Source organism: Manihot esculenta, chromosome 8, assembly GCF_001659605.2.
Source record: "Manihot esculenta cultivar AM560-2 chromosome 8, M.esculenta_v8, whole genome shotgun sequence".
Classification (NCBI taxonomy): Eukaryota; Viridiplantae; Streptophyta; class Magnoliopsida; order Malpighiales; family Euphorbiaceae; genus Manihot; species Manihot esculenta.
The window spans coordinates 37,870,426-38,012,047 of record NC_035168.2 but is presented as its reverse complement, the minus strand read 5'-3'; the positions used below and the strand labels follow the sequence as shown (position 1 = coordinate 38,012,047).

Genomic DNA, 141,622 nt, shown 5'->3' with positions numbered 1-141,622 from the left:
ATAGCATCAAGTAGGGGAATGTTGATTTCCACCTTGCAAAATGTTTCAAGTATTTCTTTCTCCTCTTTTTCTTTTTGGGACCTTGCAAATCTCTTTGGAAAGGGAGGAGGTACCTTGAATTTCTCTGCTGGTTGCTGTTTCTGCCCTTGACTGGGTTCTGCCTGATCTGGTGATTTGGGCAGATCATCTGGTGATCTGGGCAAATCACTTTCTGTCAAGTCTGTCTGCTCACTGATTTGGGCAGATTGTCTGGGTGATTTGGGCAAATCACTGCCCTGATCACTTTCTGGCAGATTTTCTTCCATGGCCTGTTTCTTCAATTTCTCAACCTTGCTGTCTTGCAGCTCTTTTCTACTTCTCAATGTGATGGCACTAACATTTTATCTTGGATTTATCTCAGTTTGGGAGGGTAGCTTCCCTTGAGACTCAAATTTGCTCATTGAAGTGGCCATTTGGCTCACTTGTTTCTCAAGACTTTGCACAGTATTTGCTAAATTCTTCACAATCTCTTCCAGAGGTGCATTGGGGTTCTGAGGTGCAGCTTGAGCTTGGTTCCTTTGCTGGTAGCTTGGATATTGATTTCCCCTTGCATAACTGAAATTTGGATGGTCCCTCCAACCTGGATTATAAGTATTTGCATAGGGATCATACCTTCTTTGCCCATTGAAACCTCCAACAGCATTGACTTGCTGGTCCTCTTCTTGAAGGGAAGGACATAGATCAGTTGGGTGGTTGTTGGCACAGATTCCACATGGCTTGGGCTGTTGAATTTGCTGAACTTGTTGGGTTTGACCCACAACAAGGCTACGGACAGCATTGGTGAGATCAGAAATTTGGGATGCTAGAATGGATGTACTCACCTCATTTATACTCCTTGATGGTGGCTGTAACACCCCGGAAACCGGTACCTCTCTGTAACGGCCCAAAGTGCTCGGCACTAGGATCCAGATCGGCTTAAGGCCGCCGGGACCCGTAGTAAGCCTGCTATGAACTCTGTGTACCTGATAAAATCCCATACATGATCCAACTCGACTCCTAACTTTTCTTAAAAACATACCAGCCTTAACCTTTAAAACATCAGACCTCTCAATCTGAAATAGCCCTCAGGGCTAAACCAGGGATACGCTACCAAGTAACCTCCATGCACTATGCTCTGAAACATAGAACCCACGCTGTAGGGTCAGCATATCATAAGTTAACCTTGGCTACCATAGAGTCACAGGAATCAAACCTGGTCTTCTCTTATGGACTCTCTATGGGTCACAGGAATCAAACCTGGTCTTCCCTCTGCACTGGTCTTGGGTCAAGGGAATTAAACCCTGTCTTCCCTCACAGTTATCATTCACTGGGTTTTGAAACACAACATTTATTAAGCCTGGTTTGACTCATTGCTCATCAAGAAACTGAAAACAGGATACATGCATACACAAGGGATAAAACATACTATAGGCAAAGCACAGACTAATCCATAAGCACCTTAACTGATCATCTATACATCTGTAATTAAAGATCTCTTTAATTTACATCATGTCCACACTAGTCTATTACACAAGCATACTGGCGCCAACACTCTGATGCTTCTGACTTCCCAGCTAACCCTGTACCTACAAAACTGGGATTAAGGGAAAGGGATGAGCTATAAAGCCCAGTGAGTAGAAACACTGAAAAACAGTTCATTAAATACACTCGGTCATGAAATGCATCACAACACAACTAGTCCATATCTTGGATTAGACATGACCTCAAAACTCCCTCGACGGGCTATTGATGTCGCCTTGGTCCAATCCGCATAAACAATGAGAATGCAATGCACCATATTCGTGATTCTAATGCACTCACCCTAATACATATCATGGCATCCATGATGCATGACCTAACACATTCTGTTATTTAAGATAAAACATTAAGTTTAGTTCTACTCACCTCTGCTCCTTTGGCAGAAACTGTACTGACTCTGCAACTGCTAATCCTGACGACCTCCCTGAACTGTCGGGTCCAATCCTACACAAATGGACTCGAATGAGGTGTCAAACAATGCTAACATCACTCTAACACAAATCCTAAACAACTCCCCAAAAACCCCTAAAAGATCCTAGAACAATCACACAAAGCATGCAAAAGAAAGCTGGACAGGATACGTTCGGCGGCAGGTTCGGCGGCCGAATGTCCTCTCCAGAGACGAAACTCGCCTACTTTCGGCGGCCGAATCTCCTCTTTCGGCGGCCGAAGCCTTCGGGGGTAAGCTTCGGGGGCCAAACCCTACTCCAGAGACGAAAGTCTCCACCTTCGGCGGCACCTTCGGCGGCCGAACCTTCCTTCCAGAGACGAAAGTCCAATCCTTCGGGGGCAGGTTTAGGCAGCCGAAACCACCTCCTCAACACGTTCGGCGGCCGAACCCTCTTTCGGCGGCCGAAGCTGGGTTCTCCAGTTAGGCAGAACCTCGCTCACCTCATACTCAACTTCCCCCAAACCGCACTCACCATACATCTCAACACACATAACAAGCATATACTCCACTATATGCACAAAGGGGTCCAAAACTACCTAAAACCCCCAATAAACAACACCCATAACACAGAAACATACTCATGCATAAAAACCCTCAAAAACCTCCTTTTACACCTCACCATGCAACTCTACCCTTTCCCTCCATAAAACTTGCTGAAAACACTATAAAACATACGGATCAACACTTACCTCTTGGCTGGTGTGATCCTAGCTTCAAAACATGGAGAAACCAAGCTCCTCAAGCTTCAAACTCCACAACTTCCTCTTTTTACTCAAAACCTTCAAAACCAAGTGAAAACTCATAAAACCCGTGAAAGCTTTGAGGCAACATCATAAAAACATCCAAGGAGAACCTAAACCCCACCGTGACCACAAAGAGAGCTTCCAGCACCCTCCATGGCCAGTCAACGGGGCTTAAATAGGTGGCCAACCGCCCTTCCTTCGGCTGCCGAAACTGCATGCAAAACCATGTAACGTTCGGCGGCCTAACGTGAAGTTTCGGAAGCCAAACCTATAGCACTTTCGGCGGCCGAACATTACCTTCGGCGGCCGAACCTGCATTCTGCCTCCTTGGTCTTTTTGCCGGTCAAAACCGGAAATCACTTAAAACTTAACCTTGCTAAAACCTTGTAAAACCATCAGTGTCCCGTGCAATGCCCCGCAAAACGAATCCGACATCCGAGATTCCACCTGACGGTAGGAATTCCGATGCCTGAACGAGCCGAGTATTACAATCTACCCCCCTTATAACAACATTCGTCCCCGAATGTGCAAAACAAAACAAACCAATCACAGGCAAGTAAAGCCTAACACTTCTCTTGAAAAAGAGAAGTTCTGCAATGCTACTTTCCTGATCTGAGTCCATACTCCAGAATTAGTATCCTAATCTTTTCTGAACTCCACAGCTTTCGCTGCGCTACTCTGATCCTTACTCTTCACTTTTCATCTTAACTAACCTAATCTCTTTGTGACACTCTCACTCTTGAATTCTCAACAGAGACCAATCTGTAGGTTCGACACCACTCTGTACTCCTAATCCTTACCCGCCTTTCTTCTTCTTGATTAACCTAACTGACTCTTGAACTCTCAACAGACTACTGCTGCTGACTCTCAACGGATTCTATCTGAATCTCTGATCATACCAATCTGTAAATCCAATCAACTTAATTAGAACAGCTAGTAGATCATCAACCTTAATACTAATCTGTAACACTCAAATCTGAAGGAATCATCCTTCGTTTCCCACAACAACACTGGAAACATTCCAGGGTGAAGTACTAAGTCAGATAACACCTTATCTACCCCAACTTTCCACTATTCTGATAACTCTTAGCTCTCTCTGCAGGTGCCATTCTGTAGGAAAAGGCAAGAACGAATTGGTTCTGCGTCCAGATACCATTTTCACTCCCATCTCAAATTTCCTAACAGATGGTAAACCTGACAGCTAGGCTGAGAAACATCCAGAGCTCACTAGCACTGGGTACTGAGGCTGATTCCCTGTCCTGACTATTACACTCGCTCAACAGAGCTAGAACCCTCGGATAACCTGTCCTGAGCAACCATGAGCCTGCGGGACTGATATCAAACTTCTAGGCATCTAGACTGTACTCTATCTCCTATACTCTGTCCTTTCAAGGACACTCTGATCCATCCTTGCCTCTGAATTCTCCTACCTTGTCTCTGTGGACACAGGTAGTACTATAAGTAGCTAGCCAATCCGCCCTAGAATGACACAGTCAACTCTAGAACCATCAGGTCAGCTGGATCGCATCTACTCACCACAAACTCTAAACTGAACTGACTGACTCTGCTTCAGATGGATCATACACTTAGGTCCACTGACCCAAGAAACACACTCTATCATACACTTAGGTCCACTGACCCAAGAAACACACTCTAAGCCCAGAAGTCATCAACCCCATCCTACCAACAGCTCACAACAACAAGGAAAGCGAAACACTGGGGTCCAACACAAACAGCATACACATCCGAATACTTACAAATGAACATACCTAACGTCACCGTATTCGATGTGTTAGTCTCCTATTACGTCAGGGTGAAGATCCAAACTAAAACTAATGGAACTTCCCTCGGGAATCTTTCCAGAAAAGACTGACCCTTTTCTCTGCCTCAACTACCACCCAATCTCAGACTGGCTCTAACCTCTTTCTGACCTTATTCCTACTCTTATGTATTCTTTTCTGCTCGATCTTACTTACTTTTATCACATAACTGATAGCCTACTATAGTTCATACAAACACATATCAGATCACTCAATCATGAGCATACCTGGCACAGAGGTGTCAGATGTGTCAGCCTCTCCTCCTTGACTATCAGCCTGAGCTGCTCTATCTGTATCTGCTCCCTGAGACTGAACCAACTGGGGCGCAAAAGAACACTCACGCATCACATGTCCTTCCTGTCCACACCTATAACATCCTGTCGTACCAACAAGACAAACTCCCTTATGCAACCTTCCACACCTCAAACATTTTGCTCTGCCTCTACCAGAACTTGCACCAACATTATAACCTAGACTCTTATTTTTCTTTGACCGTCTCAAGCCTCTAACCTTTTTCTTCATGGTTCTCCCCCACAGCACTCCTTTCGCGGTAGCTGTACTCCAAGTGGAGGGTTCATTCTCTCCTATCCTAGAGTCCTTGGTTTGAGCATCCTCTAAAACCTCTTCATTCAAACTCACCTGTATACCTACATCCTTTCTTTGCACATCTCCTCCTGTCTCTCTCCTGTTTCCTGCCATTCTTCCTAGATCTATTCCTTCTCTAATTTCCTCAAAAGACTCTTCAGACGGATCTGATTCCACAAGGTAACCAGCATCACTCATCTTACCTCTCCTGAAGAACAACACACAAGAAACCATCATTAGCACACATAGAGTTCATATGAAAACACATGAACCTACAAAATATCTACACAATATATACATGCATACACAGTACAACATTTATGCACATGCATCTATGCATGGCATATCACACCATCCTCAAAACAAAACTTAACTTTCTTATCCTAGTGGACATGAGTTTACTTATTGTGCTTGCCTTCCTAGAACATCTAAACCAACCTCTTTCCGATGTGGGATATCTCTAATCCTTGAACACACCGTACTTAGGAGACCCTATGCTCTGATACCATCTGTAACACCCCGGAAACCGGTACCTCTCTGTAACGGCCCAAAGTGCTCGGCACTAGGATCCAGATCGGCTTAAGGCCGCCGGGACCCGTAGTAAGCCTGCTATGAACTCTGTGTACCTGATAAAATCCCATACATGATCCAACTCGACTCCTAACTTTTCTTAAAAACATACCAACCTTAACCTTTAAAACATCAGACCTCTCAATCTGAAATAGCCCTCAGGGCTAAACCAGGGATACGCTACCAAGTAACCTCCATGCACTATGCTCTGAAACATAGAACCCACGCTGTAGGGTCAGCATATCATAAGTTAACCTTGGCTACCATAGAGTCACAGGAATCAAACCTGGTCTTCTCTTATGGACTCTCTATGGGTCACAGGAATCAAACCTGGTCTTCCCTCTGCACTGGTCTTGGGTCAAGGGAATTAAACCCTGTCTTCCCTCACAGTTATCATTCACTGGGTTTTGAAACACAACATTTATTAAGCCTGGTTTGACTCATTGCTCATCAAGAAACTGAAAACAGGATACATGCATACACAAGGGATAAAACATACTATAGGCAAAGCACAGACTAATCCATAAGCACCTTAACTGATCATCTATACATCTGTAATTAAAGATCTCTTTAATTTACATCATGTCCACACTAGTCTATTACACAAGCATACTGGCGCCAACACTCTGATGCTTCTGACTTCCCAGCTAACCCTGTACCTACAAAACTGGGATTAAGGGAAAGGGATGAGCTATAAAGCCCAGTGAGTAGAAACACTGAAAAACAGTTCATTAAATACACTCGGTCATGAAATGCATCACAACACAACTAGTCCATATCTTGGATTAGACATGACCTCAAAACTCCCTCGACGGGCTATTGATGTCGCCTTGGTCCAATCCGCATAAACAATGAGAATGCAATGCACCATATTCGTGATTCTAATGCACTCACCCTAATACATATCATGGCATCCATGATGCATGACCTAACACATTCTGTTATTTAAGATAAAACATTAAGTTTAGTTCTACTCACCTCTGCTCCTTTGGCAGAAACTGTACTGACTCTGCAACTGCTAATCCTGACGACCTCCCTGAACTGTCGGGTCCAATCCTACACAAATGGACTCGAATGAGGTGTCAAACAATGCTAACATCACTCTAACACAAATCCTAAACAACTCCCCAAAAACCCCTAAAAGATCCTAGAACAATCACACAAAGCATGCAAAAGAAAGCTGGACAGGATACGTTCGGCGGCAGGTTCGGCGGCCGAATGTCCTCTCCAGAGACGAAACTCGCCTACTTTCGGCGGCCGAATCTCCTCTTTCGGCGGCCGAAGCCTTCGGGGGTAAGCTTCGGGGGCCAAACCCTACTCCAGAGACGAAAGTCTCCACCTTCGGCGGCACCTTCGGCGGCCGAACCTTCCTTCCAGAGACGAAAGTCCAATCCTTCGGGGGCAGGTTTAGGCAGCCGAAACCACCTCCTCAACACGTTCGGCGGCCGAACCCTCTTTCGGCGGCCGAAGCTGGGTTCTCCAGTTAGGCAGAACCTCGCTCACCTCATACTCAACTTCCCCCAAACCGCACTCACCATACATCTCAACACACATAACAAGCATATACTCCACTATATGCACAAAGGGGTCCAAAACTACCTAAAACCCCCAATAAACAACACCCATAACACAGAAACATACTCATGCATAAAAACCCTCAAAAACCTCCTTTTACACCTCACCATGCAACTCTACCCTTTCCCTCCATAAAACTTGCTGAAAACACTATAAAACATACGGATCAACACTTACCTCTTGGCTGGTGTGATCCTAGCTTCAAAACATGGAGAAACCAAGCTCCTCAAGCTTCAAACTCCACAACTTCCTCTTTTTACTCAAAACCTTCAAAACCAAGTGAAAACTCATAAAACCCGTGAAAGCTTTGAGGCAACATCATAAAAACATCCAAGGAGAACCTAAACCCCACCGTGACCACAAAGAGAGCTTCCAGCACCCTCCATGGCCAGTCAACGGGGCTTAAATAGGTGGCCAACCGCCCTTCCTTCGGCTGCCGAAACTGCATGCAAAACCATGTAACGTTCGGCGGCCTAACGTGAAGTTTCGGAAGCCAAACCTATAGCACTTTCGGCGGCCGAACATTACCTTCGGCGGCCGAACCTGCATTCTGCCTCCTTGGTCTTTTTGCCGGTCAAAACCGGAAATCACTTAAAACTTAACCTTGCTAAAACCTTGTAAAACCATCAGTGTCCCGTGCAATGCCCCGCAAAACGAATCCGACATCCGAGATTCCACCTGACGGTAGGAATTCCGATGCCTGAACGAGCCGGGTATTACAATCTACCCCCCTTATAACAACATTCGTCCCCGAATGTGCAAAACAAAACAAACCAATCACAGGCAAGTAAAGCCTAACACTTCTCTTGAAAAAGAGAAGTTCTGCAATGCTACTTTCCTGATCTGAGTCCATACTCCAGAATTAGTATCCTAATCTTTTCTGAACTCCACAGCTTTCGCTGCGCTACTCTGATCCTTACTCTTCACTTTTCATCTTAACTAACCTAATCTCTTTGTGACACTCTCACTCTTGAATTCTCAACAGAGACCAATCTGTAGGTTCGACACCACTCTGTACTCCTAATCCTTACCCGCCTTTCTTCTTCTTGATTAACCTAACTGACTCTTGAACTCTCAACAGACTACTGCTGCTGACTCTCAACGGATTCTATCTGAATCTCTGATCATACCAATCTGTAAATCCAATCAACTTAATTAGAACAGCTAGTAGATCATCAACCTTAATACTAATCTGTAACACTCAAATCTGAAGGAATCATCCTTCGTTTCCCACAACAACACTGGAAACATTCCAGGGTGAAGTACTAAGTCAGATAACACCTTATCTACCCCAACTTTCCACTATTCTGATAACTCTTAGCTCTCTCTGCAGGTGCCATTCTGTAGGAAAAGGCAAGAACGAATTGGTTCTGCGTCCAGATACCATTTTCACTCCCATCTCAAATTTCCTAACAGATGGTAAACCTGACAGCTAGGCTGAGAAACATCCAGAGCTCACTAGCACTGGGTACTGAGGCTGATTCCCTGTCCTGACTATTACACTCGCTCAACAGAGCTAGAACCCTCGGATAACCTGTCCTGAGCAACCATGAGCCTGCGGGACTGATATCAAACTTCTAGGCATCTAGACTGTACTCTATCTCCTATACTCTGTCCTTTCAAGGACACTCTGATCCATCCTTGCCTCTGAATTCTCCTACCTTGTCTCTGTGGACACAGGTAGTACTATAAGTAGCTAGCCAATCCGCCCTAGAATGACACAGTCAACTCTAGAACCATCAGGTCAGCTGGATCGCATCTACTCACCACAAACTCTAAACTGAACTGACTGACTCTGCTTCAGATGGATCATACACTTAGGTCCACTGACCCAAGAAACACACTCTATCATACACTTAGGTCCATTGACCCAAGAAACACACTCTAAGCCCAGAAGTCATCAACCCCATCCTACCAACAGCTCACAACAACAAGGAAAGCGAAACACTGGGGTCCAACACAAACAGCATACACATCCGAATACTTACAAATGAACATACCTAACGTCACCGTATTCGATGTGTTAGTCTCCTATTACGTCAGGGTGAAGATCCAAACTAAAACTAATGGAACTTCCCTCGGGAATCTTTCCAGAAAAGACTGACCCTTTTCTCTGCCTCAACTACCACCCAATCTCAGACTGGCTCTAACCTCTTTCTGACCTTATTCCTACTCTTATGTATTCTTTTCTGCTCGATCTTACTTACTTTTATCACATAACTGATAGCCTACTATAGTTCATACAAACACATATCAGATCACTCAATCATGAGCATACCTGGCACAGAGGTGTCAGATGTGTCAGCCTCTCCTCCTTGACTATCAGCCTGAGCTGCTCTATCTGTATCTGCTCCCTGAGACTGAACCAACTGGGGCGCAAAAGAACACTCACGCATCACATGTCCTTCCTGTCCACACCTATAACATCCTGTCGTACCAACAAGACAAACTCCCTTATGCAACCTTCCACACCTCAAACATTTTGCTCTGCCTCTACCAGAACTTGCACCAACATTATAACCTAGACTCTTATTTTTCTTTGACCGTCTCAAGCCTCTAACCTTTTTCTTCATGGTTCTCCCCCACAGCACTCCTTTCGCGGTAGCTGTACTCCAAGTGGAGGGTTCATTCTCTCCTATCCTAGAGTCCTTGGTTTGAGCATCCTCTAAAACCTCTTCATTCAAACTCACCTGTATACCTACATCCTTTCTTTGCACATCTCCTCCTGTCTCTCTCCTGTTTCCTGCCATTCTTCCTAGATCTATTCCTTCTCTAATTTCCTCAAAAGACTCTTCAGACGGATCTGATTCCACAAGGTAACCAGCATCACTCATCTTACCTCTCCTGAAGAACAACACACAAGAAACCATCATTAGCACACATAGAGTTCATATGAAAACACATGAACCTACAAAATATCTACACAATATATACATGCATACACAGTACAACATTTATGCACATGCATCTATGCATGGCATATCACACCATCCTCAAAACAAAACTTAACTTTCTTATCCTAGTGGACATGAGTTTACTTATTGTGCTTGCCTTCCTAGAACATCTAAACCAACCTCTTTCCGATGTGGGATATCTCTAATCCTTGAACACACCGTACTTAGGAGACCCTATGCTCTGATACCATCTGTAACACCCCGGAAACCGGTACCTCTCTGTAACGGCCCAAAGTGCTCGGCACTAGGATCCAGATCGGCTTAAGGCCGCCGGGACCCGTAGTAAGCCTGCTATGAACTCTGTGTACCTGATAAAATCCCATACATGATCCAACTCGACTCCTAACTTTTCTTAAAAACATACCAGCCTTAACCTTTAAAACATCAGACCTCTCAATCTGAAATAGCCCTCAGGGCTAAACCAGGGATACGCTACCAAGTAACCTCCATGCACTATGCTCTGAAACATAGAACCCACGCTGTAGGGTCAGCATATCATAAGTTAACCTTGGCTACCATAGAGTCACAGGAATCAAACCTGGTCTTCTCTTATGGACTCTCTATGGGTCACAGGAATCAAACCTGGTCTTCCCTCTGCACTGGTCTTGGGTCAAGGGAATTAAACCCTGTCTTCCCTCACAGTTATCATTCACTGGGTTTTGAAACACAACATTTATTAAGCCTGGTTTGACTCATTGCTCATCAAGAAACTGAAAACAGGATACATGCATACACAAGGGATAAAACATACTATAGGCAAAGCACAGACTAATCCATAAGCACCTTAACTGATCATCTATACATCTGTAATTAAAGATCTCTTTAATTTACATCATGTCCACACTAGTCTATTACACAAGCATACTGGCGCCAACACTCTGATGCTTCTGACTTCCCAGCTAACCCTGTACCTACAAAACTGGGATTAAGGGAAAGGGATGAGCTATAAAGCCCAGTGAGTAGAAACACTGAAAAACAGTTCATTAAATACACTCGGTCATGAAATGCATCACAACACAACTAGTCCATATCTTGGATTAGACATGACCTCAAAACTCCCTCGACGGGCTATTGATGTCGCCTTGGTCCAATCCGCATAAACAATGAGAATGCAATGCACCATATTCGTGATTCTAATGCACTCACCCTAATACATATCATGGCATCCATGATGCATGACCTAACACATTCTGTTATTTAAGATAAAACATTAAGTTTAGTTCTACTCACCTCTGCTCCTTTGGCAGAAACTGTACTGACTCTGCAACTGCTAATCCTGACGACCTCCCTGAACTGTCGGGTCCAATCCTACACAAATGGACTCGAATGAGGTGTCAAACAATGCTAACATCACTCTAACACAAATCCTAAACAACTCCCCAAAAACCCCTAAAAGATCCTAGAACAATCACACAAAGCATGCAAAAGAAAGCTGGACAGGATACGTTCGGCGGCAGGTTCGGCGGCCGAATGTCCTCTCCAGAGACGAAACTCGCCTACTTTCGGCGGTCGAATCTCCTCTTTCGGCGGCCGAATCTCCTCTTTCGGCGGCCGAAGCCTTCGGGGGTAAGCTTCGGGGGCCAAACCCTACTCCAGAGACGAAAGTCTCCACCTTCGGCGGCACCTTCGGCGGCCGAACCTTCCTTCCAGAGACAAAAGTCCAATCCTTCGGGGGCAGGTTTAGGCAGCCGAAACCACCTCCTCAACACGTTCGGCGGCCGAACCCTCTTTCGGCGGCCGAAGCTGGGTTCTCCAGTTAGGCAGAACCTCGCTCACCTCATACTCAACTTCCCCCAAACCGCACTCACCATACATCTCAACACACATAACAAGCATATACTCCACTATATGCACAAAGGGGTCCAAAACTACCTAAAACCCCCAACAAACAACACCCATAACACAGAAACATACTCATGCATAAAAACCCTCAAAAACCTCCTTTTACACCTCACCATGCAACTCTACCCTTTCCCTCCATAAAACTTGCTGAAAACACTATAAAACATACGGATCAACACTTACCTCTTGGCTGGTGTGATCCTAGCTTCAAAACATGGAGAAACCAAGCTCCTCAAGCTTCAAACTCCACAACTTCCTCTTTTTACTCAAAACCTTCAAAACCAAGTGAAAACTCATAAAACCCGTGAAAGCTTTGAGGCAACATCATAAAAACATCCAAGGAGAACCTAAACCCCACCGTGACCACAAAGAGAGCTTCCAGCACCCTCCATGGCCAGTCAACGGGGCTTAAATAGGTGGCCAACCGCCCTTTCTTCGGCTGCCGAAACTGCATGCAAAACCATGTAACGTTCGGCTGCCTAACGTGAAGTTTCGGAAGCCAAACCTATAGCACTTTCGGCGGCCGAACATTACCTTCGGCGGCCGAACCTGCATTCTGCCTCCTTGGTCTTTTTGCCGGTCAAAACCGGAAATCACTTAAAACTTAACCTTGCTAAAACCTTGTAAAACCATCAGTGTCCCGTGCAATGCCCCGCAAAACGAATCCGACATCCGAGATTCCACCTGACGGTAGGAATTCCGATGCCTGAACGAGCCGGGTATTACAGTGGCTCTTGGTCTCCAAATTGTTGAGAAGCTGCAGCCATGGTGGAAATTAATTCGCTCATCTCTCGAGGTGATTTTCTTTCAATTGATCCTCCACAAGCTGCATCAATAAATTTTCTCTCTGCGGGTATCAGACCTCCATAGAAATACTCAATGAGAGATTGGTCAGAAATATCATGCTGAGGGCAGCTTGTGCACAACTTTTTGAACCTCTCCCAGTACTCATACAAGCCTTCAGAGTGCTTTTGCCTTATGCCATTTATCTCTCGACGGATGCCTATGGCTTTTGAGGTAGGAAAGAATTTTCTCAAGAATGCTCTCACCATACCAGCCCATGATGTGATGGATGCAGGTGGTAAGTATAATAGCCATTCCTTGGCATAGTTATCAAGGGAGAAAGGGAAGGCTCTAAGTTTGATATCATCTTCGGGAATACCTTGGGGTCTCATGGTTGAGCACACAATGTGGAATGCCTTCAAATGCTTGTGAGGATCTTCATTTTCTAGGCCTCTGAACTTGGGAAGGAGATGGATCAGACCTGTCTTAAGCTCAAAAGGTGCTGTTAATGGGGGTTATGTAATGCATAAGGGTGCTAGGTCTCCTGCTGGTTTAGCTAGCTCTCCGAGAGTTCTTTCCCGTGGCTGTGGCTGTGGTGCTTGGACAGGGATAAGCAAATTTCCAGTTTGAAGTTCAGCTTCCTCACGGACAGCAGGTTGTTGCGCCATTGCTGGATTTTCTGCCATAACCTAGAATCGGGTATCATGTTCAAATGCAGTAGTGGCTGTAGGAGAGTCTGCTGGTGCAAAAATTTTTGCAGCAAGGGCAGATGTGACAGCAAGTGCTTCAGCTGGTGCAGAAAAATCAGCAGGTATAACAACAGCTCTGTGAGATAGTGTTGCTGATGAAGATGCTTTTGAGGCTTGGTTCCTCAAATTTGCTTGCTTCCTTAAGTGCTTGGCAGTTTTCTCAATCTCAGGGTCGTAAAGAAGAGTGTCTTTACGGCCAGACCTGGTCATAAAGGGAAAATACGTTAGTTTAAATCAACTCCCCGGCAACGGCGCCAATTTTTGATAAGCGGTTGTCGAAGCCGTAAAAAATAAACCTATTAAACAATCAACAATAAACTTGTAGATAGTGGCAATAGGGTCGAACCACAGAGAATTGACACCAATGATTTTCCTAATAATGACTAGGTCAAGTAAATAACAAGTAAATAAAAGAGGGGGGTTTGAGTTTGATGAATTAAAACTAAATAGTAAAAGGAAGCAATAATTTAAAGAGATGAGAATTTCAATGGAAAAAGGATTCTAGTTGAAGTATGAATCTATTCAGTTTGTTCAGAATTGATCATTGATTATTTAGGACTCCTATTTTATTTCAATAAATTGGTTTTGGTTATGGAAGACGCTTCTCACAACCAAATTCCTCCTTAGTTCTAGTTTGATTAGGAAACGTTCGCTAATCAAACACTAATCAACAAGTTGCCAAGAAACGTCCTTGGGGCATTGTAGCATCGAACAACTGCTGACTGCATTAAGACTTAGAGAAATCCAATTCTATCCTTGCCAACCGCGTGGTCAAGTTTAGATTATGCAATTTGATTAAATGTGTATTTGAACAACCTAAGCAATTACGGACCTAAATCATTCAAACAATATTACTTAAGCAATTTAAAAGCAATGGGCCCTTATTGATTCTAAAAGCAAAGTAATAATTATGGAAAGCTCAAATTGCATAAATATTGAAAGTAAATAAGAGTTTAACAATGGAGTTTTAAATCTCCCAATTCATCACAAAACTGAATTTCATCAAGTTCAACTAGAAAAGAAGGAATTTAGCCACTCATGGTGGACTAAATACAAAAAGATGAAAAGAAAGGAAAGAAAGAAGCTGCAGGGTTTCTGGCGAGGGGAGAAGATGCTGAGTAGCTGATCAGAAGATGTCCCTTGCTGGTTTGGAGGTTGCTCTTTTATAGCTGAAGAATTCCATCCTTCTAGGGTTTTGAAATCCCTTTTTAATTTGGCTTGTGATTCCTCTTTTGATGTTGAATTTAATTGCAACTGGAATTCCTTAGGTGAGAAACTCTTTCGTGGCTCTTGGAATTGTGTTGGTAGTGATTGAGTTGGATTTAGACTTCTGAAAATTCGAATTTTGGTTCCCTGCTGTGTTCCCGCCTCTGCTGTCAATTTCTGCTGTCAAGGTGATTTGAGCAGTTTCTGCGAGTGATTTGGGCAAATCACTTGCCCAATCTGGGCAAATCGTTCTCTGGGATTCAGTCCAGTTTCTGTCTCTGTCTCTGCGAGTGATTTGACCAGTTTCTACGAGTGATTTGGGCAAATCACTGACCCAATCACTTCTGCCTGTTGCCTCCAGGTTTCTGCTTCAGCTTGATTTGGGCAAATCACTGACCCAATCACTTTTCTGTCATTTTCTGCACTTTTTTTCCATTTTTCCAATTTCTTCATTTTCTGTAAAAACAAGGTAAAAACCATAAATTAAGCTAAATAATGTGTAAATAAACAATAATAAAGATCATAAAAATGTGGCTAAATTATGCTTGATTAGTTACAAAATGTGACATCTCCGGCTCAGTTAATTAAATAACCGGATAGGGGGTGTTACAGTTATGATTGAGCATAATAGAAATTATGTAGAGGATATTGAACAATCAAAATAGAATTTGTCCCTCTCTTTGAGAGATATATCTTCTAGGCTTCTCGATAAGTGAGACTGAGAAATGCATGGCCGTACTCAAATGAATTGATAATGTGATCAATATCATTTGAATTTATCAGTCTACTTAGAGATCGAGAAATCATAAGTTTGAACATTATAAATTTAATATTGTCCATGACTTATGTTCAAACTAGATATCATGTGACAAAGGGATTAATACATGTTCTATTTATTAGGCTTTATCGGACTATCGATCCTCATATTAATTGAGTAGTCATAATGTCTTGCTAGAGGCCGCTTATGATTTATGGGCATTGTGGGACTAGACCTATTGCCAATTAATGTGAGCCTATTGGGTCACACACAAAAAAACGGTGTTGATGTGTTATGTCATATTAATGGGCTAAAAGTTCAAAGTCCATTAATAATAATAAAGTGTTATTATTATTAATATTAATTATTTATTATTATAAGATAATAATATTTAAAAGGATCTGCAGTTTATCTATAACTGTTACAGATAAAGAATTATATTACATAAGATATTTGAGTATCTGTGAGATCAAGGTAGTAGGTTATGAACATAACTCCTTCACGAAAAGAGTTGTGGGAAAACAAAAGACTAAAAACGAATAAAAACTGCTTCTACGAAGTGGAAAAAACGTTTTTTGAAAATTCGTTTTGAGTTGCAGATCGGAAGCACATAGTTTATCCATCTTGAGAGAGTTAGCACTCTAAAAGGATAGAAGACGTTCGTGTGGATACCATAGAGGGTGTTCGTTGAAAAAGCAGCACCATCAGTCCGCAATAGTATCTTCTCGTCAAGTCTAACAGGTTAGTCTCATATCATTCTTTTCGAAATAAACGAAGCACATGGATCCCGGGAAGGAAAACATAGATTTTTTAATTTTTTCGCTGCGTGTTTGGATTGCAGTAAATCTTTGGGTTTCCTAATAGGCGAGTCTCCATTTCCCTTTAGACTCCTTCTTTGTGGAGATTTTGATTTCACAAGCTTTTTGTTGCTCAGCTTCATCCTAACAGCTAGAAAATCTTGATAGCCTTTCGGTTTGTGTGTTTTAATAATCACATTGGATCTAGCGTAGCACTTTTCTCCTAGCTATACCAACTGGGTACTCGTAAGAATGAGGAGTTCTGGTACTTTAGCAGTTGAAAGTACTTAAATATTTTTGATCCGATACCTTCTTCTTTAAAATGGTAGAAAATTAAGTTTTTTATCTTTCATCATCGTACTTCAGGGGGTTTCGGGCGCATTCAAACTAGTTGGCACTATTGGGTAGAGCTGAAGAAGGATGGGGTATGCACGAGGAGAGAGGAAAACGAGGCTTTAGCTTCCCTTATAACAATGTCTAAAGCCTCAAGGAAGATTAATATTACTCATGCGGTGAGGAATGCCATCTTGCCTTGGCAGGGTCATCTGCCGGCAAGCCAGACCCACACTCCTCACCCGCCCATCCTTCTCGAAAGCGTACCCCTACCTCAGGATCAGGGTACTTCTCTTTTAATCCCTTTTATTTTTCGAACTGACTATCTTACTTACTTTTACTTTTATTTACAGATATGGCAAAGTCAAACAGGTTCGTCGAAGCGGTACGTCCTACTCGAAAGGGTAAGGCTATTGCTGATGAGGTTGCTAGTCCCCTTGCTAAACGTGCTCGCCCTTTGAAGGAGGTGATTGTACTTCCCCCTCCCCCTTTCCAGCCTATAGTTGAGGAGCTGACACCCTTTCAGGTTGAATCTTTAATCCCAAGTGCCTCTGCTCCTGCCTCAGCCCCTGTGCTCCTTATTGATTCCCCTTCTTCCTTCGCTCCTGTGAGTACTGGGGTCGAGTTTTCCTGACTCGCTAGCATTCAACGTTTGACCTTAGCACTAATAGGGCATTTTCTCTCCTTGATGACCCTTCTCTGGATCTCTTGCTAATCAAGAGTGCCTTGAGACCCTCAGATCGGCGTCACTTGAATAAGGTTGAGACAGACAAATTGTTTGTTAATACTATTCATTCTATGCTAGAGGGTGCCCTTTGTGCCTATGTGGTCAAGGAGCGTTTTAGAGCCTTGAGGTGAGAATTTGGCACAAATGAGACATATAGCTAAGGAGCTTTTGGTCGAGAAATGTTCAAACTTAAAGGTCCGGGTGGCCAAAGTTGAGGGTACGATGAAGGAAAACCTAGAATCGATGGACAAGCTTCATGCTGACCTTGACTTGTCCCTTGTCTCTAACTTGAGCCTTAATAGTCAGGCTAAATCTGCCAAGGATCAAGTGGCCTTATTGCAATGCTAGGTCTTAGAGCTGCAGGCTCAAGTTGAGGAAATCCAGGCTGCCTCCACTAGGGTAGCCAAACTCAAGGTAGAACTCTAAGAGACAGTGGCTTAGGGTAGGGAGATGTTTGTTCAAGGTCAGGATTCCATGAAGAAGGAGCTGATGAAGCATTTTCCTTTTGAGGATTTCTCCTGAATAGATGACATCCTCCCCGAAAAAGAAAATGAGGGTGGAGGGGAGTGTGCTGAAGATACTCTCATGAAAATGAGCGTGATGAAAATGTACTTTTTGACCGGATTTCTCCAATAATACATGTAAAAAATAACAATGTAACGGAGATTAGAGTAGATGAAACTGATGACCCTGTCATTTTGTAATGAGAATGTTGTCTTTATTTTCATCAGGCATTTATATTTTCTGCATATGATATATTTTCGTGGAAAAAAAATTTGCTCAAGGAGTTAATACCCATTTATAATGCATAATCATTAACCCATCTTGAGGCCATAAAATAAGAAATTTAGTGAATTTCTAAAGTAGAGCTAACGCCCCAAATATAAAGTATGGCGGATGGTTGCCTTGTGAATATAATCTGTGAACTGGCAAAAATTGACTTCGTGGGATCAAGTGAGATAGAGATCTGTAGGGATTTGTATAATAATTTTCATATTTAAAAGCTCAAAATTGTCCTCATTATTAGACTTGAATTGTGGCAACTATATATCCTTGCTTATAAATTGGAAATTAAAATCAAGCTATAAAACGTCAATCATTAATCATTGTAGTTGCATTAAGAGATCGACCTCACATTATAATCAAGCACATAAGTAGTTTAGTGGCAATGGAAATTAAATTATTAAAAGAGAAATTATTAGGTGCAACTATTGTTGGTATGTAAAATTATTTACATACTATAATAAATCAACAATTAAAATTAAACAAATATTTAAATATAATTTATAAGTAGGTGAGTAAATCTTAAAAGAATTATAGCTAATTAGTTTTTTTAAAATAAATTTTGTATAAATATTTATAATCTATTGACTTAGTATTGTACCTTCCGAAAAAAAAAAAGACTTATTATTATATCAAATAAGCATTTTAATGATAGAATGGTTATAACATAATAGTAGTTCTACGACTAATGGCTGCTAAAAAAATAATTTTTAAATCTACAATAATAATGGTATGGAGTTAATATTAGGTGTGTACAAGGGAAAGTGCCGGAATTTGAAAGAGTTTAATTGGTTGGTCATCTTTTTAAAACCACGTAAGATCTAATCCGAGACTTGTTCAGCAATTTTCCGTAGAGACATGTTAATAATTGGCCTTATTCCTGTAATCTTACAACTTAATGGAGAACATAGTATAAGGTACAAACAAAGTGAATCTATTATATATGCATATGCAATTCTTTTATCTCACAAAGATAAATTTATTATTATTTATTTCATTTGTCAAAAATTATCGATTACTTTTATTTTAAGAGGATAATTTATTTGTTAATTATCTAATATACTCCTTATAATATATAAAAAAAAATTTTATTTATTTTAAAAAATAATATAGTATTCAGTTAAATGGTAAATATTCAATTAAATTCGATTACCATAATTTTCATTGTGATGGTTTGGAACACAACGATAGTTGTGATATTTTGGTTTGAAACACATTTTATTTAGCGATTTTCTAGACGTTAAGTACCATGAGTGGGTTATTTTTTATTCCATGATAATGTTTAACAGTTAATGAATCTCCCGCTTATTTAATAGTAGGACGGTTAAGAGATTTGACCGTTAAAAATAATCTTAATCTTTTTTTAAATCAAAACGCTTTGATTGTTAGAAATAATTCTAGTCTTTCTTTAAATTATAACGCTTGTTAAATAACTTTATATATATAATTTAATAACATTATAACTTTTAAATAGAAATATATTTGGATATTAAGCAAAAAAAAATCAAATGATATGGTGGATTAATTGGATTGTATATGTAATATACAAATTAATCATTAATTATTGTAGTTGCATTAAGAGATCCTTACATTATAATCAAGCACATAAGTCTGAAATCACTCGAATCAAAACCAAATTTCCAAGATTTGTTGGTTTTTGTTGCCTTTCTATGGTGGTTTCTATGACCTCCTAACTGTACTTTAATTTCTATATTCAGATAGCAAGGAACTTCATCAACCCACAAAAGGTGCTTAGATTTCTAGATTTTTTTTTTAAATTTATTAATTATAATTTAACATTCAATGAATTTAATCTTTGAAATGGCATATTAAAATTTTATTAATTTCGTCAATAAATTTTATATAGGAATTTCTAAAATAAAATAGAAAAATCAAAATCAAAATCCAGCCTAGCTATTAATGGATGTGATGGACATGAAGAGTGGTTGGATTACTGAAATGGATGAGGTAACTTGAGCTGACTATTTTAGCATTGGAATCACCAACCCATTGCTTTATATTAGGATTAGGTTATATATAAGGACAGTAATGAACCCTTAATTAATCATAATTATTCATAAATGAAATTTTCAAAATGATCAACTTCTTGATTGGAAAGTCTTAGTTTCTTTAATGTTAGGTTTATCAGATCATTATGCCGCGTGTGTGAATTTTATTGGGTCTCTTAAGATTAAGGCTGCCATGCATTGCATTTATATTTTAATTTTAATATATTACTGTCTTATAACAAATTCAATGTCTCAGAATCATAAATAAAAAAAAAAAAACACAGTGTCGACAGTTTAACAGAAGAATGGAAAAAAAAATAAAAAAATCGGAGTCATCACATATGTAACAGTTAATTAATAAATCTGGAATAGCACCTAATCCAGTACTCATCGTGGACATATTAAATCTGGAATAGCACCTAATCCAGTTTAACAATTTTTTTTAAATTTTTTATGATTAATTAGTTGGATAGATTAATAAATTAAAATTAGTAATCACTTGATTTTTTTTTTGCGTGAAATTCAACTAAATGGCATCTCCATTCACAGAACCGTTTGAAATAAGTTCTGTAATAGAAATAGAACTTAAATATTTAATTAATAATTTAAATAGTTAGATAGATAGACGTATAAACAATTAAATTAAATTATTTAGTAAATATTTAAAAATTAACTTAAAATTTGTTAAAATTAACTTTAAAAAGAATTTTTTTTTTAATAAAAAAATAGTCATATATATGAAAAAAAGGCCTACAATTCACAGTGAAAGCTATTTTGATTAACCATGTCGGAAGCCAGGTCAATATAGTAATTTCAAGTAGTTGCATACCCCATTTTCCGCATCTTACTGAAGTTTATTATAAATTAATTTCTGAGCTTATCTCTCGCCCACAATAAGTTGATAAAAGGATTCGTTAATGATTTTCTTGTTATTTATATTCAACAATGAGTCATATGTATTACATTAAATAATAGTTTTTTCTATAAAAAAAAAAAATTAAATAGAATCCAATCAGTTCATATTAAACCTAATCCAGATAAAAATTTCCCAGTAAATCACTGCATTTCTCATATGGAAATGGTCAATTTAAAAACTTGTGAATTACTTGAACACACCAGATGAAACTTTTAGAAGAATTTAGTTTAGATTATTTCCAATTCGGAACAAGTCCTATCAATAAATTAAACTCTTATTTAATCTTTGGAATAGGTCATAGTGAAAACTTGGGATGTTGCTAAAATTTAGGATGCAAACCTAAGCCGCCAGATTAAGCTTGCGGTAAGTGCCAAATATAACTTTTTTTTTTCCCCCTTTTTTGCCGAAGGTAAAGCATAGAGCATCAGATTCCAGAGGTTCAAAAAGGATTACAACATAATATGCAGGCCTGATCAACACTATAATTAATCCAAAGTCCAAAATCTAGCCCAAGAATAGAAAAGACCAAAGGGCCGAAATTAAATCTCTCCGCTTTCAATTTTGATCTAATTAAGTCTAAATTAAACTTGTAAATGATAGCTCTATTAAATATTCATTCTTTAAAATATTTTTTAAATATTTAAAATTTAAAAAAAAAATCAAGATTAGATCCATGTTCTTCTCAAGAACTCCATTATGCAAAATTGAAAAATAATCTCTTCATGATAATAAGCACCAAAATCAACATAGGTTTTCTCAAAAGGTGTGCTTTTGCCGAGTATTGTAAGCAAATTTTTCGATGAAAAGAATCAAAGGAAGAATAGAAGATAAGAATGATAAAAATAGAAGAACCCTCCCATCAAAGAAACCATTCCGCATTCGACATCGTGAGACTGAAGTTTGGATCTGACTTCCTTGATGGAACCTAAACAGAAGAATAGAAAGGGACACCTTACTTTTGCAAGCCAAGAAGGTCAAACTTCTTGCTATTTTCCATTTCCACGTTTAAGAAATTGAAATTTGAATATTTTTAATTGCCCAAATAATCTTTATACATCTTTTATATATCTCCTTGAAATTTCATTTCTACGGCTTCCATGATTTTACTTCTATAATTCTTAAGGAGATGATAGATTTTGAAATAAAGGCTAAAAAAGATAAGTTTTGGGCATTCAAGGGATTTTTTTAAAAAATAATTTATTTGATTTTTATTTTAATTAATTAAAATATAAAATTAATATTTTCATCATTAAAAGCTTATTTTATTAATTTTTTTAGCTTTGTTAAAATTAATTAGACTGAAATTGAAAGTCCTAAAAAATCTTTAAAAATATAATTAACTATTGAACAATAGTTAAAGGGTTGAAATGGCCTTTTACCTATTTTCTTCATAAAAATTTTAAAATTTAAGTTATGTGCATTTTAAATTGATAAGACTTGATAAATGCAGAAATGTTTAGTTTAAACCTTTGGTTTATGAATTTATTTATTTTTATTTTATTTTTAATTTCCGTTCCATTTTAAGGTCCAAAAAAATTAATTTCTTGAAATTTACAGCTACCTATTTCAACAACAGCCAAAGTTGAATATGAAAAATTCTTTTTATCATCGCATTGCAATCAACACTTGTTTGATTACAAATTGAAAATTTAATAGAGGAACTTTTCAAAGATATATTTTATTTTAGATATTAGACTAAACTCATCATAGATTGCTCAACAACTATAATAAAGCCACTTCTTGGAAATTTATTAACAACCAGCAAATAAAATATTTTCTATTATGCAACAACTACATCTTGAAAAAATGTTTTAACCAGTCATGAAATTGAAAAATTCTTAAATATGTGAGAATATGTAGAATTGATCCAGGGAGTTTCTCTCTCTTTTTAATGAATTAAAGATTAAAAAAATTGAAATTTTATGTTATTCTTATTGAGAATAATTTTAAATTATAAATTAATAATACCATATATTTATAGTGAGTGGGTGAGTCCAATATTTACAAGTTAATTTTATTAGAATAGTCAGCTTAAGTATCCCATACCCATAATTTCAAGAATCCAACCACTCTTCATGTATCATATATAACCATCAATGTACCCAAGTCCTAACATTGACAAATAAAGCTTAATGAAATAATTAATTTAATAAAAATTATTGTATAAACTTAATAAAAATAATTGTAATATATACCATTTCTATTTAGATTCAAATTTAAAAATATCACATAAAAAATTAAAAAATTTACAATTTAATTTCTGAATATTACCATTATTAACAAGTCAGCCTCTGCATTTTTAAAAATCTATTAAAACGTTCTTATTTTTTTTTCTATTAACAAAATAGTTATTCCATCTATTTTTACCATTAAAAATATAGCAAAAGACTAAATTACTCTCATTCTTCTCCTCCTCGTTCTTCTTCATCGATTCTTCATCTTCTTCTTCTTTAATTCTTATTTTTCTTCTTTTTTGATATTTCTTTTTATTCTTTTTTTTAAAGGAGGAGAAGGCTATTATTCTTTTTCTTCTAATTTTTCTTCTTTTTGTTCTCTCTTTTTTCTTCTTCTCTTTCATCGTTATCATCTTTTTCTTCTTTTTTGAGAAGGAGAGATTATTTCGTTGATGTAAAGAAACGATAATAATATTTTAATAGATATGAAAAAATATAAAAATATTTTAATAGATGTGAGAAAATATAAAAATATTTTAATAGATTTTTGAGAACGTAAAAACTGATTTATTAATAATAAAATATCTAAAAATTAAATAAGAAATTTTATTTGAGAGTAAAATTAGATTTTAAAAATTTTTTCTCTCACTCTTTATTTATTTTTAACAAAATGGAAAACGAAAAAATTATTTTATTGACGAAGAAAAAAATAAAAATATTTTAATAAATTTTTAAAAATATAAAAATTAATTTATTAATAATAAGAATACACGAAAATTAAATAATAAATTCCTTTAAAAAATTTAATAACTTGTGTAAATGACACATGTTACTTGTTCAGGAAGAAAGAAAGTACAGTTTGAGGGCCATAGATATCAAAATGAAAACCAACAAATCTTGAAATTTTGATTTTTGTTATTGGGAAAAGTCGCTTTAAATAATTTATTAATTGTCAAAAGTCCTCGGCAGTGGAGTCAACAGAAGACTTATCTGCTTGATTATAACCTAAGGATCTCTTGGTTCAACTTTCACATTAATTAATTAAGTTAACGTAATTAGTAGTTAATTAATCTGACTCGACCAATCCAATTAATCAAATCCAAGATAGCACGTCAACTTTTCTTCTCATATTTATTATTTAATATGGCTCTTAATCTAAATATATTATTAATTATTCTTATTATGAAATAAATACCGAAACAAATTATTTTTTATTTTAAATAAATATTAAAATATTCTGATATAAACTGATTTAAATAATTTTTAATCTATTTTTTATTCAATTTAAAATAATTAATTTAAATTATTTAATAATTTCGCTTTAACTATTATGTACATTAATTTTCTATATTTCGTTGATGTGGGACTGGAAAGCAGCTGAATCTCACACTCGTCCCTTCTAAATTTCTAAATTTGCGACGTTCTCGTCGCAATTGAATCAAATACAATTAGTAGAACGTCGCAACTGAATCAGATACAATTGGTCAGAATCAAATTCTCGGTTATTGTGGTTCGCTAATAATTCAGGTGGCTCCAACTCATCTCACACGAATGGTCATTTTCTTGCAGACCCACTAGCTCTATATAATTTTTGTGATCCAGTAAAACAGTTCGGTCCAAACTGACTCAAATAACTTTTAAACTCACTTTTCACTTAGTTCAAAATGATTAATTCAAATTATTTAATAATTTCAAGCTAATTATTATATTTAATTTGATTTTCTATAATTTTATCGATGTCCCACGTCAAGCCGCTGATGTTCACACTTTTTCATATTAAATTTGTGACGTCTCCGTTGTAACTGAATCAGATACAAGTGTTAAATCAAGACCAACCATCGAGTATTGTGGTTTGCTAGTATTTCGAACGGCTCCACCTCACCTCCCATAAGTAGTCATTTCCTCGCAGGTCCACTATTTTTGTACAATTTATCTGACTCAGGTGGCTTTGATACCGATTGAAACAGTTCGGTCTAAACTGACCCAAATAACTTTTGAACCCACTTTTCACTTGGTCCAAAATGATTAACACAAATTATTTAACAGTTTTGTGCTAACTATTATATTCAATTCGATTTTCCATAATTTTACCGATTTCCCACATCAAGCAGTTAATTTTCGCATTCAGAATGATTCTGATACCCATTAAAACAATCGAGTCTAAACTGATCCAAATAATTTTTAAACACACTTTTTAACTGACCATATTTTCGTCGATATGAAATCGAAAAACAGTTTAATCTTACAATTATTATTTAAAATTCATACTATTAAATTTTAAAAGATTTTATAGAATTTAAATTATTTAGACATGCATTTTATTAATAGAGAAAAAATTGATCTCATTTCATTTTATTTTTAGAAAGCACTTTTATCTATTTTTTAATTTTATAAAAAAAATAAAAAGATTGAAACTCGAAATTGGCCGAGCTTTGTTGTACTAAAGAGGAAGAGAAGCAACTCAAATTTCTCTAAATTAAGGATTTCATGCACATAGTATCAAATTAAGCATGATTGTTATTGAATAATTTATTATTTCCTTTGTATATATATTAATTTGGAGAGTTTTAAAGAGAAAATGTGCTATCAACATTTCAATCTATTGCATCAGTTTTTTGAAAATTGTGTGTATATATATAATGTCAAATTTCAAGTCTAGTAATGTGGGTAATTTTATGATTTTATTTTTATATATGAAAATTAATTAGCACTCAAAAGAAAAGAAAAAATGAGCAAAAAATAGCAGTTCAAATGCCTACATCCTCTCTCTCCCTTGAAACAATAACAGAAGGGTTGAAAAATTAATATTAAAAAACTCTAGGAACTGAAAATGAAAAACCTCATCAAAGCACACCGAAGCTTGAAACTGCTAGCTAGAGTTGAACCAGTCCAAGTTGATATCGAAGATTAAATCAAAAGGAGGGATGATTAAATGTATAAGCTAGCTATGCTTGTAGAAGAATTCGTGGTTTGGTGAAATAAACTACTTGGCAACCATGCATCAGCTATATTGTGTAGAGATCACACAGAGAATAGTTGAGAGACTCTCATCTATAAATACCCATCTATTCTTCCAAGATTTTCACACCATCCTTTCAAGTTTCAACAGCTAAAGGCTCGAGAAACTAGTCATAAAATGAAGAGCTTTCACTTCCTTGTGTTTTTGGCTTTTGCTTTGGCTCTCTCCTTTGCCTCTGCCTTTGACCCTAGCCCTCTCCAGGACTTCTGTGTTGCAATCCCCGAACCCAAGAATGCTGGTATTTACAAGCTTGCTTTCAGTTTTTTCAGCTTTCTTTCACGTTTTCCTCTAAAGAAATCTTTTTTTTTTTCTTTTTTTGTTATATGCAAGGATGGTCATCAATGGATAATGATAATAACATTTGTGTTTTGATGCAGTGTTTGTTAACGGGAAGTTCTGCAAGAACCCAAATCTTACCGTTGCTGATGATTTCTTTGCTTGGGGACTCAATATTCCAGGAGATACAGATCAAAATCGAGTTAGATCAAATGTCACTCTTTTGAATGTTGATAGAATACCAGGACTTAATACTCTTGGAATTTCTCTTGCTCGGTTAGACTTTGCACCCAATGGTGGCCTAAATCCTCCCCACATTCACCCTCGTGCCACAGAGATCCTTGTAGTTGTTGAAGGCACCCTTTATGTTGGCTTTGTCACATCCAACCCTAATCGCTTAATCGCCAAAGTCTTATACCCAGGAGATGTATTTGTATTTCCAATTGGTCTCATTCACTTCCAGTTTAATATTGCAAAGACGAATGCAGTTGCCTTTGCTGGTCTAAGCAGCCAAAACCCAGGTGTTATCACCATTGCGGATGCTATTTTTGGACCTGATCCACCAATTAATCCTGATGTTCTTGCTAAGGCCTTCCAATTGGACAAGAAAGACGTTGAAAAACTTCAGAAACTATTTGAAGATTAATTTGAAAAACAGCTAAAAGAAGTATAGTTCAGTGCTGCTCATTGCTTAAGAATGAAGTTTAGTTAGTTATTTCCTACAATGTCGTCAATAATTGAGCTGCCATATCATAATTAAATTCCGAGAAATATTTTCTCGGTGTTCCTATATACTACTTGAATAAAGAAAGATTTTTCAGTGTTGATTCATTTTGGATACAGTATATTACAGTTCTATTCATTTATTTTATAAGGTAACTAGTCCTTTATTCGGCCATTGTGGGGATAGTAAAATTTTTTATATTATTATTCTATGATGTTATTTTATAAAATAATATTTTTTTATATAAAGAGAAACAAAATATTTTTCTTTTAAATTTTAAACTCAAAATAGTAATAAAACACAAATTCATACATTATCAAACTTAATTGCAATAAAAAAAATTAAAAATTTTAATATTTATTATCATATATTATTAATATACAATAATAAATTCTATTTAAAAAATTATATTTTTTAAAAAATAAAATTTACTAAAACTTGATGGACGGCGGTTGCAGTAACGGTAGTGGTGGAGAAGGAGAATTATTCAATTTATCATAATTTTCTTTTGAGTATATCAATTTTTTAAATGATAAAATTTAATATATTAATTATGTTATACGCACATTAATTTTGTAATAATATAAATGTTTCACATGATATAAATATATTTTATAATTAAAAAAGAATATGATGATCTTTTTAAAATATCTAGATGATTCATTGTCCAACCTCAATTTAGTTAGGAGGAATAGTTGACTGTCAGAGTAGTGTAAGCATACATCTCACACTAGGTACTAAATAATAATAAAAAAAATTTCAAAACACAAATCATTTAAAAATAAAGGAGAATATAGTGCTTTATAGTGCTTTTATAGTGCTTTATATAAAAAATAAAGGAAAAAATATATAAAATAAAGATTATGTTATTGAGTTTTATATAAAATGGATAATAAATGTTACATGTTTTTATAGTGCTTTTCAAAGTTTAGCAAATTTATTAAATATTATAACTTAAATGGATTAATAAAACTTCAAAGATTTAGATGTATAGTTTTATGCAAAGTTTTCTTCAGTTTTTTTTTATATATTTTTTTATAATATCAAATTTGAGATACTCGAAAAAAAATAGTTTATATTCAAAAATTTAGATCGATAATTTTATTATCGATTGAAAAATATGATAAATTTTGTCAATTTGAAAGAATTGCGGTCTTAATTTTTCTAATAACTTAAGGCACATAACGAAAATTAGAATAATTCTTTATTTAATTAAATACTTGCTCATGGCAATACAGAGCATGTAATGTAAACAGATCATTATAATTGGAAAGTTTTATGCATGCATGGTTGATTTATTCATGGCTGCTATCAATAAAAAAAATAGTTTATATTGATAGATTCTTTAATGCAGTGTTTGTCAATGGGAAGTTCTGCAAGAATCCAAATCTCACTGTAGCGGATGATTTCTCCTTCTCTGGACTCAATATTCCTGGAAATACTGAAAATAGAGTTAGATCAAATGTCACCCTCTTGAATGTTGATAGAATACCAGGACTTAATACTCTTGGTATTTCTCTCGCTCGGTTAGACTTTGCACCCAATGGCGGCTTAAATCCTCCTCACATTCATCCTCGAGCGACAGAAATCCTAGTAGTCATCGAAGGCACGCTTTATGTTGGCTTTGTGACATCCAATCCTAATCGCCTTATCACTAAAGTCTTGTATCCAGGAGATGTCTTTGTGTTTCCAATCGGTCTCATACATTTCCAGTTCAATGTTGGAAAGTCGAATGCAGTCGCCTTTGCTGGTCTAAGCAGCCAAAATCCTGGAGTTATCACTATAGCAAATGCAGTGTTTGGTTCTAACCCATCCATAAATCCTGATGTTCTCGTTAAAGCCTTTCAATTGGATAAGAATGTTGTCAACTATCTTCAGAAGTTGTTCTGGGATAGCAATTGATTACAGAAGCATGCATAAATCAACCATGCATGCATATAACTTTCCAATTATAATGATCTGTTTACGTTCTCTGTATTGCCGTGAGCAAATATTCATTAAATAAAGAGATGGTTATATTTTTGGATGATGTTATATCAGCTAATCTGATTTCTTTCTTATATAAGATAATATTTAAATTTTTTCCAAATATAATTTTTTGGCTAATTAAATAATAACGTCAAATTCCCATATATATTAATAATCACGTCAAATTCGCATATATAGCATATTAAGGCGAATCAGATCTAAATATTCAGAATTCATTTGTATAATTGAAATTCATTTTTATAAAAACAGATTTTAAATGATTTTTTTAAAATCATTAATTACTTTTAAAATACAAAAAAAAAATTCTCATACCAAATTAACAAGGTAATTAATAAAAAAGAAATATTGAATTGATTTTTTTTTTTTACAAAATTCTTACTTCTAAATAGGATCTAATGATTATCGATTTCATTCTCATATGAGTTTAAATTCTCCGAAAACCCTTTTCTATAAATTATTATTTATGAAATCATGTAATTTACCAAAATGCAAACTTCACATCTCTCCCCATCCAGAGAAGCAGCACCGTTAAGCTTGGCAGAGACCTTGGTCTGGTGTTCAAGGGAGGAGATGGCCAACATTTTATACAATACATTGCTGGTCACATTTCAAATGATCTCTCCCTTTGTAACGGCAAATGATAAGCTGCCTCTAGCCCTATATATTGACACGGAACAACTAGTCTTGGATTTTATGGACCGGGACTAACTTTTATATTTTAATTATTATTTTTGGATATTTTGGGTATTTTTATATTTTTGCATATTAGAATTTTATTTCTATTGTAAATAGCCTCCTTTAGCTATTAGGATTTTAGACTCCTATTAGGATTAGGATTATTTTTGCATATTAGGATTTTATTTCTATTGTAAATAGCCTCCCTTGGCTATTAGGATTTTAGACTCCTATTAGGATTAGGGTTATTTTTGTATATTAGGATTTTATTTCTATTGTAAATAGCCTCCCTTGACTATTAGAAACTCACTTTTCAATTTTTGAGGAATTTCAATAAGACTTTTAGTCTTTCATCTTATCTTTTCTCTTATTTCGTCTTAGCCAAATGATATTAGTTGAAACTCCTGACGGAGTCTAAATAGTTCTGTATCAGATTGGTATCAGAGCGAAGTTCGACCATGGCAGATAACCAAGAGGCGCGACTTGCTGTGATTGAGGCATCTTTGGCAGAATTGAGGGAGATGATAGGACAGCCGACCCTGCAGCAGGGAATCCACCAACCCGCCGCCGCCGCACATCCCCATGTGGCCGCCAATCCTGTGGCCGCCATTCCTGTGGCCGCCAATCCTGTGGTCGTCAATCCTATGACTGCAAATCCCCAACAGAACTATCAGGAAGGTTATAGGATCAAGGTAGACCTTCAAAACTTTTCTGGTTTATTAGATGTTGAATCTGTTCTTGATTGGCTGGCAGAGGTTGAACGCTTCTTTGAAATTATGAACGTGGAAGAGGAACGCAAGGTTCCAATTGTGGCCTATAAGTTGAAAGGGGGTGCAGCAGCCTGGTGGAATTCGATTCAAAACGAACGCTATCGGAAGAGGCTGGAGCCCATACGAAACTGAGTGTTGATGAAGCAGATGTTTGAACAACGGTTCTTACCTAGCGATCACGCTCAGGTTTTATATAACCGGTATCATGACTGTGTACAAGGGAACCAAATGGTGGATGAGTATACCGAGGAATTTCTAAGACTGCAGGCGAGATGTGAAAACTGTGAGAACGAGGCCCAACAGGTTGCTCATTATTAGAGGGGGCTGAATCACGAAATTCATTATATGATGGGAGTAGCTGCGATTTTCACCTTGGCAGACGCTATTGAGATGGTAAAAAGGGCAGAAGAGCGTGTTGATTGGCAGCCACGACAGTAGCAGTACAATCGAAATTTCAATTACAGAAACTCTAGTTCAACAGGGACGCAGCAGTATAGAGGCAACTACAGCAGGCAGCCTTCTAAGGTTGTAAATTCTGGCAACCCTCCGAATGCCATGGAAGAAAGGAGAGACAGTAAGGGCAAGGCAGTCATCACTACAACAGACAAAGGAGGCAGGACCAATCCTTACCAGAAGCCAACAGGAGACATCTATTACCGGTGCAGGCAATCTGGTCATCGATCAAATAATTGTCCAGAACATAGAGGAGTTAATGCTGACCGCCGGCAGGTTAATATAGTTGAGCAGGTGGCTGAAACTGACGAGGAAGTGGATGACGATGACGAATCTATTGCTGGTTCTGAAGATAGAGAGGTCACCTATGTGGTGAAGAAGATCTTATGCTCAACAAAACAGGAGGACGAGACACAAAGGAGGAAGATTTTCCAGGCAAAGTGTCGAGTAGGAGAGGCAATTTGCAGGCTAATTATAGATAGCTGCAGTTGTGAGAATCTGATAGAGAAGCAGTTGGTGGAAAAATTACAGTTGCTACACAGCCTCACCCCTCACCATACAAAGTCAGATGGATTAAGGAAGGACCGACAATTGATGTCAACAGAATCTGCAGCGTGCCTATCTCAATCGGTAAATCTTATACTGAACCTGTTAATTGTGATGTTGTGGATATGGATTGCTGTGGAATTTTGCTAGGTCGCCCTTGGCAATTCGACGTTGATGCTTTGCATAAAGGGAAGGAGAATTCATACACGTTCACGTGGAATCAAAAGAAGATTACTATCTTGCCTTCCGGTTCTGCGAAACATTCTAAAGTGGAATAGAAGAATGTTGTTGCTATTTTTACGGGAGTGCAGAAGCTATCAGGCGCAGTTGAGAAATCTGGGGGCACACTGACTTTATTGGTGAGAGAAAAAAGTACAATGGAGGATGCACCATCTTTACCACCACCCGTCAAAGAGCTGTTGAAGGAGTTTCCTAAGATAGTGGAGGAATCATCAAAGCTTCCACCTTCGCGGGATATCCAACATCAGATTGATCTCATTCCTGGATCAAAATTACCGAATCTGCCTCATTACAAGATGAGTCCAAAGGAGAGTGAAAACCTCCAAGACCCGATGGAATTTGCTTACAACAGTATTGCAGCAAGTAACTTGGCAAAGCAGCACGTGGATGTTTTCAAACAGGTACAACAATACCTTACAGAAGCCGATGACAAACATAAAGCTACAGCTGATAAATATAGGCGTTTCAAGTCCTTCAATGTCGGGGACTAAGTTATGGTGTATTTACGCAAGGAGCGTGGTGGAGGACAGAAAAATCTTGACGCCAAGAAGATTGGTCCATTCCGGATCATTCAGAAGATCAATGACAATGCCTATGTTCTTGACCTCCCACATAAAATGAAAATTTCCAAGACGTTTAATGTGGCAGATCTATTTCAGTACTACCCTGCTGATGACAACTTGAGGACGAGTTCTTTATAAGTGGAAGGGAATGACACGGGGCAACTAGTCTTGGATTTTACGGCAGACTTGGATCGGAGCTAACTTTTATATTTTAATTATTATTTTTGAATATTTTGGGTATTTTTATATTTTTGCATATTAGGATTTTATTTCTATCGTAAATAGCCTCTCTTGGCTATTAGAATTTTAGACTCCTATTAGGATTAGGATTATTTTTGCATATTAGGATTTTATTTCTATTGTAAATAGCCTCCCTTGGCTATTAGGATTTTAGACTCCTATTAAGATTAGAATTATTTTTGCATATTAGGATTTTATTTCTATTGTAAATAGTCTCCCTTGGCTATTAGGATTTTAGACTCTTATTAGGATTTTGCATATTAGGATTTTATTTCTATTATAATTGCCTCCCTTGGCTATTAGAAACTCACTTTTCAATCTTTGAGGAATTTCAATAAGACTTTTAGTCTTTCATTTTATCTTTTCTCTTATTTCATCTTAGCCAAACGATATTGGTTGAAATTCCTGACGGAGTCTAAATAGTCCTGTATCACCTATGATCTCTACTTAATTTTTTCTTATATATTGTTTTACAAGAGGCATCGATGGTTTCGACCATGAAAGCTCATGTGAATAGCATCATTCAGAAATCCAGAACTGATTATGTTACTGTAGTCGAAAGCACATGTGAACCTGTCTAATTTTCATCAATTAGAAGTAACTGGGGGTATGAGTGACATAGACTGGTTTTGTGTGAAGGTAGAAGGATTATCAGGTGGCATCATAGTGGCATGGAATATCGACTCCCTTTGGATTACTTTTAAATCTGGCTATGAAAGATGGGTTTTGTTTACTGGAACTTTCAATTTTGGATGTGATTTTGAAACTATAATGTGCTTTCTATATTGTAGATCATCTTGGAAGCAAAGTATGCAAAGTTTATGACGTTATTGAACCTATTTTTTACTTATTTAAAATGATTAAATTAAATTATTTAATAATTTATTTTTTTCATTCAGAATGATTCTCGTATCAATTGAGACAGTTAAATTTAAATTGATTCAAATAACTTTTTAAACTCACTTTACATTTAGCTCAAATTATAATTAATCCAAACTATTTAATAATTTCATATTATCTATTATATATAATTTGAATTTTCCATACTCGTGAAATAAAATCTCACATGCAGGCGAATCTCACACACTGCCTAAAGTTGAAATAAGCTAATCCAATATTAATTAATTGTTAAAGTTTATTGAGTTGGTAATATGACATGGTAAACACAAATTGCTTCTAAATGAATTGCTGAAGAAAACCTACTTCTTTTGGCCGCCAGCCGCCGTAACGTCACTGATGATTTACCGATTCTTCCATGTTTACATAAAAAGAAAAAGTCTAAATATAATTAGTTTAAGGGTAAATTTCCAAAAACCCAAAAAAAAAAAAAATCAAAAATTAAGGATGAGCAAATTAAATTAATTTTTTAAATTAAATAAAAAATAAAGTAATTAGATTAATTTATTAATTTTCCAATCATACCTAATATAATATTCTTGATGGATTAACTATATAAGCAAATAAATAAAGAGATTTATGGATTAAATAAGCAAAAAGGACCATAGTAAGACTATGTATATAATATGTCGGATTAGGTGCTATTCGAGATTTATTAACATTTTTAAAAAAATCTTTTGTTAAACTGTCTACATTGTGATTTTTTTTTTTTTTTTTTTTATTTTATCTATAGTTCTGGTACATTGAATTTTTTATAAGACAATAATCTTTTAAAACAAAATATAAGACTATTGGTGTTGTGCTTCAACTACCTATGCACCAGTTTTGGTGCGTTGATGAGTTCCTTAATTATTATCTGAAATAGAAATTAAATACAGTTAGGAGGCCATAGAAGGCAACAAAAACCAACAAATCTAGGAAATTTCGTTTTAATATTTTAATTTCCATTGCCAATTCATCAAGCCCACGAAAGCATTTGATTGTTTTTTGTTAATCCAGCAATCCTTAATCAACGTTATATTTCTATTTAATCAAGCTATAGTAATTAATGTGGACAACTTTGAGCTTTTAAATATGAAAAAACTGGCTGCTGAAAAAAAAAAAAAAAACAAGCCTTGATCATGTCTAGTGTTTCTGGTTTTAATTATTTTACTTCAATAATCCAAATAAAAAAAAAATCTAACAGAAGCTTGAAATTGAGAGACTAATTTCACCTATAAATACTCATCCGTTATGCAAGATTTTTCACACCTTCAGCTCAACAACAAAAGGCTAGAGAAATTAAGCAGTGCTAAAATGAAGGCTTTTCATTTCCTTGTCTTATTAGCTTTGGCTGTAGCTTTCTCTTTTGCCTCCGCCTTTGACCCTAGCCCTCTCCAGGACTTCTGTGTTGCAATTCCTGAACCTAAGAATGCTGGTATATCTATAAGCTTGCTTTCACGTTTCTATCGTAGTATTATCCCTTAAAGAATAGTATTCCTCTGTAGATATCTTTTTCTTATTTTGTTTTATGCATCTCAATGGATACTGATCCTAAATTTTTATATATTAATGCAGTGTTTGTTAATGGAAAGTTCTGCAAGAACCCAAATCTTACTGTAGCTGGTGATTTCTCTATTTCGGGACTCAATATTCCAGCATTTACTGGAAACCGAGTTGGATCAAATGTCACCCTCATAAACGTTGACAAAATACCAGGACTTAATACTCTTGGTATTTCTCTTGCCCGGTTAGACTTTGCTCCCTATGGTGGCTTAAACCCTCCCCACACTCACCCTCGTGCCACAGAGATCCTTGTAGTTGTGGAGGGCACCCTTTATGTTGGCTTTGTCACATCCAACCCCAATCGTTTGTTCACCAAAGTCTTATACCCAGGAGATGTTTTTGTATTTCCAATTGGTCTCATCCACTTCCAGTTTAACATTGCAAAAACGAATGCAGTTGCCTTTGCTGGTCTAAGCAGCCAAAACCCAGGCGTCATCACCATAGCAAATGCAATTTTCGGGCCTAATCCACCCATTAATCCTGATGTTCTAGCTAAGGCCTTCCAATTGGACAACGCAACGGTTGAAAAACTGCAAAAACTATTTAACAGTGCATAAAAATAACTATTTGAAATGAATGCTGCTCATTGTTTAAAAATGATGTTTAGTTATGTTTCATGCATGTATTTCCAATAATTGAGCAAGCATATTATAGTTATAGTTAAATGCAAATACGTGCATTTTTGGTGTGTCAATAATAATTCAATAAAGAGACTTCTGTATATGTCTTCTTTATATACGTTGATTATTATATTTATTTTGAATCCGATACTTACAGTTTACTTTAAAAAAAATATATTGAATTAAAACTAACAATTGAACCACATTATTTATGAATCAAATGATTCCTTTTGGTTCTGAATTTGATTTAATCTTTTTTATTTGTCTACTTGAGACTACCTAAAAAAAGAATTTATTCAATTAATTTTAAATTTGAATCAAAATTATCGTTTTAAAAAATATATATATACATATGAAATTAGGTAATGCGTCTTATGTAACTTAATCTGTCATATATATATATATATATATATATATATATATATATATATATATATATATATATATATAAATAAAATTTAAACTTTGAAAAATATTATTATAAGGAAAATAACCTTCTATTTTTAAAAAATAAAATTATTTTTTATATTTTAAAAATTTTATTGAGATTTTTATATATAAATTTATTAATATATTTTATTTTTTAAATTAAAATTAAATAATTAAAAAATAATTATTTATTAAAAAATTTCATAAAAATATTTTTTAAATATAAATTATTTTTCGTAAACAAATAAAGGCTTGGAATAAAAATATTCTTTCACAATTATAATCGCTTCTAGGTTGTTTGAAGTGGAACACCGATGGTTTATCAGTTGGGAAGCCAGGACCCAGTGTTATTGATTTTTCTTGGAGGTTCCGGTGGTGGTCATGGTATTTGTATTTTTGTTTTTTTCTTGTCCCCGCGGAATCGAAGGCTCCAATACTGTGGAGCTTAAGGCTGTCACTATGGCTCTAGACCTATTGGTCCGCAATCCTTCTCTTTGCGAAAATGTTGATAGCATAATTGTCGAGTCTAATTCAACCAACGCATTCTTTTCGATTTCTAATATTTTTGGTCTACATGATTTAATTATATTTCAGCAGCCTAAATGTAACGGTTTTTCGGTGCGAAAACCGTCTAACGTCTCAAACGATAGAAAATTAAAATTATATATAATAATTAGCACGAAACTACTAAATAACTTGAATTAATCATTTTGAAGCAAATGAAAAGTGGATCTAAAAGTTATTTGGGGTAATTTGAGTCCAACTATTTCAATTGATATCAAAGACACTTTGAATCAGACAAATTGTGCGGAGTTAGTAGATCTGCGAGTCCAACTGTTTCAATTAATATCAAAGACACTTTGAATCAGACAAATTGTGCGGAACTAGTAGACCTGCGAGGAAAGGGCTACCTGTATGAGACGAGGTGCCGTCCGAGATACTAGCAAATCACAATACCCAAGAGTCCGGTCCTGTTTAGCAATTATAACCGATTCCGTTACGACAACAACGTCGTAAATTTAGCGGGATCGAATGTAACGGTCAGTTGCGTACTTTCAGTATGGAAGTCTTCCCACGTTGGAAGATGATGAAAAATTGAAATTATATATAATAATTAGTACGAAAGATGATGGAAAATTGAAATTATATATAGTAGTTAATACAAAACTACTAAATAATTTGATTAACCATTTGGATCAAGTGGAAAGTGGATCCAAAAATTATTTAGACCAGTTTAAATCGGATAGTCTCACTAGACATTCTTCTCGAAGTAGTGTCCGAATGAGCAAAGCAGGGAATTTCTCGCCCTAATGACTTCGTTGCTCTCTTCTAAGTGAGTCTTTACTGAATCTCTAGCCTGCTATTGTTGGATTGAGTTCGTGCGGCATCACGACCCTGGTTTTGGCACTCTTTCCGGATCATCTTCAATTCTGCATACTTGTTTTGGGAGCTTTTTCTGATTGGCTTAGCTTGCGGTTGGTTTAAAAGCAGCGGCAGCTTTTCTTTTTCTTTTTTTTTTTTTTTTAACGATCTCCTCGTCTTAAATTTTTAGTGATTGTCTACAAAACTGTTTCTAGGTTTGTTTTGCTCTTGTACATGCGAATTGCCCATTACAAATTAAATATATTGACAATTAAACTTTTTTAATATATTAAACTTCAAAAAATATGAAAATTATTTTTTTAAAAAAAATAAATGAAGTCTTATTGTGTTGTACATCCTAATAAAGATTTTGTAGGCTTTATATATGAATCCCTTATTCAGACTCAGTTGTGACTTTCTATTGTATGGATTTGGAGGTCTACAACTCTATGTTAGGAATTGCTTTCCCTATTTTCCCTTCCATTCATTTTTTTTATAAAAATAATATTTGATCTTATTAAAAGAATATTGATATAATTATGAATAAATATATGATTTAATTTTTAATTATCCTTCTATATTAAATTATAGCTATAAATAAATATAAATTATTTAACTAATTTAGTTTAATATTAATGATGTGATTAATTAAGTTTAACTTGATTTTATCAAGACGTGAAAATTGAAATATGCTCATTGCTAGGTTGAGAAAAATTAATGATGATTTCGATTATTTATTTTTGATTTAATTTAAGATTGAATAGATTAAATGTTTAGTTGTATAGTTAAATTGACAGTATTGATATAATTAAAAAAATTTTCATTTAATATTTTCTTGGATTTTTTTTTTCATGAAAAAGACTTATTCAGAAAATAAATAGTAACCAAAAGAAATGTGGTAAATTCAAAGTTGAAATTAGCAAAGATAAATTCTCTAATCATGTTTAGTTTGGGTGAGTATTTAATTGGTTTGATTTTGAATCAAATCGAATTGAATAAATTGAAAATTAAAATTTTAATATTTATGAAAACGAACTAATTTTGATTAGAAATAGAATCAAATTGAATCGATATGATGATTTAATTTGATCGATTTGAATTTTTAATAATTTTTTTATTTTTTACACTTCATTTTTAATATATTAAAATTTAATTAAAATATTTTAATTTTAATATGATCTAATCTCTCTATATTATTCAAAATAATATATTATTATCACTAATCGGTTGGATTCAATTTTTTTGATATTTTTTAATTAAAATTAAATCAAATCGAAATAATCAAAATTTTTGAAATTAAAAATCAAACTGAACTGAAATAAATAAAAATTTAAATTAAAATTTTAAATTAATTTAATTCGATCGATTTTTTATTTAAATCAAATACTGCTCGATAGATTAACTAAGAAAATAAATAAAGTGATTTATGGATTAAATAAGTAAAGGACAAGTAGGATTATATATATAATATGTCCAAAGTAAGTTCTGGATTAGGTCAAGACAAAGAAAAAAAAGGAAAGTTCTGGATTAGGTTTAGGTGCTGTTCGAGATATATATTATATTTCATCTTCGTTTAAACTGTCAACTTTGTGATTTTTTGTTTATAATTTTGGGACATTGAATTTTTGACAAGACAATAATCTATTAAAATAAAATATAAATGCATGGAAGCCTAACCTTAAGATACCCAATGAAATAAAAAATACAGTAGAGAAAATAATTAATACATTTCAATGAAGAAGGTGATCATTATGAAAATTTCATTTATGAATAATTATGATTAATTAAGGGTTCATTATTGTTCTTATATATTCCTATTCCTAGTTATAATATAAAGCAATGAGTGGGTGATTCCAATTCCAGAATAGTCAGCTCAAGTTATCCCATCCATTTCAGTAATCCAACCACTCCTCCTTAATTATACATCCATTTCAGTAATCTAAGTCAATAGATTAGAAATATTTATATAAAAATAATTATATATTTTTAAAGATTTAATCATTTACCTATAAATTATATTTAAAGATTTATCTAATTTTATTATTAATTTATTATATTATGTAAATAATTTCTAATAATTTCTCTTTTAATAATTTAATTTCCATTGCCAGTAAACTTCTTACGTGCTTTGATTATAATGTGAGGATCTCTTAATGCAACTACAATGATTAACGTTTTAATAGCTTGATTTAATATAGTTGCCACATTTCAAGTCTAATAATGAGGACAATTTTAAGCTTTTAAATATGAAAATTATTGTACAAATCCCTAAAGATCTTTGAGCCTAAAACTCAGAATGTTGAACCAGCCTTGATTATGATTACTTTTTCTGCTGTTATTTTACTTCAATAAAATATCAAAATAAAAAATTAAACTCTGGCATAAGCTTGAGAGAGTTGAATTGTTGAAGCAGTCCAGGAGGGATGATGTAATGAAGGTTGATCATTCAACAAGCTTCTTAAAGAAGAATTGGTGAAATAGCCTATAAATACTCATCTATTCATTCAAGATTTTTCACATCTTCAGCCCAACAACTACAGCCTAGCTAGAGAAAGTAGTCATAATAAAATGAATAGCTTTCACTTCCTTGGGTTATTGGCTTTTGCTTTGGCTCTCTCTTTTGCCTCTGCCTTTGACCCTAGCCCTCTCCAGGACTTCTGTGTTGCAACCCCCGAACCCGAGAATGCTGGTATACATATCAAGTTTTGTTTTTTTTAAAGTTTCTGTCACAGTATTTAATCCTATAAAGAATAGTATTCCTCTGTAGATATCTTTTTTCTTATTTTGTTATTTGCATCTCCAATGGATACTGATGCTAATTTTTTTTATATATTAATGCAGTGTTTGTTAATGGAAAGTTCTGCAAGAACCCAAATCTTACTGTAGCTGGTGATTTCTCTATTTCGGGACTCAATATTCCAGCATTTACAGGAAACCGAGTTGGATCAAATGTCACCCTCGTAAACGTTGATAAAATACCAGGACTTAACACTCTTGGTATTTCTCTCGCTCGGTTAGACTTTGCTCCCAATGGTGGCTTAAACCCTCCCCACACTCACCCTCGTGCCACAGAGATCCTTGTAGTTGTGGAGGGCACCCTTTATGTTGGATTTGTCACATCCAACCCCAATCGTTTGTTCACCAAAGTCTTATACCCAGGAGATGTTTTTGTATTTCCAATTGGTCTCATCCACTTCCAGTTTAACATTGCAAAGACGAATGCAGTTGCCTTTGCTGGTCTAAGCAGCCAAAACCCAGGCGTCATCACCATAGCAAATGCAATCTTCGGGCCTAATCCACCCATTAATCCTGATGTTCTAGCTAAGGCCTTCCAATTGGATAATTATACAGTAGAAAAACTGCAGAAACTATTTGCAAACGCATAAAATAATATTTATATAAACTAAATTTATGTGAACTCATAATATAAATAAATAATAAAATACCTTATATATTTATATTATGAGTCTATATAAACTCAATTTAAATAAAAATTATTTGTGATTAGTTATATGCGATGTTTATGTTTCCAATAATTGAACAAGTATACTTTCTGTTAAATGTATTCTTGATATGTTTATCACAATTCAATAAAGAGCCTTTTGGGTGTGTCATATATATTTAAATATATTTATTTTGGATTCTGCAGTTTACTTAAAATGTCATTGGCTGAAACACTTGAAAAAAAGTGTATGAGAACAATCCAACCAGATTATTTAAGAATCAAATGATTCTTATAGTTTTGATTTGAGTTTAATTTTTTTATTTATGTTTTTGAAATTACTAAAAGAGAAACGATAAACTTGATATTACTAAACATTTTTCATCTACTGTTAATTCATATTGATTATTGAAAAGGTTGATTATCGGGATTTATCCCAGCTAATCCTTTTTTTTTTCTGAATATTCATTTAATTTATTAATAACGTGATAAGCTTAACATAACATAAAAAAAAAAGGTTAATTAGATGCTGAAGACGAGGAAAATGGGGTTAGAATTCAGTATTTAATTAATACGTAAAAGAAACTCGATTTCGATAGTTGTTGCAGCAGGGAATTTCTCTCCCTAATGACGTCGTTGCTCTCTTTGAAGTGAATCTCTAGCCTGCAACTGTTGGATTGGGTTCGTGCAGTATCAACGTCCATGATTTAATTAATTTTTAATTATCCTTATATATTTACTTATAGCTATAAATAAATATAAATTAATTTAGTTTAATAACCACGTGGCAAGATAACTTAGTTTAATCCAAAGACTTTAATCATATTATTCAGCTAGCTCTTGCTAAAAAAAAAATTGTAAAATGTACTTATCATTTTTTATCATAAAAGAAAACTTTACTCAGATGTTCAATATGTTGAAAAATGAACATTCTTTTACTTAATTGAGAAAAATAATGATTTTCATTTTTATTTTTTAATTTGGTTCAAATCAACCAATCATTCTGGTCGATACCTAAATTGATATTGTTGATATAATAAAAAAAATCTATTTAATTTTCACTCAATCAAATATGACAGGTTAATTTTTTTTTTTTTAAATACTTGATTCAGAAAATTATTAAACAGGTGTAGTAACCAAAACAAACGTGGTAAAGAAGTCATATTTTTTATTTATTAATTAAGTAAATAAATAAAAAAAATTTATGTTAAAACAAATAATAAAAATAATAAAAATATATGTTATGCTTGTAATCACTTTTCTTTAAGAAATTAGGTTCTCACGGTCTGGCAGATTTTTCTCAGAATTGACCCATGAAATTCTATATAATAATTATAGAAATTTACTTATAATTAAAATAAAAAATATTTTGAGTGTCGAGGAGAAATAAGTAGTAAATGGTAGATAAATATTTATAAAAACGGGTTTATAATAGTTATCAAATTAACATACACTTATTTGATATATAAAATTTCATAATGTTATCAAGCCAACAGACATAACTTTGAAACATAACGGTTTATAATAGTTATTAAGATAACAAACATACTTTTTAAGCAATAGACACACATTTTGAGAGATCAAAAGACATAACTTTTCAGATTTTCTCATAAATTTTAAATGTGAGATTGAAATGTAATCATTTAGTTGTACTAACTATGTCCAGCAATTTATGACTTAAATAAGTAAAGGACCATATAGGATTTTTGATATTACACAATAATTGATTAAAGTAGGCCATGTATTGGCATTCGAAGACAGGGCTACATGGTAAGAGTCTGATAAGGTGATACTTAGTCCCATCAAAGGAAAAGAAAATTCAGACGCTTCAGGACTCAGCTCTTCGTCAAAACTCGCCCTCTCAACTATAAGAAGAGACTTTATGGAAAGTTACCGTTAACGGCTACTATCCAGCAGATTCTCATTATGCTTATAATTACAAATACCATATTAATTAGCCGATACCAACCGAATTTTTAGGAGATTATCATAATTAATTTCATTTTCTTACAGTATAAAAGCTAATAATCCCTTATCAGTTGGAGTGGTTGCCATAGGTGCCAACCAACTCACATTCTCTTTTTTGCAGGATTGACCAATCACGGCACAACTTCATTTCGGCCATATCATTTGATTCTATTGCCGGAAAATCTATTGAATTATCTTTGTTCATTTGAATTAAAACTAGCCTCTTATTTCCTTTCTCTTAAAAAGAAATCTTTCATTTCTTCCTTTCTCGAGATAGCTGACAATTCACGAGCTATTTCTAAAGCTGCTACCAACAAAGATGTTATCATTTTTTTCACTCCTAACAGTGGACAAAACACACTCTCTGTGGTCAACAAGATAGATCTTAACAATTTGAATAACGAGCAAATACTCCAATACATTAAGAGGTTGCAGACTACTCTCGAGCAGTATAAAATTTGAGAAGATGCCTCATTAATGGCTTCCAAGATAAGGGAGGAAGTTTTTATCGATATCCAAGGACTCGGAAAGAGACAATTCAAATATAGTCTAAGAAAAAGGCAAAGTTGGAGGAAGAGGAGTAGTCGTCGGAAGAGACTTTTAAGGATATCGACTGGAAATTAACACGGGTCATGCAATGATATTAGAAAGTGCAGAAGAAGGATTAATAGTTATCAAATCAACAAATATATTTTTGGGACATAATTGTTCATAATAATTATTAAGATAATAGACACACTTTTTAATAATAAACACATTTTTTTGAGATCAACAAACATATCTTTTCATATTCTCTCATAAATTTTAAATGTGGGATCGAAAGCTAATCATTTAACTTTATTAATTATATTCAACAATTTATGCCTTAAATAAGTAGGGGAACACGTAAGTTTTTATATATATAATATGTCCAAATTAAGTTCTGAATTTGGTCAAGTAAGAAAAAAATTCTGAATTAGGTGCTATTGGATATATATATATAATCTTCTGTTAAACCGTCAACTTTGTGATTTTTTATTTATAATTTGGGGACATTGAATTTTTGATAGGACAATAGAAGCCCTAAGCTTGAGAGACCCAATAAAATTCACACACAACAGTTTGAAAATTTCATTTATGAATAAATAATTATGATTAATTAAGGGTTCATTATTGTCCTTATATATATCCTAATCCTAATCCTAATCCTAGTTGTAATATAAAGTAATGAGTTGTTAAGTCCAATGCTAAAATATAAAGTCAGCTCAAGTTATCCCATCCATTTCAGGATTAGGAGTCCATAATAGAAAGGCAACAAATCTTGGATATTCGGTATTGATTCCAGTGACTTCACTTTTAATAATTTAATTTCCATCGCCATTAGACTGGACTGCTGTGCTTGATCATAATGCAAGAATTTCTTAATGCAACAACTACCTCTTAATACAATTACACTAATTAATAGTATTTAATAAAATAAGTAATTAGATAATTTTTTTATAAAGTTATTTAACTAACTGTTTTGTAGCTTAAGTTTTAATTTCCAATTTCAGCTTTAAAACATTATCATACAAATCCCTAAAGATCTCTCTCTCTCTCTTTTAAGCCAAAAGCAGTGTTGAACCAGCCTTGATCATGTTTAGTTTTTTTGCTTTTATTTTCCTTCATTAAATATAAAATAAAATAAAACTAACATAAGCTTGAAAGAGTTTTTAGTGTTGAACCAGTCCAGGAGGGATGATGTAATGATTACAAACAGTTGATCATTCAACAAGCATCTTATAGAAGAATTGATGAAATAGAAAATAGGCGACCATTCGAGAGGCTTTCTCTATAAATACTCATCTATTCTTTCAAGATTTTTCACACCTTCAGCTCAACAACTAAAGCCTAGCTACAGAAAGTTCTCATAAAATGAAGGCCTTTCATTTCCTTCTCCCATTGGCTTTGGCTTTGGCTTTCTCTTTTGCCTCAGCTTCTGACCCTAGCCCTCTCCAGGACTTTTGTGTTGCAATTCCTGAACCTAAGAATGCTGGTATACATCAAAATATTAATCTTTTTTCTTATTTTGTTATTTGCAAGTCCAATGGATACTAATACTAACTTTTTACATATTAATGCAGTGTTTGTTAATGGGAAGTTCTGCAAGAACCCAAATCTTACTGTAGCTGGTGATTTCTCTATTTCGGGACTCAATATTCCAGCATTTACAGGAAACCGAGTTGGATCAAATGTCACCCTCATAAACGTTGACAAAATTCCAGGACTTAATACTCTTGGTATTTCCCTTGCTCGGTTAGACTTTGCTCCCTATGGTGGCTTAAATCCTCCCCACATTCACCCTCGTGCCACAGAAATCCTTGTAGTGGTGGAAGGCACTCTTTATGTTGGCTTTGTCACATCCAACCCCAATCGCTTATTCACCAAAGTTTTATACCCAGGAGATGTTTTTGTCTTCCCAATTGGTCTCATCCACTTTCAATTTAATATTGCAAAGACGAATGCAGTTGCGTTTGCAGGTTTAAGCAGCCAAAACCCAGGCGTCATCACCATAGCAAATGCAATCTTCGGGCCTAATCCACCCATTAATCCTGATGTTCTAGCTAAGGCTTTCCAATTGGATAATTATACAGTAGAAAAACTGCAGAAACTGTTTGCGACCACATAAAACAACCATTTGAAGTCAATGCTGCTCATTGTTTTAAAATAATGTTTAGTTATGTTTCATGCACTTGTCTCCAATAATTGAGCAAGCATATTCTAATTATATGCAAATGTGTGCATTCAAGGTGGTTTTATAATAATTCAATAAAGAGACTTTTGGGTATGCCTTCTCTACCTGTTCGTTTACTTGAAATATTGGCCGAAACACTTAAAAAAATAATAATAAGAGAGAAAGAATTATTAAATCAATACTAACAATCGAATCAGATTATCTAAGGCTCAAAGATTCATTTTATTCTTATTTAAGTTTAACCGTTTTGTTTATCTGCTTCATATTGCTAAAAAAAAAAAAAAAAAAAACTTGAGATTACAAAACGTTTTTTATCTACTATTAATTCAATTATCAGCAGCCTAAGTGTTCTTCCTATAGTGGTGTCTAGGGAATTTCTGGTCCTAATGGCTTCGTTACGTAGTGAGTCTTTACCCAATCTATAGCTAGCCTGCTATTGTTGAATTGGATTCCTGCGGCAATGTTTCCGCATCATCTGCATCCGTAGCGAGTCCTAATGGCTTATAAAATTTCTCTTCCTTGTGTATAAACATATACACATTCCTTATGTATGAATCTCTTATTAATAATGTGAATTGTATGAATTTAGAGGTTACAACTCTATATTAGTAATTGCTTGGTAGCATGGTAAACCTTGAAGCTTCCCTCTTTTCCATTTTTTTACATAGTTTATTAATAATATGTGATAAGCTTAACATAACATATATATATATATATATAAAAAAAGTTAATTAAATGCTGCAGACGTGGAAAATGGAACATGGGCTTCTTGGTTAGAATCCAGTAAGAAACTTGATTGGATAGTTGTTGCAAATTATAAAAATATTTATAAGACCTTCTGCTTCTATTAAAATATGAAAAGATATAGCAGAATATCTTAATCAATTAAAATAAAAATAATAATAATAATAATAAGAGACATTGTCGAGCAGGCATTATTAACTAACATAAGATGTAGACATTTGTCCAACCGAATGAAATTAGACATTGTCTGTTTTTTAATTAAATTTAAATTAAGATTCAAACTCCAAAATCTTACCATTTCAGACGCCACTGTAGAGTTACTATCTGGGTTATATATCTGCTGAGTCTCCATGGCCAAGCTTGAACCATTCAAATCACCAACTCATCTCAGACTATTGTGCCATTGTCTGACCCAACCACTTCTTGGAAATTATTGAGTTGCCTTTTTTTTTCCCCTTTTTAAATAAGATTGGTTTCCTTTATACGCCCACTACATATATAATGCAAAATATATATAAGCAGCACAATATAAGATTTTTAATTATTTTTAAATTAATATAGTGAAAGCAATAAATTTTATATTGTGTTTTATAATTATATTGTTTAATTACTATATTATCTTTTAAAACAAATAAATTTTACTTTTTTATCTATAATTTAAGAGAAATAAATAAAAATATAATAAATTTATTTTCGTAAATAAAATAATTATGAGATTCATAATAATAAGTTATTTTTCATCATGTTCGCTATATGTATAGTTTAGCGAGTAAATGAGAAAATTTTTGATTTTATAAAATGGGATGTTATACTATATATGTTCTCCATTCAATTGTAAAATTATTAGAATAAGGCCATCCTATTACCATGTTTCCACAGAAAATAAAAAAGTCTTAAATTGAATCATATGCTAAGTTTAAAAAATAAATTTTAGCGACCACCAATCGTAAAACTATGCTATTATATGATATTTATTAATTATTATGATAAACAGAATTAGATACTTGAAAATTTTTAAGTTATTTTATTTCAAGAACAGTAATTAATATTCCTTGTAAACAATTTAGCAGTAGAAATTCCCAGATCCTAACTCTCCATTAAACCAAAAAAATATAGGGGAAGAGAAAATAAATTAAAAAATAAATAAAACTCCAGGGGTGAAAAAGAAAACTTTATGACCATTTGAAGCGGTCCAAATCGACATTGAAAATTAATACAAAAGGAAGGATGGTAAGATGTACATGCTTACACTTTCTTTTTAGCAATTTCAGAAACTGTTTGAGAATGCATAAAGCGAATTAAATATTGTGGTTCCTAGTTCAGCTCCCTCTCGTCTCACATAGATATAGACAGTCATTTTCTTATAGATTATTAATTCGGTCATTTTTTCGTAGACTCATTAACTCCATTCAACCTATTTTTTAGGTAGTTTAAAATTTTTAATCTAAATTATTTAATTGTTTTTAACCCGTTTATATATACTGTAATACCCGGCTAGGTTCCGGTATCGGAATTCCTACCGTCCGGTGGAATCTCGGATGTCGGAAGCCTCTAGTAGGGTAGAAACATGTTTTCATAAAATGTTTTAATGTATTTCATGATTTTAAGTAAAAAGGAAATGAGTTTTTGCATGAAAACAACCTTGGAGGAAAAATCAGGTTCGGCCGCCGAACATGCATGCGCTTCGGGTGTGCCTTAGGCCCCCGAAATCATAAGTGAGGGAAGTCCAGGTTCGGCCGCCGAACCTCATGTTCGGCCGCCGAACTTGCATGCGTTGCGGAGGCACGTTCGGCTCCCGAATGTGGCATGGCCAGCCACCTATAAAAGGGTCCCTTAGCCGAAAACGGGCGAGTTTTTCTCCCCATTTTCGGCCAAGGTGAGCTCTCCGCCGTCCCTCACCGATCTTGAGTTTCTTCCTTCCATTCTTCATGACTTTTATGAGTTACAACTTTGTTTTGAAGGTTTTGAGCATTTGAGCAAGTTTTGGAGCTTGAAGGTTCAAGGAACTTTCTCTCTCCCATTTTCCGAGCTAGGGTCGTTCTCCTCTCGATCTTCAAGAGGTAAGGGCCGATCTTGAGCTTATAGCATGTTTTAAGTAAGTTTTAAGTAGATCTATGGGGTAGAATGCATATTTAGCTTATGGTTAGGTTTATGGGTTCATGTTATGTTTTTGGACAATGTGGATGTTTGATGTGTTGTAGATGGGGTTTAAGATAGTTTGAAGCCCCTAGGAACTTGTATGCTTGAGTATGTATGTTGTAGATTAGGAAAAATGCATGTTTGGATGGTTTTGGAAGACAAATGTGCATGAGGAACCAAGTTTCTGCCCTTTGGCAGAAACCAGGTTCGGCAGTCGAAGGACTTTCGGCCGCCGAACCTGCCTGGGAGGCCAGCCTTTCAGCTGCCGGAGCCTGCCTCCGAAAGAGGACTTTCGTCTCTGGAGGGCAGTTTCGGCCGCCGAAAGTGCCGCCGAGCATGCATGAGTTTCGTCTCTGTCTGGGAGTTTCGACCGCCGAAGGTGCCACCGAACCTGCCTGACTTTCGGCTCTGGAGGGACTTTCGGCCGCCGAACCTGCCGCCGAAAGTGCCCTGTTCAGCCTTCCTTTGTATGTTTTTGCATGGATGTTTTGAGGTGTTTTAGAGGGTTTTTAGGGGATGTTTTTAGAGTTATGTTCTAGTTGTTTGGTCCCTCATTTGAGTCCACCTGTGTAGGTTCGAACCCGAGAAACCGAGGACCCCAGCAGTGAGTCAGCTGCTTCAGTCTTTGTCAGAGCTAGTTGAGGTGAGTAGAATAAACCTTTATGTTTTAAAGCAAATAAATTATACGGTTTGAGCATGCTCATGCATCATGAATGCCATGTGATGATTTAGGTTGTTGCATTAGAATTCACGAATATGTTGCATTGCATAATTTTGATGATGATGTGGATGGTTATTGGATGATCCTTAGTCCTCGATATGATGCGATGTGATATGATACGGTATAGTACGAAAGTCCAGGTTGTACCCATTCTATGTCCCTGGCACGATGTAAGAGAAAGTCCAGGTTGTACCCATTCTACGTCCCTGGCACATTGGAATGCTATGTTATGTTATGTTATATTAAGAGAAAGACCGGTTGACCCATTCTACGTCCCGGCACTTTGGAATGTAGAGGACTCTTGGTGACAATACCATCCGTGATGTGATTTGTCTGTGACGTGTTGCATTCCATTATAGCATATGATTTAAATGTTTTATTATTCTGCTCACTGGGCTCTAGTAGCTCACCCATTTTCCCTAATCCCCCAGGGTTGCAGATACAGGCTAGACAGAGAAGTCAAGGTGAATGAAGTCTTGAGTTGTAATAAATAGAATGTGGACATGATAAATTGTATAATGATGTAAAAGTTATGAATAGTTATGTCATGTATATGTTGATTATGAGATTGAGGTTTAGAAGTTGTGCTTGACCGAGTTTGTATAGTAATCCCTTTTATAAACATGATCTACGTTTTATGATGCTTTTGTAACCAAACTCTATATATATAAATGTCACCCCATTGGGGCACTGTTGGGACTCCACAGAGAAGTTAAATGTTTATAATCATGTTATGTATAGTGCATGCACAGGTTGAATTTGGTGAATGAATGAATGTAAAGAAAAGTTCAAATTTTTATGTATGTTCTTGATCATGTATGGGATTAAACAGGTTTACAGGTTGTATGTCAGGCTTGCTACGGGTCTCGGCGGCCTTAAGCCGACCTGGATCCTAGCACCGGTAGCGGTCCGATTTTCGGGTCGTTACATATACAATTTCAAATTTTTTTAAAAAATTGACATGGGATGTTTTAGTAAAAGTGTCCCCCATACCTTAAGCTAATTGAGTGGCTTGGATTATAACTGCTACAGTTGCCTGCGAATCTCCTTCTTCCTTAGCCACATTACTATTGCATTTAAGAGTTCCCTTTGGAGCTTTTTGCCTCACTGAAACTATATTGGCTGGCTGGTTGTGTTCAGAAAGGGCAATATTTTGCATGCATGGGAGCTTAATTGTCTCCAAGAATCTTGAGTCTTGACTTGTAATGCAATATGCAATTCAAAACAAAAATATAAATCACTATCTACGCTAGGTCATCTTTCTTTTGTTTCTCTTAATGTTTGAATTAATTTTCAGTATCTTTGATTAGTTCTACGCTAGGCCACAATTTTAACACACTAAATGAAACTTTTCTCCTTCTGGGTTAAAAAGCAATGTAGATTAATATAAATCTGTAAATGACTTGCACTAATTTTCTGCAATATTTCTTTTTTCCATTTATTAAATGGATATATATATCTATGACTATATGAATTCTTTATAATTTGACAAATAAATATTGACTTAATCTTTGAAACAAGACCAAGTAAAAAAATTAAAATCCGCTTGCTTGTACTTAGTCATGAGAAGAGGTCATAATGAAAACAATGGATTTTCACAGTGAAAACAATGGATTTTTTTTTTCTGTAAAATAAGGCCATTATGTTATTAAGTCTTCACGAGAACCACTAAATAAGTCGGAGATTGGATTATACGTAAATTTAAAAAATAAGTTTTTAGAAGCCATTAGTCATAAGACTATGCTATTATATTATATTTATTAATTATTATGATAAGCAAAATTAAATACTTAAAAATTTTAAAATTATTTTATTTCAAAAATAACAATTAATATTTCTTATAAACAATTTTTAGCAGTACAAATTCTCAAACCCTAACTCTCCATTAAACCAAAAAACAGAGGGAAGAGTAAAATAAATTAAAAAATGTATACTTTATCAAGCAAATGGGAAAATTTTGATTTCATAAAATGGGATGTTATACTATATATGTTTCTATTCAGTTGTACAATCTTTTTACCATGTCTCCACAAAGGACTTGTTCAATACATAGTTTTAAAAGGATAACCAACTAATTAAACTCTTTCAAATTCCATCACTTTCCCTTATTATATTGTACATACCTAATATTATTGTTAGATTAAAAAATAACTTTTTTAGCAGCCATCAAATCCCTTGTAAACAATTTAGCTGTACAAATTCCCAAACACTAACTCTCCATTAAACCAAAAAAACAAAGGGGAAGAGAAAAATAAATAAAACTATAGGAGGTGAAAATGAAAACTTCAAAACTCACGTAAACTCGAACGATTTGAAGCGGTCCAAGTTGACATTGAAAATTAATTCGTGGTTTGGTGAAATAAAAAACAGCTAACCCTTGAGAATAGCTGAGAGAGCTTCACCTATAAATACTCATCCGTTGCTGCAAGATTTTTCACACCTTCAGCTCAACAACAAAAGGCTAGAGAAATCAAGCAGTCCTAAAATGAAGGCCTTTCATTTCCTTGCCTTATTAGCTTTGGCTGTGGCTTTCTCTTTTGCCTCCGCCTTTGACCCTAGCCCTCTCCAGGACTTCTGTGTTGCAATTCCTGAACCTAAGAATGCTGGTAGACATCACAATATTAATCTTTTTTCTTATTTTGTTATTTTCATGTCTAATGGATACTGATACTAACTTTTTATATATTAATGCAGTGTTTGTTAATGGGAAGTTCTGCAAGAATCCAAATCTCACTGTAGCTGGTGATTTCTCTATTTCGGGACTCAATATTCCTGCATTTACAGGAAACCGAGTTGGATCAAATGTCACCCTCGTAAACGTTGACAAAATACCAGGACTTAATACTCTTGGTATTTCTCTCGCTCGGTTAGACTTTGCTCCTAATGGTGGCTTAAACCCTCCCCACACTCACCCTCGTGCCACGGAGATCCTTGTAGTTGTGGAGGGCACCCTTTATGTTGGCTTTGTCACATCCAACCCCAATCGTTTGTTCACCAAAGTCTTATACCCAGGAGATGTTTTTGTATTTCCAATTGGTCTCATCCACTTCCAGTTTAACATTGCAAAGACGAATGCAGTTGCCTTTGCTGGTCTAAGCAGCCAAAACCCAGGCGTCATCACCATAGCAAATGCAGTCTTTGGGCCTAATCCACCCATTAATCCTGATGTTCTTGCTAAGGCCTTCCAATTAGACAATTATGCTGTGGAAAAATTGCAGAAACTATTTGCCAATGCGTAAAACAATCATTTAAAGTCAATGGTGCTCATTATTTTAAAATAATGTTTAGTTACATTTCATGCATATTCTAATTATATGCAAATGTATGCATTATTGGTGTTCTTATAATAATTTAATAAAGAGACTTTTGGTGTGCCTTCTCTATATGTTCATTTCGAATCCGTATTTAAAATATTGGCTGAAACACTTGAAAAGAAAAATAATAATAAAAGAGAAAGAAATATTGAATCAATACTAACAATTGAATCAGAGTATCTAAGACTCAAAAGATTCCTTCCACTCTTATTTAAGTTTAGCCTGTTTTGTTTGTCTGGTTGAGATTGCTAAAAAGAGAAGAAAAACTTGAGATTACTAAACGTTTTTCATCTACTATTAATTCAATTATCAGCAGCCTAAATGTTCTTCCTATAGTGGTGTCTAGGGAATTTCTGGTCCTAATGGCTCCGTTGCCTAGTCAGTCTTTACCGAATCTCTAGCCTGCTATTGTTGGATTGGGTTCCTGCGGCATCACATCCCTGGATTTGGCACTGTTTCCACATCATCTGCATCCTTATTTTGGGAGCTTTTTCTGGTTGGCTTAGCTAGGGTTTGGTTTAAAAGTAGGGCTGTTGTGTTTGATTATTTCCTGATGCTTTTTTTTGTGGTATATTTGAGCAATTGAGTTGCCCTGCAATGTGGGATTGTCTGTTCTTCTTGCCGTGCAATGTGTAATCTCTTGGTACGTAGATCTGATCTGTTCTTGATTGTGTGGATTTTACTTTAATTTGTTTTTGTATCATGTGAATTTCCAAGTTTTTCAACTACCATGCATACTTGTCCTAGATTAGATATATTTGTAAGGTTGATGATCAGGGCTTATCCCAGCAAAGTTTTTTTTGATTTCCTAAATGTTCATTAATAAAATTTCTCTTCCTTATGTATAAGCATATACACATTCAACATCAACTTTTTTTAAAAGTAGAAAAAATATATATATTTTTTATCATTTAAAGAAAATTTTAGGTATATACTCAATTTACACTATTACAGCAATAATTCTGTAGACATTATGTATGAATCTCTTATTACAATGTGAGTTGTAGATTGACTATTATCTTATCTGTACATATATTATAAATATATTGTAATATCTGTTAACCCATATATAAAAAAACATAGTTTATTCTAACTTTTTAAGCATGGTGCAGTAGGTATGTCGGGCGGCTGACAGGCGACTGACCAATGCTGAGCCATTGAGCCTATACCTTTTGGTAGGTGTTTTAGGTGGCTAGGTGATAACGGTTGTCGAAACCGTAAAAAATAAACCTATTAACAATTAACAAAAAATAATTTGTAGATAGTGGCAATAGGGTCAAACCACAGGGATTTGACACTAAGAATTCTCCTAACTATGACTTAGGCAAATAAATAAAAGTAAAAATAAGGAGGTTTGTTTTTTATGACAGTGAGCTGAAATTAAAACTAAGTAGTAGAGGAAATCAATAGTTAAAAAGATGAGTAAATCAATGGTAAAAGGAATCTAGTTGAAGTATGAATCTATTTCAATTTTTAGGATTGATCATTGATTCTTTGATACTCCTATTTATTTCAATAAATTAATTTTGGTCGTGGAAGACGCGTCTTACAACCAAATTCCTCCTTAATTTTAGTTTGACTAGGAAACGTTCGCTAATCAAACACTAGTCAACAAGTTGCCAAGAAACATTCTTGGGGTTTTTACTTTTTAACTGTTAACTACATTAAGACTTAGAGAAATCTAATTCTAACATTGCCAACCGCGTGGTCAAGTTTAGATTATGCAACCAAGTGTGCTTGTCTTCAAACAATCTAAGCAATTATGGACCCAAATTATTTAAACTAACAATATATTACTTATCCAATTAAAAACAACAGGCCTTAATTGATTCTAGTAGCAAAACAATAATAGTATAAAGAACAAGTTGCATAAATATTGAAAAATAGAGACTTAACAATGGAGTTTTAAATCTCTCAATTTATCACAAACTGAAAATTCTCCAACTTCAACTAGATAAAAGAATGTTTAGCCACTCATGGTGGATAAAAAATACAAAAAAGAGAAAGAAGAAAAGTAGAGAGGGGGCCGTTGTGTTGGCCGAAATTCTGCAGTAATTGTGATGATGATTTGCTGGTTGGTTTTTGCCCCTTTTTATAGGTGAAGAGTCCTAATCCCTTTTGGAATTGGAATCCTAATTTGACATGATATCTTGAGGGTCTTTTAATCCTTCCTTTGTCTTTGTATTTAATCATGAGTAGAACTCTTTTAGTGAAAGTTTTTTTTGGTGTGGCTCTTGGAGTTGTCATAGGATTAGTCTTGTGGTGTTTGAAGTAGGATATGACTCTTATACTTTTAGATTTTGAATTTTCTTCTTTTCCCGCGATGTTGGACTCTGCTGTGCGTCAGTTTGATTTGGGCAGTTGATTTTGGCAAATCGCTTGCCCAAATCATTTCTGCAAGTCAGTTTCAGTTTTCTACTTCAACTTTCTGCAAGTGATTTGGCCAAATCACCTTGGCCAAATCGATTTTTCAGCTTTTTCTGCAGATTTCATTCAAGTTTTCATTTTTCTCATTTTCTGCAAAAACATCATAAAAACATAAATTAACCTAGAAAAATGTATAATTAAACATCAATAATAATAATAATAATAATAATAATAATAATATGGCTAAATTATGTTTGATCACTGATCAGCCTTTTTGCATGCTTATTTAGTATTTTGAAGTGAGTTAGAGGGAGGCCGACTATCGTATGGAAGTCAGTTGACTTGCTCTAGTTTTATCAGGTGGTGCTCGATCTGCACGACCTTCATTGGCATTGGTGATCTTTACATTTGTTTCCAATGTGTGGCGAATAATGAAGAGTTCGCCCTACTCGTTCCAGGTACGGAGGAGGTCAGGGGTGATAATAGTCTGATCTTTAGTTCCTTATAGATCGGTCTTTTTTTGGTTTGGTCAGACCTAATGAAAAAGTTAACTCGTTTCTTTTGAATCACACATACACGTGTCACAATCTCAACGGTCATTATCTTTTATATATTATCAAAATGTAATTAACCATAAGATCATATACCAATTGTTTTATATATATATATATATATATATATATATATATATATATATATATATATATATATATATATATATATATATATATAAGGTCACGTATTAATTGGGGGTCACGTATTAATTGGGTGTTTCATCTTTTCATGGTCCACGTAAATCTTTTCCTTGTTTATTAAACTAGCACAAAATGGTGAAACAAGACAAAACTTCAAAAAGGGAGCTAATCCAGGTTGACTTGGTTTCATTGTTTTGGGTCTCTCCTTTTCGAAGCAAAACCCCTTTTTAGTGAAATTTCATATTCTAAGACTGAGATATAGGTTCTGTAATAAGGAACAAGTAATTGGTTGTTTTGGGAAGCTTAGTGTTTTGAGGTATTCCTAGTAACTAGCTTGTTTTTATATTTGTAATTTTCTTACATTTCAATCTGGTTGTGTTCATCTCTATTTTTGGAGGCTCTTTCGGTAGGATGTAGTGGGATTGATGGCCATCCATCTCCTCCCATTCCTCTATCTGTTATTAATAAATTATTTTTCTATTTATATATATATTATCAATTTAATTATTATTTTAAATATATTTTTATAATAATTACTATTCAACATTTATTAATGTGATTTTTCAAATACGAGATTAATTGATTCATTAATTTCGCAATTATATATATATATATATATATATATATATATATATATATATATATATATATAATGTCTGTGTGTTCTAGAAAGTATGGGTTGGAGGGCATATGAAAATGGAATATCTTGATAGAAAAGCGAGAAAAACAAACAAATCCCATCCAGTACTCAATTTCCATCAAGTTTCAAAGTCCTTGCCATGTTAGAGTCTGCGGAAGATTAAATTAATCTTCTGATTATAATCTAAGGATCTCTGAATCCAACCACATTACATTTTAGGTGTAACTAATTAGTAGTTAATTAGTCTAACTCATCAAACCTTTGAACTTTTCTTCTCAATCCAACGATCCTTTATCCTAATACAATTTTATTATCATAATAACCTAACAACTATTAATATATATATATATATATATATATATATATATATATATATATATTTTTACCAAAACTACTGGGGCTAGAATTTGTGACTTTGCTTGCTAGATAGAAAGAGAAGGAAATCAATGTTTTGATTTCGGTTATTTTCATGGTAAGGATCACTTTTTCGAAATAAATTTCAAATCAAAGTGATTTTGATCTAGATTTATATTTTATATACTATAAGATAATAAGTTTATAAGTTTATAATATATATTATTTATTTAGTTTTAATGTAAAAAAAATCGAAGAGAATAATATAAATTTTTTGAAAAAAGAAAATTATATTTTTAGGTAAGGTGGATTTCAATTAAAAATTATCGATTCAAACTAACGATTCGGAACTCATTCCATTCATTTTCAAAAAGAAGAGACCAAATCAGCTCTTAATATTTCGATTCTATGCTGATTCATGATCTCTGGACCGCTTTAATTCACGATTCAAATAAATAAAACATAAATTAAATACTTTTATTATTTATAATTTCTCATTATATTGCAAAACAGAGCAGATGATTAATTAAGTTTAAATTTTAAATATTTTTATTTAAATATTAACAATTTTTTACATATATATATTATATTAATAAATATTTTGAATATTTTATATAACTATTAAAATTTTTAAATATAAATTAATTTTAAATACATCTTTTGAAAATTTTTAAATTAAAATCTATAAAATCAAATAAATTAAAATATTTTCGGGTGATAATAATTTATTTTAAAACGAATTCAAATAATTTTCGTGTGATTGTTCGCTAATGGAAAATTGATAACAAAAAGGTGGGGAAAAAGATAGGAGGGACATAGGACATGACAATATTTAGATTAATATTATTAATTTTTTTTTATATTTTTTTATATTTAAAATACTCAAAAATTTTAGTCAATACTAAAATATTTTTTTGATAAAAAGATTTGGAGCACTTGGGAATGATTAGATGTATATGCATATCCTTGAAGAAGAATTCCTTGATTGATGAAATTTAAAAAAGAAAATAACATTACCTACTACTTGGAAAATCTTTCATCAGCCTGTAGAGATCATGAAAATACTTAAAAGAGAGTTTCACCTATAAATACTCAGATATTCATGCAAGATTTTTCACACCATCAGCTCCCACAACTAAAGCCTAGAGAAATTAAAGTAGTCACAAAATGAAGGCCTTTCATTTCCTTGCCTTATTGGCTTTGGCTTTCTCTTTAGCCTCTGCTTATGACCCTAGCCCTCTCCAGGACTTCTGCGTTGCAATTCCTGAACCTAAGAATGCTGGTATCTCTATAAGCTTAGCTTTCAGTTTTTTCTTTCTGCTTTCTTTCATTGAAATCTTTTTTCTTATTTTGTTGAATGCACATGCTCATCAATGGATACTGACAATAACTTTTATGTATTAATGCAGTGTTCGTCAATGGAAAGTTCTGCAAGAACCCAAACCTTACTGTAGCTAATGATTTCTCATTCTCGGGACTCAATATTCCAGCAAATACGCAAAATCAAGTTGGATCAAATGTTACCCTCTTGAATGTTGATAGAATACCAGGACTTAATACTCTTGGTATTTCACTTGCTCGGATAGACTATGCACCCAATGGTGGCTTGAACCCTCCACACACTCACCCTCGTGCTACAGAGATCCTCGTAGTTGTGGAAGGCACCCTTTATGTTGGCTTTGTCACATCCAACCCTAATCGTTTTATCTCCAAAGTCTTATACCCAGGAGATGTGTTTGTATTTCCAATTGGTCTCATTCATTTCCAGTTTAATATTGCAAAAACGCATGCAGTTGCGTTTGCAGGTCTAAGCAGCCAAAACCCAGGTGTCATTACCATATCAAATGCAATCTTCGGACCTAATCCACCTATTAATCCTGATGTTCTCGCTAAAGCTTTCCAGCTGGATAAGAATGTCGTGGAAAATCTTCAGAAACTGTTTAAGAATAATGCATGAAAGGTCTATCAGGATTAGTCAATGTTTGCCTACTGTTTAATAATGGTTTTTAGTTATGTTTCCTTCAGTGTGGCCAATAATTGAGCTTGCATATCCTAATTCAATAAAGATGTTTTTTGTGGCGTTTATATATATTAATTAAATAAAGATATATTTTTATTAATTTTTTTTTGTTGTTTTTCCTATATATATTGATTCATTTTGAATTTAATATTGCAGTTCACTTTATGTATATATGTATTTTAATCATTGATATATATCATGTCCCTCGAACACTTAGAGTGAAAAAAAAATAACAGTGTAATATAAATTGAATAAAAAAAAGTCTTAAATTTAGTTGTTTCACTTTCATTTGATGACTTTTGCCTTTTTCATTTGTTTATTCGAAATATAACTAAAAATTAAAAAAAAATTATTTAAATACTTTGTTTTGTCACTCAAATTACTAAAAATAACAAAAACAATGAAAATCATGTGTATTTAAAACTCCTAAAATAACATATAAAACATAAAGTCCCATACTATTAGAATATGGGTATATGGTCCGACTAATTAAATTTGGACAATTAAAAAGAATCGATTTTAATAAAAATTAAGTAGGTCATTTGATCCGATCAAAGAACAAACACAAACTTTTATTACGATATTCGGCTGTATTAGTTCATACCGAAATCATAAATATATGTATTAAATATCATGTCAACGTGACACAGATAAATAGATAGAAAATGAATTAATTGACTCTATATTTATTAATCTATTATCTACCATCAATAAACCGCTTGACACACCAGCTAAAAAGGCATTTCTGTCTCATCTAATAATCTAACTTACATTTTTCTTATTTTTCTTATATCTTTAACCTATTCGAACCAATATATAAATTTATTAACTTTTCAACCACCAATCCCAATCTATTGATCCTCGCTTAATCGGATCCTTACTCAAGCATCACCATTTGATATATCTTCCAAATCTTAGTTCATCACACTGTACTTTTAAAAAAAAAAACATATTGATTTTAAATATTAAAAATGTCATGTATCAATCATAAAGGGAAAGTATCATACTTTTTTTTTTTTTCAATAGGGAAAGTTACCATGCTCATTTATTATAATGTAACATAAAACACTAACTCGAGCTAAAGTATGAGAGACTGATTTGCAAATTGCTTTATAAACATATTTGCAAAAATATACTATTAATGTTAGCAAATTCTGCAACATACTGTATGTATTTACACTCTTCACTAATAAAAAGAAATTTTTTTTTCTTAAATTTTGGATGATGTAATTCATACTTTCGAAATAAGTAAGCATACACACCCTAGTACTTTGAATAATTTCCCTCTAAAAAACAAAGCAAAACTATCTCCTTATTTCTATAGATAAAAGAAAAAATGAATATTTTTATATATTTAACTTCGGTTGAAATTTAAATTCAAACATCTTAAATTATAAAAAAAAAAAATTCAATACCATTAAACTAAAACTCATTATTAAATGATAATTATAATAATAATGATATAAATTTAATCTCATATAAAATCAATTAAATTTATAAGTTAAATTTATGGCTTGAAAAGGATTGAAGAATCCAGCAAAATAAAAATAAATTAAGAATTTAGTTGGTGGAGGTGCATAAACAGGTGCAACCTCAATCCATTTTTGTATATTTCAATCGTTACTGTTGATGTACATATATACAAAAGAAAACCTGAGCTAGCCACAGTCCAAGAATTGAAGGAGTGTGTGCTGGCATTTAGTTAGATGTAAAGCTATTCTAACGGGTTAGTTAAGATATAAAATTGACTAACTGATTTCCTTTACACCCCCCCCCCCCTTCAAGCTAGTGTTGGGGAGAAATCAACCAACCCAAGCTTGGACACAAATGTAGAATAAGAATGAGAAGGTAAAGGTTTCGTAAACATGTCGGCAAGCTGCAAGGAGGACGGAAGATACGGAGTGGTAATGAAACCTGCTTGCAGCTGAGTACGAACCACATGACAATCAATGTCAATGTGTTTTGTCCTCTCATGAAAGACTGGGTTAGCAGCAATATGTATGGCTGCCTTATTATCACAATGTAACGGTATCGGTTGAATAATAGTAATATGAAAATCAGTCAAAAGAGAAGATAACCACCGAAGCTCACACACAGTAGATGCCATGGCGCGATATTCCGACTCAGCAGAAGACCGACTCACCGTATTCTGTTTCTTAGTCTTCCAGGAAACCAATGAAGTACCTAAGAAAATACAATACCCGGTAACGGATCGACGAGAATCAACACAAGATGCCCAGTCAGCATCACAAAAGGCTCGGAGTTTCAAATCATTTGTTGCTGGTAAAAATAATCCCATGTAACTAGTTCCCTTCAAATATTTCACCACGGTGAGAGCAGCTTTTAGATGCATAGTATGTGGAACCTGCATATATTGGCTGAGTTGCTGAACCGCATAACTAATATCGGGCCTGGTCATGGATAAATAAAGCAACCGACCAATGAGTCTCCGGTAAATCTCAGCATCTTGCAATGGCTGTCCCATATCTTTACTCAATTTAATGCCTTGAATATACGGACTAGCTATAATTCGGGCATCCTGCAAACCTGTATCCTGAATAATATCAGTAATGAATTTATGTTGTGTTAACAACATTCCTGATGCCGAACGTGCCACCTCGATACCCAAAAAATATTTAACATCGCCAAGATCTTTAATAGTGAATTTCGTATCCAAAAAATGCCGCAAATCAGTAATTAAGGTGGCCGAAGGACTAGTAATCAAACAATCATCAACATAAACTAAGATAGCAATAAAAGAACCTCCATGACCCTTAGTAAACAAGCAATGATCGAAAGAAGATTGTTTGAAACCTTGTGTCATCAAACTGACTGTCAATTCTTTATTCCATTGCCTGCCGGCTTGCTTCAACCCATAAAGTGATCGCTGCAATTTGCAAACTTGGCCCTTCTCCGCTTTGTCATAACCAGGAGAAACTTGCATGTAGATATCTTCATCAATGGACCCGTGCAAATAAGCATTATTGATATGAAGTTGCTTCACTGGCCAAGAATATGCGGCTGCCACAGTTAAGAAAATTCTTACTGTTACTAACTTGGCAACAGGAGAGAAAGTCTGATTGTAATCGAGACCAAGCAACTGGTTGTACCCCTTGGCGACGAGCCTTGCTTTATATCTGTCTATGCTCCCATCTGCATTATATTTAATCCTGTACACCCACTTACACCTAACAGGTTTAACGTTAGGAGGCAAAGCAGTTAAAATCCATGTATGATTTTGTTCTAAAGCATCCAATTCTTTTTGCATAGCATTTACCCAATTCATATCAGTTTTAGCATAATTATAATTGCAAGGTTCTTTGATTTTAGATAGCTGGGCAATAAAAAACATATGAGAGGAGGAAAAATGAATGTTGGAATCTGATGTATTACTGGTAATATAATCAGTCAACCAGGCAGGAGTTTTCCTCAGTCGTGTACTTCGACGAACCGGTTGTGGAGATGCAGGTACCACAACCAAATCAGTTTCAGTTCCCATAGCCAAATCAGTTTCAGTTCCCACAGTATTATCAGCATCAAAAGAAGAGCAGTCAGGAAGATCATTATCAAGACCCAAAGGCACGGAATTAGTTTCAGGTAGCGGTGCGGGTTCAAGTGGTGGGTCGGTGTTTGGTGATGAAGCAGGAGTGATAGAAGATTGCTGTTGGTGGGGCGTATAATTGGTATCAAATAGACAAGTGGGTAAAACAAAAGTTGTAACATCCTCTGGTTTGGTATAATGAAAAGGAAAAAGAGTTTCTTGAAACATAACATCTCGTGAAACAATAATGACTTTAGTAGTCAAACAGTAGAGTTTATAAGCTTTTTGGTTTTGAGCATAACCCAATAAAACACATGGGAAAGCCCGGGGATCAAATTTTTGTTTGTGTGGTTTGGTGTTGGTAGCATAACAGAGACAACCAATTGTCCGAAAATAAGTATAATCAACCTATTTACCATGTAACCTTTCATAAGGAGTTTGCCACTGTAAGTTTTCGGAAGGCAACCGATTGGTAATATGAGTGGCTGCTAACAATAATTCAGACCAGAAAATGGCAGGTAATTTGGATTGGAAAAGTAGTGTGCGGGCGATGTTTAAAAGAGTTCGGTGTTTCCGTTCTACAACTCCATTTTATTGTGGAGTGTAAACACAGGTTCGTTGATGTAAAGTGCCTTGGTCTTGCAAGAAAGTGCTACATGCAGCATTAACAAATTCAGTACCATTGTCGGTGCGAATGTTCTTTATCCGTTTAGCAAAATGTGTAAACACATAATGGAAAAAAGATTTCAATGCAAGCAACACCTGATCTTTAGTTTTCAGCATATAAGTCCAACAAAAACGACTATAATCATCAACTATTGTTAACATGTAGATCGCATTTGTAATAGACTTCAATTTATACGGACCCCATAAATCAACATGAATAAGATCAAATATATTCTCACTGGAAATCATACTTGTAGGAAAAGACAGCCTTGTTTGCTTAGCAACAGGACAAATAGGACACATTAACTCAACATAATCACATTTAGCAACTCCATCTATATGTTTCAACCTTTTAAAAGAAACATGTCCTAATCTAGCATGCCAAAGCATAGCTAGATGGTTATTATGCTCAGAACAATGGCTAACAGAATTGCAATTGCTCTGTTTATTAAATGAATCTGCTGTCAAATAATAAAGATCTTCAAACATTGTTCCTTTGGCCAATACTTCTCTAGTCTGTAAATCCTGGAATAAACAATATTCGGGGAATAAGTGCCCAGATAAACCACAAGTCCTAGCAAGCAAGCTGACTGATAATAAATCGCAACTGAACGAAGGAACATATAGAACATTGTATAAAATAACTCTGGAGTTCAATTTAATATTTCCAATGTGTGTTACTAATCTGGTTGAATTGTCTGGCAGTCGGATAGTCTTTGGTGGATGTAATTTAACAACTTGATCATAAAAATTGAGGTGGGGTGTGATATGATCAGTTGCGCCCGAATCGACTATCCAATTATCCTTGCAATTAAAATTAATACTAGTAAAAACTGAATTGAGTAAAGTACCTGCAAAATTCACGTGTCTGACATCTCCATCATCTTGATCATTACTGCCACTTCTGGAGTTGAGGAATTTTTGAAATTCTTGTTGCAAGAAATCTGTCATCCCTTTATCGAGACCATCAGTTCCTTTCTGCTGCAGTCCTGACTGCTGTAATGGTGTCTCATCAGTTGCAACACGAGTAACATTATTAGCTCTGAGATACTTTTTGACGTCCACCCCTCTTTTCTTCTGTAATTCAATGAACCAATCTGGATATCCGTGGAGACTGAAGCAATCGTCCACTATGTGTCCTGCACCTTTGCAATTGGTACAATATTGCTTCTTCTTGTCCTCTTTTCGAGATGAAAAGGAAGCCCTGTTATTTCCAGTTCCCGTGTTGCTTCTGTTTCCAGAAAAATTTCTTCTAGCGAGCATTACTACAGCAGTCTCAGAGGAAGATGTGCTATCAATTTGCACTTCTCTTTGTTTCTCCACACTCATGATCATGGAGTATGCTTTATTAATTGACGGTAAAGGATCTTGCAAAAGAATTTGATTCTTCACGTTGTCATACTCATCTCCTAATCCCATCAAAAATTGCATCAATCTCCTATTGCTGTCATAATCTGTAATTGCGGTACCAGTTTCACAACAAACAGGCAATGGAGCTAAACACAATAGCTCATCCCACTTCTTCTTCAAACTTGTGTAGTATTCTGTCACAGAATTACTACCTTGCTTGTACCCGGCTATATCTCGTTCTATCTGGTAAATCATTGGCCCATTGCTCTCGCCATAACTGTGCTTTAACTCGTCCCAAAGTATCTTTGCGTTTTTGCAGAATACAAAAGCGTCAGAAATATCCTTAGACATGGCATTTAGCAACCATGATACAACCATGCTATCTGCCGTTAACCACTTCTCATAATCATCTGAATCAAGTGCCGGAGCTTTAATTTTTCCATTAATAAATCCCAATTTCTTCTTAGCTCTGAGAGCTATTTGAACCGACCAACTCCAAGAGAGATAATTGGGCCCTCTCAAAGGAGTGTTCACGAGACTGAATCCAGGAGCGTCGGAATTGTTAACATGATACAGATCATTTTCGCTATTCTTTGTGTTTATAGCAGCGATGATCTTCGCTAAATCCTCAGGAGTCATCATTGTTATCTATTGGCTAATCTCAAACAACAAAGGTATAGAATGCAGAGATTAGAGAATAAACCTTATCCACGGCTTTGATACCATGAAAAGGATTGAAGAATCCAGCAAAATAAAAATAAATTAAGAATTTAGTTGGTGGAGGTGCATAAACAGGTGCAACCTCAATCCATTTTTGTATATTTCAATCGTTACTGTTGATGTACATATATACAAAAGAAAACCTGAGCTAGCCACAGTCCAAGAATTGAAGGAGTGTGTGCTGGCATTTAGTTAGATGTAGAGCTATTCTAACGGGTTAGTTAAGATACAAAAGTGACTAACTGATTTCCTTTACATGGCTTCTTATGGCTTTTGAAGAAACGCGATATGGTGGCCTTTAACTTGTAGGTGTCGATCCAAAGTTAAGAGTCCTAATCAAGATATGCAAATCTGACAAAGTGTAAACCCGAATAAAAGCAAACCTTTTGCCTCCTTTGTTTAGTTTCCTTGCAACATAGACATTGAAAATTTTGACAAACTTGGAAGCAATCTTATGCAAGAAAGCTGCATCACACTTGAGAGGGAACTTTTCCAGGTAAATACTAAGATTTGATGAAGAGGAAGTGGGATTGAGGTGATGTTCGGCAGGAAAGATGGATGGTTTGGGCAAAAGGGGTTGGGATGGGGTGTGCATGTTCATTCTTATATAGAGTACCCTTTATCGATTGGATTCCGGAGCCTCAGCATACAGGCTTAACTAATGCTCCAGCTTCTCCTCGAAGATCTTCATCGCCGGCTGATTGCTCCCGTAATTGAATGCAGTTTCTCTGCAAGTAGTTCATGGTGCCAAAAATAATAATTTAGCTAGCATGCCCTAGATGTCTCCATCTACTGGACAGCATGCATGATGGTTATTGCAGCATCTTTCACCGGTAAGAATGGCTATCGCTGCCCTATGGATAAGAGGAGTCTAACAAATTTAAAGCTCCACAAAAATCTGAAATAAAAAGTGGGAGAAAAAACCAAGAGGTGAAAGCTTTTTCTCTCTCTGGAAATACAGGAAATATGTAGATCCTTGTACAATGATTAATCCACAATTATCGCCTTATTAATTACAAATACTCATCTGTTGGTGCAAGATTTTTCACATCTTCAGCTCAACAACTAAAGCCTAGAGAAAGTAGTCATAAGATGAAGGCATGTCATTTCCTTATCTTGTTGGCTTTAGCCTTGCTTTCTCTTTTGCAATTTCAGAAACTGTTTGAGAGTGCATAAAATAATTAGATATTGTGGTTCGTTAGTGCCTCGGATGGGGCTCTATCTCGTCTCACATGAGTAGTCATTTTCTCGCAGACCCATCAGTTCCGTTCAATCTATTTTTTAAGTAGTCCAAAATTATTAATTCAAATTATTTAATAATTTTTAACCAGCTTATATATACAATCTCAAATTTTTTTTGAAAAATCGACGTGGGATGTTTCAGTAGAAGTGTCCCCATACCTTAAGCTAATTGAGTGGCTTGGATTATAGCATTTTTGTTACCTGCTAAAGGGGTAGAACAATAAGAATAATTCCTTACTATAACTGCTACAGTTGCCTGCGAATCTCCTTCCTTAGCCACATTACTATTGCATTTAAGAGTTCCCTTTGGAGCTTTTTGCCTGACTGAAACTATATTGGCTGGCTGGTTGTGTTCAGAAAGGGCAATATTTTGCATGCATGGGAGTCTAATTGTCTCCAAGAGTCTTGAGTCTTGACTTGTAATGCAATATGCAATTCAAAACAAAAGTATGAATCACTATCTACAGTAAACACCATTACAATTAAATGATTTTGTAATTATTTTACGCATGCCTCTCTAATCATATACTATCCCAGAACAACTTCTGAAGAGAGGTGACAACATTCTTGTCTAATTGGAAAGCCTTAGCTAGAACATCAGGATTAATGGATGGATTAGACCCGAATACTGCATTTGCTATAGTGATAACTCCAGGGTTTTGGCTGCTTAGCCTAGCAAAAGCGACTGCATTTGTCTTTCCAACATTGAACTGGAAATGAATGAGACCGATTGGGAACACAAAGACATCTCTTGGATATAAGACTTTAGTGATAAGGCGATTAGGATTGGATGTGACAAAGCCAACATAAAGCGTGCCTTCGATGACTACTAGGATTTCTGTGGCACGAGGGTGAGTGTGAGGAGGATTTAAGCCGCCATTGGGTGCAAAGTCTAACCGAGCGAGAGATATACCAAGAGTATTAAGTCCTGGTATTCTATCAACATTCAAGAGGGTGACATTTGATCTAACTCTATTTTCAGTATTTCCAGGAATATTGAGTCCAGAGAAGGAGAAATCATCAGCTACAGTGAGATTTGGATTCTTGCAGAACTTCCCATTGACAAACACTGCATTAAAGAATCTCTCAATATCAAGCATCTATCAAAGCAAGAAAGGATTTCAAAATATTAAATAAGAAAAAACAAGAACAAGGTTATAAATACCAGCATTCTTGGGATCATTCATTGCCACGCAGAAGTCCTGGAGAGGGCTAGGATCATAGGCTGAGGCCATTGAGAAAGCCAAAGCCAAGACTAATACTGCAGAAGCTGCAAGGAATCGACTTCCTTCCATTTTTTTGTTTCTTAAGTTGGGAAGACTATCTTTAATTAGCTTATGTGATATGAGTGCAAAGTGTGAGAAGCCTTGCATGTAAAGATGAGTATTTATAGGTGAAATTCTCTAAGTGATTCAATTGTTATTGTAATACCCGGCTAGACTCCGGTATCGGAATTCCTACCGTCCGGTGGAATCTCGGATGTCGGAGACCTCTAGAAGGGTAGAACCATGCTTTCATAAAATGTTTTCATGTTTTTAATGGTTTTAAAGTATGAAACTAAATGAGTTTTTGCATGAAAATAGCATTGGAGGGAAACCCAGGTTCGGCCGCCGAAAGTCAAGTTCGGCCGCCGAACATGCATGCGTTTTGGAGGCACGTTAGGCCCCCGAAAGCATGAGTTAGGGAAGTTCAGGTTCGGCCGCCGAAAGTCAAGTTCGGCCGCCGAACATTGCATGGATGCGGAGGCACATTCGGCCCCCGAACGTGGCCTGGCCAGCCACCTATAAATGGGGCACTTAGCCGAAATGGGCGAGCTTTCTCCCATTTTCGGCCACAGCAAGCTTCCGACCTTCCCTTTGCAACTCTTGTGCTCTTCCTCCAAATCTCTTCCATTTTTCTTAAGTTTTAAACTCACATTACAAGTTTTGAACATTTAAACCAAGTTTTGGAGCTTTGGGAACTCAGGAGCTCATTTTCGTGGATCTCCAAGTTTAGGTCGTCTCCCTCTCGATCTTCAAGAGGTAAGGGCCGATCTTAAGCTCCTTATATGTTTTAAGTAAGTTTTATGCTAGATCTTTGAGTAGAAATGCATGTTAGGTTATATTTTGAGTTATGGGTTAATATTGATGTTTTGGTCAATGTGTGTTGATTGTGGGTGTTTGAAGTGTTGTAGTTGGGGCATTGGATGTTTTGAGGCCCCTAGGAACTTGTATGCATGTTTTGGTTGAGGTTTATGCTTGATTTGAAGTTTTGGGAGGCAAGAGGTTCATTTGAACCAAGTTTCTGCCCCTCTGGCAGAAACCAGGTTCGGCCGCCGAAGGGAGTTTCGGCCGCCGAACCCCCTTTGGGGAGGCAGGCCTTTCGGCTGCCGAGGTTGCCCCCGAAAAGAGACTTTTGTCTCTGTCTGGCACTTTCGGCCGCCGAAGGTGCCGCCGAACCTACCTGAGTTTCGTCTCTGTCTGGGACTTTCGGCCGCCGAAGGTGCCGCCGAAAGTGCCCTGTTCAGCCACCCCATGCATATCTCTATGTGATATTTTCAGGATGTTTTAGGGGGTTTTTGGGGAATATATTAGAGTTATGTTTATGTATGTTTGGTCCCTCATTGGAGTCCACCTGTGTAGGTTCGGACCCGAGGAACCAAGGACCCCAGCAGTGAGCCAGCTGCTACAGAGTTTGTCAGAGTCAGCCAGAGGTGAGTGGAACTAAACTTAACCTTTTTAAATTAAGAAATGAAATGCTTTTATCATGCTTCATGCATCATGATCATATTATAGGTTGTTTGCATTAGAATGCACGACTATGCCGCATTGTATTGTTGTGATAGATGACAGTGGATGGACATTAGGATGATTCATTAGCCTTCTGAATACGAAGTCCTGTGGTGCCCATAATAGGGCCGGGCAATACGAAGTCCTGTGGTGCCCATAATAGGGCCGGGCAATAACTCTGAGTATGAAGTCCTGTGGTGCCCATAATAGGGCCGGGCAATACGAAGTCCTGTGGTGCCCATAATAGGGCCGAGCATGGAGTTGAGGGATTTTTGAATCAGTCCATCCGTGGTGTGATTTGTTTGTGCAGTGACGCATTTCATGATAGCATGTTTTAAATATTTTCTTTTATAGTTCTACTCACTGGGCATCTAGCTCACCCCTCTCCCCTAACCCCAGGTTTGCAGGTACGGGATAGATAGAGAAGGCAAGACGAGAAAAAGTCATATGTATGTAATAGTTAGTTTGTGGACATGACAATTGTATTATGATGAAATGTAAAAATATTCAGGATGTTATGTAATGAGGTTATTGAGGATAGAGTTGTGCTTGACCATAATATATTGTTAATCCCTTTTGTATATACATGATCTTATGTTATGATGTTTATGTAAACTAACTCAACACAGGTTGTTTTGCCTTTAAGGCTTGATGAGATCCCACAGAGGGACTATGTTATGAATATGTTCAGAGTATGCACAGGTTGAGTTAGTAGATGACAGTTTGTATGAAGAAAAGTTTTAATTTTTATGCATGTTGTTGATCATGTATGGGATTATACAGGTTTACAGGTTATATGTCAGGCTTGCTACGGGTCCCGGCAGCCTTAAGTCGACCCGGATCCTAGCGCCGGTAGCGGTCCGGATTTCCGGGGCGTTACAGAATGGTATCAGAGCCCTAGGTTCATAGGATCGGACCTAGAGTGTCGGGCTCATAGATGTTCTAGAAGGTCAAGCACAATAGGAAGATCATGTCCACTAGGATAGGATGTGGAGTCTTGTCTTGTATGATGATGTGAAATGCCATGATTATATACATGTGCATTGATGCTATGATATGATTGTGATGAGGGTTCATGTGTGCCCACATGAACCATATGATGCTAATGTTTGCTTGTTATGAGCTGTTTTTTTCAGAGAATAGGATGAGAGGAACTCGTCGATCTGCGCGATTGACTGGAGTGCCACCTGAGGATGAGGGCACGAGCGCCCATCCTCCCACGTTGCCTAGGGCAATGTCTTGTAGAGCCAACAGAGAGAGAGTGTCAAGGGACCCTAGAAGGTCTTTTGATGCTAGCAGAAGGGGGACAAATAGAGGAGGAAGTTCTTCAGATGTGAGGGAGGTTATGGAAGAGGATCAGAGGAGGGATGGGAACCTGGATGGGAGCATGCAGGAAGAAGGGACAGGGGAGTCTCAGGGAGGCGTTCAGGCCTCGGGGTATGGTTTTCCACCCCATTATCCACCCTTCCCACAGGGTTCAGGGTATCCGATGGGAGGCACATCGGATTACTCCAGCTTTAATCCCTACCCTACCTACATGCCTTATCCACCTTTCTATCCACCCTATACACAGTACCCAGCTTATCCACCCTCACCCTTCTATCCAAACCCGGCAAACCCCACCTCGGGGAATGCTGCACCTCCACCTCCACCACCTACAGAACCAGCAGCCCCAGTTACTCAACCTCCTAGACCTAGCTCAGTCAATGGGAGCAAGGTAAAGATGACAGATTACCTCAAGCTAGATGCTCCCAAATACAAGTCAGGGGATGACCCCTTTGAGTATCTGAGAGTAGTGAAGACAATAACTGATGAGCTAGGGGCAAGTGACAGCAGGGCCATTCAGATGGCAGGGTTCACTTTAAAGTGCAAGAAGGCACGGGAATGGTTCAGGTGTTATGTGGACCCAAGACTAGACGGTATGACATGGGAAGAATTTGCGAATGAGTTCGCTGGATGGGCTTTTCCAAACAGTTCTAGAGAACTGAAAATGATTGAGTTTGAGCAACTGAGGCAGTCAGAGCACATGAGTGTAGAGGAGTTCACGGATAAATTCTTGGAGCTATTGCCTTTTTCAGGGCAAGCTCTAGATTCAGATACGAAGAAAGCCAAGAAATATGTTATGAAGCTGCATTCCAGGTACTCCTCGTTGGTTCAGTCAGCTGAGAGAGAAAGTTTCCACACTGTGGTGGATATGGCTCGAAGAATGGAGGCAAGTGCTATAGTTGAGGGGTCAGTGAAGCAGTCAGTGACCCAGTCTTCAGGGGTTAAGACCCCAAACAGAGGAGGACCAGGTTTCTCTTCTCAGAGCTCAGGTAAGAAGAGGTGGGATAGCACCACCAAGAAGCCGAAGAAGAATAAGTTTTGGAACAAGTTGAAATCCGGTCTGGGATTCGGCGGTGGCTCGAGCTCAGGCTCAGATGGTACAGAATGCCAGAGATGTGGAAGACCGCACAGGGGAGTGTGTCGAGCTGGGACTAATGCATGTTTCAGATGTGGACAGGAGGGACACATAGCTCGGGATTGTCCTAGAGCGCCTTTTATGGGCCAGCCCCAGCAGACAGCTTCTGGTAGTGTGGCACAGCCAGCAGTTCCAGCCACAACTCAGGGCAGTGGCAGAGGTAGAGGGAGAGGGGCAGCCTCTTCTTCTGGTTCCCGAGGTGAAGGTCCATCAGCTCCAGCCAAGATCTTCACCATGACACAGCAGGAGGCTAACACATCCAACACCGTGGTGTCAGGTAATCTCGTCATTGGGTGTTCTGATGTGTATGCATTAATGGACCCGGGTGCATCTCATTCATTTATTGCTCCGAGAGCCGTTGAGAGGTTAGGTCTGATAGTCTCTGGGTTAGAGTGTCCCCTATGGGTCAGTGGACCCAAGTGTGACCCGTCAGTGGCAGTGTCAGTCTGCCAGTACAGTCCAGTTTTTATTGAGGGAAGATGCCTCTCCGCCGACCTTGTGGTTCTAGATTTGACAGACTTTGACGTCATTCTAGGGATGGATTGGCTATCTACCCATGGTGCTACCTTGGACTGCAGGGACAAGGTGGTCAGGTTCAGAGATCAGAACGGGTCAGAGGTCGTCTTCAGAGGAGACAAGAGGGGCACACCTAGAGGTCTGATATCAGCTCTTCAGGCTCGTAGGTTGCTTAGGAAGGGATGTCAGGGGTACTTAGCTCATGTGAGAGAGCTAGACAGTCAGGTCAGGGAGCCGGCCTCGGTGCCAGTTGTCAGAGAGTTTCAGGATGTCTTTCCTGATGAGCTTCCAGGTTTACCACCTGCTAGGGAGATAGAGTTCGAGATAGAGTTGATGCCTGGAACTAGACCGATCTCTATCCCTCCCTACAGGATGGCTCCAGCCGAGTTAAAGGAGTTGAAAGAGCAATTGCAAGAGCTGGTAGAAAAGGGTTTCATCCGACAGAGTACCTCACCTTGGGGTGCTCCGGTCTTGTTTGTGAGGAAGAAGGATGGATCCCTTAGACTTTGTATCGACTACAGGCAGTTGAACAAAGTCACTACCAAGAATAGGTACCCGTTGCCTAGGATCGATGATCTATTCGACCAGCTAGCCGGAGCGGGTTGTTTCTCCAAAATAGATCTAAGATCGGGGTACCATCAGCTAAGGATAAGGGATGAGGATGTGCCAAAGACGGCTTTCAGGACCAGATATGGGCATTTTGAGTTCCTTGTAATGCCGTTCGGGTTAACTAACGCCCCTGCAGCATTCATGGATCTCATGAACAGAGTGTTTAGCCAGTACCTGGATCACTTCGTTATTGTCTTCATAGATGACATCTTGGTGTATTCCAGGAATGCAGAGGAGCATGCCCATCATCTGCGGTTGGTCTTGCAGACTTTGAGGGAACATGGCTTGTATGCCAAGTTCTCTAAATGTGAGTTCTGGCTGAGGAGCATTTCGTTCTTGGGGCATGTAGTGTCAGAGAATGGTATTGAGGTAGATCCCAAGAAGACAGAAATTGTGGCTAACTAGCCTAGACCCACTTCAGTGACAGAGATTAGAAGTTTCTTGGGTTTGGCAGGTTACTACAGGAGGTTCGTTCAGGACTTCTCAAAGATAGCAGCTCCTCTGACCAAACTAACCAGGAAGAATCAGAAGTTTCTGTGGACCGACCAATGCGAGGAGAGTTTCGAAGAGCTTAAGAAGAGGTTGACTTCAACACCAGTGTTAGCTCTGCCATCTAGTGATGAGGACTTTACAGTCTTTTGTGATGCGTCCCGTGTGGGACTGGGTTGTGTACTGATGCAGAATGAGAGGGTGATCGCTTATGCTTCTAGGCAGCTGAAGAAGCATGAGTTGAATTACCCCACACATGACCTTGAGATGGCAGCAGTAATCTTTGCACTCAAGATGTGGAGGCATTACCTCTATGGGGTGAAATGTGAGATCTTTACAGATCATAAGAGCCTGCAGTACATCTTGAGTCAGAGGGATCTGAATCTGAGGCAGAGGAGGTGGGTGGAGCTGCTGAGTGACTATGATTGCAAGATTCAGTATCATCCGGGTAAGGCGAATGTCGTGGCAGACGCCCTAAGTCGGAAGTCACTAGGCAGTCTATCCCACATCGCGGCAGAGAGGAGACCAGTGGTGAAGGAGTTTTACAAGCTCATTGAGGAAGGTCTACAGTTGGAGTTGTCTGGTACAGGTGCCTTGGTGGCCCAGATGAGAGTAGCACCCGTGTTTCTGGAGCAGGTGGCTCAGAAACAGCATGAGAACCCGGAGTTAGTGAAGATTGCCAGGACTGTTCAGTTAGGCAATGATAGCGAGTTCAGATTCGACAGTAAGGGGATCCTCCGCTATGGGAGCAGACTATGTGTACCAGATGACATTGGGCTAAAAGGAGACATTATGAGAGAGGCTCATAATGCAAGATATAGCATTCACCCCGGAGCCACCAAGATGTATCAAGATTTGAAGAAAGTTTATTGGTGGCCAGCGATGAAGAAAGAAGTGGCACAGTTTGTGTCCGCCTGCGAAATATGTCAGAGGGTGAAGCTGGAACATCAGAAGCCGGCTGGAATGCTTAACCCGCTACCTATCCCAGAATGGAAATGGGAGAATATAGCTATGGACTTCGTAGTGGGGTTACCGGCGGCGTCCAACAGAGTGGACTCCATATGGGTGATTGTGGACAGACTCACCAAATCTGCTCACTTCATTCCTGTCAGGAGTGGCTACTCTGTGGACAAGTTGGCACAGGTGTATGTCGATGAGATCGTCAGGCTGCATGGGGTTCCTATTTCGATAGTGTCAGATAGAGGGCCCCAGTTCACCTCCAGATTTTGGCAGAGTCTGCAGAATGCCATGGGTACTAGGTTGGATTTCAGTACTGCCTTCCACCCCCAGATTGATGGACAGTCAGAAAGGACCATCCAGACTATTGAGGATATGCTCAGAATGTGTGTGCTAGACTTTGGCGGTTCTTGGAGGCAGCATCTACCTTTGGTGGAGTTTGCCTACAACAACAGCCATCATGCTAGCATCGGGATGGCTCCATATGAAGCTTTGTATGGAAGGAAGTGCAGATCACCTGTTTGCTGGGAGGAAGTTGGAGAAAAGGCCTTGGTAGGGCCTGAGTTAGTAGAGATCACCAGCAGGGTGGTACCCATAATCAGAGAAAGAATCAAGACTGCTGCAAGCAGACAAAAGAGCTATGCAGACGTCCGCAGAAGACAGTTAGAGTTTCAGGAGGGGGATCTGGTATTGCTCAAGGTGTCTCCAATGAAGGGAGTGGTTCGCTTCGGGAAGAAAGGTAAACTAGCCCCACGATACATCGGACCCTTTGAAATCTTGCAAAAGATTGGGAATGTGTCGTACAAGCTGGATTTACCTGCTTCGATGGAAAGAGTCCATCCGGTTTTCCATGTTTCAATGTTGAGGAAGTTTGTGTCAGATCCGAGCAAGGTTCTTAGTGAGCCTGATGTGGAGGTCCAAGAGGATCTCACCTATGTTGAACAGCCAGTACGGATCATAGACACCCAGATCAGAAAGTTAAGAAACAAGGAAATCCCGATGGTGAAAGTCCTGTGGAACCACCACAACTTGGAAGAATGCACTTGGGAGACACGGGAGTCTATGCTCCAGCAGTACCCTCATCTCTTTTAAGGTTAGATCCCTATGTGTTTATGTGCCTTGTATGTGTGTTATGTTCTTTGCCATGCTATGTGTGCTAGTTGAGGTACATTCGGGGACGAATGTTCTTAAGGGGGGGAGAATGTAATACCCGGCTAGACTCCGGTATCGGAATTCCTACCGTCCGGTGGAATCTCGGATGTCGGAGACCTCTAGAAGGGTAGAACCATGCTTTCATAAAATGTTTTCATGTTTTTAATGGTTTTAAAGTATGAAACTAAATGAGTTTTTGCATGAAAATAGCATTGGAGGGAAACCCAGGTTCGGCCGCCGAAAGTCAAGTTCGGCCGCCGAACATGCATGCGTTTTGGAGGCACGTTAGGCCCCCGAAAGCATGAGTTAGGGAAGTTCAGGTTCGGCCGCCGAAAGTCAAGTTCGGCCGCCGAACATTGCATGGATGCGGAGGCACATTCGGCCCCCGAACGTGGCCTGGCCAGCCACCTATAAATGGGGCACTTAGCCGAAATGGGCGAGCTTTCTCCCATTTTCGGCCACAGCAAGCTTCCGACCTTCCCTTTGCAACTCTTGTGCTCTTCCTCCAAATCTCTTCCATTTTTCTTAAGTTTTAAACTCACATTACAAGTTTTGAACATTTAAACCAAGTTTTGGAGCTTTGGGAACTCAGGAGCTCATTTTCGTGGATCTCCAAGTTTAGGTCGTCTCCCTCTCGATCTTCAAGAGGTAAGGGCCGATCTTAAGCTCCTTATATGTTTTAAGTAAGTTTTATGCTAGATCTTTGAGTAGAAATGCATGTTAGGTTATATTTTGAGTTATGGGTTAATATTGATGTTTTGGTCAATGTGTGTTGATTGTGGGTGTTTGAAGTGTTGTAGTTGGGGCATTGGATGTTTTGAGGCCCCTAGGAACTTGTATGCATGTTTTGGTTGAGGTTTATGCTTGATTTGAAGTTTTGGGAGGCAAGAGGTTCATTTGAACCAAGTTTCTGCCCCTCTGGCAGAAACCAGGTTCGGCCGCCGAAGGGAGTTTCGGCCGCCGAACCCCCTTTGGGGAGGCAGGCCTTTCGGCTGCCGAGGTTGCCCCCGAAAAGAGACTTTTGTCTCTGTCTGGCACTTTCGGCCGCCGAAGGTGCCGCCGAACCTACCTGAGTTTCGTCTCTGTCTGGGACTTTCGGCCGCCGAAGGTGCCGCCGAAAGTGCCCTGTTCAGCCACCCCATGCATATCTCTATGTGATATTTTCAGGATGTTTTAGGGGGTTTTTGGGGAATATATTAGAGTTATGTTTATGTATGTTTGGTCCCTCATTGGAGTCCACCTGTGTAGGTTCGGACCCGAGGAACCAAGGACCCCAGCAGTGAGCCAGCTGCTACAGAGTTTGTCAGAGTCAGCCAGAGGTGAGTGGAACTAAACTTAACCTTTTTAAATTAAGAAATGAAATGCTTTTATCATGCTTCATGCATCATGATCATATTATAGGTTGTTTGCATTAGAATGCACGACTATGCCGCATTGTATTGTTGTGATAGATGACATTAGGATGATTCATTAGCCTTCTGAATACGAAGTCCTGTGGTGCCCATAATAGGGCCGGGCAATACGAAGTCCTGTGGTGCCCATAATAGGGCCGGGCAATAACTCCGAGTACGAAGTCCTGTGGTGCCCATAATAGGGCCGGGCAATACGAAGTCCTGTGGTGCCCATAATAGGGCCGGGCATGGAGTTGAGGGATTTTTGAATCAGTCCATCCGTGGTGTGATTTGTTTGTGCAGTGACGCATTTCATGATAGCATGTTTTAAATATTTTCTTTTATAGTTCTACTCACTGGGCATCTAGCTCACCCCTCTCCCCTAACCCCAGGTTTGCAGGTACGGGATAGATAGAGAAGGCAAGACGAGAAAAAGTCATATGTATGTAATAGTTAGTTTGTGGATATGACAATTGTATTATGATGAAATGTAAAAATATTCAGGATGTTATGTAATGAGGTTATTGAGGATAGAGTTGTGCTTGACCATAATATATTGTTAATCCCTTTTGTATATACATGATCTTTGTTATGATGTTTATGTAAACTAACTCAACACAGGTTGTTTTGCCTTTAAGGCTTGATGAGATCCCACAGAGGGACTATGTTATGAATATGTTCAGAGTATGCACAGGTTGAGTTAGTAGATGACAGTTTGTATGAAGAAAAGTTTTAATTTTTATGCATGTTGTTGATCATGTATGGGATTATACAGGTTTACAGGTTATATGTCAGGCTTGCTACGGGTCCCGGCGGCCTTAAGTCGACCCGGATCCTAGCGCCGGTAGCGGTCCGGATTTCCAGGGCGTTATCCCTTGCACACAATCAGCTGATGAAGTAGTCGTTCATTGTTTTCTTGTTTCTTAATGTTCCAACAATGAATCATTCTCCTACAAGTTGATCAAGCATAATTTAGCCACATTTTTATCATAATTATTATTGTTTATTTACACATTTTTTAGTTTAATTTATGGTTTTTATCTTGTTTTTACAGAAAAGGAAGAAATTGGAAAATTGGAGAAAAAGTGCAGAAAATTGACAGAAAAGTGATTGGGTCAGTGATTTGCCCAAAACACTCAAATCACCGGGCAAATCACTTTGATAGCAGAAACCTGGAGGCAACAGGCAAAAGTGATATGGGCAAGTGATTTGCTCAAGACACTCGAAGACACTGGCCAAATCACTCGCAGAAGACAGAGAGCAAAAAACTGGACTGACTCACAGAAAAGTGATTGGGTCAGTGATTTGCCCAAAACACTCAAATCACCGGGCAAATCACTTTGACAGCAGAAACTGACAGAAGAGCGGGAAATTGGGCAGAAAACAGAAATCCGAATTTTCAGAAGTCCAATTCCAACCCAATCACTACCAACATAAAACCAAGAGCCACGAAAGAGCTTCTCATCCAAGAAATTCCAATTGCAATTAAATTCAACATCAAAAAAGGAGTCAAACACCAAATCAAAAAGGGATTTTGAAACCCTAAATGGATGGAATTCTTCAGCTATAAAAGGAGAGCCTCCAAACCAGCAGGGCATCATCTGATCATCTTTCAGCTTCAGAAACTCTCCAAAAATGCAGCAATCTCTTCTTTCTTTTTTTTCTTTTGTGATTTTGTCCACCATGAGTGGCTAAACACTTTCCTTTCTAGTTGAAGTTGGAAAATTCAGATTTGTGATGAATTGGGAGATTTAAATCTCCATTGTTAAACTTCTATTTATTTTCAATATTTATGCAATTTGATCTTTCTATAATTGTTGCTTTGCTTTTAGAATCAATTTAGGTCTATTGCTTTAATTGCTTGAGTAACAATTGTTTGAATAATTTAAGTCCGTAATTACTTATATTATTTGAACACAAATTTAATCAAGTTGCATGATCTAAACTCGACCACGCGATTGGCAAGGTTAGAATTAGGTTTCTCTAAATCTTAATGCAGTTAACAGTTGTTCGATGCCAAAGGCCCCAAGGACGTTCATTGGCAACTTGTTAACTAGTGTTTGATTAGCGAACGTTTCCTAATCAAACTAGAACTAAGGAGGAATTTAGATTGTGAGAAGCGTCTTCCACATCCTAAACTAATTTATTGAGATAAATAGGAGTATTAAAGAATCAATGATCAATTCTAAACAATCTGAAATAGATCCATACTTCAACTAGAAGCTTTTCTCTTATTGATTTACTCATCTTTAAATTATTGCTTTCTTTTGTTATTTAGTGTTAATCCATCGACTCAAAACCCCCCTCTTTTAATTACTTGTTATTTACTTGACCTAGTCATTATTAGAAAAATCATTGGTGTCAATTCCCTGTGGTTCGACCCTATTGCCACTATCTACAAGTTTATTGTTGATTGTTTAATAGGTTTATTTTTGACGGCTTCGACAACCACTTATCAAAAATTGGCGCTGTTGCCGGGGAATTGATCTAACTAACGTATTTTCCTTTTGTGACCAGGGCGATCGTAAAGAAGCTCTTCTTTACGATCCTGAAATTGAACGCACTGCCAAGACCTTACAAGCATGGCTACGGTAAGTATGTCTTTTCTCTCTTCTCAAATTTCTGAACTAACCTCTATGGCGAGAAATTATGGTATAGGTCAAGCCCAACAACTTCAACAAGCACATGCAGGATTCTATGGACAGCCAAGACATAATCCCTACCTTGACACATACAATTCAGGTTGGGGAGACAATATGAGCTATGGCTATACAAGGACAGACCACTACCATGACTACCAAAGAGATCTGCAATACAATCCATGTTGGGGGGACAATCCGAATTACGGCTATGCAAAGGCTGACTACTACCAAAACTATCAAGCCCAAGCAACACCTCAAAACTCCAATATGGAACTTGAAGAGATGGTAAAGAAATTGGAAATTTCTGGGAAAATTCTCCAACAGCAAGTGGATCAAGCGGTCAATTCAATGAACGCGCACATATTAAGAAGAGAGGAAGAGCTTCAAGATCTATGGGACGATGACGAAGAAACAGACCAAGCTGCTGAGTCTGCTGCACAAATCACCACTACACTTGAAGCTGAACCAGATGCCCGATTCCAGGTTACTGCAAAATTTTCTGCACCAGCAAATTCACCCAATGCCACACCTGCCACTGCTGAAATTGCACCGGCAATTGCTGAACCTGCTGTCCAAAAATCAGCAAGTGCTGAATCTGCCACCATTGCATCCCTTGTTACTGTCCAAACACCAGCAACCTCAAAAATTGACACAACTGAACCAGAAGATGTTGCACTTACTGAACCAGCAACATACACCACTGAATCAGCCACTATTGCATCCCCTGCTGTTGTCCAAAATCTTGAACAACAAGTGAGCCAAATGGCCACTTCAATGAGCAAATTTGAGTCTCAAGGGAAGCTACCCTCCCAAACTGAGATAAATCCAAGACAAAATGCTAGTGCCATCACATTGAGGAGTGGAAAAGAGCTACAAGACAGCAAGGCTAAAAAATTGCAAAAACAGGCCATGGAAGAAATTCTGCCAGAAAGTGATCAGGGCAGTGATTTGCCCAATTCACTAGTAGAAACTGACCCGATCGCTGGGCAAACTGAGTTGTCCAGCAGTGATTTGCCTAAATCACCAGAGAAGGCAGAGAGTGATCTGCCCAAATTAACAGACCAGGCAGAATCCAGTCAAAGGCAGAAACAACAACTTATGGAGAAATTCAAGGTACCTCCTCCCTTCCCAAAGAGATTTGCAAGATCCCAAAAGGAGAAAGAGGAAAAAGAGATATTGGAGACACTTCGCAAAGTGGAAATCAACATACCCCTACTTGATGCTATCAAACAAATACCAAGGTATGCTAAATTTCTCAAAGAGCTATGCACCAATAGGAGGAAACTTGCTGAACATAAAAAGGTAAGTGTGGGGGAGTGTGTCTCAACTGTCATTCAAAGGAAACTTCCCACCAAATGCAAGGATAGAGGAATGTTTGCCATTTCATGCAAAATAGGCAACATAGGAATAAAGAAGGCCATGTGTGACCTTGGAGCTTCAATAAATGTCATGCCTCTTTCTATTTTTAACTTGTTGAATGCAGATACACTCAAGGGCACCAGCATTATGATCCAATTGGCTGATCGATCTGTTGTCTACCCCAAGGGAGTGCTAGAAGATGTGTTGGTGCAAGTGGACCAATTAGTCTTTCCAGCAGATTTATGTTATTGACATGGAGGAAGACAAGGGCAAAATCACCTCTGATATCCTACTTGGAAGACCATTCTTAAGTACAGCAAGAACTAAAATTGATGTGCATGATGGCACATTGACTATGGAGTTTGAAGGGGAAGTTATCAAATTTAATGTTTATGATGCCATGAAATTCCCCAATGATGTTTCTCCTGTTTATGGCCTTGATGTTATTGATGATTTAAGTCAAGAAATTTTTGATTTTGATCAAGAAAATTTACTTTATGATGGTCTTTGCAGGAAAGGAGAAGTGGACAATAACATCACTGAAGCAGAAAAAACAGCAGACTGCTGTAACTTGCTGGATGTGGGTGATTTGCCCAGATCACCAGATAATCTGCTCAAATCACAGACCAAATCACCAGATAATCTGCTCAAATCACAGACCAAATCACTGGAGCAGACAGACTTGACAGACAGTGATTTGCCCAGATCACCAGATAATCTGCCCAAATCACAGCCCAAATCAGACAGCAAACAGCAGAAATCAGCACAAACAGCAACTGCACCAGAACTGAAACCATTGCCCAGCCACCTCAAATATGCCTACTTGGGAGCTGGAAATTCACTTCCAACAATTATTTCTAACCAGCTCAGCCAAGAAGAAGAGGAAAAGCTCCTTGATCTGTTGAGGAAGCACAAGAAAGCAATTGGGTGGACCTTGGAGGACATAAAAGGCACCTCAAGACCATTCGGTGGAGGCTCAAGACAAGATGCAGCACATGGAAAGCATGTTGCAGCTGCTGGTTCAACATTTTCTGCCCACAAACCAGCCACGACAGTGATTTGACCAGTGATTTGCCCAAATCACCTGCTCAAATCACCCACATCCCAGGCAGTCCCTTTCCTTCTCCTTATTAATTTTTTCATATTTATGTTTAAACATTGAGGACAATGTTTGGGATAGGTGTGGGGGTATTTGCTGTTAGGTTTAGGTTATATTTTTTCCGTTTACATTATCTTTTTGCTTTCTTTTTATTTCTTTTTGCTTTCTTTTTATTTCTTTTTGCATCTTTTTGCCCCATAAACACACACCAAAATTTTTTCACACACTTTTTTGCACTTTTTGCACACACACACAGAATTTTGACTTAGCTTTTGCTCTACTCAGCATAGATAACAAGGTTAAAAGAGCTTCCTATCTCATGACCCCATTGATTTTCCACCCCTTTAAGCCTAAATTGAATCAATTATAGTGTGTTACCTTCACTTTGGAAGTTCTTTTCTTAAATTGAATCTCTAAATTTGCATTGGTCAAGGGAAATAAAAATATAAATACATGCAAATAAAAAGTTAGTGTAACTCCCTATGAGGTGATTTGCCCAAACTGTCATGAAAAGAAAAGAAAAAGAAAAACCAGCACAAAGCACAAATCATAAAACCTGTTCCTATGGCCAAATAAGCTATGAACAGAGCTAGTAGCCACTTGAAGAAGTGACTAACTGAGTAACCGGGGATGGGTATCACCAATATGCACCTTCGCGTAAAAAGGTTAGTGACTTTTTCAGGCAAGAATAAAAAAAGTGCTGCTGAATAAAATAAAATAAAATGCTCAAAGAAGGGCAAGTCTCTCTTAGAGATTGCATTGAGCTTATACAAAGAGAATAAGCATGAATGAATAAAAAACCTTTCCTTTGACCATGATAGGTAAGGGGAAACAAGGAAAAGAGAAGAACAATCTTGGTGCATGTATTCTATACTGTGATACTTCAATTTAGGAGTCTAGGGGGGGCTGATTAAGTGGTACTTAGGCTCAAAAGAAAAAGGAGCTTGATTGACTAAGTTATTTGTTGCTTGAGGACAAGCAAAAAGCTAGGTGTGGGGGTATTTGATCAAGCATAATTTAACCACATTTTTATCATAATTATTATTGTTTATTTACACATTTTTTAGTTTAATTTATGGTTTTTATCTTGTTTTTACAGAAAATGAAGAAATTGGAAAATTGGAGAAAAAGTGCAGAAAATTGACAGAAAAGTGATTGGGTCAGTGATTTGCCCAAAACACTCAAATCACCGGGCAAATCACTTTGACAGCAGAAACCTGGAGGCAACAGGCAGAAGTGATATGGGCAAGTGATTTGCCCAAGACACTCGAAGACACTGGCCAAATCACTCGCAGAAGACAGAGAGCAAAAAACTGGACTGACTCACAGAAAAGTGATTGGGTCAGTGATTTGCCCAAAACACTCAAATCACCGGGCAAATCACTTTGACAGCAGAAACTGACAGAAGAGCAGGAAATTGGGCAGAAAATAGAAATCCGAATTTTCAGAAGTTCAATTCCAACCCAATCACTACCAACATAAAACCAAGAGCCACGAAAGAGCTTCTCATCCAAGAAATTCCAATTGCAATTAAATTCAACATCAAAAGAGGAGTCAAACACCAAATCAAAAAGGGATTTTGAAACCCTAGATGGATGGAATTCTTCAGCTATAAAAGGAGAGCCTCCAAATCAGCAGGGCATCATCTGATCATCTCTCAGCTTCAGAAACTCTCCAGAAACGCAGCAATCTCTTCTTTCTTTTTTTTTTCTTTTGTGATTTTGTCCACCATGAGTGGCTAAACACTTTCCTTTCTAGTTGAAGTTGGAAAATTCAGATTTGTGATGAATTGGGAGATTTAAATCTCCATTGTTAAACTTCTATTTATTTTCAATATTTATGCAATTTGATCTTTCTATAATTGTTGCTTTGCTTTTAGAATCAATTTAGGCCTATTGCTTTTAATTGCTTGAGTAACAATTGTTTGAATAATTTAAGTCCGTAATTACTTATATTATTTGAACACAAATTTAATCAAGTTGCATGATCTAAACTCGACCACGCGGTTGGCAATATTAGAATTAGGTTTCTCTAAGTTTTAATGCAGTTAACAGTTGTTCGATGCCAAAGGCCCCAAGGACGTTCCTTGGCAACTTGTTAACTAGTGTTTAATTAGCGAATGCTTCCTAATCAAACTAGAACTAAGGAGGAATTTGGATTGTGAGAAGCGCCTTCCACATCCTAAACTAATTTATTGAGATAAATAGGAGTATTAAAGAATCAATGATCAATTCTAAACAATCTGAAATAGATCCATACTTCAACTAGAAGCATTTACTCATCTTTAAATTATTGCTTTCTTTTGTTATTTAGTGTTAATCCATCAACTCAAAACCCCCATCTTTTAATTACTTGTTATTTACTTGACCTAGTCATTATTAGGAAAATCATTGGTGTCAATTCCCTGTGGTTCGACCCTATTGCCACTATTTACAAGTTTATTGTTGATTGTTTAATAGGTTTATTTTTTACGGTTTCGACAACCGCTTATCACAAGTATATATATAAATATATTTATATGTAGAAGTAACTTTTTGATGGAAATGTTCATCTTTCTTTTGTTTCTCTTAATGTTTGAATTAATTTTCAGTATCTTTGATTAGTTCTACGCTAGGCCACAATTTTAACACACTAAATGAAACTTTTCTCCTTCTGGGTTAAAAAGCAATGTAGATTAATATAAATCTGTAAATGACTTGCACTAATTTTCTGCAATATTTCTTTTTTCCATTTATTAAATGGATATATATATCTATGACTATATGGTTCAAACATCACCTTTATCCCATTTGAGAATCGACATGTGTATATGTGGTATTAGTTGTATATATGGTTGGAATGCATAGGAAAATTCAGACAGTCTAATTAATTAATGGACTAATTAAAAGATATAGATAAGATGAATATTTATATCTGAATTTGTGATAAAATATCTTACGAATTTAACTTTAAATATTTATTATTTAATATTTAGTAATTAAATAGTTTATAATAGACGCAGTCTATATTACGCATTTGTTGCTTAATTCCAAGTTTAATTATAGCTGATTCTATGTATCATTTACCTGCCCATTACCAAATTACATATAAAATATTAATAGAATATATGAATTCCTTATAATTTGACAAATAAATATTAACTTAATCTTTGAAACAAGACCAATTAAAAAAAATTAAAATCCACTTGCTTGTACTTAGTCATGAGAAGAGGTCATAGTGAAAACAATGGATTTTTTTTTTTATAAAATAAAACCATTCTGATATCATGTCTCCACGGAGAACAACTAAATAAGTCTCCAAACATAAATTTAAAAAATAAGTTTTTAGCGGTCATTAGTCATAAGACTATGCTATTATATTATATTTATTAATTATTATGATAGCAGAATAAAATATTTGAAAATTTTCAAATTATTTTATTTCAAAAATAGCAATTAATATTTCTAGTAAACAATTTTTAGCAGTACAAATTCTCAAACCCTAACTCTCCATCAAACCAAAAAACAGAGGGAAGAGTAAAATAAATTAAAAAATGTATACTTTATTAAGCAAATGGGAAAATTTTGATTTCATAAAATGGGATGTTATACTATATATGTTTCTATTCAGTTGTACAATTACTGAAATAAGGCCATCATTTTACCATGTCTCCACAGAGGACTTGTTCAATACATAGTTTTAAAAGGATAAATTCCATCACTTTCCCTTATTCTATTGTACATACCTAATATTATTGTTAGATTAAAAAATAACTTTTTTAGCAGCCATCAAATTCCTTGTAAACAATTTAGCTGTACAAATTCCCAAACCCTAACTCTCCATTAAACCAAAAAACAAAGGGGAAGAGAAAAATAAATAAAACTATAGGAGGTGAAAATGAAAACTTCAAAACTCACGTAAACTCGAACGATTTGAAGCGGTCCAAGTTGACATTGAAAATTAATTCAAAAGGAGGGATGGTTAAATGTATATGCTTACACTTATAGAATAATTCGTGGTTTGGTGAAATAAAAAACAGCTAACCCTTGAGAATAGCTGAGAGAGCTTCACCTATAAATACTCATCCGTTGCTGCAACATTTTTCACACCTTCAGCTCAACAACAAAAGGCTAGAGAAATCAAGCAGTCCTAAAATGAAGGCCTTTCATTTCCTTGTCTTATTAGCTTTGGCTGTGGCTTTCTCTTTTGCCTCCGCCTTTGACCCTAGCCCTCTCCAGGACTTCTGTGTTGCAATTCCTGAACCTAAGAATGCTGGTATACTTCACAACATTAATCTTTTTTCTTATTTTGTTATTTGCATGTCTAATAGATACTGATACTAACTTTTTATATATTAATGCAGTGTTTGTTAATGGGAAGTTCTGCAAGAATCCAAATCTTACTGTAGCTGGTGATTTCTCTATTTCGGGACTCAATATTCCAGCATTTACAGGAAACCGAGTTGGATCAAATGTCACCCTCGTAAACGTTGACAAAATACCAGGACTTAATACTCTTGGTATTTCTCTCGCTCGCTTAGACTTTGCTCCTAATGGTGGCTTAAACCCTCCCCACACTCACCCTCGTGCCACGGAGATCCTTGTAGTTGTGGAGGGCACCCTTTATGTTGGCTTTGTCACATCCAACCCCAATCGTTTGTTCACCAAAGTCTTATACCCAGGAGACGTTTTTGTATTTCCAATTGGTCTCATCCACTTCCAGTTTAACATTGCAAAGACGAATGCAGTTGCCTTTGCTGGTCTAAGCAGCCAAAACCCAGGCGTCATCACCATAGCAAATGCAGTCTTTGGGCCTAATCCACCCATTAATCCTGATGTTCTTGCTAAGGCCTTCCAATTAGACAATTATGCTGTGGAAAAATTGCAGAAACTATTTGCCAATGCGTAAAACAATCATTTAAAGTCAATGGTGCTCATTATTTTAAAATAATGTTTAGTTACATTTCATGCATATTCTAATTATATGCAAATGTATGCATTATTGGTGTTCTTATAATAATTTAATAAAGAGACTTTTGGTGTGCCTTCTCTGTATGTTCATTTCGGATCCGTGTTTGAAATATTGGCTGAAACACTTGAAAAGAAAAATAATAATAAAAGAGAAAGAAATATTGAATCAATACTAACAATTGAATCAGAGTATCTAAGACTCAAAAGATTCCTTCCACTCTTATTTAAGTTTAGCCTGTTTTGTTTGGCTGGTTGAGATTGCTAAAAAGAGAAGAAAAACTTGAGATTACAAAACGTTTTTCATCTACTATTAATTCAATTATCAGCAGCCTAAATGTTCTTCCTATAGTGGTGTCTAGGGAATTTCTGGTCCTAATGGCTCCGTTGCCTAGTCAGTCTTTACCGAATCTCTAGCCTGCTATTGTTGGATTGTGTTCCTGCGGCATCACATCCCTGGATTTGGCACCGTTTCCACATCATCTGCATCCTTATTTTGGGAGCTTTTTCTGGTTGGCTTAGCTAGGGTTTGGTTTAAAATTAGGGCTGTTATGTTTGATTATTTCCTGATGCTTTTTTTTGGTGGTATATTAGAGCAATTGAGTTGCCCTGCAATGTGGGATTGTCTGTTCTTGTTGCCGTGCAATATGTAATCTCTTGGTACGTAGATCTGATCTGTTCTTGATTGTGTGGATTTTACTTTAATTTGTTTTTGTATCATGTTAATTTCCAAGTTTTTCAACTACCATGCATACTTGTCCTAGATTAGATATATTTGTAAGGTTAATGATCAGGGCTTATCCCAGCAAAGTTTTTTTTTTTATTTCCTAAATGTTCATTAATAAAATTTCTCTTCCTTATGTATAAACATATATACATTCAACATCAACTTTTTTTTAAAAAAATAGAGAAAATATATTCTTGATTTGATTATTTATAGAAAATTTTACATATATACTCAATTTACACTATTAGAGCAACAATTTTATATGTTTTATACATGAATCTCTTAATAATGTGAATTGCGATATTCTTCAATAAAAAAAATTGTGGTATAGGTCGAAACAAATAACTGATACAATTAGGGTGTGCAATCGGTTAAATTAAATTGAATCGAAAAAATTAAAATTTAATTTTCAAAAAATATAAAAGTTGAATTGAATCGAAATGATAAATAAAACCGAACTGAGCAAATCGATTTTATACACATTCAACATAAACTTTTTTTTTTAAAGTAGAGAAAATATATCCTTTTTTTATTATTTATAGAAAATTTTACGTATATATTACAGCAACAATTTTATATGTTTTATGTATGAATCTCTTATTAATAATTTGAATTGTGATATTCTTCAAATAAAAAAAATTTTGTGGTATAAGTCGAAACAGATACAATTAGGGTATGTAATCGATTGAATTAAATCGAATCGAAAAAAAATTAAAATTTGATTTTCAAAAAATATAAAAGTTGAATTGAATCGAAATAATAAATAAAACCGAACTGAGCAAATCAATTTTTTCGATTCAAAATCAGTTCGCCTTTCATTTCTGAAATTTTCAATAGAAAATTTCTTATTTTCTTTTAATTTCTCTCCAAGCAAACAAAATATACTTATTATATGCCAAAAATCAATTAAAAGGGGAAAAATAAGATTTGTGTAAAGAAATACAATCAATACAATACAAATATAAACATATCTAAGATTAAAGCAATACAATATAAAAAATTAAAAATATCACCGCACAATGATCTATGAAATTGAAAATGAATACACAACTCAATCATGCCGGAGAATGTCGTTGCAATGCTGGATCTAATCTATTGCACCGCTACGACTGTTGAACTTGTGTTGTTGCGCTGCTACGACTATCGACGGTTGGATCTGTGCTGTGTCACTGATGCTGGAGCTATATTACTGTTGGCTATGATGCTTGGATTCATTCCAATGTTGTCCGGAGGCCACTTGCTACTGTGCCATTATTATGATATTAATATGGAGGCCACGCATAGGTACTTCTTAGGCTCCACTACTAAATTGATACTTTTTAAAATAAAATAAATTGCGATAGTAGTGAGCAGGTCAATTCCATTTGAAGTAAAATAATTTTTTTGTATGAAAAAAATAATAATAAAAATAAAATAAGAGAATTTTAAATGTAAATAAATAAAAATTAATATAATAAAAAAATAAATTAAATTAATTTGAAGAGAAAATCAATGTGAGATAAATCGAGTTAAAAAGATTAATTTTAATTTTAATTTTATTGGTCGATCACATATAGAAAGATAATTTTAAATTATTTATTGATAAATCAATTATGAATATCAAAAATATTTTAAATAACTAATTCTTACTTAGTTTTTTTAACTAGTTAAGAGACGTTCGTTAATTAATTCTACCTCTCAGACAACAAGAGGAGATACTCTTAGAACATTAAAAATTAGAAGAATCTGATTCTAATTAACAAACACGAATCTATCGGTTTATTTAAACTAGATTATATTATTCATTAAAAAGATTTTACGCAACTTAATTTACTATTTATTTCATATTAAACTAATCAATTACGGATCTCATCAATTTGAATGGTAATATATTATTTTAACAATTGCACAATGGGCCTCTATTATAACAATCAATATAGTAATAATAAACATTAGTTACAAAAACAATATAAATACCAAAAGATAATAAAAAAATAATAAAATTAATTAAATCTCACTACCAATTAAACTGAAATTTTAATTATCCTTCAACTGAAAGAGGATTTAGCTACACATGTTCATTGTTGAAATACAACAAAATATTTTTAGTCACCCAAAATTAATTCAGAACAAAAGATGAGAGATGAGAGATGCCTCTATACATTAGAATGTACTAAAAATCATAACTCAACTTAAATATCAGTAGCCAAAATCAAAGTCGAGTCTCTTGGATTTAGAACTAGACTCTGATTCCTCTCGTCAAATACGTTATACTCATAACGTAGTTCATAACACAGTACGTCTGATAGTTAGAGTTCAAGTATGACTTACTTTCTTATTTTCCTGTGAATTTAATTATGCCAACGACTCTTTTTATTTTCATAATGTATAGTCCAAGCACTATTTTTCTCTTGTTATTCTTCAACCCTTACTTATCCTATTAAGATATCAAAACTCAAAAAAATCAACATGTTTTAAGTAAAATCAAACTCAAAATCTAAGTGTTTTAATTCCCCCACACTTAGATTAGCCTTAGCCTTGTCCGTAAGCATGTACTTGAAATATGGTTATTTATTTTTTGAATATGATATTGCAGCTAATTACTTGAAATAGGCTGTTTTCTCCACAGCAGTGTTCGTCCAGTGGAATCTCCTTAGGGACAATGCCAATGATAGCACGACTTCCATGAAGTATAGTAACTAAAATTCCTTGTAGACAATTTAAATATGGTTCGATTGATTGCAAACATTAATTCTGTGCAACCATATTATTTCATATGATTCAAAAGAATCTAATAAGTGTTCTCATGCATAAATTACTTCACACCTTCCAAGTTATAATGCAGCATGCTTTAAACAGATAATCTTTTCTCAATGGATTTATGCTAAAATTAATCATAGATGAGAGCTTTTAAGCTTTTTTAATGTACTTATCATATTATGGTTCGTTGTAACTTTTTTTACTAGTTCGTAATAATAAAAATACCTTGAGTTAAAGAATGTAATTATACAAATTGAGTAATTCGTGCACGTCACTCCTTTTCCATGGTTGCTCTTTCTTCTCACATCAACATCTTTTTCTATTTGATTTTTCATCGTGTGACTTTTAGATACAACCGGTGATTCTTGAGTCTTTTCACCCCTCTCTTTCTTTTTATTTTTCTTATTGTTTGGCTATTGGCTTTTTTTGGTTTGCCATGTGGATCTCAATAAGTTTGGTTTGGAAACTCCAGCGGCGACAAGATAGTGTCCTTCGTTCCTGCAGATAGCGCCACATGATATAGCGGAGATCCAGGGGATGTCCATATGTGAACACTTGGCAGCGATTCAATCCAATAGGTTGACTGTTGATCTAAGATTGGTTCTGTTGAGTCCCTCCACACTTGATCTTGAGGGAGGGGATCTGTAAGACAGACAAGATGATTAGGGGTCCACTAGGAATGCTCCCAGTGGAGACCCTCCGAGGCTCAGGTTAGATTGTTAATATAGAGAGGAAATAGAAGTAAATGAAGTAATAAAATATTTTCAAGAAATCTCCAAAGGACCTTTATTTTGAGGATGTTTTTGTGAGTATATGTGAAGAATATTAACTCCTTTTGGGCCTTGGCTCCTAGAGAAAAGAGAGCCTCTATCTGGCGGGGTTCCTCAGTTGATATATGAGAGAGAGAGTCCACTTTAATTAAGAGAACTTTTTGTTTTAGGGAGAGTCAATTTACCGAAACTTGAGAGAGAAAGATGGCCTCTTCCTTACAGCCCCCTGCGGCAAGGTGGGTTTTGGGATATTTATATCCTGATTTCCTACTTTATGTTCTACTGGATTGGATGGTGACGTGGTGCTGCAGGTATGTAAGGCGGCTGGCAGACAACTGATTAATGCTAAGCCATTGAACCCATATTTTTTGGCAAGTGCGTTAGGTGGATGAGCATTCTTTCTGCACACTTATTTAGTATCTCGGAATGGGCTAAAGAGGGGTCGATTATCGCATGGAAGTCGATTGACTTGCTCTAGTTTTATCAGGTGATGTCCAGTCTGCACAACCTTCATTGGGATCGGTGATCTTTACATTTATTTCTAATGTGTGGTACGAGCAGTATGGAGGAGGTCAGAAGTGATAATGGTCTTTTTTCGGTTTGGTCAGATCAAATAGAAAGGTTAACTCATCTCTTTTAAATCACGCGAACACGTGTCACGATCTCAACGTTGATTACTTTTTATATATTATCAAAATGTAATTAACCATAAGATTAGATACCAATTGTTTATATATATATATATATATATATATATATATATATATATATATATATATAAGGTCACGTATTAATTGGGTGTTTCATCTCTTCATGCTCCACGTAAATCTTTTCCTTGTTTATTAAACTAGCACAAAATGGTGAAACAAGACAAGACTTAAAAAATGAGCTAATCCAGGTTGACTTGGTTTCATTGTTTTGGGTCTCTCCTTTTCGAAGCAAAACCCCTTTTAGTGAAATTTCATATTCTAAGACTGAGACATAGGTTTAAGCAGCCAAAACCCAGGCGTCATCACCATAGCAAATGCAATCTTCGGGCCTAATCCACCCATTAATCCTGATGTTCTAGCTAAGGCTTTCCAATTGGATAATTATACGGTAGAAAAACTGCAGAAACTGTTTGCGACCACATAAAACAACCATTTGAAGTCAATGCTGCTCATTGTTTTAAAATAATGTTTAGTTATGTTTCATGCACTTGTCTCCAATAATTGAGCAAGCATATTCTACTTATATGCAAATGTGTGTATTCTTGGTCTTCTTATAATAATTCAATAAAGAAACTTTTGGATGTGCCTTCTCTATATATTGATTTCGGATCCAATAGTTGCAGTTTACTTGAAATATTGATTGAAACACTTGAAAAAAAATAATAATAAGAGAGAAAGAATTATTAAATCAATATTAGCAATCGAATCAGATTATCTAAGACTCAAAAGATTATTTCCACTCCGATCTAGTTTAACCGTTTGTTTGTCTGCTTGATATTGCTAAAAAAGAAAAGAAAAACTTAAGATTACAAAACGTTTTTCTTCTACTATTAATTCAATTATCAGCAGCCTAAGTGTTCTTCCTCTAGTGGTGTCTAGGGAATTTCTGGTCCTAATGGCTTCGTTACGTAGTGAGTCTTTACCCAATCTCTAGCTAGCCTGCTATTGTTGGATTGGATTCCCGCGGCATCACATCCCTGGATTTGGCAATGTTTCCACATCATCTGCATCCTTATTTTGGGAGCTTTTTCCGGTTGGCTTAGCTAGGGTTTGGTTTAAAAGTAGGGCTGTTATGTTTGATTATTTCCTGCCCTGCAATATGGGATTGTCCGTGTGCTTGCCTTGTCTTTATCTTTTCAGTGATTGTCTACAGCCCCTGTTTGTGTAATCTCTTGGTAGGTCTGATCTGTTCTTGATTATGTAGATTTTACTTTAGTTTGTTTTTGTGTCATGTAAATTTCCAAGGTTTTTCAACTACCATGCATACTTACCCTAGATTTGATATATTGGTAAGGTAGATAATCAGGGCTTATATATCCCAGCAAAGTTTTATTTATTAATTTCTAAATGTTCATTAGTAAAATTTCTCTTCCTATGTATAAACATATACACATTCATCATCAATTTTTTTTATAAGGAAAAAAATATTTTTATAAACATATATATACACATTCCTTATGTATGAGTCTCTTATTAGTAATGTAAATTGTATGAATTTAGAGGTTACGACTCTATATTAGTCATTCCTTGGTAGCAAGGTAAACCTTGAAGCTTCCCTCTTTTCCATTTTTTTACATAGTTTATTAATAATATGTGATAAGCTTAACATAACATATTAAAAAAAAAAGTTAATTAGATGCTGCAGACGTGGAAAATGGAACATGCGCTTACTTGGTTAGAATCCAATAAGAAACTTGATTGGATAGTTGTTGCAAATTATAAAAATATTTATAAGACCTTCTGCTTCTATTAAAATATTAACAGATATAGCAGAATATCTTAGTCAATTAAAATAAAAATAAAAATAATAATAATAAGAGACATTGTCGAGCAGGCTACTGGTCAAACAACCGAATGAAATTAGACAACAAACAATTAATATTGCCTTGTTTTTTAATTAAATTTAAATTAAGATTCAAACTCCAAAATCTTACCATTTCAAATGCCACTGTAGAGTTACTATCTGCGTCTCCATGGCCAAGCTTGAACCATTCAAATCACCAACTCATCTCAGACTATTGTGCCATTGGTTCTTCGATTAAAAAAAAAAAAAGTGATGTTATTCAATAAAAAAAAAATTGTGGCATAGGTTGAAGCAGATAACTGACCCAACCACTTCTTGGAAATTATTCAGTTGCCTTTTTTCTTTTTTCTTTTTAAATAAGATTGGTTTCCTTTATACACCCACTACATATATAATGCAAAATATATATAAGCAGTGGAATATAAGATTTTTAATTATTTTCAAATTAATATAGTGAAAGCAATAAATTTATAATTATATTATTTAATTACTATATTATCTTTTAAAACAAATAAATTTTACTTTTTTATCTATAATTTAAGACAAATAAAAAAGAGTATAATAAATTTATTTTCATAAATAAAATAATTATGTTTCATAATACACTGAATTTAGATAAATTATTTTCCATCATTTTCACTATATATATAGTTTAGCGAGTAAATGAGAAAATTTTTTGATTTTATAAAATGGAATGTTATATTATACGTGTTCTCTATTGTAAAATTACTAGAATAAAACCATTCTATTATTATGTTTCCGTGGAAAAGCACTGAATAAGTATCAAATTAGATCATACATAAATTTAAAAAATAAATTTTTAGCAGCCATTAGTCGTAAAATTATGCTATTATATTATATTTATTAATTATTACGATAATAAAAGGGAAGAGAAAAATAAATAAAACTATAGGAGGTGAAAATGAAAACTTCAAAACTCACGTAAACTTGAACGATTTGAAGCGGTCCAAGTTGACATTGAAAATTAATTCAAAAGGGGGATGGTTAAATGTATATGCTTACACTTATAGAATAATTCGTGGTTTGGTGAAATAAAAAACAGCTAACCCTTGAGAATAGCTGAGAGAGCTTCACCTATAAATACTCATCCGTTGCTGCAACATTTTTCTCACCTTCAGCTCAACAACAAAAGGCTAGAGAAATCAAGCAGTCCTAAAATGAAGGCCTTTCATTTCCTTGTCTTATTAGCTTTGGCTGTGGCTTTCTCTTTTGCCTCCGCCTTTGACCCTAGCCCTCTCCAGGACTTCTGTGTTGCAATTCCTGAACCTAAGAATGCTGGTATACATCACAATATTAATCTTTTTTCTTATTTTGTTATTTGCATGTCTAATGGATACTGATACTAACTTTTTATATATTAATGCAGTGTTTGTTAATGGGAAGTTCTGCAAGAACCCAAATCTCACTGTAGCTGGTGATTTCTCTATTTCGGGACTCAATATTCCTGCATTTACGGGAAACCGAGTTGGATCAAATGTCACCCTCGTAAACGTTGACAAAATACCAGGACTTAATACTCTTGGTATTTCCCTCGCTCGCTTAGACTTTGCTCCTAATGGTGGCTTAAACCCTCCCCACACTCACCCTCGTGCTACGGAGATCCTTGTAGTTGTGGAGGGCACCCTTTATGTTGGCTTTGTCACATCCAACCCCAATCGTTTGTTCACCAAAGTCTTATACCCCGGAGATGTTTTTGTATTTCCAATTGGTCTCATCCACTTCCAGTTTAACATTGCAAAGACGAATGCAGTTGCCTTTGCTGGTCTAAGCAGCCAAAACCCAGGCGTCATCACCATAGCAAATGCAGTCTTTGGGCCTAATCCACCCATTAATCCTGATGTTCTTGCTAAGGCCTTCCAATTAGACAATTATGCTGTGGAAAAATTGCAGAAACTATTTGCCAATGCGTAAAACAATCATTTAAAGTCAATGCTGCTCATTGTTTTAAAATAATGTTTAGTTACATTTCATGCATCTGTCTTTAATAATTGAGCAAGCATATTCTAGTTATATGCAAATGTGTGCATTCTTGGTATTCTTATAATAATTTAATAAAGAGACTTTTGGTTTGCCTTCTCTATACGTTTATTTCGGATCCGCATTTGAAATATTGGCTGAAACACTTGAAAAGAAAATATTTGAATTTTTTACTTTTTAACTCTTAATTGCATGACTTAGAAAAACCTAATTTTAACATTGCCAACCGCGTGGTCAAGTTTAGATTATGCAACCAAGTGTCCTTGTGTTCAAACAATCTAACTAATTACGGATCCAAATTATTTAAACTAACAATATATTACTTATCCAATTAAAAGAAATAGGCCTTAATTGATTATAATAGCAAAGCAATAATAGTATGAAGAATAAGTTGCATAAATATTGAAAAATAGAGACTTAACAATGGAGTTTTAAATATCCCAATTCATCACAAACCGAAAATTCTCCAACTTCAACTAGATAAAAAAATATTTAACCACTCATGGTGGACAAAAAATACAAAAAAGAGAAAAAAGAAAAGTAGAGAGGGGGCTGCTATGTTGCTGCCAAAATTCTGTAGTAATTGTGAAGATGATTTGCTGGTTGGTTGTTGCCCCTTTTTATAGGTGAAGAGTCCTAATCCCTTTTGAAATTAGAATCCTAATTTGACTTGGTATATTGAGGGTCTTTTAATTCTTCTTTTGTCTTTGTATTTAATCATGAGTAGAACTCTTTTAATGAAGGATTTTTTTTTTTTTTTTGTGGCTATTGGAGTTGTCATAGGATTAGTCTTGTGGTGTTTGAAGTAGAATATGACTCTTATACTTTTAGATTTTGAATTTCCTTCTTTTCCAGCACTGCTGGACTCTGCTGCGTCAGTTTGATTTGGGCAGTTGATTTTGGCAAATCGCTTGCCCAAATCATTTCTGCAAGTCAGTTCCAGTTTTCTGCTTCAGCTTTCTGCAAGTGATTTGGCCAAATCACCTTGGCCAAATCGATTTTCCAGTTTTTAATGCAGATTTCATCCAAGTTTCTATTTTTCTCATTTTATGTAAAAACATTATAAAAACATAAATTAAACTAGAAAAATGCATAATTAAACAGTAATAATAATAATAATAATAATAATAATAATAATGTGGTTAAATTATATTTGATCACTAGGCAGCCTTTCTGCATGCTTATTTCGTATTTCGGAGTGGGTTAGAGGGAGGCCGACTATCGTTGGAAGTCCGTTGACTTGCTCTAGTTTTATTAGGTGGTGCTCGATCTGCACGACCTTCATTGACATTGGTGATCTTTACATTTGTTTTCAATGTGGCGAACAATGAAGAGATTGCCCTGCTCGTTCCGGGTACGAAGGAGGTCAGGGGTGATAATGGTCCGATCTTCAGTCCTATATAGATCGGTCTTTTTTTGATTTGATTAGACCTAATGAAAAGATTAACTCGTTTCTTTTGAATCACACATACACGTGTCACGATCTCAACGGTTATTATTTTTTATATATTATCAAAATGTAATTAACCATAAGATCATATACCAATTGTTTTATATATATATATATATATAAGGTCATGTATTAATTGGGTGTTTCATCTTTTCATGGTCCACGTAAATCTTTTCCTTGTTTATTAAACTAGCACAAAATGGTGAAACAAGACAAAACTTCAAAAAGGGAGCTAATCCAGGTTGACTTGGTTTCATTGTTTTGGGTCTCTCCTTTTCGAAGCAAAACCCCTTTTTAGTGAAATTTCATATTCTAAGACTGAGACATAGGTTTTGTAATAAGGAACAAGTAATTGGTTGTTTTGGGAAGCTTAGTGTTTTGAGGTATTCCTAGTAACTAGCTTGTTTTTATATTTGTAATTTACTTACATTTCAATCTGGTTGTGTTCATCTCTATTTTTGGAGGCTCTTTCGGTAGGATGTAGTGGGATTGATGGCCATCCATCTCCTCCCATTCCTCTATCTGTTATTAATAAATTATTTTTCTATTTATATATATATTATCAATTTAATTATTATTTTAAATATATTTTTATAATAATTACTATTCAAAATTTATTAATGTGATTTTTCAAATACGAGATTAATTGATTCATTAATTTCGCAACTATATATATATATGTATAATGTCTGTGTGTTCTAGAAAGAACAGGTTGGAGGGCATATGAAAATGGAAAAATCTTTATAGAAAGGCAAGAACAACCAACAAATCCTGCAAATTTGGGTTTGATAATTGGAGGAACGTCCCATCCAGTACTCAATTTCCATCAAGTTTCAAAGTCCTTGCCATGTTAGAGTCTGCGGAAGATTAAATTAATGTTCTGATTATAATCTAAGGATCTCTGAATCCAACCACATTACATTTTAGGTGTAACTAATTAGTAGTTAATTAGTCTAACTCATCAAATCTTTCAACTTTTCTTCTCAATCCAACGATCCTTTATCCTAATACAATTTTATTATCATAATAAGCTAACAACTATTAATATATATATATATATATTTTTTACCAAAACTACTGGGGCTAGAATTTGTGACTTTGCTTGCTAGATAGAAAGAGAAGGAAATCAATGTTTTGATTTCGCTTATTTTCATGGTAAGGATCACTTTTTCGAAATAAATTTCAAATCAAAGTGATTTTGATCGAGATTGATATTTTATATGTAATTTAATAAGTTTATAACGTGTATTATTTATTTAATTTTTAGTGTAAAGAAAATTGAAAAGAATATGAATTTTTCGAAAAAAGAAAATTATATTTTTTAATAAGGTTGATTTTAGTTAAAATCATTGATTCAAACTAATGATTCTGCGTGAATTTCATTCATTTTCCAGAAAGAAGAGACCAAATCAGCTTTTATGTTCTGATTTTACATTGATTCATGAGCTTTGGATCGCTCTAATTACACCGTTCAAACAAATAATTCATAAATTAGATATTTCTATTATTTATAATTTCTCATCATATTGCAAAATTTGGCGGTGAAAGCGGAAATGGAGAGTGTATGATTAATTAAGTTAAAGTTTTAAATATTTTTATTTAAATATTAATAATCTTTTACACATATATATTATATAATAATAAAATTTTTGAATATTTTATATAATTATTAAAATTTTTAAATATAAATTAATTTTAAATACATCTTTTAAAAATTATTAAACTAAGATCTATAAAATCAAATAAACAAAAGTATTTCCGGGTGATAATAATTTATTTTAAAACGAATTCAAATAATTTTCGTGTGATTGTTCACCAATGGAAAATTGATAACAAAAAGGTGGGGGAAAAGAGAGGAGGGACATAGGACATGACAATATTTAGATTAATATTATTAATTTTTTTTAAATATTTTTTGATATTTAAAATACTCAAAAATTTTAGTCAATACTAAAATATTTTTTTGATAAAAAGATTTGGAGCACTTGGGAATATATGCATATCCTTGAAGAAGAATTCCTTGATTGATGAAATTTAAAAAAGAAAATAACATTACCTACTACTTGGAAAATCTTTCATCAGCCTGCAGAGATCATGAAAATACTTAAAAGAGAGTTTCACCTATAAATACTCATACATTCATGCAAGATTTTTCACACCATCAGCTCCCACAACTAAAGCCTAGAGAAATTGAAGTAGTCATAAAATGAAGGCCTTTCATTTCCTTGCCTTATTGGCTTTGGCTTTCTCTTTAGCCTCTGCTTATGACCCTAGCCCTCTCCAGGACTTCTGCGTTGCAATTCCTGAACCTAAGAATGCTGGTATCTCTATAAGCTTAGCTTTCAGTTTTTTCTTTCTGCTTTCTTTCCTTGACATCTTTTTTCTTATTTTGTTGAATGCATGGTCATCAATGGTGATACTGACAATAACTTTTATGAATTAATGCAGTGTTCGTCAATGGAAAGTTCTGCAAGAACCCAAACCTTACTGTAGCTAATGATTTCTCATTCTCGGGACTCAATATTCCAGCAAATACAGAAAATCGAGTTGGATCAAATGTTACCCTCTTGAATGTTGATAGAATACCAGGACTTAATACTCTTGGTATTTCACTTGCTCGGATAGACTATGCACCCAATGGTGGCTTGAACCCTCCTCACACTCACCCTCGTGCTACGGAGATCCTCGTAGTTGTGGAAGGCACCCTTTATGTTGGCTTTGTCACATCCAACCCTAATCGTTTTATCTCCAAAGTCTTATACCCAGGAGATGTGTTTGTATTTCCAATTGGTCTCATTCATTTCCAGTTTAATATTGCAAAAACGCATGCAGTTGCGTTTGCAGGTCTAAGCAGCCAAAACCCAGGTGTCATTACCATAGCAAATGCAATCTTCGGACCTAATCCACCTATTAATCCTGATGTTCTCGCTAAAGCTTTCCAGCTGGATAAGAATGTCGTGGAAAATCTTCAGAAACTGTTTAAGAATAATGCATGAAAGGTCTATCAGGATTAGTCAATGTTTGCCTACTGTTTAATAATGGCTTTTAATTATGTTTCCTTCAGTGTGGCCAATAATTGAGCTTGCATATCCTAATTCAATAAAGATGTTTTTTGTGGCGTTTATATATATTAATTAAATAAAGATATATTTTTATTATTTTCTTTGTTGCCTTTCCTCTATATATCGAATTCATTTCGAATTTAATATTGCAGTTTACTTCAAAATACTACCATAGATTTAATTAGTATTGTGTATATATTTTAATCCTTGATATATATCATGTCCCTCAAACATTTACAGAGAAAAAAATAACAGTGTAATATAAATTGAATAAAAAAAAAAGTCTTAAATTTAGTTGTTTCACTTTCATTCGATGACTTTTGCTTTTTTCATTTGTTTATTTGAAATATAACTAAAGTTAAAAAAAATTATTTAATTACTTTATTTTATCACTCAAATTATAAAAAATAATAAAAATAATAAAAATTAAGAAAAATTTAAAATTTAATGTGTATTCAAAACCCGAGAAATAAAGTTTCTTATTTTTAAAATATGTGTAGGTGATCCGATTAAATTTGGACAATTAGTATATGTAGGTGATCCGATTAAATCTAGACAATTAGAAAGAATCGATCTTAATAAAAATTAGGTTGGCTGAGTATAACTTAATTCGATTAAGAAATAAACACAGACTTTCGTCACAATGTTCGGCTCCACTAGTTCATACATAAATCATAAATGCATGTAGTAAATATCAAGTCGATATAACACGGATAAATAAATAGAGAATGGATTAACTGATTCCATATTTTTTAGCCAACTATCTACTATTAATAAATCACTTGATACACCGGTTAAAAGATACTTCTGTATGATCTGATAATCTAATTTATATTTTCTCTATTTTTCTTAGATTGCTTTATTGGATCCTTATTCAAGTATTACTGATATACCTTCTGAATCTCAGTGTTCATCGCACCGTATTTTTTTTTGTAAGAAACATATTAATTTTAAATATTAGAAATGTCATGAGCAAGTGTATCAACCATAAACGGGAAAGTATCTTGTTTTTAAATGGAGAAAGGTACCATACTCATTCATTATAATGTAAGATAAACACTAACTCAAGCTAAAGTATGAGGAGACTGATTTGCAAATTGCTTTATAAACATAGACCATTTGATAACTTCATTCTGCAAAAATATACTATTAATGTTAGCAAATTCTGCAACATATTCAGTTTACTGTATGTATTTACACTCTTCACTAATAAAAAGAAAATTTTTTTCTTAAATTTTGGAGGATGTAATTCATACTTTCTAAATAAGTAAGCATACACACCCTAGTGTTTTGAATAATTTCCCTCTTAAAAAACAAAGCAAAATTACCTCTTTATTTCAATAAATAAAAGAAAAAAGTAACTTTTTTTTTGGATAAAATTTAAACAGTTGTATTGAATTTATAACTGCACTTTAAATATATATTACAGTAATTTATAGTCATATAAAGTGGTGACCATCTTCCCTATAATAGTTGAATAGTTGAATTAAAATATTAAATTTTATAATATAGCATGTTAAAAATTGAAGAGTATATAATTAAATAATGAACTAGTGCTAAAAAAAAATTGGTCTATTGTATGCTAACTGCTAGAGGCCTTGCTTGAATTCAAGATTCGTAAGTTTCATGCATATGCATGGGGTGACAATTACTTCATTGACGTGGTCTTTGAGACAAACGAAAGGAAACTTCAACCGCCACCACAAGGTTTCTGATGATGTTTTCACTTTGGCATTTCAACTTTTCTCTTCAAATCCAGCCACCCTTTTTTATTATTTACAAAGTTTGAATTTTAACTACTGATTTTATTAAATTAATTTGATGAATTGATACTTGGTCTTTAAGTAATGCCATATTCTTTTGCATTTTTATCTCTTAATATTTTCCTAATTTTTTTATTCAATTAGATAGTCCCTCCATTTATTTATTTTTTCTCAATATATTCTAGCAAAATCAACCCAGTAAAAGATAAATTTTGATTTTTTATTTCTACCCCTCACCCATTTGTATGTAATTGATCAATCAAAATATGACAAACATGAAAATAGCTAATAAATTCATGAATGTAACCATAATTTATATTGTAGGAACTTATACGATCTTTTACCATATATCAAAACAGATATCTACACTAAGAAACAATCTGTTCTAATATGATTTACTCGAGCTGAGTACATGCAAAAATCCAACCCATAAACATAGTATCCTCTCTCCCTTAAACCAAAAAAGGTGGTGAGAAAAGAAAATTAGAACTCTAGGGAGGTCAAAATGCAAATTTTCATCACAGGTTGCAGAAGCTTGAAAGAGTTGAATCATTCCAACTTGATATTGAAATTTAATTCAAAAGAAGGGATTATTAAATGCATATGCACATACTTGTAGAAAAGTTCCTGGGTTGCTTAAATTTTTTTTAAAAAAAAAAATGGAAATCATTAACCACTACCTAGCAACCTTGCATCAGCATCTAGAGATCAAAGCAGAGATGAGAGACTAATTTAACCTATAAATACTCATTTATTCATGCAAGATTATTCACACCTCCAACTCAACAATTAAAGGCTAGCAAAACAAGTCATAAAATGAAGGCCTTTGATTTCCTTGTCTTGTTGGCTTTGGCTTTGGCTTTGGCTTCCTCTTTTGCCTCTGCCGATGACCCTAGCCCTCTCCAGGACTTCTGTGTTGCAATTCCTGAACCTGAGAATGCTGGTATATCTATAAGCTTGCTTTCAGTTTTTTCTTTCACGTTCTGTCATAGTATATCCTTCAAAGAATCCTTTTTTCTTGTTTAAATGCATATATGGTGAATGGATTCTAATAGTAACTAATGTGTTAATGCAGTGTTTGTCAATGGAAAGTTCTGCAAGAACCCAAACCTTACTGTAGCTGGCGATTTCTCTTTTTCGGGACTCAATATTCCAGCATTTACAGGAAATCGAGTTGGATCAAATGTCACCCTCGTAAATGTTGATAAAATACCTGGACTTAATACTCTTGGTATTTCTCTCGCTCGCTTAGACTTTGCTCCCTATGGTGGCTTAAATCCTCCCCACACTCACCCTCGTGCCACAGAGATCCTTGTAGTTGTGGAAGGAACCCTTTATGTTGGCTTTGTCACATCCAACCCCAATCGTTTATTCACCAAAGTCTTATACCCAGGAGATGTGTTTGTATTCCCAATTGGTCTCATTCACTTTCAGTTCAATATTGCAAAGACGAATGCAGTTGCGTTTGCAGGTCTAAGCAGCCAAAACCCAGGCGTCATCACTATAGCAAATGCAATCTTTGGGCCTAATCCACCCATTAATCCTGATGTTCTTGCTAAGGCCTTCCAATTGGAGAATGCTATGGTTGAAAAACTTCAGAAACTATTTGAGAGCGCATAAAATAATCAGGAAAAGTCAAAGCTGCTCAGTGTCTCCAATAAATGAGCAAAGCATATCCTTATTAACTAAAAAGATGCTTTGTTGGTTTACTTGAAATATCACTAATTAAATAAAGAGATTTCTCTATGTGTCTTTTCTATTTACGTTGATTCTATTCATTTTAGATACAGTATTGCACTTTACTTGAAATATCACTATAAACTTAATTAGTATTATATAATTAAATTAATCTTTGAGAAAATGTCACCGGAACACTTGGAAAACAAATTAGATTTTAATTAAGATTCAAAGGGCCACAGATGTATATGATTGCAAAAGTGCTTACTACTTGGGAAATTTGATTAGATATGAGCACAGGAAGTCATCTGCTGCATCTCCATGATCACACTCATTGAGGGTTGAATAGTATAAATCACCAACTCGTCTGAGAGTAAAAGGGCCATAGATTGAAGCAGGTAACCAACCAAAACTACTTTTTTTTGAAATATATGAAAAGTTGCATTATTAAATAAGATTTTCTTTTTCCGTTATACACCTACTATATATTAAGAAAATATACATCATCAATGCAATAAGAATTAGACGCTGGCACAAAGCTTGGAAGCAACCATGCATGACAAATACTACACTAATGTATCCATCCAAAATGAAATTGCAAATTTGTTAGAGAGAAGAAATGGCAACAAAGTTTCTGGAAACGTATTCACTGTGCCGCTAGTGTTTATTCTCCATGGACCTACTGATTCAGAACTACTGAACTAGTTTGGGATTGGAGCATGAAGAAGTCAACCAAAACCACTCCTTCAAAAACCTTTGCTCTCTTCCTAACATTAACACCATATCATTTTTAGAAATTTAAAAATGTTTTAGCAGCCATCAAGCTTGTTACTGTGCCACCAAAATACTGAATTTTCCTCGAGTTCAGTTGCAAGACTATAAATTAATTGATGAGTTGTTAATACAGACATAAAATTTTCAAGCTATCTATTTCAAGTATAACAAATAAAATTCAAAATCTAGACGTGGTTCACCCAGACCATGTGATATGGTGATGTAAGCGTAGAACTTTGCAAATGAGCTTCATCTATAAATAGAAATGAAATCATGCAAGATTCCTCACCCAAAATTAAAGATATAGGAAGCTAGAGACAGTTTGATCAAATGAAGAGTTCTCATTTCTTTCTAGCCTTTGCACTCTTGGCTTTGGCTTTGTCATATGCCTCCGCCTATGACCCTAGCCCTCTCCAGGACTTCTGTGTTGCAATCAATAACCCCTTCAATGCTGGTATAGTCTTGTGAAGTTTTCTTGCTTTCTTTCAAGTTTCTATCATAACTTTATCCTATATAAAAATATATATATACACGTTTTTTTGGCAGTCTCTGTTTTGGTTTACAATATGGAATGATGACAGTTAACAAAAATTTTATGTTGTGCAGTGTTCGTGAATGGAAAATTTTGCAAGAATCCCAACCTTACTATAGCCAATGACTTCTCTTTTTCGGGACTGAATGTTCCTAGAAATACAGGGAATCAAGTAGGATCAACTGTAACCCTCTTAAATGTGGAACAAATACCAGGAGTTAACACTCTTGGTATCTCCCTTGCTCGTATAGACTATGCACCGAACGGTGGTTTAAACCCTCCCCATTTTCATCCTCGTGCCACAGAAATCCTTTTAGTCCTCGAGGGCACTCTTTACGTTGGTTTCATCACATCCAACCCCAATCGCCTTATCAGTAAAGTCTTAAACCCAGGAGATGTTTTTGTGTTTCCAATTGGCCTGATTCACTTTCAGTTTAATATTGCAAAGACGAATGGAGTTGCCATTGCTAGTTTAAACAGCCAAAATCCTGGAGTTGTCACTATAGCAAATGCAACCTTTGGAACTAATCCACCGATTAATCCTGATGTTCTGGCTAAGGCCTTCCAGCTGGACAAGCAAGTTGTCAAAAATCTTCAGGCCAAGTTTGGTGGAAGCAACAACTAGAGAGACGCACAAATAAGTTTGGTGGAACCAGTAACCTTCTTTGATAAGATAGTGCAATATTCTCTGTAATGGCGTGAGAAGAATAAAACAAAGGGTGATTTCCTATTATGTGCTAATGTCTATTATGTTCATTTTGGGTGCAGTATGAAACACTAGAATTCCTGTCAAATAAGCTTTCCTGCTATTCCAGCAGCTCAGTTTGTAGCCAAAATTTCAATGTCTATCTAAACTCATTTCACTGTAGTGCTAAAGGACCATCAAAGTGAATACTAATTATCCTCACAGTTCTGGGACTCAACCAGAAATTTACAAAAATAAAACATAAAGACGCCTCTATTTAACTCTTGAACCAAATTTGATAAAGAGATAAAAGATCAAAGTGATGTATCAAGGTGAGAAATATGACAAAATATGTAACAAATAATCTAAGTTTTGAGAGGAAAAACAGAAAAAAAGCTCACTTCACTTTCTTGAAATTGACCCATCATCCGTTTCTTTACCTGCAAAAGACACGGTATTTTCGAAAACTTAACAAAGCCACTTCAAGCATTTGTGAGGGCAAAAGGGCAGAGGAAAGAAGCAGCAGCTGTAGTGCACATATCGCAGTCATCTCAACCAAATAATTAGCTGCTTCCATTCCACGTATCTTCTTCCAAGTCCGCGCATAGTTAATCAACATCGTTACACCGGCCTATTTGGAGCATGTCTTATAACTTTCATTTTACCAAAGAAACAGAAGGCATCATCAAATTGCCCTCTCGTACAAGCATATGAACTCGGAAATGTCCTCAGTCGAACTGCGCAATAGCCGAAAAGACTCATCAATGAACTAAAATCTTATGTAAGCGTTTATATTAGAACAAAACCCCAACTTGTACACACTGTAATACGTATCAATACAAAAATCAATGTCCTGCTTTACAAATGGCTTCAATCAACGAATAACATATTAACATCCGGCACAAATTTCCTAACAACCATTCAATTGACAAATCACGCATTCTCGCTAGAGAATTAAATCTCTTGTTACTCATTTCCTCCGAGAACTCCTGTGCTTCCCTCAACTTCCCACTGGAGCACCATCCATTAACAAGAACCGCATAAGTCGTCTTATCAGGAACCAATCCTTCCCAATTATCCTCCTAATCAACGCATAAGCTCCATGGAACATATTCACTTCACAGAGGGCAAAAAGCAAGGCATTGTGAACATCGAGCACCGTTCACAATTCAAACTAGTGCACTTGTTAAAAACTACCACTGCCTGATCGATGTAACCATGCCTCCAGTAAGGTATTGAGAAATTTGAATTAGGGATGCAATTTTGTTTTATCAGTATAACAACTAATTTTATTTATTTCAAAAAAAATTTTACACGTATGTATATTAAAGATAAAATTATGAAATTGAAAGTCAAATTAACAAAAAAAAAAATTCACATGAACAAAATATTGTGAATTAAATCAGTTTGTTCACATAAAAATTTTTTAAAATGTTTAAATAACTTAATCTATTATCTACATAAATACTACATTTTATTTATATTTAAATTTTTTTTAAATAATCTAACTCATAACATATTAATCTCATTAAATAATCTAACTAAGCTATTGCGGCCTATTATATTGGTTATGTGGGATATCAAGGCAAAGTAGGCGTCTTTGCCGGCGGAAGGAATCGGGGAATTAAAGTTAGAGAGGATTTGAAATAAAATGGCGGCCGTGAATCTGGCGCGGGTGAGTTTGGCGGAGATCTGCACTTTAGTTGGCCTACAAGGAAAAGCGACGTATCACCGATTGAGCGAAGAGGCTTCCGAGAGGAAGGCCACGAATGCACCAGTTTCTTGTATCCCAAAGTTGCAACGTTATTGGGATTATCTTTACTACGCAACTCACCAACTTCCTTGGGTTATTACGAGACTGTAGTTTATTAGTTAAGTTTTGAAGAGCTTACAAGTAGGCACAGGACGTATACCTGTTCACATATATTCTTGAAGAAACTCTTTATCATAAAGTTTGAACTGAATCACAACCGCAGAAAGAAATGTTATACATAGATTGAATTTAGTCGATTCCCACGACAGATTTGGCTAAATGAACAGTTACAAATTCGATCACCATATGATCATCTCAATGATCTTAACCAATATCAATGTATCATGCTAAGTATACTTATAGATCTTTTTCTCTTGCTCTTATCTACAATGCCGTCTATTCACTCCCCCTCATCTATCATAAGGGAACTCGGAGTCCCTTTCTGTCACTTTAAAGTGCTGAGGCTGCTGTCCTGAGCAATGGATATTCCACATTTTGAAATATGCCCTCTCCAGATTACGAACCTGCATAATTATTTCAAGAAAAAATCAACTTCACAAAACAAAAAAGGAATAATAATAATAACAATAATAATAAATCATCAGGAATACTTCACTAGGGCTTACCCAGCGTGCCGTATCAAAGAGCGGGCAAGTCATGCGGACTGCCTTCAGTTTATTGGTAAGAGCCTGCAATTTTGGCTTATTCAAAGCCAGAGACACTGCTCTCTCTTCGTATTCCTTCATACTGTCATATGGTAAATTAGTGAGTCAAGAAAATTCATACAACCCATTATGCTTCATGCTGAGAATTGTTCACAAGCACAGAGAAAATAAAATGCCTACCTGCTAACAATCATCTCCTCCCCTAGTCCAGTGGCAAGACACAATGATCCAGCAACTCTTGTAGCCATTTTCTCAAGGGGCAGTGTTACCATAGGTAAACCTGCCCATAAAATATCCGTCCCTGTTGTATGTGCATTACATAATGGCCTAAAAGAGAAAAATCCAACTATGAGTACCTAGAGACCCAGGACCAAAATGACTACCTTCACACACGCACACAAAGACAGAGAGAGGAGAGAGATTACGAGTCCAGAAATAGATCAGCTAAAGCACTGCGCCTGATATGTTCATGTTTCATGGCAACATCAGTGAAAATAATTTGCTCTGGATGTACCCCTTGTGCAACAGCATCTGAAAAACACCAGATGGCAAAGTTAGACTAAATAGGTACTTTATACTGCAAACTTATTCACATTGTTCTCCCAACCACAGGACAGGAACTTGGACAATTCATCTAAGGTGGTCATTCACAAAAATTTGAACAAATGCACAACAAGAATATGTGAATTCTACAGAATGAATAAAACAAGTTCACCTACATGAACGAAGTCTCATTTCGCCTGCAGCCGGGAACCTAAGGAGCCAAAGGGCACTGTTGGGCACACGTTTGAGAATGTTGCACCTATAATGATCAAATATACAAAACAAAACAAAAAAACCAAAAAACAGTAAGATACCTGAAAGTGCTACATTGTGCATGCATAAAATAAGCCAACAGACAGATAACAATACCAAGTATTAAAGATTTCAGGATCCATCTTGTACAACTGGTTGAAGCATGCAAATATAAATTTGTCTTCAGGAAGACCATAATCTGATCGCTTGTGCTGGCATGTTGGATCCAGAACATCTAGATTTTTCTGAAAAAAAAATAGTAGCAGTTGTACACACTAAGATTCCAAAATTGAAACAACATAAGATGGTTTAAACCAAAAGGCTACAATTCTCTTCTCTCAGGATTTTCATAGGGACATACCTGCTTATAGTCATTCACAAAGTAGCAATGAGGCATGTGAACAAGCTTTTCGGAGTAAATATGCGAGTAACGTATAGGTGAAACAAACTGAGAGCAAAGTGCATACATATCATCAGACTGGTGAAAACAGAGACCAAACTTAATGCATATTTAAGATTAGATTGAGGTCAATCTCCCACCTCATCAGTGACCAAATAATCAATATATGTTGCTCCAGTGGTCCCAGGAAATCCCATGTATGACACCTGTATGGGTGCAGGCTGCATAGCAAATATTTCATTTCTGGCACCCTGCATGATAAAAGATGGAATATATGTTAGAAGGAACGACGGAAATACTATGGAAAATTACTCTTACTGAAACACGTATAAAAAGTACGATTATACTGTAGGAACCATTATAAAGTACATTTGAAACCCCAGTCCAGAATAATGCAAATTATCGCAGAAAGCATGTAATAGCATGGTTATGTTCAACTTCCATAACAGAAATTTTCACAAATCAATCTCAGGCTTTAAAAATATACAAAACAAACGCAATTGGAAACCAAAATAAAATTATTTCCAAGTTACTCAGCTTTTTCTATATAGAGATTAAAAATAAGGGACCCATGGGAGATTTCTGTTCAATTTCACAATACCAATCAACATACAAATAGCGACTAAACGTCAACCTTACATGTAAAAATCAGCCATTGAACAGGTTGCAAGTAATTTCAAGACGATTCAGGCAGAGTAAGTAATGTAATCCAAACTGAATGTTAACACTTGATGCTGCAAATGTTTAAAGCATGAGATCCAATTTCTGCAGCACTTATCCCAAAAATTAACCAGACCTTACCTTGGTATAACCATTGAGATTAATGAGAATCTGTATTTTATCCTCATTAATTAGTTTGGCAATCATATCTGACGACATGGCAGAAACATCTACAAAATGCTCTGCTTCAGATTGGATACGCTGCCTCCATTCTGTACCATCATTTGGACTCAATGCATAGCAGAAGACCTGCATGGATTTTGTTAATTTTAACAGAAGATTGCAGAAAGGGAATAATAAATATTCCGAGTCCCTAGAGGTGAAAAAGAGAGTAAAATTCAAAATTTACAAACCTCAACATTCTCTCTGTTGTGCATGCCAAATACAGATCCCATAAGGTGTGATAAGGGGTGATTACCAAAGTCACTGCTAACATAGCCAATCCTAAGTCTCTCACTACGATCACGCTTTACAAGAATTGGTGGAGGATGATTGAAAGGAGGAAGTCCAAAACGTGAAGCAATTATGGAACAATGAGCTGCATATTTGCGGCTTCAAGATGAAAGGAAAAAATGAGAATGAAAAGCATCAGGTCATACAGAATGACTGCAAAAACTAACACTCCATCTTCTACCTGATATCGAGAGCCAGCATTGGATCAATGGGATATGCAATAGCATGAAAAGGCTGCACACTAGGAAGAATCGACATCTGAAAGCATAAATTATTTTAGAGAACATATTAGCCTCATATGAAAAATATTTTTAAGGCATAAATAACTAATAAACAATTAAAGAAACAATTGAAGGACATCAGTGACGTCTCTTACAGAAATCTGCCTCCGGATGATCCCTTCAACTTCAGCAAACATCTTATCTCTATCCTCCCAACTGCATACACACTAGAGAAAATATCCTCAAATATATTAGTTTACAATAATCTTCTGCATGAGAAACATAAAAATTCCTCCAAAATTCTTTATCAGAACAGCTTCAATAAACTGATGCTGAAGTTTATGAACAAACTACAATAATAGAAAAGGAAACAAAAATTTTAAATATGCATCATATTTCATTTTGGTTATACCTGTAGTGTGTGCAAAAGGTTGCAAGTAGCTTCAGGGAAGTCCGGTCGAAGATGCAAAGCCTGTCTGTAGCTCTTTATAGCAGCCTCCACATGTCCACTGCATATCATATAAATTAATGTTTACGCAGCTGGAAAAGCAATATCCTATAGAGCGCAACAGCTACAGGATTTAACTTATTGGTTCAATCCAAACCTTATACTTTCCCCACAGCATAGAACTAAACATGGCAGTTTCAAGCTATCCCACAAAGAAAAGGGGGGAGAAAAAGACAGGTGAAAAATTGGATAATGATAAAATTTTGGATAGACTATCCTAATAGAATACCTGTCTTTATAAGCTGAAGCCAAATTTGCATGAGCTTCAGCCATATTTGGCCGAATAGTAATAGCACGAACGTAATCCTGAATTGCTTCACTCACTCTACCAATCTCCTTGTAAGTGTTGCCCCTGTTTACAAGTCCATCAGCTGCCAAGGGATCAATACGAAGAACCTCATTGTAGCAAGATATAGCATCTGCATAATTTCCCTGCCATGAGAATGAAATGAATAAAAGTTTTAGTAAATAAACATAACAAGAATTCAAGCAAGATCAAGATGGAACAATGCTGGCATTCAATTTGTTTAATACACAAAAATAAATAAATAAATAAAAAGCAGGAAGCTGAAATAAGTATCCAATGCCATCACCTGTTGTTTATAGATTACAGCAAGATTGTTGAAAGGAGCAGACAACCCTGTTGTGACTGCCAATGTAGCCTTGTAATATGAAGCAGCAGTCGATACCATATTCCTGGATGCTCAGAACACCAATATAAATTTCAATTTAAGTCAAAAATCATATATAAATCATAATAAGGAGTAATAACAAGCCGTACAGAGATGAGAGATTCAACATCATTATACCATTCCATATATATGTTCCCAAGATTGGTAAGTGCTTGTGGGTGGGTCGGTTGTAATGCAAGGCATTGCTACACCAAGACAGAGAGAGATTAGAGAAGTCCACAATTATATAAATGCAAGTCATTCAGGAGCAACGAATGAAGTTAACCAAAAAAAATGTGAACTCACAGTATAGCATTGGATTGCTTCATCCACTCTGCCAACATCTTTTAGTGCATTACCCTTTCAGTTGGAACATAATGACCAGTTAGTTACTAAGATAATTCAAAACTGAAAGAATTAGAAACCAAAAGTACACCACACGGGAGTGTGTGTGTGTGTGTGTGTGTGAGAGAGAGAGAGAGAGAAGGGGGGGGAGGACCAACCAAATTATTATAAGCCTCCAAGAATCTACCATCACAGGAGATGGCTTGCTTGTAATGAAGAATTGCCAAATCCAGTTGGCCTCGTTCATAATATGTACTTGCCAAATTTCCTGCACCATGTAATAGATCACATGATCCAGTAAAATAGATGCATGTGTGATTTGCAGCCCGATTTACCAACCTTAGAAGGCCTTTAACAGAAATCACCGATTCTTTTCATGATAATGAATATCACTAATTGCTTTAGTGACAAGCACAACATATGAACTCAGTGATAGGCCACCTCAAACCAATAAGCCATATTGGGATACAAAATAAAATTGCAGCACCAAATATTAACTAGGAACACACTGTGGCTCCATCTGGGGTTGTGGTTTAGAGGCCAGAAAAGTTCTTTATAGAGAACCATCATTTTAGGTGATGTTGAAAAAAGTTATTTTAGTTTTTGTAAGTCAAACTTATCGCAATTAAATTTTAGCCAATTTTTCATACCCTTCAACTAACATATTCTAAAAGTTGTTTTCTATTCAACAGCAAAGCCAAACAGACTCTATATGAACATCTGTAAACTGCTATTGTAATGGATTTCAACTTTCAAGGGTCAACTTCCAATAATAACTTACCATAAGCAACTGCATAGTTTGGCCGTGTCTGAACAGCTCGCTGGTAGCACACAATAGCATCCTGGGGCATTCCCAAGGCCTGGAGAAGGCAAAAGAAATATCTCATTTTCCTCTGATACAACAATTAATAATCCAGTCACATGCATCTCCCTCAACATATGAACAAGAAGCCACAACTTACCCTATAAACATTTCCAAGGTTTAGGTAGGCATCAGGAAATGTTGGCTTTAGTTTTACAGCTTCCTGGAGTACAAATTGTAAAACAAAATTCAGTGCATATTTACATCAGAACAATTGGAAAGTGTAAACATTTAAAATGTTGACTACACAAGAACTTCAAGGGAACATCCTAGCAATGACGAGCAAGAGTAGCATGCTAGTGTTGGCATTCAAGGCAGCATAAAGGAACCCACACCAAAAAAGATTGAGAATTTCATTTTTCCCACCACTTCTCCATTTGGAAAACAAAATCTAAAGGCAATTGTTTCTATGTTTTGCTACAATGACCATATGAACAATTTGATATGATACTCGGCAATGCTACAGTTTGCTAGACAGGCATTTGAGGCACACAGTACCTCACCCCAAAAAGAAGTGATTGAGAAAGCAGAAAATGATTCAAACATGCACTATCATGCCTAGCAGGGAAAATAAAAGCTGAAAAGCAGTGGCATAAACAAAATCAAGTGTACCTTATAATATTGAAGAGCTCTGTTAAGATCACCAGACTCCAAAAAGAGACCAGCAAGATTCGACCACGCAATAGCAAAAGTTGGTTGTATGCGTAAAGCCTCGAGATAGCAACTGTATGCCTGCACAAAACGTTAGATTCTGACAATTTGGAGTCTTGCACATGGAAGTTACAACAAGACCAACCATCATCTGAGCCCTGGCAACTTGATATCTGTATCGAACTGTGATTTAAGACACAGTTCCACACATGAAGCATGTCAATCAGTAACTTAACTGGAAAAGGAGAGATACACACTACAATAATCTACATATGGAAAGGGTTGTCTTTCTTCCATCAGATCAAGAAGGGTAAGAATTTGGGCCAGGTGAACCCAGTTGTAATTGGGATGACAGGTTGCCAATGGGCTACTTCCTCCACCATGATTGGACGGGGAAGTAAACTGTCAGTATCCTAATCCTAGCATTGAGCATGGTAGCTGAAGACCAACACTAGAAGAAACCAAAATCCCATAGCTCAAAATGTTTATGTCATCTAACTGTTATGAACAAGCTAATGGGAACTAGACAACATGCAGCATTCATTTTGATACTTACTTCTTGCACCAATCCTTGTGCTTTCATTAGATTCCCAAGGTTGCTATGAGCATCAACCTACAAGCCAAATTGACAGTGATGTCACAAAGGATATTCATTTAAGCCTTCAAAGTTAAAACTAAAAAGAAAAACAGATACTTCAATTTTCTTTTCATTTGAGCCATCCATGTGAATAGATGATCACAGTAATAATAATACGACAAAGTATAGATTATCATTTTCATAATAGGACAAAATATACCAATAGAGGATTCAATGCTAGTGCTTGACGACAGCACTGTGCTGCTTCATTAAGCCTTCCTTTACGCATGTATGCGCTAGCCAAGTTTGACCAAGCATCGACAAAGTTGGGTCGTAGCTGCCAACAAAATAAGGCACAATAGTGTCATTAACTTATAATAAAGAATATGACAGACAATCGCAACTGCAGAGGTAAATGAGGGTTAAAACAGTCATCAAGCAGACAGAAAGCTTTGCACACCAATTTTACAACATATGACTACATCGAAGGAGACTCCAAATTTGCACCCCCGAACTTTGAATATGTCATGTGAGGATCTATTAAGCTTTGTACTGTAAACCTATGAATTTGGCGGCAGGCATCACTATCAGCCCAAAAGTGGAGGCATACAGCCACATAGTCCTGCTCATTGTGAAGTGATTATAGAAAAAAGTTTCACCCAACCAAGGTCAGGCATCAGGACATTCAAACCCCCCAACCCCTGTGGCCCACTAGAAAGATAGGGGGTGCAGAAGAAGATAGAGAGAGAGCCCAGCATTAAACAATAACTGACAACCAGTGGTTTTCAGATGATTGTATTTGTATCATCAAACTATGAACACTAAGAAACATATCAAAGTCCTTCAATAACAGAATTCACCAGAAAACTTTTATCCACAATAACTAGGAACCAACTATTTCACAAAGTTCACTCTTTGAGTGCATACAAACCTCAATGGCGACCAAATAGTAACGAATTGCAAGATCAATATCACCCTTTTCCTGCATTAAATGAAAAAGCACCATGAGAACCAACAACAATTTAAACACCCAAAAAGGTTTGATTGCAGCATCATGGCTTAAAATTATTCATATAAAGACGGTGATACCTTCCATGCATTTGCCATGTTTCCATAACACTCTGCAAAACGTGGCTCGATTCGAAGAGCTTCCTCATTTTTTGCAATGCACATATCATAATCGTGCAACTACATTATAGCAAACATGAAAGCTTACAATCAGTGAATTATCCAAGTTATTGGACAATTAACTAAAGTGAAATTGATGAACGATAACAGTAACCAACACCAGTGACATTTAAATCACAGAAAACCTGATAATATATAGCACCCAAAAGAAGAAGATTATCAGTGCGCAGGGGACTTCTCTCATAAACAGCATTGCTATGCTCTAGTGCTTGTTTATAGTTGCCAGCCTTGTACATCTTATGGGCGAGGGACAAGTGCATGTCTTCATCAACTGCAAAAAGGGGGAAAAAAAAGGGTACACCAATCTAAGAAAATAATATTAATTCATTAACACACATACGACAACCATATCAACCTGTGGCCTAATCTCTCTTATCCTAGAACTGTGAAACCAATAGCATCACTAACTGGTCGATTTTTCATCCAGAAAGAACTTCCTCATAAAAGCACAAGACTTTGGGCCCACTTCAATTTATATAACTTTCACCGAACATCAGTCAGGAAACCGACTTATATTCTTCCAGCACCAAAAATGAGACAATCAAGTAAAGCACATGGACGTTCTTTGCACACAAAAAAAAAAAAGAAAAAGAAAAGAAAAAGAAAAAGCAATATATTGTGCCAAAAAAATGGTTGAATGCGAAATAGAAACAATAATAGTATCATTCAAAATTCGAAGAATGAGCTTTATAAAACTAAATTCATAACACATTACTCATTGTATGAGTCGAAAGAAGTTGAACAGACACTAAAACAACAAAATAGAATTCTTCTCTACTTTAGATGTGATTAAGTTTACCAGACTAGCCATCATACACAAATGTAAATTCATATCTCAACAGCAAAATGGAATTTATATCAGTTCCCCGCCTCCGCCCGAGAGGAAAAGGGAAGGGAATACAGAGGTAGATGATTATCATTCCCATGTCAAGCCAAGGCAAAACAGAATGTCGATCACAACTTTTACACTAATTCAAAGCTAACCAACCCTCCGGAGAACAGAAATTATCACCAACTGGAAAATTGAAATCATAGAAATTTTGAAACAAAGAAAAAGCCCATACAACCCATTAAACTTTCTCAATTTCAAAAAAATAGGGAGAAAAAACTAAAATCTTAAACACAATGACAAAAGATAACCAATTACACAACATTTATCCATCATTTCAAAAAATCTAAGCAGACATAAATAAATCACAAAATGATCCACTGATAACTCACCTTCATGATGAGAATCACGGCCCTTAAAAGGCACAACACTCAGAGAAGAAGACGATGGCTCAAGCTTCACCTGGAAGGCAGCATCATCACGAGCAGAGCTGCCAAGGGAAGCCCGAGGTCCGGTCTGCAGCGAAATCATCCTGATCTTCTAAAACCAAACTCCAGAAAAATCAAGCACTCGAGCTCCAAAATCCCACCATCAAAAGGACAAACACGATTCTAAATCAGATCTAAACGCAAAAATAAACCACATAGAAATTTTCGAAAACAAAGAAGAAGCAGTGAACTCGATTAACAAAAACCCTAGCGTGAGCAAACTCCTGGAATTGGGGATTTCTCGAGCTTTTTGCTTCTCTAATTTTCGTTTTTTTTTTTTTTTTTCCTTTCAGAAATGGAACTCTCTAATTTTTGTTGTTTTGTAGGAGAGGCCTGGAGAGAGAGAGAGAGAGAGAGAGAGAGAGAGAATAAATAAGGTGGAGAATGGCGAGGAGAAATCTGGACCATTGAGGTGTACGGCGATGGTACTATTGTTTTTACTTTGCGTTGAGAGATTCGGTTTAATTCTGACACGTATCTTAAGTAGCTTCTAGATGAGCTGGAGCTTTATGGTCTTCGTATGGTAAAAGAATTCTCTGAGACAAATCCAAAACTGGGAAGGTTAATGCACCCGACTTTTTATCTAATTTATTATTAAATTAAAAAATAAAAAAAAAACTATTAATAAATTTCTAAAATTTTTATTAATTAATCATTATAATAAATATTTTTAATTATACGTAAATTTTACTATATAGTCTTTCCATTAATAATTTTGTTAATCATTACCTTCTAAATTATTTTTTCAACCAAAATAGAGTTCTCCACAACGATCCAGAATGAAATCTAACTTGCCATTTATCACAACTCTGGTGCAAAACATCTAAATATTACTCTTAACTGGATTTAAATTGGAAAGTTTAGTAAATCACTTAATTGAAAGACAAGGAATTTATGCAGAAATTATTTGAAGGATGTTAGCAAATCCACCAAAGATGTTGAGGTGCTCCTTCTTGGAGGAATGCCCCGTGTGTCCAAGGTTCAAGAAATTGCAGCAGAGATCTTGGAGAAAAGCCGGAGCAAACGAGCAAATGCTTTTAATGAAAAGGAAATGAAAAGAAAAATAAAGAACCAGATGAACATCTCCATTTTATTGAATTCATCAGTAAATTTGAATTTAAGAGCCCATCAACAACAAGTCTACACCTTTCATGCACTCACATGTGAGCAGGACTTCAATTTGATTTGTGTTAGTGGATAGATCTATTGCACTTATTTCAGCTTGAGCTCTGTTCATACACTTATATTGTTCGAAGAAAATCCTCTGTGGACCTCAAACCGCGAAAATCAGTTAATATAAAGTCACCTGTTTCATGCACTCGAACTGTTGGTGGGATATTCACAAGGCTGATCAGCAAGAAAAGAACAACATATCAGGTGAAAAATAAGAGCGAGTAATGGGAAATGGGTAGAGTGGCGCGGAAAGAAAGATGGAAGGAGAGGGAGAAGCGGAAAGAAAGGTACAAGGAGAGGGAGGACCGACATGAAAGGGATAATGGGCATTTTAGGTATTGACATTTACTTTATCTCAATTGACCGTTAATAAGATGCTTTGACTAATACAGTATTTATGGAAAATCAGGGACATTGTGGGACTGATTAATGAATTTCTTAAAAACTTAGAGACTCCTAAAAACAAATTATTACCCCTCCTAAGCCAATTGGAGTTGTGTGTTTATCCTTGCCTGGGAGAAATCATGCAAACCGAAGGATGAGGGGGTTTGAGAATTAAGAAGATTACAACTTGGAATAGAACTGAGGTGGGTAAACAATTATGGAAGCTTGTGCGTGAAAAGTCTACTCTCTGGGCAAAGTGGGTGATAAAAAATAAGCTAAAGATGCTTAGCTTTTGTGTATTACAAAACCCACTGATGCTAGTTGGGTCGGAGGAATTTGGTTAAAGTTAGGGATACTATGCATATGAGTTAGGTAAGGGGAACTTCTCATTTTGGTTATATCCATGGGTAAATGGAAGAAGCTTATCCTAATTTGAATATTGCAGATGCAGAAAATTTCAGGAAAGCAAAAGTGAAGAATGTATGGAAGGAGGGCAATTGGAGACTCCCAGATCACATTGATCCGATTATTTTGGAATCACGTCTTTCATATTTGAAACCCACTTATCCGACTAATTCAGATTTTGAAACCCACTTATCCGATTAATTAGGATTTAATTCTCACAAGTTCCCACTCATCAGACTTATCTGAACTCACTTATCCGATTAATTTGGATTTACCTCTCACAAGTTCCACTTATCCCACTTATCTGGATTTAAACCTGACAAGCATGTTACGACAGCCAATACGCTTTTTCCTAATTTTAAAATTGCTCCATACCTAAAGCCCAAGTTTTTAAGGACATGTGATTCCAACCTGAAGATGAAGAAAACAATGTCCATTATCAAAGGCAAAAGACTATGTAATTCTATAGAAGTATGATCCCTCTTGAACAGCATTTGAAAATAAAATTTAAGAGCACTTCTGATTGGCCTAGCAGCCAAAATGGAAGCAAGCAACATTATTATATTGGGAATATACAAGGTAGTTTGTTCTTCTCTTTCTAACTAATGCTAGGATGAATTAGCTGCTAAAAAATCATCGCTCGTGGCCTATATATCAAAATTATTCATTATGTACAATAAGTTCATCACTTGAACTAGCATGATGACTTGGGGATGAATCAAATTGTCCTTCACTTGAATTTGCATGATAACTCGGGGATGATTCGAAGTGTCCTACTCGTTTATTAGATTCGATGAGCATCAAAACAGCTTCCCGCATTGTTGGTCGATCAAAAGGAGACATACTTGTGCAAATTAGTGCAATTTTCATGACAGTAATCATGTGAGAGACTGTATTCTCATCGTCCAGATCAAGTCGAGCATCAAGTACTCCAGGTGATAATGTATGAACATGAATGTAATTTCTTACCCAGTTTACCAGATCACCACCTTGGTCTAGTGGCTGCACAGGTGTTCTGCCAGTCAGCAACTCCAAAAGGACCACTCCATAGCTATATATGTCACATTTTTCTGTCACTTTCATGGTATATGCATACTCTGAGCACAATCAAAATTTATCATCAATATAATATTTTAGCGGACATAAATCGTTTAAGACTGAATTGAACAAGTATGCAGTATCAACAGTGATTTATTTCTGAACACAATTGTAACAGAAGATAGCTTACCGGGGGCTATGTAGCCATAAGAACCAGCAACTGCAGACATTGATTTAGATTGGGGCATGTCGATCACCTTTGCTAGTCCGAAGTCCCCGACATGAGCTTCATACTTGTCATCAAGCAGAATGTTATTGGACTTTATGTCACGATGAAAAATCCGGGGCTTGCAATCATGATGCAGATAAGCAAGGCCCTGAGCAGCTCCAAGTGCAATCTTGAATCTAGTCCACCAATCAAGATTACAGGATGATCCGTGGAGTAATTCTCCCAAACTACCATTGGCCATGTATTCATAAAGAAGTAGATTGGAACCCAGGTGGTAGCAGAAACCATATAACTTCACAATATTCCGATGCCTGATCTTTCCCAATGTCGAAATTTCAGCACGGAAGCTATTGTCAATATTGCTTCCCTCCCTGTTTGATGCTAACTTCTTAACTGCAATAGTGCGACCACACGGCAAGACTGCTCTATATACAGTTCCACAAGCTCCCCTTCCTATCACAAACCTGTCATTGAAGTTGTCAGTGGCTGCAACCAAGTCCTGAAAAGTGAACCCTTCCTTTGGAGAAAAGTAAATATCTGAAGGTGGAGAAGAGAATGATTTATCTTGCAAAGGAGCAACTATTTCAACTGGGCGTCTCATGAAGTATATAATCACTACAATTAAAATGAGAGAAACACCACCAACAACAGCTGCAACTATGGCAATGATTTTACCGAATCGGGCACTTTTCCCTTCTGTATCCGAAGGAAGGTAGGATAATGGAGATTCACTGCAATTACCAAGAGGTCCACCACAAAGCCCGGCATTCCCAAGGAAGCTGCTGTTGCCTGTATTTAGAAAGATTGGCAAGGAGGGTAAAGGCCCTGTTAAGTCATTGTATGAAAAGTTGTATCCAAGTAAGCTAGAAAGGTTCCCTAAGGAGCCTGGAATTTCACCACTCAAATGGTTGTTGTTGAGCAGCAGGAATTCCAGTAACTCGAGGTTTCCTAGCTCTTCAGGTATTGACCCAGAGAGATTATTATAGCTGAGGTTTAATGCAATCTGCAAGCTTGAAAGGCCACCCAACTCAGCTGGGATCGCACCAGAAAACAAGTTGCCTCCCATTTGTAACTCAGTTAAGTGACTCAGATTTCCAACCTCTGGAGGTACAACACCAGAAATTTGATTGTCTGAAAGCTTGAGAAGCTCCAGTTGAGAAAGGCCTCCTATCTCTCTTGGTAAAGCACCTACAAAATTGTTCCGGCTGAGATCAATTCGTTGAAGCATCTTGCAGCTGAAGATCTCTGGTGGTATTGTTCCACCAAGAAGATTAGATGAGATGTTGAAGGTCACCAATTGAGAAAGTTTGCCAATCTCCCTTGGCAATTCACCAATGAAGTAGTTATCTGAGAGATGCAGCCTTTGCAGAACATGGCAATTACCAATTTCTGGAGGAATTGGACCATTGAACTGGTTTTGGCCCAATTCAATACTAGAGAGATTCTCCAACTTGCACAAATCGGTTGGAAAGCCCCCTGTAAGTTCATTTCCTGCAAGATAAAGCTGTGCCAATGTCTTGCACTTAACGATACCAGTTGGGATATAACCTGTGAGGTTATTTGACCCAAGGTTCAACAGAAAAAGATTACCATTTCTGCAAAGATGACGTGGAATTCTTCCTTTCAGGTAGTTGTTTGATAAATCAACTACCCAGAGTTTTCCATAGACTCCAAGTCCTTGAGGAATACTCCCAACGAATGAGTTGTCGAAGAGCTGCAACATGATCAACTGTTTCAAATACTGGAACCCAACAGGAATAGTGCCAGTGAGATTATTAATGGAGAGGTCAAGCCTTGTTAAGTTTACCAAAGTAGTGAGCTCATTTGGAATGACACCAGTAAGCCCATTCTCAAAAAGATAAAGCAAATGCAATCCAGTTATCTTAGCCAACTCTACTGGTATCTCTCCAGTCAACATGTTCTCAGAGAAATCAATCTGCACAGCATAAGACAGATTTCCAATCTCCCTCGGGATCGTTCCATTCAAATGATTTCTGTAGAGATATAAATTTTCCAGAAACTCTAGGTCACCAAGCTCCTTGGGTATAGGCCCTACAAGGTTGTTGTCATAGAGAGCAATAGTCAACAAATTTGTACAATTGCTTAGCTCCTTTGGAATAGACCCTGAAAGCTGATTACCCCAAAGGACTATATCCGACAAATAATTGAGCATTCCAATCTCTTTTGGTATTTCCCCAGTTAATTGATTTTGTGCAAGACCAAGAATCTGCAATTGCTCGCATCTTCCTATATCTGGAGGTAAGCTTCCTGATATCAAATTCTGCCCTGCTCTGAAAGTAGTTAGATTTTTAAGGTTGCCAAAAGAAGCTGGCAATGATCCAGTGATGTTATTGCTATAGGCAATCAACTGTGTCAAGGACACAAGATCACCGATCTTCTCCGGAAAGGGGCCAGATATTCTGTTGTTGGAGATATTGAAAATTGACAGAGAAGAAAGCTTAACTACCTCTACAGGAATCTGGCCTTCAAATTGGTTATTGTTTAGACGAAGAACCTTCAAATTAGAACAATTCCCAATCTCACTAGGGATATTTAGAGACAACCCATTAAAAGAAAGATCAAGATAAACCAAACGAGACAACCCCCCTATACTTGGTGACAAAGAACCAGAAAGATTCATGTAGCTCAAATCAAGAGACGAAACCACAGAATTGTAATCAGTGAAAGTGCAGTTCACACCATTCCACCCACAAGGGTTTGAACCACTGGGATTCCAATTACTCAGATGATTATAATGGTCAACGAGTTTGCTCTTTATATCTAAGAGCAATTGACCCTCAGCATTAAGCCCAGAAGATTGACGTACCATAAGGAAAACAACAAGAGCAAAAACAGTGATAGACCCAAATGATATTTTCTCCATACCTACCAAACAGAAGTGGAAAACATATATACTCAAGATGGGATTGGGGCATTCACATGAAGAATAGACAATTCATGACTGGACATGAAACAGAATACCAAAACAAGAACTACCCAGATAATGATCTTCTTCTATAACAAAATCTAGCTAGTTCTATTGGTCTCTGTGAGCTGAGATATACAAATAGAAATCATACAAGTTTCTAAAGTTAAAGCACACGCGACAATCCCTATAACAAAATCAAGGACAAGGAAAAGCAAGAAACGACTCTACATACCTCTTGGATAAATGACGAATCAGAAGAAAGAAACGCAACCCAATAAAACCAAAGGAACTGGGAGGAGAAAATTGAAGAACTGGGAATATTTTAGTAGGAAAAACTCCAGCTTTGAATACATGAAGTGGTTTTCTTTAATGGGTGTTGAGCTATAAATCCCAAGAGCAATGGATCGTGACAATTGTCAACCTGTTTTTATTATCTCAAAGAATTAACAGAAAGCCGGTGTTCATTTTGTCCTCTACACAATGATTAGGAAAATCCTACTGGGTTTGAATTGGAAGGATATGTGAGAGAAAGATCATACATAATATATTATTACATTTTTCATTATCATACACAAACTTTTGATGAGAGATATAGAAAGAACGAAAGAGAGAGAGATGGCCGACAAAGCATGAAAATATTCTCCTATCTTCCTCCATTTCAGCATTATTTTAGTGCTTCAGAAAGTAAGACCCGTATGCTTTCTATTTCATTCTTCCAAAATAAAGCTCAATAAGCAACAGAAACTCATATCCCTGACTTGAGATATTCAATTTTGTTTTTTCTCAAAAAGGATTTATTATCATTGTAAATTTGTAAATATGAATGCTTAAATCTTTCTCCTTTCTTCTGGAGTTATTCTTGTAATTAAAGATATATTAATCCTTGTAATATCTAAGTTGGGGTTTAAGTTTGGGTTCAAGTTTTCATTTGTATACACTCTGTTTAAAATTAAAATTTTTTTTAAATTTTGATTTAATTGATTTTTTTATCATTTTTTTTTAAATTCAATTCTTTTAATTTTAAAATAAATTGGATATTGCATGATAAATATTTAAAATAAATATTTAATTAAAAAGACAAACTATTGGATTACTTACATGCGCTTTTTACCAGCAGCAATAATAATAATAATAATAATAATAATAATTAATTATTATTATTATTATTATTATTATTTAAGCTTTGTGTTGCTTACATGTGTAATGCACTTGATGCCTTTATTTTATTTTTTATTTTTAGAATTTCATGTGATTAGTCATGGCTGACGACTTAACTCACTCATCATCTTAGTTAGGTCTTGTTTGGATTAAGGTCAAAAGGGAGGAAAAAAAGATTTCACTTCTGAAATGTATTAATAAAAAAAAGTTTAAACTATTTTATTTTTAAATTTCTCATAATTAATTTATCTTTTTTCTCTTTTAATTTATTATTCAAACAAGATAATCAATAGAAAAAAAAAAATTCTTCGTTTCATTTCCCTCCATCCAAACAAGGGCGAATCTCTAAATTTTTGTTAAGTAATTCTGCAATAGTTGAATACAATAGAATCCTTGCTTGAGTCCAATGAAAGTGGGTTTAATAGTAAAAGAGGTACAACCACTAGGTGTCCTTTTGGAATTTGATATTCTCAAAGTGGCCATGGAAAATGCATAATATAAAATTTTAAGAAATTATTAATTTTTTTTTCAAATAAGGATAAAGGTTGCACCAGAGAGATTTATAAAGACAATTAAGGATAGGGTAATATAACTAAACATTCTTATAATAATTCCTTGAATAAATTATTAAAAAATATTAATTAGAAGAAAATGTTTGAATTATTTATGATGAATCTTTTGAAAGTAAAAAAATAATTAATTAATTAAGAAAGGTGATGGGGTTAGTGAGTGGGGGGTGGTGTATGCGCCTACGGCCAAATCCATGAGTTGGGTGAACCACCAAGTTTGCAACTGTGGGCCAATTCTTCATAAACGACACGAAATTTGAAGTGGATTTGCCTTTGAATCCCTGTTTTTAGTGGGATCTATCATGTCCAATCCTCCTTTTAACTTCCCATTTCCCAATTGTTGGGCTGTTATTAGAGATTCCTCATGCAGGTTATTCCACTTTTAGGGTTAGACTGTAGCCCTCAGATTTAGCAGACTTTGGAATTAAAACGAGGTGTTAACAGGGTAACCAAAAATCATTGCTTGGCTCTTACAAATTCAGAAGGTAGTTGGATTAATGCAAACTATAAATTAATCATTAACCTAGAAATTATTCTCTGAATTTTTTTTAATTAATCATAGGATAAGAGCTATACAGCTTGTAATTGAAGCACCTTCCTAAATAAAAGGATAATAATTATAAATTTTATATTAAAAAATTCATGCTCATACATGTTCTTGTCAATGCTTAACAATCACATTACATCTAATCATGTTCAATTATATTATATTATCTCTGGAATTTGGAAAAAAAAATTATAAAAAATAAAATATTATAATTTATTTAATTTTTTATTAATTAAAATATATTAATAACAACTCTATTTTTAATATTTATAAATATATCTTCTTTTAATATAAGTCAATGATAAATCAATTAATAGTTTATTTTTCATTTTATGAAATTGATTTTTAATAGTATTTATTGTGGAAAAAAAATCTTTTTACTATAAATATGATATACAAACCCATAAAAAATAATATGGTTAAAGTAACATAATAATTTAATATAATGTTTACTATACATTTTATTTTTTAAATTAAATTATCTAACCCATAAATTATAAAAATAATATTTTCATTTCATTTTTGATATTTAAATAATCTAATCTATTATCTATAAAAAATAATACTTAATTTATATTTAAATATTTTTAAATTTAAATTATCTAACCTATTACCATTAAATTTATATTTTTAAAATTAAATTATTTTTTAAATTTAAATAGTCCATGAAGCTCATTAATTAATAAAAAATTAATCATAAAATATTAGTTTAACAAATAACTTTAATTATATAAATAAATTAGAAACTAATTAAGTGAGATAATTATTTCTTAATAATAAAAATAATATATAAAATTAAATTATGCAATGAATGAATGAATAATTATTTTAAAAAAATTTACATATTAGAGTTAAAATTTTAAAATTAAATGAACTAAATAATATTAAAGGTATATAAAAATTTATTTAATAGAAAAATTAAAAAATTTAATTTTATAATTAAACAGTTAATTATTAATAACTAATATCTAACCACTAACAACCGAACACTACTGAAATAATTAACTGATATTAAAACAGCTAGTATGCCGAAGAAGGCCTTAATGCGATAATGAGAATTCTAAACCAAAGTTTTCAATGCAGAATACTTCATAAATGAATTCATAAAAAGATACAAAATCCCAATTCATTTTTTTTTATCAGCCCTAAATTTCATGAATAAATTGATTGAGAAAAATTACTTGGATAATACATTCTATAAAATGATTTTAGAACTCAAACAACACTATGGAACTTCTGTGTCCCCTTTGGATTTCTCAGATTGATTCAATTTATTACGATGCCGTGACCAGCATAAATTTGTTGCAGTTGGAAGGAACTGCACAGGTTCAAGAATTACTTCCACCGCTCCCTGCCCCATTGCTGAAGGGAAGAGAAGCACTCAAAGATGCTTCCTCTCATAACAGGAGCAAAAAACACTTGGACTTGCCAGAGCAACATGCATAATAATAAAAATAGAGACATGAATAATTCAAGCCAGTCATATTGGGTTTTGGGTTGGAGAAAAGGCTAGATGGTTTTATGAAAATACACAAAACTTGAAAGCCAACAACATGAATTGCTGGTTCTTTCCAATTAGGAAACAGAAACAATCAAAAGGGAATTACAGTCAATTACTATTCCTATCATGTGCTGATGACAATGAACGTTGCACATTATTGATACTAAAACCAAGTAGTTAATGAAGAGAATGGAATCAAGTCCTGGCATCCAACGCCATAACTGTGCTAAGATTCATAGGGACCATGTAATTTGTAGAGCCAGAGAACATCTCTTCAACAATCAGCCTATTTGCCTTCTCAGATGGATGGAATGCATCCCAGAATGCATACAGATTTCGGTTTCCACACAAGTTTGATGCTGCTGTGCATAGTCCAAGACCATTGTACGGACCTTGTCCACAACAGGCAACCTTTGATGTAGTGAATCCTGCAAGCATAAAAAAGGGACTAGTCTTAAAGTACCATTCTCTTTATTATGTGATTTAGCACATATTGAAGTCTGTATATATACCATGTGCGTGGGGATTACTAATGAAATTCATGTGCATTCTATGTGTATTTGCACCAATGAACACATTTTTTCCAATTCTTTTGTTGAGTCCCGTCAGCATCTTAACGAGTTGAGGGTTGTACAATGAAGCAGCTCGCTGAAGTTCGGCAGAGCAACCACCATTTGTGCTCCGCATGGCTAATTCTGCTGGAACACAGCCCAGTGGTCCAGTACCTGTCACCAGAACTCTTCTTGCTCCCAATTTATACAGCTTCTGCAGTATAATCATTAACAGAGACAGCAATGAATAGTCACTGCCCAATTAATGGAGGTGGCTGCTTTAATGAAAAGATGAAAAAGGGAAGAAATTACCATTAACAATTTTCTGTACTCTGAAATGAGATACTTGACATAATCTGGCAAAGCAAATTGGCTAGACCTAGCAGAATTGGGAACCAAGTAATAGTTGTTTACAAAGTCATTGCCTCCGACGGTGATCAGGATTAATGCTTCATTTACAAGTCGCTTAGTCCGATCACCTCCAATAAGAGCACGAACCAGTTGCTTGTATTGTTGAAAGAGCTCAAGTTGTCTGTACATTCTGATAACATTCAGCTGCAAAATTTAACACTCTTAGGCCATCGTCTAAGACAACTTTGATTAAGAGAATCCCTTAGGCCATTGATTGGCTTACAAATTGAACTCCAGTGTCGTTGAGGATTCCAATCCCAGCAGAAGCAAAATTGGCACCATTAAGCAACCTTTGTCCAGTTAGTTCTGGACTCAGGCATGGCAATACAGGTTCTGCTCCAATCCGTTCACCTGAGAATGCATAAAATCCACATAATAAAACTGCTGAATATGAAATAACGTGAACCCATTAACAAGCTAACACTGCAAAACTCAACTGATAATGTCTGGAATGTTAAGGCCATTAGAGAAACGGCCTGTGGGACGATGATTTGGGTAATCAATTCCATAAGGAGGAGAATCTGCACGAGCAGTCGTTGCGAGATAATTATTGTTGCCACTATCAACAAGTGAATCACCAAAAACGAAGAAGGCTCGAGCCTCAGCTTGCAGAAAAACACTTGCAGCTGCTGCTGAAAGAAAAATCACCATCTGGGTAATGGAATTAGCAGCCATTGGCATAGTTCCAAGAATTTAATATATTAAATTCAGCAAGCTACAAGTCTTTCCTATTGGAATATTAATGAATTGAGATGGGTTTATATAAAAGGCTTGGAGCTTCAACTTCATTAAATAAAAGGAGCTTGAAACACAAAATGCAAGCCATGATAGGTGGTTGTGAAGTGCTGCAACTACTTGCAGCAGTCTTGAATTAATCCATGCTACTGCTAATACTTAAATATTTTCGTACGTTTCAGTGCTAATTCATGTGAAGCTTAGTTTTTTCGTTTTTAAGCATCATTTCGAATTAAACTTAATTTGTGTCCATAATTTCTAGTAGTAAATCAATTTTTTTTACCAATTTATTAAGCCAAAAATGCTCCAGGATTTCACTATGGAGAAATATTTAATATTTTTGAAATATTAATAATCAACTTTTACTGAAAAGGTCTGAAAAAAAATGTTATCCGTAGTGAGATGGATAAGGCAACCTCAAATTCTCTTTCAGTATACGTAAATATTATATGTAGATGGCAATTAAAATTCAATCAATGTGATTTTAGCTTCAAATTGGATTATGGTTGATTTTAGCTTCAAATTGGATCTACATGTAAATAGTGTTAATAAACTACAATAAAGTTATTATAAATTTTATAGATTTATTAAAAAAAAATTCAAACATTTATCACATTTTATATTTATGTATTAATTTTTTTTTTTTTGACAAGTAGAGAAATATTATTAACTCAAAACAATTAAAGAAACTATATATGAAGAGGAGGGACATGAACCTAAACTCCTTGACCTGATTCAGAATGAGCCAATATTGTTAGAACATGAGCGACATGACCTGTGAATAAAATCACATATTGCTTATTTATAACTGGATAGAAGCAATTCACGTGTTAACTTTAAAATCTTATATATTAAAAGCAAATTTCTTTTACATTTATTTATATATGATATTTTATATAGTAAAAAATTTATTTATAATAAATATTTATTTAATATTACGTAGAATAAATATAAAATAAATATATTTTTAATATAAAATTTAAATTAAAAGACTATATGTTTATTAATATAAAACTTTAGGAACTATGTTATAATTTGCCATTAATTTTTTTATATTCAATTTAGTACTTCAGTTATAATTATAACAGACTGAAAAAAAAATTAGTTTTATTATTTAAAATTTTAGATATGAATATAAATTAATGTTAACGTTTAAATTTTTTTATTCAATAAATATTTTAAGAAATAATATTACATGATATTTATATTATAAATTTTTTAATTAAAATTGATTAAGTTAAATGGCTAAAATTTAGGTAAACATAAAAAAATTAATTTTATTTTTCAAAAATTTAGAGATTAAGATATAAATGTGAAAAGATAAACATTTAGATTTTTTTTTCTAATAAATTAATTTTATATTTATGTTGGGCGAGATCAAGATTTTCACTGTTTGAATGGACTGAACAAATTGATTTTTGGCTGCCATCTCAATGAGTGTGGACCTGACATATTTATAACACTAATGTCCAGCCCGCCAGAATACTGTTAGTTCAAGGCAAAACGTTATGTCGTTTGATGTTGTCATTAATAACGAAACACTACTGCCGCATAATTGATTTAGGAAAATTTTTTGTCTACAACCATAATATTAAACATTTATATGAAGATATATGCATTATTACTTAAAACATAATAGTGACTACACAAATCTAATTATGAATATTTGATGCAACATTTATTAAACTTAATTTCATACGAGATCAAACTTAGAGTTCTGAAAGAGAAGGTGACTAATTAACTAAGTCCTGGAATCCAAGGCCAAAATGGTGCTGAGATTCATGGGGTTCATGTACTCAGTTGTGCCTTTAAGAATCTGTTGAACAATGTATCTGTTGGCCTTTTCTGATGGATGGAATGGATCCCAAAATGCATATAAATTTCTGTTAGAGCATAAATTTGAAGCTGGTGTGCATAATCCTAAACCATTATAAGGTCCTTGCCCACAGCAAGCTATCTTTGATGTAACAAATCCTGCATTAACCAAATTTTAGATCAGACAGCTCCCTATTGCCAATTATTTCACTTGACTATGTTGTAAGAGAAAACTAAATGAGATGTGAAGTAGGTAGTCTGTAAATTGGTTTTAAAGGCTGATTCAAACCCATGAATGTGATAATCCAGCACAGACAACTGGGATGAAATTGACATATAATAATGGGTGGCTTCACCTATATCAGTTATTGCATCAACAGTAAAATAACCTTCCATTAATGCCTTTATATTGGATAGTTTTGAAAATTCTTAGGAAGATATTCCCTAATTTGAAGGAAAATTTTTGTCTAAATTCAGTATTTAATGGTCATATATGTGAATTAGCTTACCAAAAGCTCCAGGATTGGTAACAAAATCAGCAGTCATTCTGCCAGTATTAGCAGCAATGAAGATGTGAGAACCATATTGGCTATTGAGTTGTCCAAGCATTTGAGTGAGTTGAGGATTGAACAAGGACGCAGCTCGTTGCAGCTCATCTGAGCACTGCCCGTTTCTGCTTCTCAATGCCAACTCTGCTGGGACACAACCCAGTGGACCTGTCCCTGTCACAAGAACCCTTCGGGCTCCTAAATCATATAGTTTCTGCGTAATAATTTCAGATCGAGTTACTTGGGAAATTAAAACAGATCATTAGCAAGTATGCGTTTGAGAATAAATTACCATGAGAAGCTTTTTGTACTCAGAGATAAGAAATTTGACATAATCTGGCAGATTATATTGGCGAGACCTTACAGAGTAAGGCACCAAGTAGTAGTTATTAACAAAATCATTGCCACCCACAGTGATGAGGACAAGTGCTCCATTAACAAGTTGCTTTGTTCGCTGAGCTCCAATTAGAGCAGTCACACGCCTTTGATATTCCTTGAAGAACTCAAATTGTTGAAACATTCTAATTATGTTTGCCTGAAAATGTCATTAAATTATAACATTTAATCATTTCTTTGTTTATAGAAGAAATAAAGGAAATGGGGTAAAAGCATCACACATTTCTTTGATTTCTTGAAAAATCTTATACAATGCTAAAGTTTGCCTTTCAGTAAAATTCGCAAACAGATGGGGAAGTGATACTTACAAACTGAACTCCAGTGTCATTGAGGATTCCAATTCCAGCAGAAGCAAAATTGGCACCAACAAGTAGCTTATTTCCGGTGAGCTGTGAACTCAAGTACGGCAACAGGAACTCTGACCCAATTTCTCTACCTATTGATTGTAGACTTTGTGTCAATTTAACAATGCAGTGAAAATATTTCAAGGAAAAAAAAAAGAACATGCACATTAGTATAGCTGAAATGAACTTAACTGATGAAGTCAGGGATATTAAGGCCATTGGAGAAGCGGCCGGTGGGTCGATGTGTCGGAAAATCAATACCATAAGGCGGCGAGTCTGCTCGTGCCGAGGTGGCTAAGTAATTATTGTTACCATTGTCAACTAGTGAATCTCCAAACACAAAAAATGCCCTGGCTTCAGCCTGAGGAGCAACAGTAGCCAATGCCATGAGTAGAGCTAAGACCATTAGCGAGGAGCTAATGATGATTGAAGTAGCCATGGAAATGGATGTGAAGGAAATCTGTAAGAGAAGCTAATGCGTAATCTGCACTGGCTCTTGCGGCATGGATATTATATATAGGTAGTAGGAGCAGGATTACTGTTACTGAAGCAACTAGGCCCACAAATACTTTCTATGGAAAAATCAGAACTCACACACATATTAGTTAAAGGATAACACTCATATGGGGTGACAGGATTGTCAAACATGGACAAATGGTTTGATTATGTGAAAAAATTGATAAACTGAGATTAGTTCAAGAGGTAGTAATTGTAGTCGGTAAATGAGAGTAATAGAATCAAGTATTATGTTTGAATAGATTACGATTTGTTAGAGATAGAAATTTCGATGAGTTAAAAAAGATAATTCCATTTGAGTTTGACAGAGATATATATAAGACATGTAGATATAAAAAACACATGTATAGAATTAAATAGTTATATTTTTATAAACATTATATGTTAAATTTTAATAGTGAAAATGTTAAAATACCGATTTACGGTGGGTAAATATCAAAACACTAAATTATATATTTAATTTTTTATAATAAAATATTATATATACAATGATAATTTGATGAGTCTCGTCGATATTTATTTTACAAAAATGTTTCATATTTATACATTTTATCAATAATTTCAATTTTTTATGATTTATTTGATATTGTGATTATTTCATAAATTTCTCATTTCATTGGGTAAAATCCGAGCTTGAAAATGGTTATAAAATTAAAAATCTCAACTCTTTATAATTAAATTGTCGCTTTTTGAGCAATCTTTCATTATCAAACGTAAATTCTATTACTGACTAATGATGAGTTAGATGCTTAAATAATTCTCGCTTTTTGAGCTATCTTTCGTTATCAAATGTAAATTCTATTACTGACCAATGATGACTAATTCGCTTTTTAAGATATTATGTTTCATTCAATCAATTATTTAATTTATTTTTTCTAACTTTATTTTCAGGCCCATAAATTTTCCTATGCCAAAATGCATGAAATTCACTGTCCTACTTAGAAATTGAAGCTCTAATAAATTGGATTGTTGTAGCTTTCTAGATCCTCTTCTTTTAGATTGGTCTTTTAATTAATGGAGCAGTGGGATGCTGGCTTTACTCAATTTTTTAAATAGTTTTAACATTCTTAATTATATTAGTTAAAAATATTTAGTTTATTAATATATCTAATAAATTTTAAATTTAAATAGCTTATGAATTTATGTGCATTATTACACTAAATTTTAAATAATTATAATTTTCAAGTATAATAATACAATTAAATTAAAATTTTGTGGACTAGCCCTATTAATATCAACCTGTAATTTCTTTTTTGTTTATAATATTATCAAGTTTTTATTAAATCACTCAATACTACACTTCACCAAAAGGTGTATTTTTTTTTCCTCCGTATTTTTAAAAAGGAAAAATTAATATTTAATTTTTATAATATAAAAAAATTTATTAGTTAATTTTTCAATTTTAAAAACTATATTAAAATATATCTGGCGTTTTAAAAAATTAATATCTCCATTAAATTTAACCATTAAATATTACAAAATAAATTTAAAATATCTTTTAATATAAAAAAAATCAATTAATAAACTTTCTAAAAATCTAAATAACCAATTAATGAATTTTTAAAATCAAAAGGACGGTGTATAGTAAAATACTTGAAAAATTAATTAATATATTTTTAAAAATTAAAAAATTAATTAAAATTTTTTTTCATATGATAATTTTTCCTAAGCAGTGCATTCACATGAATCTTGCTTTAAAAAAGAGGGGAAAAAAGCCTATGCAACCTTGCAATATTAATTTAATTTCCTTAAAATTAAAATGAAAGGAAATGAAATGAGATTTGTTTGTAGTTGTGGTGAGAAGAGAATCAACATCAGCTCCTCCATGTCATGAAAATGACTCTCAAGTGGTTCAAATGTCAATATCTTTTTATTAAATGTGCAAAATGTGACATGTGAAGCTGTATAGATACTTCCTCTTTTCTCAAAGGAGAAAGGTACAAAGAAAAATATTTATTTATTAAAATAAAATAAAATATTTTTGAGATAGAGTTGTATTCGATTTAATTGAAAAAATCAAATAAATTAAATTAATTTAAAATTTAAATTTAAATTTTTATTCATTTTAATTCAATTTAATTTTTAATTTAAAAAATTTCAGTTATTCTAATTCAATTCAATTTTGATTAGAAAAAATAAAAAAATTCGAACCGTATATTATTTTTAATAATATAAAAATATTATATTATAATTAAAAATAAAATATTTTAATTAAATTTTAAAATATTAAAAATAATGTGTAAAAAATTAAAAAATTATTAAAAATTTAAGATTTAATTTTTTATCAAAATTAATTTAATACAATTTTTATAAATAATAAAATTTTAATTGTTAAGTTATTAATTCAGTTTAATTTCGGACTGAATTGACTGAATCATCACCGATATTCCTCCGCATTACCTTGGGGAATCTAGAGCTGCTACCTTACATATGTGGTTTCACTCTTTTCAATTGGTGGCTTACATGGTTATTTTCAAGAGGCAGTACGACAGTCGTTTTATTGAGGCCGTGCAGTGTCTTCTGCTTTGAAGGGAAGAGGTTTGATTCGTTGGTTTTGAGTGATTCACTCTTTTAGTTGGTTTGATCTCGGGTTGACTTATTTTTTGAGTTGAGTTGGAGTTATTTTATCATTGAAACTTGTTACTCTTACCCCATGAGTCTTGTAAATATAACACTTATGCATGATAAAAAAATATTGTTAATTTTTTTTTGTATGGACAATAAAATTAAGGTATGAGACCCTAGGTTCTTTAAAAAAAATATTTTCACATCTTTATATTTAAAATATTCATCAAAATTGGATAATGATAAATATTTTCTTAATTAAAAAAATATTTTTTTAGTTACAAAATATATTATTTATTTTGAAAATCTTATTAATATATACATAAAATATTTTCTAAAATATATTGCTTATATAAAATTTTTTTTCTGCAAATAAAACGAAAGAGCTTGCATTAATTGCCTCAGGCCTTAGTGCATACAAAAGGCTTGGTTAGCCCAAAATTACAAGCCATGATTCTAGAGAACCCAGCTTTAGAAAAAGAAAAAAGCCCAGGCCTCAATCTTTTAATTAAAATAATTTAATTATTTCATTCTGAACATAAAAATAGGCAAAAAAAATGCAAAATTTAATTATAAATTTAGGGATATGATTTTATAAAAGATGGGAATGTGCATGAACTAACGATTATTATGGATGTCATTTTATAAAAGATGGGAATGTGCATGAACTAACGATTATTATGGATGTCTTGTTTTTGAGATCCCTCCTATTTATTTAGATACACTTATCATCAGACTAAATTTAAGAGTGCTATAAATATTTTAATGATTAAATATTTTGTACCAAAATTAAACTGCATTTTCTATCCAACAACATATATATTGAAATTTCCAATCAGCCAATATATAAATTTCATACAGATAATCACCCAAAATAATTTAATGACACTTAGAAGAAAAAGTACCAACCTAATAAAGAAAATTAAGATTGTTCATGACATAATTATATAGAAAAAAAATTAATTGCTAATAAATAAATTAGGTCCTAGAATCCAAAAGCATGATGGTGCTGAGATTCATTGGGTGCATATACTTGGTGGAGCCAGTCACAATTTGTTGAACAATGATTCTATTAGCCCTTTCAGATGGATGAAATGGATCCCAAAATGCATAGATGTCTCTATTAGGGCACAGGTTTGATACTACTGTGCATAATCCAATCCCATTATAAGGTCCTTGCCCACAGCATGCAACCTTGGATGTTACAAATCCTGCCAAAAATAATCACAATTATGCACTTTTTAATTAATATATAATTAGGGTATCAAATCGAAAAACTAATTAAATTAAATTAATTTAATTTTTTCCATATTAATTTCAGCATTTAATAAAAAGCTGAGAGACCTATCACAACATAATGCATTTATTTTTCAATGGTCCCATAGATTTCTCTCCAGTGAATAAGTCCTTTTGCCCACTGGTCATCTGCATCTACTGTTCATTATATTTGATAATTTCCACAGGCCATGCATGTTCTAATAGTAAAGGTAAATTTATCTCATGATCATATGCAAATAAATCATGCCTCTTTTTCAAAAATAAAAAAAGAAATTGAGATAATTAACTTACCATAGGTTTGAGGGTTGTTAACAAAATCCATGTTCATTTCATATGCATTTGCAGCTACAAAAATGTCGGATCCAATTTCAGCATTCAGTTCATTTATCAATTGCACAAGCTGTGGGTTAAACAAGCCAGCTGCTCTCTGCAATTCCTCGGAGCATTCTCCGTTTCTTCCCCTCATTGCTATTTCCGCCGGAACACAGCCTAAAGGTCCGGTGCCGGTCACCAAAACTCTACGTGCGCCCAGCTCGTATACCCTCTGTAATTTAAAACATACTATTCTAAGATACAAAGAGAAAAACAATACAAGGCAGGGAGAATATCAAAGCTTGGAATTTTCATATATTTTTAAATGGATTTATTTATATAGTTAATTCAGTTAATATAATTTGTTAGGTCAATTTATTTACTCGGTTTTTTTTTTTATTGTCTATCATTAAAATTTTAAATTGAATTAATTAAATGTTCATCCCTATTTAATGTAACGTTAATGATGCTTTTTCTCCTTTAAAAAAAATTAAAATAAAAAATAACAAAGAGTGAGCAGAGCTTACAATTAGAATTTTTCGGTACTCGGAGATGAGATAGACCACATAATCTGGGAGGGTGAATTGGCGAGATCTAGCAGAGTAGGGGACCAAGTAGTAGTTGTTTACAAAGTCATTTCCTCCAAGTGTCATAAGTACAAGTCCTTCGTTCACTAATCTCTCTGTTTGCTCAGCTCCAATAAGGGCACTAACCCTTTGCTGGTACTGTTGGAAGTATTCCAATTGCTTGTAAATTCTAATGATGTTTAGCTGCAAAATTTACAATTTCCCCAATTACGTTTCCTTATAAACAATTACTCAATAGCAAGAAATTGAAAGCTCAAGAATTAATCAACTCACAAATTGAATTCCAGTGTCATTCAGAATCCCAATTCCAGCAGAAGCAAAATTGGCACCCACAAGCAATCTTTCTCCTGTAAGTGCTGGGCTTAAGTATGGCAACGTGGGCTCCGAGCCAATTGCCTCACCTTACAACAAACAACAAATATTGAAAACTAGTGCACAAAAGAATATCTATATGCATACATGATACTATATATTAAACACAGAACTGAAACCGTACTGATAAGGTCAGGGATGTTAAGGCCATTAGAGAAACGGCCGGTGGCTCGATGAGTCGGATAGTCAATGCCATAAGGAGGAGCATCGGCACGGGCAGTGGTTGCAAGATAGTTATTATTGCCATTATCAACGAGAGAGTCACCAAAAACAAAGAAAGCCCTAGCCTCAGCCTGAGGAGCAAAACTTGCCATAGCTAAGACCAGAAGGCCTGGCATTATCCAGCAGGTGAAGCTCGAAGATGATGAAGACATGTCCATTAGAGCAGCGTTGGGATGTTAAGTCAATGAGCAAGTAATGAAGGCTATATATAAAGGTGTAGTGCTGAGGCTATTAACAATGCATTAATGGCCTGTGCTACCACCAGAGATGATAGACAATGGCTGCCATTAAATCTAAGTTCCAGGGTCCAGCACTTTCTCCTCCGCGTTTTGCTGATATTCTAGTTTGTATTGCTATCATTTTTGGCTTGAAAAATTAAACTTATAACTGTGAATTAATGCTTTTACGACACCATTTACTTTACAAATTGTGAGTTAAAACTCATTGTTACATTGGAGTTTTTGAATTATGAGATGACCAAGTTTAAATCTGAATTTAATAGATTAAATAAAGAAAAATTTACTATTTAGTCCTTATATTTTGAAAAAATTTATTAATTGATCTTTTTGTTTTGAAAAATTCATTAAAACATCCATTATATTTTTAAAAGTCTACTAATTGATTTATTCATTAATTTTAACTGTTACATACTGCAAAAAAATTTAAAATACTATCGATATGAATGAATTAATTAGTAAACTTTCTATAAATATAAAAAATTAACTAATGAGTTTTTTCAAATTAAAGAAAATGAATGGTAAAGCAATTAACGGAATGGAGGGAGTACTAACTACTAAATTTTTTAAAATATAAGAGATATTTTAATGCATTTCTCAAAATTAATGGAAATTTGCCCATAGAAATTAATAATAATTTTCTGACCTAGAAAATCATATAGAAAAAGTATTATTATAACAAAAAAATCGACATGAATACTACAGTATATCTTATTGAAAATAATTATTATCTATACTCTTGATCTATTATTAGATGTAATGTACATGAATACAAGATCAATCATGGGAAATAGTCAAAGTTTTTCTACTAGAATTAAGATATTAGAAACAAAAGACAAATTATTTTTCATTATATACAGTGCAGTAACACAGTATAATCGATGAAAGAAAATAGAGAAATAAGTTGAATTTCTCTTTAAAAATTCGACTTTTCTTGTGAAAAGGGTATTAAGAAAAGAAAATTGATGGGTGATCCTGAGTTTATCAGAAATGGAAAGTTGAAAGCTTTTGCATAATGGAAAGATGTACAAATATAGAAGGCAAAGTGATGATGATAGTGATTGTCTAAATCTGTTTTTCCACAAAAATGAAGCACAAAATCAAAGATGGCAAGAGGAGAACTTTCATTTTCATTTTCATTTGGCGATAATAACAATGTATTAAGTGGTTTTAAATCAAACAAATAGATCCCAATCAACATCATCATAAATTGATAGAGCAACTTAGCTTTTTCTATTTATTTTTCTAATTATAGCACTTTTAAGATTAGTGATTAAGTACTGATTATACTCTGTAAATAGTTTTAACTAATATCATTTGGTTAAGACGATATAAAAGAAAAAGATAAATTAGAAATCGAAAAATTTTATTGAAAATTTTCAAATATTCAAAAATTAAATTCTTATAATAGTAAAAAATTCTAATATGCGAAATTATAAAAATATCTAAAAAAATAATTAAAATGCAAAATTGACCTCTAAACGTTAAAATTCTCATATCGAACTTTGTGACAATGTCTGCGGCTCTCATTATATTTTTGAAAGTCGTGGGTCTCGAAATTATCTTTTTCGAAAAGTTATCGTGGGTCTCTATCGGACGTTGACAGTAAAAATTAGGTTCGGTCTAAATCGGTAAAGTTTAAAATTAATTGTTCCGTGTTAATTAGTGATGACCGCCGGGCTTCCTCTACCCTGGGCGAGGCCGGGCCCAAGAGGAGAACAATAGCCCAAAGCCCATCAAGCCCTCCTTAAGCAAGATCGACCTAGCATCTTAAGCCTCGACCCGGAAGCGCGGGGTAGGCCGGATCCACCATGAGCCCGGGACCAATGAGAAGAAGTCCAGCCCAGTGAAGTGATATGAGAAAGAATAGTAAGCCTAATCACCTTGCAGCCCTACTCGCATGCGCGCTGGAGAGAATTAAAGGGCCGCCTGGCATAGAGAGGAGCCCTGACACATCCGTACGCACGGAGCTGAGTGACAGAGATAGCTAGCATTGTAGCAGAGAGGCAGATATACATCACAGGTAGATGGAAAGGAGGAGGCTCTTCCTCCTTCTTCTTCCTGGACTCCATTTCTCATTATTCTTTCTCTTTGCAATTCTGGCCTATCCATACTACTCTAGTTCATAAAATCTGACTTGGACGTCGGAGGGTCTCCACCGGGGCATCCCCGATAGACCCCTGACCATCTTTCTTCATTTTGCAGATTTCTTCTTCGAATCAAGTATTGAGGGACCCATATGATGGACAAAAAAGAAAACCAGTTCTACCAAATGGAGCAGGGGAAAAACCATACCTATCAAATGGAGCAGGAGGAAAACTAGAATTATCAATTGGCGCCGTCTGTGGGAAACGAAAGAGATTTTACTATCTCTAAAGTTTCCAGATCCACCCATTGAGATCCACATAAGGTATGAAAGTTTGTGCGAATAACCCAGCTGAAAAGAAAGATTCATTGTGTTAAAGAATATTTTGATAGTATTTCAGATAGTTTGTTTTAATATTTATTAGATTTTATTACGGCTGATTTTTTCTTTGAAACCTGGTGAAGCAAAATTTCATATCGAAATACTTGTCTATGAGTATAAATTTTAATCTTTTCTGTAAAAGGAAAAAAGAATGAGTAATATATATATTTGTTGAAACTGCAAGGTCGGCCATATATATGTTGTAAAGGTTAGATGGGCATGTTGGCTATAAGGTCCCAGGTTAGCAAGATAGAGAGAAAATTAATAAATAAAAAATAAAATAAAATAAAAAGAGAGAGAGAGAAAGGGAGGAGGAATCCGCGAGAAAAAATAAAGCAGGTCGGATAGATTGTACAACTCTCTGACTGGACAACAAATAGACGGGTTGGATTACACAACAAATGTCGAAAAATAGATCGGCGGAAGAACTCAGGTGAAAAGACTCCTACTTTTAAACGTTTAACAAGTCGGTGGAAGGAAGTGCCAGTGAGTCGCCATCAACAAATTAGAGGAAAGACTTTGCAGGTTGGAGAGGTCGTCCTCAACAAATAAGAGGAAAGACTCTGAAGGTTAGAGAGGTGGAGTATGGAAGGCTTTGAGCAAGAAACTCAAACTCTACCAAGCACAAAATTTGATTGAGGATTTCGGTAGAGTTTGTTGTTCGGAGCATCGAGAGGTCGGTTGGTTGGAATAGCAAGAGTGGAAACAGCTCGAGCTGCCAAAGACGCGCCGACCTGATGAGGAAGTCGCTGGTCCGGTCAAGCTCCAACAAGTGAGGTCGGCGCGACGCGGAAATGGACCAGATAGGTAGACGTGATGGTGGCAAAGATGCATCGACCTGATGAGGAAGTCGCTGGTCTGGTCGAGCTCCAACAAGTAAGGTCAGCACGACGCTGAAATGGACCAGATAGATAGACACGATGGAGCCAACACCACATGTCTGCAAATGAAGAAACCACAACCTTCAAGAATTAAAGCAGACACCACTAGATGATCAACTTTTGAGTGGGAAGGCTCCAGTAGATCAAGCTCAACAGGTCGGAAGAAGTAGTCGGTCTCGCATTTCTAGTCAAATGGCCAGACTGCCCTCAAGATTCGAATTAGCAAGATGGCCGGATTGAGTGAGTTGGGGAAAACAGATTGGTCGGCCGGTCGGAGTGGCAAGACTGAAAGGAGCTCGGCCCTGTTGGCCAGCTTGAAGACGAGTGCAAGTCTCGAACTTGGGTTTAATGGAGCACAATGGCCGGATTGAGCAGGTCGGCCAAATTGACAGTTAGCAAATCTGGGAACAACTCTATCTCGACAAACAGCCTTGAGCTTGCTGAGGATCAACGTTACGGTGGGCGCTGAGTTCTGATGTTGTCCACAAGACATGCAAGGTTACATGTCAAACTCAATGACCGCAAGAAAGGGTATAACAAGGAGCTGGCAACACGAGTTATTTTAATGCATGCAAAGTCTGCTAAATGGGTCTCAGCCATTGGAAGGTAAGCATCCATACTCTTCAAATAATAATAATAATAAGGATGATAATAATAATAATAAGTGTTGCGTCAGTATTATCCTGAATGCCTTCACATCAATGCTGGAGTTTTCTATTATTAAAGAAAGAAGAATTACTATTTCAGTTTTTAAATTAATAATATTTAGATAAAAATAAAATAAGATAAATGTAAAATAATTAATATATTACTGAGTAAATAAATAAATAAAATTAACTAGTCCATATTTTAAGTAACATTTATACACTCACTTAAGTTATATATATATATATATTTTATAATTGGCAAGCGTCAGATGCTATTAGTAACAT

The 141,622-nt window shown here is 35.2% G+C and overlaps 18 protein-coding genes across 19 annotated transcripts; 12 read left to right on the top strand and 6 right to left on the bottom strand.

Moving 5' to 3' along the window:
* Positions 1-26,408: 26,408 nt before the first annotated feature.
* Positions 26,409-27,457, top strand: LOC122724348 (germin-like protein subfamily 1 member 13). Its single transcript, XM_043958900.1, has 2 exons — positions 26,409-26,588; positions 26,728-27,457. The coding sequence occupies exons 1-2, from the start codon at positions 26,468-26,470 to the stop codon at positions 27,270-27,272; spliced, it is 666 nt and encodes a 221-aa protein (XP_043814835.1). The 5' UTR covers positions 26,409-26,467; the 3' UTR covers positions 27,273-27,457.
* A 1,119-nt stretch (positions 27,458-28,576) lies between these two features.
* On the top strand, positions 28,577-29,371 carry LOC110621585 (germin-like protein subfamily 1 member 7). The gene is made up of 2 exons (XM_021765854.1): positions 28,577-28,593; positions 28,691-29,371. Exons 1-2 carry the CDS (start codon positions 28,577-28,579, stop codon positions 29,250-29,252), a joined length of 579 nt encoding a protein of 192 aa, XP_021621546.1. The 3' UTR covers positions 29,253-29,371.
* Positions 29,372-34,979: 5,608 nt separating this feature from the next.
* LOC110620437 (germin-like protein subfamily 1 member 17) lies at positions 34,980-35,989 on the top strand. Its single transcript, XM_021764171.2, has 2 exons — positions 34,980-35,140; positions 35,281-35,989. Exons 1-2 carry the CDS (start codon positions 35,020-35,022, stop codon positions 35,823-35,825), a joined length of 666 nt encoding a protein of 221 aa, XP_021619863.2. The 5' UTR covers positions 34,980-35,019; the 3' UTR covers positions 35,826-35,989.
* A 4,215-nt stretch (positions 35,990-40,204) lies between these two features.
* Positions 40,205-41,221, top strand: LOC110620439 (germin-like protein subfamily 1 member 13). Its single transcript, XM_021764173.2, has 2 exons — positions 40,205-40,368; positions 40,521-41,221. The coding sequence occupies exons 1-2, from the start codon at positions 40,248-40,250 to the stop codon at positions 41,063-41,065; spliced, it is 666 nt and encodes a 221-aa protein (XP_021619865.1). The 5' UTR covers positions 40,205-40,247; the 3' UTR covers positions 41,066-41,221.
* Positions 41,222-44,924: 3,703 nt separating this feature from the next.
* On the top strand, positions 44,925-45,895 carry LOC110620438 (germin-like protein subfamily 1 member 13). The gene is made up of 2 exons (XM_021764172.2): positions 44,925-45,103; positions 45,192-45,895. Exons 1-2 carry the CDS (start codon positions 44,983-44,985, stop codon positions 45,734-45,736), a joined length of 666 nt encoding a protein of 221 aa, XP_021619864.1. The 5' UTR covers positions 44,925-44,982; the 3' UTR covers positions 45,737-45,895.
* A 5,962-nt stretch (positions 45,896-51,857) lies between these two features.
* LOC110620703 (germin-like protein subfamily 1 member 17) lies at positions 51,858-52,782 on the top strand. Its single transcript, XM_021764524.2, has 2 exons — positions 51,858-52,012; positions 52,101-52,782. Exons 1-2 carry the CDS (start codon positions 51,892-51,894, stop codon positions 52,643-52,645), a joined length of 666 nt encoding a protein of 221 aa, XP_021620216.1. The 5' UTR covers positions 51,858-51,891; the 3' UTR covers positions 52,646-52,782.
* A 5,121-nt stretch (positions 52,783-57,903) lies between these two features.
* LOC110620707 (germin-like protein subfamily 1 member 13) lies at positions 57,904-58,878 on the top strand. Its single transcript, XM_021764527.2, has 2 exons — positions 57,904-58,058; positions 58,186-58,878. Exons 1-2 carry the CDS (start codon positions 57,944-57,946, stop codon positions 58,731-58,733), a joined length of 663 nt encoding a protein of 220 aa, XP_021620219.1. The 5' UTR covers positions 57,904-57,943; the 3' UTR covers positions 58,734-58,878.
* Positions 58,879-66,836: 7,958 nt separating this feature from the next.
* LOC110621584 (germin-like protein subfamily 1 member 7) lies at positions 66,837-67,650 on the bottom strand. The gene is made up of 2 exons (XM_021765853.2): positions 67,481-67,650; positions 66,837-67,384 (listed from the first exon to the last, which is right to left on the bottom strand). The coding sequence occupies exons 1-2, from the start codon at positions 67,608-67,610 to the stop codon at positions 66,837-66,839; spliced, it is 678 nt and encodes a 225-aa protein (XP_021621545.1). The 5' UTR covers positions 67,611-67,650.
* Positions 67,651-85,832: 18,182 nt separating this feature from the next.
* LOC110620721 (germin-like protein subfamily 1 member 17) lies at positions 85,833-86,791 on the top strand. Its single transcript, XM_021764547.2, has 2 exons — positions 85,833-86,012; positions 86,101-86,791. Exons 1-2 carry the CDS (start codon positions 85,892-85,894, stop codon positions 86,643-86,645), a joined length of 666 nt encoding a protein of 221 aa, XP_021620239.1. The 5' UTR covers positions 85,833-85,891; the 3' UTR covers positions 86,646-86,791.
* Positions 86,792-94,593: 7,802 nt separating this feature from the next.
* LOC110620701 (germin-like protein subfamily 1 member 17) lies at positions 94,594-95,553 on the top strand. The gene is made up of 2 exons (XM_021764520.2): positions 94,594-94,753; positions 94,842-95,553. Exons 1-2 carry the CDS (start codon positions 94,633-94,635, stop codon positions 95,384-95,386), a joined length of 666 nt encoding a protein of 221 aa, XP_021620212.1. The 5' UTR covers positions 94,594-94,632; the 3' UTR covers positions 95,387-95,553.
* A 3,502-nt stretch (positions 95,554-99,055) lies between these two features.
* On the top strand, positions 99,056-100,026 carry LOC110621588 (germin-like protein subfamily 1 member 13). The gene is made up of 2 exons (XM_021765858.2): positions 99,056-99,223; positions 99,351-100,026. The coding sequence occupies exons 1-2, from the start codon at positions 99,109-99,111 to the stop codon at positions 99,896-99,898; spliced, it is 663 nt and encodes a 220-aa protein (XP_021621550.2). The 5' UTR covers positions 99,056-99,108; the 3' UTR covers positions 99,899-100,026.
* Positions 100,027-102,503: 2,477 nt separating this feature from the next.
* On the top strand, positions 102,504-103,473 carry LOC122724393 (germin-like protein subfamily 1 member 13). Its single transcript, XM_043959201.1, has 2 exons — positions 102,504-102,670; positions 102,803-103,473. The coding sequence occupies exons 1-2, from the start codon at positions 102,544-102,546 to the stop codon at positions 103,345-103,347; spliced, it is 672 nt and encodes a 223-aa protein (XP_043815136.1). The 5' UTR covers positions 102,504-102,543; the 3' UTR covers positions 103,348-103,473.
* A 978-nt stretch (positions 103,474-104,451) lies between these two features.
* Positions 104,452-105,578, top strand: LOC110620621 (germin-like protein subfamily 1 member 16). Its single transcript, XM_021764422.2, has 2 exons — positions 104,452-104,632; positions 104,785-105,578. The coding sequence occupies exons 1-2, from the start codon at positions 104,509-104,511 to the stop codon at positions 105,333-105,335; spliced, it is 675 nt and encodes a 224-aa protein (XP_021620114.1). The 5' UTR covers positions 104,452-104,508; the 3' UTR covers positions 105,336-105,578.
* A 1,792-nt stretch (positions 105,579-107,370) lies between these two features.
* Positions 107,371-116,866, bottom strand: LOC110620619 (probable UDP-N-acetylglucosamine--peptide N-acetylglucosaminyltransferase SEC). Its single transcript, XM_021764421.2, has 27 exons — positions 116,426-116,866; positions 115,330-115,475; positions 115,106-115,204; positions 114,948-114,998; positions 114,237-114,353; positions 113,996-114,052; positions 113,401-113,520; positions 112,889-112,951; positions 112,708-112,786; positions 112,085-112,194; positions 111,888-111,941; positions 111,720-111,787; positions 111,504-111,606; positions 111,140-111,342; positions 110,815-110,911; positions 110,558-110,629; positions 110,363-110,439; positions 110,082-110,280; positions 109,810-109,977; positions 109,149-109,259; positions 108,970-109,056; positions 108,726-108,853; positions 108,533-108,615; positions 108,239-108,344; positions 107,994-108,140; positions 107,775-107,895; positions 107,371-107,672 (listed from the first exon to the last, which is right to left on the bottom strand). Exons 1-27 carry the CDS (start codon positions 116,562-116,564, stop codon positions 107,559-107,561), a joined length of 2,919 nt encoding a protein of 972 aa, XP_021620113.1. The 5' UTR covers positions 116,565-116,866; the 3' UTR covers positions 107,371-107,558.
* Positions 116,867-119,003: 2,137 nt separating this feature from the next.
* On the bottom strand, positions 119,004-123,353 carry LOC110621605 (probable leucine-rich repeat receptor-like protein kinase At5g63930). Of its 2 annotated transcripts, XM_043959200.1 has the most exons (3): positions 122,912-123,353; positions 119,712-122,636; positions 119,004-119,580 (listed from the first exon to the last, which is right to left on the bottom strand). In XM_043959200.1, exons 2-3 carry the CDS (start codon positions 122,632-122,634, stop codon positions 119,144-119,146), a joined length of 3,360 nt encoding a protein of 1,119 aa, XP_043815135.1. In that variant the 5' UTR covers positions 122,635-122,636; positions 122,912-123,353; the 3' UTR covers positions 119,004-119,143. The 2 variants fall into 2 exon arrangements, with proteins under 2 accessions (XP_043815135.1, XP_021621564.2); XM_021765872.2 differs by having other exon boundaries at positions 119,712-123,353.
* Positions 123,354-126,181: 2,828 nt separating this feature from the next.
* Positions 126,182-128,535, bottom strand: LOC110621645 (GDSL esterase/lipase At5g18430). Its single transcript, XM_021765911.2, has 5 exons — positions 127,854-128,535; positions 127,640-127,767; positions 127,318-127,560; positions 126,967-127,219; positions 126,182-126,882 (listed from the first exon to the last, which is right to left on the bottom strand). The coding sequence occupies exons 1-5, from the start codon at positions 128,095-128,097 to the stop codon at positions 126,650-126,652; spliced, it is 1,101 nt and encodes a 366-aa protein (XP_021621603.1). The 5' UTR covers positions 128,098-128,535; the 3' UTR covers positions 126,182-126,649.
* A 1,205-nt stretch (positions 128,536-129,740) lies between these two features.
* On the bottom strand, positions 129,741-131,754 carry LOC110620589 (GDSL esterase/lipase At5g33370). The gene is made up of 5 exons (XM_021764388.2): positions 131,447-131,754; positions 131,219-131,346; positions 130,807-131,049; positions 130,476-130,728; positions 129,741-130,125 (listed from the first exon to the last, which is right to left on the bottom strand). The coding sequence occupies exons 1-5, from the start codon at positions 131,691-131,693 to the stop codon at positions 129,893-129,895; spliced, it is 1,104 nt and encodes a 367-aa protein (XP_021620080.1). The 5' UTR covers positions 131,694-131,754; the 3' UTR covers positions 129,741-129,892.
* A 3,401-nt stretch (positions 131,755-135,155) lies between these two features.
* LOC110620606 (GDSL esterase/lipase LTL1) lies at positions 135,156-137,307 on the bottom strand. The gene is made up of 5 exons (XM_021764407.2): positions 137,009-137,307; positions 136,786-136,913; positions 136,453-136,695; positions 135,905-136,157; positions 135,156-135,546 (listed from the first exon to the last, which is right to left on the bottom strand). The coding sequence occupies exons 1-5, from the start codon at positions 137,262-137,264 to the stop codon at positions 135,314-135,316; spliced, it is 1,113 nt and encodes a 370-aa protein (XP_021620099.1). The 5' UTR covers positions 137,265-137,307; the 3' UTR covers positions 135,156-135,313.
* Positions 137,308-141,622: the final 4,315 nt, after the last annotated feature.

What these genes read in the sequence shown, in the direction of transcription:
- LOC110620606 (XM_021764407.2), bottom strand. Translation starts at nt 137,264, where the DNA reads ATGGACATGTCTTCATCATCTTCGAGCTTCACCTGCTGGATAATGCCA. An exon ending in TAACATCCCTGACCTTATCA is followed by an intron (nt 136,914 to 137,008) that starts GTACGGTTTCAG and finishes GTTTGTTGTAAG; the next exon opens with GTGAGGCAATTGGCTCGGAG. An exon ending in ATGACACTGGAATTCAATTT is followed by an intron (nt 136,696 to 136,785) that starts GTGAGTTGATTA and finishes TAAATTTTGCAG; the next exon opens with CTAAACATCATTAGAATTTA.
- LOC110621645 (XM_021765911.2), bottom strand. Translation starts at nt 128,097, where the DNA reads ATGCCAATGGCTGCTAATTCCATTACCCAGATGGTGATTTTTCTTTCA. An exon ending in TAACATTCCAGACATTATCA is followed by an intron (nt 127,768 to 127,853) that starts GTTGAGTTTTGC and finishes ATGCATTCTCAG; the next exon opens with GTGAACGGATTGGAGCAGAA. An exon ending in AGTACAGAAAATTGTTAATG is followed by an intron (nt 127,220 to 127,317) that starts GTAATTTCTTCC and finishes ATTATACTGCAG; the next exon opens with AAGCTGTATAAATTGGGAGC.
- LOC110620437 (XM_021764171.2), top strand. Translation starts at nt 35,020, where the DNA reads ATGAAGGCTTTTCATTTCCTTGTCTTATTAGCTTTGGCTGTAGCTTTC. An exon ending in TCCTGAACCTAAGAATGCTG is followed by an intron (nt 35,141 to 35,280) that starts GTATATCTATAA and finishes ATATTAATGCAG; the next exon opens with TGTTTGTTAATGGAAAGTTC.
- LOC110620707 (XM_021764527.2), top strand. Translation starts at nt 57,944, where the DNA reads ATGAAGGCCTTTCATTTCCTTGCCTTATTGGCTTTGGCTTTCTCTTTA. An exon ending in TCCTGAACCTAAGAATGCTG is followed by an intron (nt 58,059 to 58,185) that starts GTATCTCTATAA and finishes GTATTAATGCAG; the next exon opens with TGTTCGTCAATGGAAAGTTC.
- LOC110620701 (XM_021764520.2), top strand. Translation starts at nt 94,633, where the DNA reads ATGAAGGCCTTTCATTTCCTTGTCTTATTAGCTTTGGCTGTGGCTTTC. An exon ending in TCCTGAACCTAAGAATGCTG is followed by an intron (nt 94,754 to 94,841) that starts GTATACATCACA and finishes ATATTAATGCAG; the next exon opens with TGTTTGTTAATGGGAAGTTC.
- LOC110620621 (XM_021764422.2), top strand. Translation starts at nt 104,509, where the DNA reads ATGAAGAGTTCTCATTTCTTTCTAGCCTTTGCACTCTTGGCTTTGGCT. An exon ending in CAATAACCCCTTCAATGCTG is followed by an intron (nt 104,633 to 104,784) that starts GTATAGTCTTGT and finishes TATGTTGTGCAG; the next exon opens with TGTTCGTGAATGGAAAATTT.
- LOC122724393 (XM_043959201.1), top strand. Translation starts at nt 102,544, where the DNA reads ATGAAGGCCTTTGATTTCCTTGTCTTGTTGGCTTTGGCTTTGGCTTTG. An exon ending in TCCTGAACCTGAGAATGCTG is followed by an intron (nt 102,671 to 102,802) that starts GTATATCTATAA and finishes GTGTTAATGCAG; the next exon opens with TGTTTGTCAATGGAAAGTTC.
- LOC110620589 (XM_021764388.2), bottom strand. Translation starts at nt 131,693, where the DNA reads ATGGCTACTTCAATCATCATTAGCTCCTCGCTAATGGTCTTAGCTCTA. An exon ending in AGTACAAAAAGCTTCTCATG is followed by an intron (nt 130,729 to 130,806) that starts GTAATTTATTCT and finishes ATTATTACGCAG; the next exon opens with AAACTATATGATTTAGGAGC. An exon ending in TACCAATCCTGGAGCTTTTG is followed by an intron (nt 130,126 to 130,475) that starts GTAAGCTAATTC and finishes TGGTTAATGCAG; the next exon opens with GATTTGTTACATCAAAGATA.
- LOC110621588 (XM_021765858.2), top strand. Translation starts at nt 99,109, where the DNA reads ATGAAGGCCTTTCATTTCCTTGCCTTATTGGCTTTGGCTTTCTCTTTA. An exon ending in TCCTGAACCTAAGAATGCTG is followed by an intron (nt 99,224 to 99,350) that starts GTATCTCTATAA and finishes GAATTAATGCAG; the next exon opens with TGTTCGTCAATGGAAAGTTC.
- LOC110620438 (XM_021764172.2), top strand. Translation starts at nt 44,983, where the DNA reads ATGAAGGCCTTTCATTTCCTTCTCCCATTGGCTTTGGCTTTGGCTTTC. An exon ending in TCCTGAACCTAAGAATGCTG is followed by an intron (nt 45,104 to 45,191) that starts GTATACATCAAA and finishes ATATTAATGCAG; the next exon opens with TGTTTGTTAATGGGAAGTTC.
- LOC122724348 (XM_043958900.1), top strand. Translation starts at nt 26,468, where the DNA reads ATGAAGAGCTTTCACTTCCTTGTGTTTTTGGCTTTTGCTTTGGCTCTC. An exon ending in CCCCGAACCCAAGAATGCTG is followed by an intron (nt 26,589 to 26,727) that starts GTATTTACAAGC and finishes GTTTTGATGCAG; the next exon opens with TGTTTGTTAACGGGAAGTTC.
- LOC110620721 (XM_021764547.2), top strand. Translation starts at nt 85,892, where the DNA reads ATGAAGGCCTTTCATTTCCTTGTCTTATTAGCTTTGGCTGTGGCTTTC. An exon ending in TCCTGAACCTAAGAATGCTG is followed by an intron (nt 86,013 to 86,100) that starts GTATACTTCACA and finishes ATATTAATGCAG; the next exon opens with TGTTTGTTAATGGGAAGTTC.
- LOC110621605 (XM_021765872.2), bottom strand. Translation starts at nt 122,634, where the DNA reads ATGGAGAAAATATCATTTGGGTCTATCACTGTTTTTGCTCTTGTTGTT. An exon ending in TTATGGCTACATAGCCCCCG is followed by an intron (nt 119,581 to 119,711) that starts GTAAGCTATCTT and finishes GATTGTGCTCAG; the next exon opens with AGTATGCATATACCATGAAA.
- LOC110621584 (XM_021765853.2), bottom strand. Translation starts at nt 67,610, where the DNA reads ATGGAAGGAAGTCGATTCCTTGCAGCTTCTGCAGTATTAGTCTTGGCT. An exon ending in GAATGATCCCAAGAATGCTG is followed by an intron (nt 67,385 to 67,480) that starts GTATTTATAACC and finishes TCTTTAATGCAG; the next exon opens with TGTTTGTCAATGGGAAGTTC.
- LOC110620439 (XM_021764173.2), top strand. Translation starts at nt 40,248, where the DNA reads ATGAATAGCTTTCACTTCCTTGGGTTATTGGCTTTTGCTTTGGCTCTC. An exon ending in CCCCGAACCCGAGAATGCTG is followed by an intron (nt 40,369 to 40,520) that starts GTATACATATCA and finishes ATATTAATGCAG; the next exon opens with TGTTTGTTAATGGAAAGTTC.
- LOC110620703 (XM_021764524.2), top strand. Translation starts at nt 51,892, where the DNA reads ATGAAGGCCTTTCATTTCCTTGCCTTATTAGCTTTGGCTGTGGCTTTC. An exon ending in TCCTGAACCTAAGAATGCTG is followed by an intron (nt 52,013 to 52,100) that starts GTAGACATCACA and finishes ATATTAATGCAG; the next exon opens with TGTTTGTTAATGGGAAGTTC.
- LOC110620619 (XM_021764421.2), bottom strand. Translation starts at nt 116,564, where the DNA reads ATGATTTCGCTGCAGACCGGACCTCGGGCTTCCCTTGGCAGCTCTGCT. An exon ending in ACATGGCAAATGCATGGAAG is followed by an intron (nt 114,999 to 115,105) that starts GTATCACCGTCT and finishes CATTTAATGCAG; the next exon opens with GAAAAGGGTGATATTGATCT. An exon ending in GCTGATCTATTTCTGGACTC is followed by an intron (nt 108,141 to 108,238) that starts GTAATCTCTCTC and finishes TTTCTCTTTTAG; the next exon opens with GCCATTATGTAATGCACATA.